This window comes from Enhydra lutris, unplaced genomic scaffold (genome assembly GCF_002288905.1).
Source record: "Enhydra lutris kenyoni isolate GAN:26980312 unplaced genomic scaffold, ASM228890v2 scaffoldscaffold24, whole genome shotgun sequence".
Classification (NCBI taxonomy): domain Eukaryota; kingdom Metazoa; phylum Chordata; class Mammalia; order Carnivora; family Mustelidae; genus Enhydra; species Enhydra lutris.
This window is the reverse complement of record NW_019154108.1, coordinates 3097234-3214792: the sequence shown is the minus strand read 5'-3', so window position 1 is coordinate 3214792 and position 117559 is coordinate 3097234. Positions and strand designations below refer to the sequence as shown.

Sequence of the window (117559 nt, the reverse complement as noted above, 5' to 3'; positions counted from 1 at the left end):
TTTCATGAGAGACAGAGAGAGAAAGAGGCAGAGGGAGAAGCAGGCTCCCAGCTGAGCAGGGAGCTGGATGTGGGGCTCGATCCCAGGACCCTGGGATCATGACCTGAGCTGAAGGCAGAGGCTTAACCAGCTGAGCCACTCAGGCGCCCATCACCTTCTCCTTTTTTTTTTTTTTTTTTTAAAAGATTTTATTTATTTATTTGTCAGAGAGAGAGGAGCTAGAGCGAGCACAGGCAGACAGAGTGGGAGGCAGAGGCAGAGGGAGAAGCAGGCTCCCTGCCAAGCAAGGAGCCTGATGCGGGACTTGATCCCAGGACGCTGGAATCATGACCTGAGCTGAAGGCAGCTAGTTGCTCAACCAACTGAGCCACCCAGGTGTCCCCCTTCTCCTTTCTTGCAGTGTTAGTCTGATTCGCGTCTGCTTGCTGTCTTCCCAGGGTGTCAGTGGAGTTGTTCCCGTGTTTGTGAAGGCAAACTCACAAGACTACGTGAACACAGCAGTGCACAAGGTAGTCGCTTCCTTTCTGTGTTGGGAACAGGGAGGGCTTCCCGCCTCTTGGTGCAGTATGGGTGATTACATGAAACCAAAGTGTGATCAAAACAATTTAAGTAGGGGCGTCTGCGTGGCTCAGTGGGTTAAGTGTGTGCCTTTGGCTCAGCTCAGGATCTCGGGGTCCTGGGACTGAGCCCCACGTGGGGCTCCCTGCTCAGCGGGGAGTCTGCTTCTCCCTCTACCCCCCCCACTTGTGCTCTCTCTCTTTCTATCAAAGAAATAAATAACATCTTTAAAAAAATAAAAAATAATTGCCCTCTTTTATTCCAGACAGAGTGATCAATGACACTGTAGGCAGTTTTACTAGGGTGGAAAGGACACTCAGGCCACTGATTACTGGGGGTTGGTTTCACATGCTAATGCAAAAATAACATTTAAAACGTTGTTGCTCCTTATGTGAATATTTGGTAAAAAATTGGGCCATTCCTTTGTCGGAGGGTTCTAAAGAAACATTATTTTAATGAAGAAAGCCCCCTCAAAGCTGACTGAATCTAAAGTAAATAAGCAATCAAAATTAAGAAAATATAACTGGGGGCACCTGGGTGGCTCAGTGGGTTAAAGCCTCTGCCTTCGGCTCAGGTCATGATCCCAGGGTCCTGGAATTGAGCCCCACATCGGGCTCTCTGCTCAGCGGGGAACCTGCTCCCCCCACCTTCTCTCTGCCTGTCTCTCTGCCTACTTGTGATCTCTGTCTGTCAAATAAATAAGTAAAATCTTTAAAAAAGAAAAAAATATATAACTGAATTGATAAGGTAGGTCTAGTCACTGGTGGTAAGTGAATTTATTTTTTATGAAGTAAGTTCAACAAGTAAATAACAAGTAAAATAAACTAAGCAACAAGAAATTGCTAAGTGAGTTGGGAATCCCTGTCTGTGCATCAAAGTTCCCAATTTTTTTTTTTTTTTAAAGATTTTATTTATTTATTTGACAGAGATCACAAGTAGACAGAGAGGCAGGCAGAGAGAGAGAGGGAAGCAGGCTCCCTGCTGAGCAGAGAGCCCGATGCGGGACTCGATCCCAGGACCCTGAGATCATGACCTGAGCTGAAGGCAGCGGCTTAACCCACTGAGCCACCCAGGCGCCCCTCCCAATTTTTTTTTTTTTTTAAGATTTTATTTATTTATTTGAGAGAGAGACAGTGAGAGAGAGCATGAGCGAGAAGGTCAGAGGGAGAAGCAGACTCCCCATGGAGCTGGGAGCCCAATGCAGGACTCGATCCCGGAACTCCGGGATCATGACCTGAGCTGAAGGCAGTCGTCCAACCAACTGAGCCACCCAGGCGTCCCCAAAGTTCCCAATTTTTAACCACGGGGGTTAGAAACTTGTTTTCTTCCTGGGCATTATCTATACTGCTTCCTCTACTTCAAAAAAGTGAAATGCAAATATGTGAGGTACCGAGGTCAGATGGAGTGTCCAGTTGGGTTTCCTAGGACAATGTGGGGGTCAGCCTATGAGGCTAGGCTGCCATTCCCCAAATGGTGTGCAGAGGTTCTCCAAATTATTTTAAAATAGCAAGAAAAGCACATTTTAAAAAATGATTTATTTATTTGAGAGAGACAAAGCACAAGCAGAGGGAGAGGGAGAAGCAGACTCCCCACTGAGCTGGGAGCCAGAGGTGGGACTTGATCCCAGGACCTGGAGATCATGAGCTGAGCCAAAGGCAGACGTTTAACCATCTGAGCCACCCAGGTGTCCCAAAGCACATGTTTTTTGAGTGAGGAGCAAAAGCAGAGGTAGTTGATAGTTGAAATGTGTACTGAATTCAGCCGGGAGTAGGGTTAACACAAGAGATCTGACAATAGATATTCAAGAAGCTTTGTCATAGTGCATAGGTTGGAGAATTTTTTTTTAATTTAAAGATTTTTATTTTATTTATTTGACAGAGATCACAAGTAGGCAGAGAGGCAGGCAGAGAGAGAGGAAGGGAAGCAGGCTCCCCGCTGAGCAGGGAGCCCGATGTGGGGCTCGATCCCAGGACCCTGGGATCATGACCTGAGCTGAAGGCAGAGGCTTTAACCCACTGAGCCACCCAGGTGCCCCACAGTGGAGCATTTTTAACCATAGGAAGAAGGACAGCACACCGATATAAATTAGATTCTAAAGGCGGGTTACCTCTCTCTCCCAACTTTACCAAAGACAACTCCCCAAGCCATGTCTGACACTGTGTTAGGAGGGATTATATCAATGGAAGCACTTACTTTATGTGCTTGGAATTCTGACAGCTGCCGTCACAAGTCGGACTCTGGAGCTTGTGGAGATTGAAGTGGATGAGCCCGTGTCGGCCCGGGAGTCCCCAGCACGCCAGATGCGCTGGGTCTAAGAGATAAGGAATGTTATGCAGAATTTGGGACCTAAGGTTAGTCATCGTTTACATTTTAACCTTATTAATGGTAATAGTGAAATACTAAGAGAAATGTTGCCTGGTGGGTGATGATGTGGAGAACAAAGGTAAATGTAAGAAGATTAAATTTCCTTGCAACTTATAGCCCACTGATAAGTGTTTAAGAAGGGCAGAGTGACCTTCCTCCAGGCACTCAACTGCTTCACCTTAATATTTGCTGGAGGCAAAAGGCACCTTAGCTTGACATTAGAACAGCTATGAAGAAGATGATATTTGCATGGTTTCAAAGCTTACTTTTTACCCAGAAAGTAAGCCTTCAAAAGTATTATTAGTTTAAGCATGTTTTTAAAAAACCAAAATATCTATTACATTGAGTTGGGGACCCTGTGAGAGTGAGAGTGGGGCCACAATCAGTGTCTGGAACCTCAGTACTCAGGCACTGACCTTGATACGTACATGCGTTTTTGGTGCACATCTTGTAGGTCACGGGGCCTGGTCAGGCAAGTTGCTCCCATCAGTAGAAACAAAGGACTTAAAATACTGGTTGAGCATAAACACGGTTATTTATCAGATTGTCTCATTTTCCATAATTAGCAAGAGACTTGTAGTAATTATTTCAGTGGCACCTTTTTCTGCCATTTTTAGCGCTTACTGGAAATCAGCTGTCCTTGAGGTCGTGGGATGGGGAAAGCTATCCAGGCCCATTTTTGAAGTGGACCTACACCCTCGGAAGTCAGATCGGTAGACAGTAATGGTCTTTAGGAACGACTTTGGACTTTCTGGCTTCTAGGAGCGTGGTAGGATTGAACTTCTTGTCTGTGAGTGTTTGGCTGGGAACATGGTCCGTGAACTGTGAGCGAAGGTAATCTGCGTCCTTTCTGGGCTCAGAGTGGTTAATGGACAGAAGGAGACCCCAGAGCATTTTGTTTGTCCTCATTGTGTCACAGCTGCCTTCAGCAGGGCTGCTCCATTAGCCCGGGCGCCTGAGTGACTCTGGTGAGCTAAGCCTGGCCCCCAGTGGGTCTATAACATGAGAAAGAAAGAATCTTTGTCTTATTGCAAGGTTTTGAGATTTGGGGATTGGTGGTTAGTGTGCCATACCTCGCTTCTATCGATGGGTGCACCAGACGGATCTTTCTGGCTCCTTCATTGTATTTCTAAATCATCTTCTGAAGTCTCCCCTCTCTTCCTTCCCCCACCCTGCTCTGATGCAGAGCTAGAGCTAGAGAATCTGAGAGGGGAAAGTGAAAATTTATTTAGTTTTAGTCCCAGTTGAAATTAGACCTACCCAGTGCAATTTTTTTCTTTCTCTCTCTAAAAAAGTGAAAACAACCACAAGTCCCTACCTATCACCCCCCACCTGCTAAAAAAAGGTATCAAGAGGCTCCCTACCTAGACAAGGCTTCTCCACAGGTGTCTTTTTCAGTGGTGATAGACTGATTGATTGATTAATGTTCTTTTTTTTTTTTTTTTTTGAGAAAGGGCAGAAACTCATGTTTGTTTCAATTTAAGGGCCAGTCACTTACAAATTTTGACTAAAACCAATTTTCCTTATTTCAGAAGTATATTTTTAAGGAAGCAATAGTAGATTTTTTAAAAAAGATTTTATTTATTTATTTGATAGAGAGATCAAAAGTAGTCAGAGAAGCAGGCAGAGAGAGAGAGGAGGAAGCAGGTCCCTGCTGAGCAGAGGGCCCGATGTGGGGCTCAATCCCAGGACCCTGGGATCATGACCTGAGCCGAAGGCAGAGGCTTTAACCCACCTAGCCACCCAGGTACCCCAGTAGTAGATTTTTTTAGTTAATGGCTTTGTTTTATGAAAAATTATAGTGATTTTATCAATAGTATATTGGTAAAATTTTTGTGGAATATTTAAAAACACACAAAAAAGTTTAAACTATATAAAACATATTTAATCTTATTAGTAAGATTAAAATAATGTATATTGATGGGAGATGGAATTATAGTTGGACTATGAGCCTACAAGCTACTTTATTATTTTTTTTTATTTTTTGAATTTTTATTTGAATTCAGTTGACATATAGTGTATTATGAGTTTCAGAGGTAGAGGTCAGTGATTCGTCGGTCTTATATAAAACCCAGGGCTCAGTACATCATATGTCCTCCTTATTGACCATCACCCAGTTATCCCATCCCTTCACCCTACACCCTCTAGCAACCCTCAGTTTGTTTCCTATGATTAAGAGTCTCTTAAGGTTCGTCTCCCTCTCTGATTTCATCTTGTTTTATTTTTTCTCTCTTCCCCTATGATCCTCTGTTTTGTTTCTTAAATTACACATATGAGTGAGATCATATGATAATTGTCTTTCTCTGATTGACTTCCTTCACTTAGCATAATACCCTCTAGTTCCATCTATGCCCTTGCAAATGGCAAGATTTCATTTCTTTTGGAGGCTGCATAGTATTCCATTGTATATATATACCACATCTTCCTTATCCATTCATCTGTTGATGGACATCTAGGTTCTTTCCATAGTTTGGCTATTGTGGACATTGCTGCTATAAACATTCGGGTGCACGTGCCTTTTTGGATCACTGCGTTTGTATCTTTAGGGTAAATACCCAGTAGTGCAATTGCTGGATCTTAGGGTAGCTCTATTTTCAACTTTTTGAGGAACCTCCATGCTGTTTTCCAGGGTGGCTGCCCCAGCTTGCATTCCCACCAACAGTGTAGGAGGGTTCCCCTTTCTCTGCATCCTCGCCAACACCTGTCATTTCCTGAGTGGCTAATTTTAATTTTCTTTGATGGCTTGTGAACTCCCCAGTGGCTCTGCTGTATCTTCCTTGGATGGCACAGCAGTCAAGGACATTTCCACCCCAACCCTGTTTTGTCTCTCCCTCACTCAGAGGCAGACTTGCCTTGTTCTCTGATGACTCTTCCAGCCTTTTCCTGCACTTTCCCTATTTTCTTCTCACACAGGCATTTTCCTTAATAAAGTTTTCCATGTTCAATCTCCTTTTGGCATCTGTCCTGGATTACAAGAATCTAATCCCAGGAGATTTTTTTTTTCTTTTAAGCCTCACTGATCTATAATCTGGTCGTAAGGCAGACGGGACAAGAAAGTGAGTTACGTTCTGTGTAAATGCTTCTGCCTCCAGGAAATGGCCAACAGCTCTGCACTGGGGGCTGCGTGCCAGCAGCAGCATCTTCCAGGGTGAAGGACCGGTTACAAGGGAAAATCTTCCTTTGCCATCCTTACTGTAGTATGAACACTGGGTTCTTTCTGTGTTACGCTTTTGAAATCTTCATTATTAGAAATTTTGTTACATGTCACAGTCCAAGAGTTTTATTATATTTTTTTAAGACTTTCTTTTTCTTTTTTTTTTTTTAAAGATTTTGTTTATATATTTGACAGAGAGAGATCACAAGTAGACAGAGAGGCAGGCAGAGAGAGAGAGAGGGAAGCAGGCTCCCTGCTGAGCAGAGAGCCTGATGCGGGACTCGATCCCAGGACCCTGAGATCATGACCTGAGCCGAAGGCAGTGGCTTAACCCACTGAGCCACCCAGGCACCCCAAGAGTTTTATTTTTTGAAATATCTTAATTTTTCTGGAAAGAGCAGATGGGACATATTTGGCTTTTGATAAGAAAAATGGAGCAGCTATCGCAGAGAGAAGGGTGGTTAAAAGGACGGGTTAGTAAAGGGATCATCACAGGGAGAGACTTGGGGGGAGGGTGATAACTGGTTAACATCCTCTGTAGGAGAACATTGTGAAGGGCAGAAGCACCGGGGCTGAACTGAAGGGGAATTTGGCCCCAAGGTGGGGGAAAGACTGATCTCTGAAAGCAGCTGTTTTGGAGACACCACAAACTGATGGTTTTTAAACTGAATGTGCGCAGGAATGTTCTAGGGAACTTGGCAAGACTGGGCATTCTAGCGGAGACTGTCATTCAGCAGGTCTGAATTATTACTGCATTTGTATTTAAAAATCTGCACTTCTATAAGCTCCCTGAGATGTTTTGATGCAGTTAGTCTGTGGGTCATAGTTTGGAACAGCAAACTATCTTAGGTGGTTTGTCCGGGAGAGTTTCCTGTTTGAGGCTGTATAGAGGCAGAAGAATAAATCCGGATGAGTCCTCCTTAGTCAGTCTCAGGCTCTGGAAATGCACTCTTTATTTATTTATTTTTTTAAAACATAACAGAATATTTGGAAAGATTTCAAGAGATCAAGCTCTAAAACTTTCAAGGTTATACATTTAATAATAATTTTGTCCTAATGGAGCTATTTCCCCCCACCGATTCAGTGTCAGCCCAACACATGTTTCCCAGTCTAGTCCACTGTAGAAGTAGGATAATGACCAGCGGTACTTCCCTGGTAGGGGTAATGATGAAGGAGGCAAGTTAAGGAAAATAATTAGGACAATGCTTTGGATATTACAAAGCAGGGATTGGCAGACCTTCTCCACAAAGGGCCGCTAGTAAATGTGTTAGGCTTCGGGAGTCCTACTGTTTCTGCCGCAGCCACAGCTCTGCCACTGCCGCAGCCACAGCTCTGCCGCTACCGCTTGCAAGCAGCTAGGACCGGGGACGGGTGCTGCGGCTGTGTTCCAAGAAAACGTTATTCATGGAAATGGGTAGTGCACTGCCTTTAACCCACAGGCAATAGTTCACCTAGTCTTGCCATACAGGCTTGATATATTCTACTATTCATAATAATAATATAATGGCTTGCAAATAATCTTTAATAATTAGCAAATCAGGTTTTTAATCAAGAAGTATATACATTACCTGTGATTTTTTTCCCCAAGGGAAACCACTCATAGGAACAATGAAAAATATGTTGCATTTAAATGCTGGTGTCATTTCGATGGAATTTGAAGAAATAAAGCTTCCACTGTCAAAAGATTGCCGTTACATTGCTGTGGGCACTTCAGGGGCAAATCCAGGCCTAAGTGAAGAGCAGTGTCCACACAGACTTTGGAAGAGTAAGAGGAGAAATAGGCCTAAATCTTTAATCTCTGACCTTTTCCCTTTTCAAAAGGCCTTGGTCGGGGCTTAGGGCAGAGCTTATCTCCCAAAGCACAGTTCACCAAGAGAATGGCTGTGGTGGGTTACTAAACCAGATGTTTATTCTGTTGCTCAAGGTCTATTGACATGGAATTGCTTGTATCTGTTTTAGATTTCAGTTCCAAGAAAATGTGTCTCCTAACAAAACTGTACGCTTCCTTTCATCAGATGACAAGATTGCATATTGTTTTACCTTTTGCCTTGTTTACCTACAAGGTCAGAGGTAAATAAAAGGCTCAAGCATTGTAATACTTTTCATCTACGTAGAACATATACTTCTTCCCTAATGCTTGTTTTTTCAAATGAAAAAAATGAGAAAATTTTCAAATTTTTTCATTTCATAAGATGAAATGAAAAATCATTTCAATTTTTCTTTTTCTTTTTTTAACCTTGAATCTTCTTCCTTTATTTATTTTTAAATAATTAAAAAAATTTTTTATAAACATATAATGTATTATTAGCCCCAGGGGTACAGGTCTGTGAATCGCCAAGTTTACACACTTCACAGCACTCACCGTAGCACATACCCTCCCCAATGTCCATAACTCAATTTTTCAAATGAAAAAAGGTTGCAAAATTTTCAAATTTCAAAATACTACCTTAAATATTCTGGTATAGGTGTCTTTCATTGTAAATGCCTTCACATGCTTCTTAAATCTGGCCGGACTATAAACCAAATATTATGAAAAAATTAATTGATCATATTTGCAAGAAGAGTGCTGTTATCTATGTTAAGTTCCTCCAGAAGCAACATATATATGATTATAAATAAAATAAACTGTTAATAAGTACTTAATCAGCAATAGCGGTTTTGTAAATAAGTATATTCTGGGGAAAGGTTATGATCCACAGTCCCAGAATCAAGCAAAACTGGGTTCCAGTCCCAGCTCCAGGATAAGACCAGCTGTGTGGTCTTGGGCATGTTACCCAACTGCTCTGAGTCTTGGTTCATCATCTGTAGAATGGGTAGAACAGCTGCATCCACATCACAGAACTGTTGTGAGATTTAAAGGATGCTAGTACACGTGGTGTACCCTGAGCACAATGTCTGCTCTGTTAAGTACTGAATGTGTCTGTAACTGTTACCGCAGCTTTATTTTTATTTTTACAACGGTGCTTCTGTCAAAATGTAAGAAATGTGCCTACTGGCTTTACTTTCTTTCTTTTTTCTTTTTCTTGCTGTGTTCTAAGATTCATTGCGTACAACACCCAGGGCTCCATGCAGCACGTGCCCTACTTATTACCCTTAATACCCTTAATATCCTTAATATCTGATCATTGCTGACGCTTTCTGACTCGAGCCTCTCCTTTTCGCCTCCAGGAGTTTTGAGCGATTCCCTATTGAGCAAATGGACCATGACCTGACCCCTGTGAACTTTGTTACGAACTCTGAGCAAATGGACCATGACCTCACACCTGCGAACTTTGTTACCAGTCTCGGTAAGAGACTATCGGGAACATTCGTGCCGGAGTTTAAATATTTACCCACCATTGAAATTTTCCAATGTTTTCAACCATGGGGCTTGCTTTGCCTTCTGTATAGTCCTATTTTTTCCACACAAGCCCCTTCTTTGGGGCCTGGCAGCACTATTTATCCAGTGCCATTTAATTGTCCTTTTGGAGAGTCTGAGGAACTTGAGGGAAGGGTGGAGTAGCAAAGAAATTTTATGACGCCATTTTGGTGTTCTCCGTGGACCGAATTCTGCTAATTCTTTACAACCACCTCTCTCTGTCCTCTCAACTCTGAAATACAGAATCCATTAGATTTCCCATTTTTTTCTTTTAGTCTTTTTTTTTTTTTTTATAGGAACTGGCTGATAGTACAGTCACAAGCTTTAGGCTGACAGATTAGAGCCACTGAAGCTGAAAACAAAGGCCACGACAATAGCAAGAAACCCCAGGGTTTTCAACAGGAAGGAAACCGGGAAATCCGGAGAAGCTTTTACTGCCCGGGTCTTCAAAGGCTTCAGTATCCGTTGTTTCTGGGTGAGGATGGCACTCTTGGCTCCCTGCCACGGCCTGGGCCCAGTGAGGCGGTACTGGTAGGAGTTGCAGGGTCCAAAATAGAGCTTCACAGCCAGTTTGGGGTCTTTCAGCAGGAGAGACAGGATGTCTGGCTTCGCACCTATCTCTGAGGCAAGCTCGTCCAAGTAGTCGATGTAATTGGTCTGCAGCGTCTGGCTCTGGCTCTTTCCAAACCTTAATGAAAAAAGTAAAAAATGGCGGATTCACAAAATGTTCTAAGTCGCAGAAGAACAGGAGGTGTTTGACAGCGCTTGGAAGAATGACAGGCTGAGTGAGTAAAGGAGGTTCGAATGACTCTGGTGGAAGGTTTGAACTTATCCCGTCTGGAGGCCCGTCTCAGATTGAGAGTAGCTGTAAAATCAAGAGCTGGTCGGAAGTCTGAGGAATGGGACAAGGTTTATAACCACGATTACTATTGGATATTTAGTAAGCGGCTTCAGTTCTCCCGGCAATACACATCAGTCAGGATGGCTGCAAAGATTCGTGCACTGACACATATGAAACCCTTGCTCAGTGTCTTGCACAGAGGAGACGCTTAATATTTGCGTGTTAAATTATTAAAGTAGTTGGCGCTCTGGCTGGCATAAAACAGGTTCTCAATAGATGTTAGATTAATTAGAATTTGACCATGAGACAACCTGTATGTGTGATGTCAGGCCCCCCGAGTCTACTCTCCAAGGGTGCTTGGTCACTGGTGGACCCCATTTTACCCTATCATAGAGCATCCATCTACTTTGGCTTCTCACCGACTCCCTCTGATTTACTTTGATAGGACATCCCCCAGCTAAATTTTCAGAGACACACATGGCCACTGTTACTACTGCTGCTCTCACCCCATTTCCTCTCTCACCACAGAATCTAACACGGACATCATACAAAACTGAAATAAAACAAGTCCAGGAAAAATGTCCCGATTTGGTAAAATTTTTATCTTTATGTAGTTGGTCCTACTTTTTTATTTTTTTAAGATTTTATTTATTTATTTGAGAGAAGATGAGAGAGAGCAGGAGCACGGGGAGGGGTAGAGGAAGAGGGAAAAGCAGACTCCCCACTGAGCAGGGAGCCCGAGGCGGGGATCATGACCTGAGCCAAAGGCAGATGCTTAACTGACTAAGCCACTCAGGTGCCCCATGGAGTTGGTTCTTAAACTAGTATCACCTGGGGAGGGGCACCTGGGTGGCTCAGTGGGTTAGGGCCTCTGCCTTCGGCTCAGGTCACGATCTCAGGGTCCTGGGATCCAGCCCTGCGTCAGGCTCTCTGCTCAGCAGGGAGCCTGCTTCCCCCTCTCTCCCTGCCTGCCTCTCTGCCTGCTTGTGATCTCTCTGTCAAATAAATAAATAAATCTTAAAAAAAAAAAAAGAATCACCTGGGGAGAACATAAAAATAGAAATTTCCAGATTCATCCTGAGGTTCCAATTCAGTTGGTCTGGGTTGTGACCCAGGAATTTGCATTTTTAAGAAACAGGTAGGTGGGTAGTTAGGTCACCCTGAGAAACACTGCTTTATGTAAGGAATTAAAAAAAATTCTTACAGATCGATTCTTTTTTCATTCCTCTGGATAATGTCCACCATCATAGTCCTCTCTGAGGGCAAGGTACACAAACCTAGAAATAAAAGACTGGTTTGAGTGGTGGGTTTGATTCAGTATCATTGCTTTTTCTAGTAGTTGGTTCCTACCCTTGAGCTTGGCCATTTACGCATCTTACGACAATCAAGGCAGCTTGGTGTTGCTGGACTCCAGGCTGGGATGAGTTCTGTGTGGTCTGCTCTTAAAGGGAGCCCAGGTTACAGCGAGACCTCTGACGTGGAGCGTGTAAGGGAAGAGGCTGGAGAAGGAAGGTGAGCCTGAAGAGCCAGAAATCATGCCAGGTGGGTTGAGCTCTATTTTAAAGGTGATGGGAAGCCATGGAAGGGTTTTCTGTAGGTGGTGACAAGATCGGATTTTCCTTTTAGAAAGATCCTTCTAGCTGGTGAATTTTGGGAAATGGGCTCAAGGAAAGTGAGTCTAAAGGTAGCAAGACCAGTTGAGAGGCCGTTGAAGTAAACCTGGTGGGAGTAAAGTCAAGCAGTGGGGGCAGAGAAGGTAGATTGGTGCAGGAGTTATCACTGTGTGCTTGTGATTCCATCCCTGTCCGTGGGTGTTCTCGGACATGGCGAAATGGTCAGTTTCCCCTGGATGTAGTTAGTCATCAGACATACCAGAGTCAATGAGTCCAAAACCGAGCTTCACTGAAGCTCTCCTGGTCAGACTAGTGTCTTCCTCCATATGTCCTCTCTTTATTCCTGGCTCTGCTGTCCACCCAGTTCCCATGGCCAAGATCTGCAAGTCATCTGTGATTCCTCTCTCTCTCTCTCTCTCTCTCATTTTCTACATTCAGCCAATCATCATGTCCTGTGGATTTTATCCCCGTTTCTCACATTTCGTCTTCTCCACTTTGTCTTTCTGCTAGGCTCAGCTACATCATATTTCAGCAGACTTGCAGTGGCTTCTCACTGGTCTCAAAGACCTCATTCTCTTCTCATTTCAAACCTGTCTTCCATACCAGTGCTGAAATAATCTATTGAAAATGTAAGTCTGGTAATGTTTATTCCTTGCTTATAAAGTTTCATTGGGTTCTCTGGTTGAAGAGCTTTCTAAAATGGAGATTTTAGGTCCTCAGGTCAGACTTAATCAGGGTCCCTAAGGATCCAGATGATTTTTATGTATGGCCAGATTTGGAAAGAACTGATCTACATTTTATATTGTAAGCCTTTTAGCGTACGTTACAAGGCTTCCGTGTCCTGGCCCTTCTCCTGAAAGATTATTCTTTAAAAATCTCTCATCCCTCTCTGCCTCGTATGTTATGCTCTGGGAATATCAAATAGCTTGTAATTCTCCATATCCATCACGCCTCTATGCTTTGGCTCAAGAGATTCTCTCTTCTGCACCTGAGAAACTCGGTCATTGAGCAGGTTTTTCTTGGCCACATGCCCTCATTTATCCCAACATGCTGCAAAGCACCCTTTTCCTTCTTTCTATGCACTCCATGCATCCCTCTACCAAAGCATTTATCTTGGTATGTGGAAATGATCTGTTCGTATTGCTGTCTGTCCCACCAGGCTCCAGCACAAGGCTAGGTATTCAATGAGTTTTGGTTGAGCTCAATTGAACCCTGGGGTCAGGGAGATAATGGCCTCCTGAGGAATGCAAAGTGCTATGCAGATCCTTAGACCAACCCTTTCAATAACCTTATAACTTTGTAAGGATCCGTGAGGTTGAGCTTCTTAACATATTGAGAGTTAATTTGGAGTTAATGTAGAGGCCCTGGGTCTCTAGATTTGCACATATTCAGAGGAAATTATAAACATTGTATAGGTGAAGTCAGGAGTCAGATATCCTTTCCTTCTCAACTATTTTTTCATGATTCCAGGAAAGGATAATATGTATTTAGCTTTATGAAAATTGAAATTCTCTGAACTTTCTAATATTTTAAAGGGATGATTACAGTTCTTTATTATTATTTTTACTATTATTATTGTTATTATTTTATCTCTATATTTGTTATTTTGCAAATTCTCCACTAACTTTTTAGGACATTAATCTCACAAGAGTTGCCTAAGTTTGGGCAACTTCTTCCTGGCAGCCTCCTTATCTAAACCTGTTATTGAGCAAACTCCATCAGAGATAAAACCCTCAGCCCCTCACTTTCCCACTCGCATACCTTTGAAAACCCTGGTTGCCCATCGAGCTTGAAGTTCAACAGTTGGGAAAATGGAACCTAGGGGTTGGATGAGACCAATGCATGCCAGAGTTGACTTCTCCAGGTGAGGAGGGAACATGTATTTATACAGTGAGACCATCTTATCCTCTACTTTCACAAGTGAATCTTCAAGGAATGGAAAAGAGAAAGTATATCCTGTTGCAAAGACAATGACGTCAATCTTCTCCTCCACTGTTCCATCTTCAAATATGGCAGAAGTTTCCGTGAGCTCTTTCACTGTCGCTTTCACCTTGATGGCTCCGTAGAGTATACGACTTGGAAGATCATCATTTAGTACAGGTTCTTTCATAAGATATCTGAAACATGAAGAAGAAAACACTTAGAAGGAACATTTAATGATATTGGGTGAGTCTTGAAACTCTCTTGATATTTTATGGGTTTGGCTCTTGAAATAAAGAGATTTCTCAACTATCCACAAAACTTTCTAGCTTGACTAGTTGATCTACCTCAAACCTTACTATCTGACTTGATTCTCATGTCACAAATCTCTCCCCTCGATGAAGAAGAGAAAACATGTAGGTCGTGTGAGTAAAAGACATTTCAAAAAAGGAGGCATCCCCAAGGGCTTAAACAAAATACCATGGCTATGGTCATTCCAGTCATTGTTACCCCATCGATGTTTCCACTATTGTTTTAATTATCTTGCTGTTCTACTTAATCTCCATCTGATCATAAATAAGAAAGGAAAATTTTGTTAAATCCCCATTAGTTTTGAAACTTTTATTAAGGGATCAGCATAAAAACCAATGTATGAAATTAAGTTTGGGATATTTGTTGATCCCAAATATCCATGGAGTCTCTGCATGTGATAGCATGTGTGATAGAGCAAAGTCTGGTTGTATTTCTGGAATTCCCCTTTTCATAGATTTGAGAACCACTTTTTAAAAAAATTAGACAATATGGGGCACCTGGGTGGCTCAGTGGGTTAAAGCCTCTGCCTTCGGCTCAGGTCATGATCTCAGGGTCTTGGGATCAAGCCCCACATCGGGCTCTCTGCTCAGCAGGGAGCCTGTTTCCTCCCGCTCTCTCTGCCTGCCTCTCTGTCTACTTGTGATCTCTGTCAAGTAAATAAATAAAATCTTAAAAAAAAAGAATAAGACAATACATGCTACATGTATCAGATCTCAGAACTGAGCAGTCACATGGCATTTGTTGAAAGATTCCAAAGTTCTTCTGTTTTTGTATTTTTTTTTAAGGGAAGGAGCCTGTTATCGACTAAAGAAAAATAAACATTCATACTGTTTGCTTGTGTTTATAAGATCAGTGATATATAACTTTGAGCTCAGTAGAGATTTATTTCTTGGCAAAGAGATAGTGAGTATGTTCTCAAAAGCTGCTCATGGGAAGAGCCCTTATGGTGTACAGAATTAGCAAAGCATGAGGTATCACATGGAGAATTTGGGACACATTTCCCACCACACCCCTCTGAAAGGAAGGCTTCAATCTCTTCAAGCAGCCTTTGCCAATGTTGGACAGCTTTGGGAACTAGGAAATTCTTCCCATGATCCTAGTTCTGCTTTCTAGAGCAGCTCATAATATTTTTTTCTTTTTTAAATTTATTTTTTTATTCATGTATAATTAATATATAGTGTTATATTAGTTTCAGATGTACAATATAATGATTCAAGAGTTCTATACATTTCTCAGTGCTCGTCAAGATAAATGTACTCCTAATTCCTTTTGTCTATTACCTCCAGCCCCCCACTCATCTCCTCTCTGGCAACTGCCAGTTTGTTCTCTGTATTCAATAGTCTGGTTTTTTGTTTGTTTGTTTGTTTCTTTTGTGTCTTAAGTTCCACACACGAGACAAATTGTATGGTATATTTCTTTCTCTGACTGACTTATTTCACCTAAGCTTATACCCTCTGGGTCCATCCATGTTGTTGCAAACGGCAAGGTTTCATTCTTTTTATGACTGAGTAATCTAATTAAAAATGGGCAGAAGACCTGAATAGATGTTTTTGCAAAGAAGACTTCTAGCTGGCCGACAGACACATGACAAGATGCTCAGCACCACTCGCCATCAGAGAGAGACAAAACCACAGTGAGATATCTCTTCATATGTCAGAATGACTAAAATAAAAGACATAAGAAATAACAATTATTGATGTGGATGTGGAGAGAAAGAAACCCTAAATGCACTGTTGGTGGGAATGCAAATTGGTGTAGCCACTGTGGGAAACAGTGGAGGTTATTAAAAAAGTTAAAAATAGAATTATATGGAAAAAAAAAAAACTTAAAAAAAAAAAAGAAAAAGGTGCGCCTGGGTGGCTCAGTGGGTTAAAGCCTCTGCCTTCAGCTCAGGTCATGATCTCAGGGTCTTGGGATCAAGCCCCGAGTCGCGTTGGGCTCTCTGCTCTGGGGGCGGGGGGGGGCTGCTTCCTCCTCTCTCTCTTTGCCTGCCTCTCTGACTACTTGTGATCTCTGTCTGTCAAATAAGTAAATAAAATATTTAAAAAAAAACTAAAAAAAAATAGAATTATATGATCCATTAGTTCTACTGTTGGGTATTTACCCAAAGAAAATGAAAACACTAATTTGAAAAGACATGTGCACTCCCATGTTCATTGCAGCATTATTTACAATAGCCAAAGTATGGAAGCAACCTAACTGTCCATTGATAGATGAATGGATACAAAAGATGGGGTGTTATATACACAATGGCATATTACTCAGCCATAAAAATTTCCCAATATTTCTACTTCAACTTCTTAAGTATTTACTTTTTAAAAGGTATACAGAACAAATTTGGAATTGAAATTCCAGGATGTCGATGATACTCATACTGTTAAGTTGTGATTTGAAATACCACATTAGCAACTGGGCTCTTTATAAAGAGGCACCTCTGACAACCTTGCTTACCAATGAGTATACCATAAAAAAGCAAAATAACTCTACTTGTTTTGAGGCTCAAGGCCATAATTTTCATGGTTGAACCACTGATTCATCTGCTGTTCCATCATCCATTTTCGAATCATTTGTGGCAGGACATTTCGGAGCATGGACCTAAACCGGGTGTGGAACACCATGTCCCAGGGGTAGCCATCTTCAGAGATCCGACCCATGACCCAGGAACCGTGTCTGGTGCTGACGAATACCTGGTAAGCAAAAAGGAATGCTGCTTAAATCAGGCCATTGTCCCTTTTGGAAAGGACCTACTGTGTAGACAATATATCACATGTATGGCTCAGAGAAGTAAAACACTTGCTCTGGGTTAGCAGGGCTGATTAGTGGCAGGACTAGGAGGTAAACCTTGGCTTCCTGACTTCAAGATTTTTTATGATACCACACTGTAGTAACCAACCAACCAACCAACCAGTTAACGAGTAATGGAACCTTGGTTATGTGGCGGATATTCCAATATGCCCTTGCTCCTTTCTCTCCTCCATGGTACAGGATGAATAGAGAACATCATACCTGAGCAGCCTTCTTACTCAGCTCAACGGCAATGTCTGAGGCTGAGTTTCCTAGTCCAATCACCAGGATTCGTTTCTCTTCAAGTCCCCCTGGGTGCTTGTATTGGTGGCTATGGAAATACTGGCCTTTGAACCTCTCAATACCTTCAAGGGGAAGAAGAGAGAAGTCCATGGGTTATGTCAACTTCAATAAAAGTGCACCGTCAGATTTTCTTTTTTGGAATCAATCATTTGCTTGGCCTCCTCACTCCTTAAGGAGGTTACAGTGGCAAGGCCAGCTGACAGACTGAAAGCATATGGAACCCGTATGCATATGGAACAGGACCAAAAGAGTTGATTTCAGGGGTTGCAGCATACATATTTATTAGAGAATAAGATGGTTTTGATAAATTGAGTGGAGTCAGATGCTGTCTTCTGACTACCTATTATCTCATTTCAGACTGTACAGTAATACTTTAATATCACACAGAACATGTATTCTTTTAAATGTTTTTGAACATATTATGAAATGCTATTATGGTACTTGCATAATAATTAGAATGGTATTTATCATTCTCATTTTGCAAGAGCAAACAAAAAGTAAACTAAAAACCAGGCACATAGAAAGTGAAGGATGTTTCCACATTGCAGGATAAGTCGGTAACTTACTGGATAAGCCATTTTGAAGACAAGACTGTAGATTTCCCAGAAAAATATGACGTTGTTAAATATTTATCTTTTATGGTGGGTTTCTTTTTTTTTTAAAGGTTTTATTTATTTGACAGAGAGAGATCACAAGTAGGCAGAGAGGCAAACAGAGAGAGAGAGAGGAAGAAGCAGGCTCCCTGCCGAGCAGAGAGCCCAATGCGGGACTCAATCCCAGAACCCTGAGATCATGACCTGAGCGGAAGGCAGAGACTTAACCCACTGAGCCACCCAGGCACCCCTATGGTGGGTTTCTTGAAAGAACCTTTGGATCATTAGTTCTCATAGTGGGGTCCTTTGACCAGCATTATTAGCTGGAACCTGGGCACTTGTTGGAAATGCAAATTCTCAGCTTCACGATGCCTTCACGATCTACTGAGTTGGAAATGCCTGAGGTGGGGCCTCCCAAGTTGTTTTTAAAAGCCCTTCAGGTGATTCTTCTTTGAGAATCAGTGCTTTCGGGTAGAAGAGCTCACACCTGGCTGCATACCTTTTTTAAAAGGGCTGTTTATCAGAGATAGAGCACAAGTGGGTGTGGAACTTGGGGGACGGGCAGAGGGAGAGGGAGCGAGATTCTCAGTTAAGCTCTGCACTAAGCATGGAGCCCCAGCAGGGAGCTGGGGGTGGGGAGGGGGTTGGTTCAGTCTCATGACCTGAGCTGAAACCAAGAGTCAGAGGCTTAACCAACTGTCTTCCAGCTGCCCCTTGCCTGGCTGCATATTAAAATCACTTGAGTAACTCTTAACTGCTTTAGGCCTACACTATACTAACTGAACATCGGAGGTCATAAGGATGTTAGAGGGTCCACAGATGGTTTGAATGTGAGACCTGGACTGTGAACCACTGTATTAGCTATTTTCCTGAGGGCCTTCGGGGGGAAGTATACTTTCTGAGGGAAGGGCCTGGGAGGTACCAGGTCAGATGGCTGCACGGTTCCCTTGTCTGTACTCTTCCCCGTCACTCTCTGTGTGCCCATCACTGTCCTGTAGGAGAACTTATTTCCACGGAACCTCCTCAATAACCTGTCTGAAGGCATGGCTCTGAGGAAAATTCTCCAAGGACATGGAAAAGTCACAGTGTTTGGCAGGATAGATAAAGGCCGAGGTAGGTAGGTACATGGTGAGAAGGGCCTCTCCAACAGAGAACCGATTTGGGTGACAATGCTCTGAAATTCTGGGGAAGATTCAGTGACTTTGGAGGAAGTTACTGAGGTCCCTGTGTCATGAAGACAGAAAAATGGTATGTGGAGACTTTCATCCTTCTAGCTCTATCTAGATCTTAATACTATGCCCAGTTGCAGTAGCTAATTCTGCCTGTCAGTCCAACCTCCATATAAAATTCCTGGACACTGTAGGGTTGCAAAATTTCTCACCTCAAAATGTGTCTCCTTGGCATGTGGATAATGTTAGGCTAACATTTTTTAAGAAACAGAAGGCTTAGAAAAACCTCTTTCCCTCCTAACTGCCTAAAAATATTTAGATAGAGGACCTGCTCCAGGAAGGGGGCTGTCACCCTGGATAACTACAGTATAATAGGAACTGGGTGAGGTAGATGGGGAGGAACACAGCAGTCTGTTTGTTGAAATTCCTCTCTGTGTCCCACCGTTTCTGAGTGGTTCAGCAAACATTAGTTTACCAAACACTTACCTTTTTCATCTCCCTGTGAATTGTCATCTTTCCCTTTGTGGTCCCCAACCCCGACGTCCTTCTCTTTAGCTCCGAATGGCACATGAACAGCAGCTGCCTGACTGCCCGTGGGCCTCATATTCTTATGGACTCTGCATGCATAATTGCATTTCATTTTTTCCTATTAATCTGTTTCATGTCATTTCATTTTTTCCTATTAATCTGTTTCATGTTAACCCTTAGACTAAGCCCAAAGAATGTTGGAAGGTAAGAGAAAATCTTTCCTCCCCAACAACCCCTGCTCTGAAAAGCTGGGAGTCCTCGTGGGCCTCACCTGGAAACGATTCCTGCGGCATGTGAGGGAGGTTGTGGTGGCCGCTGCAAACCATAACTGCGTCAAAGACGGCACTTTGCTTCTTGCTGTTGCACTCGGTGACAACCTCCCATTGGCCTGAGGATGAGAAATCCGGGTGTTTTTTCACACTGAGGACAGTTGTCTTGAACGAACACAGAGAAGCCATCATTGAACATTACTCTGGCATAACAGGGGCCTCACTGAGTATCCTGGGAGTGGGAATGGGTGGAGTGCACTGTATGACTCCATGTGGGTTCCATTTGAATCCTGTTCAAGCCACTTAAGACAAAGACTGCTAGGTGTCCCCTTCTCATTCTTCTTCGGCAGGGAGCTACCAAGGCTATGGTACTTTGTACAAGACTCAGCCACGGGAACCAGTCTGTTAAGGATTGAAAAAGGACTTGAGAGAGAGAGACAGAAAAACACAAAGTCTGGGCAAGATATGGAACACATGCCCATCATTCAAATGATCACATGGTCAGTATTTATTAAGAATCTTTTATGTGTCTGCCTCTGCGAAGACGGTGTGTTAGAGAAGATATTTCAGGCAAAGCACTTTGCACCGTGTCTGTCACGATGTCTGGCATCCTGTGAATGGTAGTTGTTCACATTATTATTTTTCAAACAGAGTACATTATGTTAGCAATATAGTTCATGATCTCATTTGGATGAAATAATTTATGCTCATTAATTTTTTTTAATGTAGCTCACACTGTCTGGAAGTCTATGAATTTTTTAGAAGTATCCATAAAGGTGTTACATCTTTTTTAAAAAATTTAATTTTTTCAGTGTTCCAAGATTCGTTGTTTATGCACCAGTGCTCCATGCAATATGTGCCCTCCTTAAGACATCTTTGATGTGTAACAAACAACGTCAAGTGGAAGTAAAGTTTTTCTCACTGCTAGAATAATGGCATGCTTCTCTTGGTTATGAGTATTTGAGTCCCATGTACATGCTTTTCAAATTTTCAGATATTTAAAAAATGCTGGGTTGGCAATTTTTGAAGGTGTTTCAATTGAAAAAATATATGGAGATTATTAGCATAAAGCTTGCAAAGGACTATAAAATGTCCAGGCATTTTTGGCTGAGATTAAAGATTTCAGATTTGCAGTTTAGGGTAATAGATTAGTTAAAGTACTGTGAATTATTGCTATTCAAAATTTGGTTTGAGAACCAACCAAATTCAACAGAGCCTTTTACAGTCTAACATCTTGTGGCTTATACCAACTCAGAGACCAATAATGGAAATGAGTGTCCATTGGGGAACCCCTCTCTAAGCTCCAGGAAACACAACAGCAGTAATATAATAAATAAGAAAAATAGTTCTCTTGCAACTTTAACCTGATCTTTCAAAGAGCAGATAATAAAAAGTACATATCATAAGAGGGCAATATATCTGTTAAATAAATTAATAGTCATATGGACAAAGAACTATAAAAGCTTCTGGCATAAAAAAAATCTGTTATTCGTAGGATGGCTCCACCAGGAAATGAGTAATAGTTTTCTAATGTAGTACATTAGATATATTTTAATGGCATTTACAAATATAGATTTCCACCACAATCAGCTATTATAAATTAATATAATACAAACCTGGAACAAAACTGAAATTACTGAGGAAATGAGAAGTGTCACAAAAAAATTAGTTCACTGATAGACCTAAATGTGAGACAGGAATCCATCAAAATCCTAGAGGAGAACACAGGCAGAGGCAAGGGAAACAAAAGCAAAAATGAACTATTAGGACTTCATCAGGATAAAAAGCTTTTGTACAACAAAGGAAACAATCAACAAAACTAAAAGGCAACTAATAGAATAAGAGAAGATATTTGCAAATGACTATCAGATAAAGAGCTAGTATCTAACATCTATAAAAAACTTATGAAACTCAACAGCAAAAACCAAAAACCCCAGTCAAGAAATGACTTGAACAGACATTTCTCCAAGAAGAAAGGCAAATGGCTAACAGACACATGAAAAAATGCTCAACATCACTCAGCATCAGGTAAATAAAAATCAAAACCACAGTGATCAGAATGGCTCACAGGGGTCAGACTGGCTAAAATTAACAAGTCAGGAAACAATAGCTGTTGGCAAGGATGCGGAGAAAGGGGAACCCTCCTACACTGTTGGTGGGAATGCAAGCTGGTGCAGCCACTCTGGAAAACAGCATGGAGGTTCCTCAAAAAGTTGAAAATAGAGCTACCCTACAACCCAGCAATCGCACTACTGGGTATTTACCTAAAGGATACAAACATAGTAATCCGAAGGGGCACATGTACCCCAATGTTTATAACAGCAATGTCCACAATAGCCGAACTATGGGAAGAGCCCATATGTCCATCAACAGATGAATGGATAAAGAAGATGCAGTTATGTATTTACAACGGAATATTAGTCAGCCATAAAAAAGAATGAAATCTTGCCATTTGCAGTGATGTGGATGGAACTAGAGGGTATTATGCTAAGTGAAATTAATCAGAGAAAGATAATGATCATATGATTTCATTCATATGGAATTTAAGAAACAAAACAGATGAATATCAAGGAAGGGAAGGAAAAATAAAATAAGATAAAAACAGAGAGGGGGGCAGACCATAAGAGACTCTTAACCATAGGGAACAGACTGGGGGTTGCTCGAGGGGAGCGGGGTGGAGGTATGCGGTAAGTGGGTGATGGGCATCAAGGAGGACACATGGTGTAATGAGCACTGGGTGTTATATGCAACTGATGAATGACTAATTTCTGTCCCTGAACTAAACTGAATTTAGATTAAAAAAAGAAAATAAAAAATTAGCTCACTAATAGTTATTTATTCAGAGATATAATATAATTTTATTTACTAAGCATAGTTACTAGTGTTCGAAGTGTAGGTTATTGATAAAAATTCAGCATGTTTAGTGAGAATATTGTTTTCTTCTTGTTGATTCTTTGTTTTTGAGGGAGCAGAGGAAAGCTAGCATGCAAAATGATCCAGCCGTCCTTATGTTGCTAGAGAAGGCACCATGCCACTCCCCGGAATACCAAAAATAGTTTCTACAGGCTTATGAAGTGAATGGGGAACTGTGAGCTCATTTAGTACATTTTTTTTCTTAGAAATTCCATTTCTAAAGAGATGATCAGAACATGAAATAGTAGTTTGATTTTTCCTTCTGTTCTTTCAAGGGAAACGAGGCTAGGAACCCGTAGTGGTTACAGACATTAGCTTAACTGCAGTTTCGTTTTCCATATCATCATTAGTCAAGCCCTTAGTATTAACAGGTGATTTTCCTCTTCTGCTAAAGTGTGTGTTATCTATAATATCACTACCTTTTAGGTCTTCTATTCTGTTCTTCCAGCAAAAAATTGGATTGGAATACTTTGTTTTCCTCACAATTTCTTTCATTACCAGAGTAACTTCTTTGTTTACATGTGAGCTGAACCCATGTAGAGAAAACCATTCCCCCCAAAATACAATACCTGGAACTGAATATATTTTAGAAGATCAAACTTTCTGGCAAAAATCCTGAAGTATTCCAGGAGCTTAGAATGGTGCAGGAAGTTTGGAAAGTCTTCAGGCATTGGAAAGTCACTGAAACAGGACATTTCTTTGCTTGTGTTGGTGATGACAGATTGATAGATACTTGCTCGGCCATCTTCAACATTTTCCTGAAGAATCAAATAAAAAGAGTGATAATCATGTTGCATTTAAAATAATCCCTTGGTGTTTCACACTTCTTCCAAACCTAACTCTTGGGAAATGTGATCCTCTTTCATTGTCGTAGCATGACGGCAGTGTCTGGGTGATGGGGTTTAGTATATGTGCTCTATCATCCCATGGGATAGGGCCTAGTTGGGGCCCTCCACTGTTGCTCACTGGTGGGATTATTACCGCTGGTGGAACTGAGCGTGGGGACGATCCTTCTTTTGCCACATTGCAGGGTATTAATATCCCTGGTCTCTATGTACTTAATGCCAGCCATTGGGGCAATTAGGCCCATTCTGAAAATTCCCCTGGGGAGGTTACACCCACCTTCCTTTAGGAACCAATAAACTCTGGGATACTGATCGGAAAACCTAAGGGAGAATTTCAATTAAAATGAATACTTCTGGGGGCAGCTAGTTTTCACATGTTAACATGAACGCACCATCTTCATTTTATGCTTTATGCAAATCAACCTTCCTCAGGTGATAAAAATGAATAACATTAGTACCAATCAAATCTTTTTTTTTTTTTAAATTTTATTATTTATTTGACAGACAGAGATCACAAATAGGCAAAGAGGCAGGCAGAGAGAGAGAGGGATAAGCAGGCTCCCTGCTGAGCAGAGAGCCCGATGTGGGGCTCGATTCCAGGGCCTTGGGATCATGACCTGAGCTGAAGGCAGAGGTTTAACCCACTGAGCCACCCAGGTGCCCCAGTACCAATCAAATCTTAAGCTTGAATGTAAATGTTGGCGAGTACGCTTTGGTAAAATCGGAGGTAGCTCATAGTATGGTTGAGTTTATAATTTCCTCTAAGCACTGTGCATACAGATAATATTCTTTGTGTTTAATTATATAAGAGCCAAATATGGTGATTCAATGTCTCTGAAATCAGCAGGTTCTCAAAGAGGCTTGCATAAGAACATTTAAATAACGCCACCAGAGAAGTCCTCAATAAATGCTTCTGGGCAATTTGAGGCTAGTGTTTGAATATTAAAATGCCAGAATTTATTCATCCAGAGTTCAGGGTCGTTGTATCCTTTTGTATGAGAGGGAAACCCCTTCATATTCTAATGCAAACTCCCTTAGCATTCAAACACTTACACACCGTTCACACCACACCAGAAAACTCTCATCACCTAGGAAGCCGGCTGGCCCTAATCTCAAAGACTTAATGACTAAACTGTGGAATCTCAGCTCTTTTATCAGCAAAGATTTTATGTGCATTGGGCCTTGCTGTGTCCCAAGTTCAGGATTATTAGTACCAAGATGAGTTACCAAAGCTAAAACAATGTTTGTGTTTAGATTATGTCATTTAAGAGCAGTGTGTAGAGGACCTGCTAAATCAGTCTTTGTTTATAAGGATTCTCCTGAAATCTTAGCAGTGGTATGATCTGAGCCTTGACTCCGGACTGATAAAGTTAAATGCGTTTTTCTTGTTCATGTTCAGAAAGGCATTTGGCTCCTGGCCTATGGTAGGCGTGAATGAATGAATGAATGGATGAATGAATGAACGAGAAAGAGAGAGAGAGAATAAATGTGTAAGAGAGGAGCTGCAAATTGCATAATTCTAGAGTCATACTGATATGTAAACTATTTCTGGATGTTTCCACATGGTGGAACACAATGCCCTTGGTAAGACTAAGTGTCGAACTTTCCTATCCAACCAAAGTCTCAAACTTAGAAATACAGTTGACCCTCAAACAACATGGGCTTGAACTGTGTGGGTGCACTTACACTTGGGTGTTTGACAGTACAGTACTTAGGATTTTCTGATAATGTTTCTTTTCTTTAGCTTGCTGTAGTGTAAGAATATGGTATATAATACACATAACATACAAGGGGTATGTTAATCAACTATTGATGTTATCAGTAGGGCTTCTGGTCATCAGTGGGCTATTAGTAGTTATGTTCTGGGAGAAACAAAAGTTCTATGTAGATTTTCAGCTGTGGCCCCAACTCCCATGATGTTCAAGGATCAACTATATTTCATGAGGCAGAGAAATACCAATTTTTTCCTCAAGACCAGATAACTTTATAAGTAGTACAGAGTAGAGTTAAACTTGAGAGTCCTAGAGTCTGACGGGGGTTGATATCCTGATTCTACCACCTTTAATGGCTTTATAGCCATGGACAAGTCACTTAAGTCAATTACCTCAGTTTCTCTGTAAAATGAGGTTCACTAATAATTAGGACATTGAACAATTGTTATCAGGCTGAGATTAGATAAAGTGCTTAGCACAAAGCCTGACTTTAAATAAGAGCCCAACACATGTTTGCCTCTGTTGCTACAATTATAGGTCATGAGGGTTAATCTTACTAAACCAGTCACAGATTTGAAATAGCTACACTAAGATTGTTGTACTATAGCCGACATGATAGTTTTTTCAAGCACCAATAAAATGGCTTTGAAATGTGGTTGGTTCCTCTGTCAGGTCAATTTTTTTTTTTTTTAAGATTTTATTATTTATTTGACAGTGAGAGAGAGACAGTGAGAGAGGGAACACAAGCAGGGGGAGTGGGAGAGGGAGAAGCAGGCTTCCTGCTGAGCAGGGAGCCCGATGTGGGGCTCGATCCCAGGACCCTGGAATCATGACCTGAGCCAAAGGCAGACGCTTAATGACTGAGCCACCCAGGCGTCCCTGTCAGGTCAATTTTAAGGGCACTTGGAGTGATGCGAACTGGTTCTGATGTCCGAGCTCTATAGTAATTTCAGAGTCTGGGCAAGACTCCCCTCTGGGAGTTGTATTGGTGTCGTTTGTCAATAATTGATGATGACATCACAATTTTTTCCCTGAAGATCATGTAATAATCTTTATTATGGTCGATTGGCATACAGGGGTTAAAAAAACGCTTTATTTCTGCATGTACTTCTTCCTATGTTGGCCGAAGCAGATGTCTATGTGTTTAGATAAATCAGGGTAAAACTGGGGTTTGGTGAGGTTTTACAAAGGGAGAATGATTCTTATTAGTAAACAAATACGTATCAATCACCTCTCCTGTCCAGACCCTGAGCTTGGAGTTAGGGACAAGAATAAAAACAGGACACACAGTTTTCTATCTTTAGGGAGCTTATTACTACATTGAATGAAATGCATTTGGGCTTTTAGGATGGAAAGATGGAGACAGAATGAGATGACAAGCCCAAAACAGGAAGACACAGCTTTCAAAACAGATAAATGTAACTCATATACATAATTAAAAATGTAAGCAGGGCCGGGGTATCTGGGTGGCTCAGTATCTGACTCTTTTTTTTTTTTCTTTTCTTTTTTTTTAAGTGTCTGACTCTTGATTTCAGCTCAGGTCTTGATCTCAGGGTCTTGAGTTCAAGCCCTGCACTGGGCTCCATACCCAGCGTGGAGCTGATTTTAAAAAAAAGCTGATTGGAGCGCCTGGGTGGCTCAGTGGGTTAAGCCTCTGCTTTTGGCTCCTGGGATGGAGCCCCGCATCGGGCTCTCTGCTCAGCGGGGAGCCTGCTTCCCCCTCTCTGCCTGCCTCTCTGCCTACTTGTCATCTCTGTCTGTCAAATAAATTTAAAAAAAAAATTAAAAAAAAAAGCTGATTAAAAAAAATATATATATATATATATAAAACCCAAAAATGATATTTAAGCACAAATACTGATAGTATGAATTTCCTAGTGGACAGAATATATTACAATTTATCTATTTAAAATAAATGGTCACATGATAAATATTCTCTTAATATGGAATTTTCTGAATGTCAGAAGACTATATAGCAAAATCAAATTACCTTGGTCAGCAGTAATTTAGAATTTATGACCTTTTGATCAAAGGTTGGACTGAAGTTTACCTTTGACTCTGTAAAAATAAGAAGGTTGTAAAGGCTAATCTAAGTTTAAGGAAGATTATAAGGGTAATATTTAATCTGCTAGAGGGAGCAAGCTTATATAGTGAAAATAGATTAACTTATTACAAATGTGAATTACAAAAACTTACAAATTCGTCATTTTCATTGTGAAGCATTGTTATATTGACCTCTACCAATCAATATTTTGTTCCCATGCTGGTGACTCTAAGCAGTTGGAAATAACACAATTGTAAATCTTTACAAATATTCTGTCATTCCAAATTTTCACTCTTTCAGGTGGACCTTGTATCTATCTGCTCCATTGCTTGAAATGAGTAAGACTGAAATTATTTTTATGTTGTTGTGCTACTGTTTGGGACAAAAACTGTGGTTCCCAAGTGCCATTCAGTGCACTAGTTGTCTTATAAGGATTCAGGGGATCTTTGAAAAAATATAAAATCCAAGTAGGTCTGGTTTGGGCCCAGCCATCTGTATTTTAGAAGGGCTCTGCTACTGATTCTTAGGCACTGAACACAGGAACCATCATGTTTATTAGACCGTCACTGGTTCTGCTTTCTCTCCACTAGGCTGGTGTCTCTCTAGATCTCTGGCTTTGATCACCCATGGTGACCCCCAGTTAAACTCCCTGACCCCAGTATTGCCCACTTTCTGTACCGCCTTCAGGGTAAAGTGTATACTCCTTGGCATGGGACACACGTTTCTCATGAAGAGACCCTGGCTGTCTTCTCTAGCCTCATCAGTCACCACCCATCGTCCTGTGTCCTTCAGTCTAGCTATATGGCGTGACTTTATCTTCTCTAAGCATGTCAGCTTTCTCAAGATTCTGTATTTTTGCACATGCCACTCTCTCTGCCTAGAACACTCTTTCTCCTTATTCTCATGCCTGATCCCTGCTTCTTGTCAAGACAAATGAAAGCATTACACCCTGAAGGCAGCTTGCCCAATTCTGTACTGCGTGAGTTTCCGTGCTGCCCGTAACCCTTGTAAAACTGCACTCTGATGCGGATTCTCTTGAGTATCTCTACTCCTGCTGGGACATCTGGAGACTTCAGTGACTGCTGCGCATTTTCAGGACTCTGAAGCTTAGTGAGGGAAAGCCTCACTAAAATGCAGGTGGGAGGTTTTGGCCCCAACACTTCTGGTCAGTTGCAGACCCGGCAGGAAGCGATGGGCTTGACCTCGCACACCGATGCTACTCTACTCTTCCATCGGAGGAAGAGACACTTTCCTCATCCCCTTGGCAACAGCTCAGCCAATGAGAAGCCACCATACCTTGAACTCCTGGTTTACTTCAAAGGACTTTCAGTTCAGAACAGTCTTCCCAACTTACCCCTTTTCTCCTTAAAAAAAAAAAAAAAAAAAGTCCATTTGCTTTGTTCCTTGGACTTGCCTATGGTTTTGCCACAGCCAGATTGCAATTCTCGTTTATTCCTCAGCAAACCCATTTTTTGCTGGTAAAATAACTGGCAATTTTTATTTTTAAGGTAAACAGAACTTAGTATATGCTGGGGATATCATACAAAATCATTTAATATGTTGAAAGAATGAAAGAGCATGTAATGTTAACCAGAAGCATTTTTTCGTCACTGCAGATAGGACTTAATGATACTAAAATGGACATTCAGTAGCATAGTGGGAATAAGTGAATGTTTTGGTAGTAGGATGCTATAAACTTTTTTCTGTTCTATTACACACAAACGTTACTTTTAAAAAAATATATGGCAAGTTAACCAGTGTATATCTTAAGCTACTGGTGAACAGGTTTAATTAAGGACCATGCCTAGTAGTTGATATTTCATTGCTTGGAGAGTTACAGATATCTAACATGTTAAATTTGGTTCCATTAAATGGGCAGCAAGTACAAAAACTTAAGTTCTACTGTGCGCTGAATTTGCTGTGTTTGATTCTGGGGATAAATTTACCTGGGGAAATGCCTGACAGTAAAACAAGGGAAAGGCAGTCATTTCTTCTGGAGAGCAAATGGCTGTTTGCTCCCAAACCGTGAAGAGGAACAGAGTTTGACACCTTGGAGTATATCCGTTTAACATGGGGATTATTTTAAACTGGTTATTTTTAAGAAACAGCAGGCAGAGGGCAAGCTCTGAAAACCAAGCAGAAGTTATCCTTCTGTAAGAGATACTTACATGTAGAAGGGACATCTCTGCTCATAAGGGTGTCTCCCTCGAGGTACCAGGGGTGAAGGGCATGAGTCAATCTCTAGGAACTCTTCCCCTCCCCTCCCAGGGGTAAGTAGCCTTTATTGTTGTAGAGAAGTGTGAGGTTCACAGAAAAATCAAGCAGAGCATACAGAGCCCCAATGTGTCCCTCACCTCCACACACACACAGCCCCCCACACCAATATCATGTCACACCTCATGGTACATTTCCCCAAATTGGTGAACCTATCCTGACCCAACCTTATCCCTCAGGGTCAGTAATGTGCTGACCTCGCTTTACATGACCGACGTCATCTGATTTAGAAATCAGTAATTTACCGATTTACTGACCTCACCTGAGATCTCACTCAGGTTGTACATCTGATGGGTTTTGACAGAGGCATGATGACAGGTACCCAGCGCCACAGTCTCATACACAATAGTGCTGTCAGCCTCCAGGTCCCCTGCACTCTGCATTTCATCTTTCTTTCCTCCCCCACCCATGGAAACCACTGATTTTTATTGTCTCATAATTGTGTCTTTGCAGGATGTCCTATGGTTGTGATCATACCCGATGCAGCTCTTCAGGTTGGCTTGTCTTATTTAGATCTACGGAAGGTTCTCCCATACCTTTTCAAAGCCTAGAGCTCTTCTCTGAAAGATCCATTCCTTAGCGTTTTAGAGCTATATTCCTTTGTTTGAAGGTACCACAGTTTCTTTATCCATTGACCCACCGAAGGAAATCTTGATCGCATCTGAATTTGGGCAACTAGGGATGAAAGTGCCACGAACAAAAACATGCAGATGCCATGTGGACTTGTCTTCAGTTCTTAACCTAAATACCAAAAAATGCAATTGCGGGATCATTGGTAACAATGTTGACTTATAAGAAACCGCTTGGAAAACTTTGTTTTCCAAAGTAGCTGCAGATCCTGCCTCCCACAGGCAGTGAGGGAGACCTCCTGTTGCTCCACATCCCCAAGAGCATTTGAGGTCCACAGCAATTTCCTTTTTTTTTTTTTTAATTAAAAGAAGAAGTGGATTGGAGAAAGAGATGAAGAAAGTAGCTTGGAACACTGAAAGAATAAAATTAAATAAAAAAACAAAACATTTTAGTTGGTAGATAGGAAAAAAAAAGCTGTCATCACCCAGAAGAATTCAATTGAGTCAGAAACCGAGAGCAAGCAGAGAATTTCACGGTCATCCACCTCTGTTCCGTCGGACACGTCACCACCACGTCCCGCCTTTCCTGACCGAAAGCACCACTCTGTTACTTTTCCGTTCACACGCCATCGCCTGAGCTAGACCTACTGGCTGCCCAACTGAACAAGACAGAGCGAGTTTCTCACTCTCTGCGGGTGAGCTGACTCAGCTGTTGAATAGGAAACCCAACGCCTCGTGGACTCGAAGCACTGAGTGAGGATGAGGCGTTACGTTTCACATTCTCTGGCCGCAGCTAGTAAGTGAAGGTTAGTGCCATTCATTTTATTGCCACTGTTATTATTTTTTTATGCCGAGTGAAATAAGTCAAGCAGAGAAAGTCAATTATCATTGGTTTCACTTACTTGTGGAGCATAAGGAATAACACGGAGGACACTAGGAGAAGGAAAGGGAAAGTGAATTGGGGTAAATTGAGGGGGAGACGAACCATGAGTGACTGTGGACTCTGGGAAACAAACTGAGGGTTTTGAGGGGTGGTGTGTGAGCCTGGTGGTGGGTATTAAGGAGGGCACGGATTGCATGGAGCACTGGGTGTGGCGCATAAATGATGAATCTTGGAACACTGAAAAAAAATGAAGTACACAATTAAAAAAAAAAATAACAAAAATGCTGTACCTTAAAAAAAAATCTCTAGAAACTCTTATCAAGGAGAAGGCAATGCTTTAAATCAGCACAACAACCTTCCCCTTACTTACTGCTTTTCCTGGTCACCTGCTCCCCACCCTCCACATCTTCTCTTGTTTTTAGCTGAAGATGGTATTTAAGGTGGTGGCCACTTCCGGGAATTGCTCAGTTTTCCTGGGTCTCTCCCAGGTACAGAAGAGATATACATGTTATTAAATGTTTGTTCCTTTTCTTCCTGTTGTTCTGTCTTATATCAATTTGATTATTGGACCAGACAAGGAACCTAGAAGGGCAAAAGGGAAAACTTTCTTGCCCCTCTACTGGTCCTGGTCCTGTATAATGTTAAACTTTAAGTGAACAGAATGTGCTGTTAAAATGAATGAGCTGTTTGAGAGACTGGGTGACTCAGTCGGTTAAGCGTCTGCCTTTCAGCTCAGATCATGATCCCATGGTCCTGGGATCGAGTCCTGCATCAGGCTCCTTGCTCTGCCTGCCGCTCACCTTGCTTGTGTGCTCTCTCTCTCTCTCCATCAGACAAATTAATAAAAACTTTTTTTTTTTTTTAAAGAACAAAGTGAAACAAAAGAACAAAGTGAAACTCATGACTGTGAGCCACGGGAAAGATAGACAGGAGTGCACGTACCGGTCAGTGCAGAGATGGTAGCATGTGGAGAGTTCCATTTGGTGATACCCCACATGTCTGTTTCACATTTTTATCTTCCTATTTTCAACATTTAAGTAAATAACTTTGATGCACACAAATCCAGGTGATCAAATTTGTGTGTATCCAAAGCATAGAATTGAAAGAATTGAAATAGAATGGACAATTGAAATTTCAAATAAACGTTTCTTTTATAAATTATTTTTTTAAGGATTAATTAATTTATTTGACAGAGATTACAAGTAGGCAGAGGCAAGCAGAGAGGGAGGGAAGCAGGCTCCCCGCTGAGCAGAGAGCCTGATGTGGGGCTTGATCCCAGGACCCTGAGACAATGACCTGAGGTGAAGGCAGAGGCTTAACCCACTGAGCCACCCAGGCGCCTCCAAATGAACGTTTCTTGACGAAGGGTAAAACCAACAAAATACTGTTTAACATTCACAAATGTGATTTCCTATAAACTGGATTAAAAATTCAGTTTCATGGGGTGCCTGGGTAGCTCAGTTGTTAAGCATCTGCCTTCGGCTCAGGTCATGGTCCCAGAATCCTGGGATCGAGGCCCGTGTTGGGCTCCCTGCTTGGTGGGAAGCCTGCTTCTCCCTCTCCCACTCCCCCTGCTTTTGTTCCCTCTCTCGCTGTGTCTCTATCAAATAAATAAAATCTTAAAAAAATTCATTTTCACAAGAATAGAGTAATAGTGACCCGCATCATCAGTGGTTCAAATAAAAAAGATCCAGAACTTTTTTTTAAGATTTTATTTATTTGTCAGAGAGAGAGAGAGCACAAGCAGAGGGAGCAGCAGGCAGAGGAAGAAGCAGGCTCTCCGCTGATCAAGGAGCCCAATGCGACACTCGATCTCAGGACCCTGGGATCATGATCCAAGCTGAAGGCAGAGGCTTAATCAACTGAGCCACCCAGGCATCCCAAGATCTAGAACTTTTAATTGTTCCCAAACTCAGTATAAATGATTGGAGTTACATGAGACAAAGCATAGGGAGAACTTATGTATGTTTAATATCAATCTTGTGGCTACTTCTAGGACCTATCAACTACCATTTATTATGAGTCACTATGAGTAAGCCACTTACCCTTGGTTTTCTTACATTTCAGTTGAAATTAATAATAAATAATGTAAGAGAATATTGTGAGTATAAAATGAGATAGTTCATGTGAAAATAATATGAGCAATAGCTTTAATTTGTAAATGCAGAAAAAGCTAATGCAACATTAAATTTGTTTTAGTAAAGGCAGACCACCTGGCCAAATGAAGCAAAAGTCACAGAGGGCAACTGTTAGAGCAACTGATTATAAATTCTTTGAGGGCAGTGATTGTGTCCAATTCATTTCCCATTGTCTGAAGCAATGCCAAACACCTCTTTCATTCTGAAAAATATATATATTATAAAAATAAATTGGCTTGGAATATTGGATCTTGTGGGAGTCACATTTTAAGAGAGAAAGTAAAATTTCAGGTTGAATCTAGAGGAAAGAAACCAAGATGGAGAGATATTTAGAGACCATTATATGAAGAGTAATCAAAATAACTGAATATATGTAGCTGGGAAAAGATATATTTATATCCAAAATGTAAAAAACAATGTATATTGGTAATTTTCCTGTGAACACAGGTATCAGGAACAATGAAAGAGGCAGAGAAGGTTAGTGGCTAAAGGAAGGTCATGTTTTCCTCTCTTAACAGCTCAGTAAGATGATCAACTACGCAGGCTCAGGAATCTTATAGAGCTTCATTTTTGTGCTTTTTCCACACCTGTGTTCCTCTGGACAAGTTGTTCATTCCAAATCTCAGCTTCCTCTTCTTAGGTCCATGAGGATAATCATTATACATACTGAAACCTGAAAGGTTTCAGGACAGCTCCCCCCTTCCCTGCCCCCAAACATGCCACTTGGGCATGTAGATTATTTTGATCTGAAAGCACTTGAGACCCTATGGGCTCAAGAGAAATTTTGTACTCCCTAACCACACAGAAGAATCTAAATTGGGGGTATTTCCCAGAATAAGTGTTATTAGCAGAGAGAAATTTTATCCGAGTGACCCATCTGAACTGTAGGACAAGTACCTTACTGCCAAGCATCTACTGTTCTTATGGTCCTGTGAAGTGTATTTCTTTCCTCTGAAGTCCCAGAACCACACCCCCTTCTCTTTAGTTCAGAATGACATCCATTCCTCATTTTGCCTGTCTTTGGAATTTACATGTTAATGTGGGTTCTCTGTGTGTGTGATGCCTATCAAATGTGATGTTCTCCTGCTAATTTGTCTTATGCCAATTTGACTTAGTCCAGCTGGAAGGACTTTTGAGGGGGCTGGAATTCTTGCTGCCCAACACTACTTTTTAGGGGTATTGTGGGAAAAAAAATGAGGATGTATGGCAAGTACTTTTTCATTGCTGGAAAAATGCTAAAAATATGTTAATTACCCACTCTCCCCATGTTCCAAAACTGCCACAAGGGGCCGCTGGAGAACCTTTTGGAAGAATTCAGCAGTCAGAGTTGGGCACGGGGCAAGTCTCCTTAAATTTTGTTTTAACTGACGTCAGCGCTAAATATGTTACGTGACCTTAGAAGGATTGTTTGTAAATACAGAATATTTACTTATTTTCAGAACTGATTCTGGATGGTAGAGGAGTGAAGAGGCAAAGTTTCCCCAGGGGACTGGGCATGGTGGCTCCCAGCATCCTTTTTCATTCCTTCTCCCTTTGGCAACCCAGGCTGCTGGTAATCAAGACCTACACATGGCTCCCTGGCCAACTGTGAAATCTTGCATCCTGTGTGTTTCACACTGCTGGGAGATTACTTGTCTTCTCTGAGCTGAGAAAATTGTTTGTTTTTTTAATTAGATATAGTTTTGGGAGGTTCAAAATGTGATATTGTTACAGGTTTCAGGAAATTATATACTTAAGCATTTTATATCTAATAAAATTTAATTAATTCACATTGTAATCTAACTTTCCTTTTCTAACCCATAGGAAGGTATCTTTAATTCCGAAACATTAGACACTGGGAACTGGGAATAGGATAGGAGGAAAAATATTTTGGGGCAGAAAGAAATCTTCCTGGAATTCATCAAGTCATATATTTGACAGATCATTCAAAATAGCTCTCACCTGTTCTGTTGCCAAGTTGATGATAATAAAGAAAGGGACCTTTGGCTCTTTGATATTAAGTCCCCAGTCAGGTACTCAAATAGTGACAAATTTATTATTAAATATTAATTTGTTACAACTTCACATTTCTTCCTTAGGTTAAAAAAAATCTACCTGGGTGAAAAAAATGCCAATGGAATCTGTATATGAACCTAGAGTGAACAACAATAAAAAATACATCTTCAGTTAAGACAGGAATAACCACCTTATATCACCCTCTCAGGAAAAGCTAGAATGTTTCTAATGAACAGTTGTTAGTGTGCGAGGAATGTGATTCAAGCTGTTTTTCCAGTTTCCTCTCTGTAAGTTCCATGTCCTGTATAAGGACCAACATCTCCATCCCTAGCTCTGATTGTGTTTGCATAGTTGAATGAATAGATTTTTTTTATTCAGTATTTGTGCAATCTGTTTGCCAAACTTGTCTCATCCTAGGATTCATTTGGGTCTCCTGTTAAAAATAGGTTCCTCTCCTCAAGAGATTTTGATTCAGTAAGTCCGGTCTGGTGTTAAGTATCTTTATTTAATTCATCTATTTGGTGTTAAGTATCTTTAAAAAACTCTATGGGTGTGTATTATAGTCATATACATTTGAAAAACGTGAGGTTAAAAAATCTGTTTTGGCATAAAATTCAGTTCAGACTGGCAAAAAGCCCATGTGCTAGATGTCATGCCTTCCCCCTAACTGGTTGGCTTCTAGGCAGAGCCCTTTGGATGGTGTCTGCTGATACCAGAGTCTGCTTTTAGCATATTAAACCTTTTGCTTCTTCTTCTTCTTTTTCTTTTAAGATTTTATTTACTTATGACAGAGATAGCGAGAGAGGGAACATAAGCACAGGGGAGCTGGAGAGGGAGAAGTAGGCTCCCAGCTGAGCAGGGAGCCCGATGTGGGATTCGATCCCAGGATGCTGGGATCATGATCTGAGCCAAAGCAGACGCTTAATGACCGAGCCATCCAGGCGCCCGTAAACCTTTGGCTTTGGGCTAGAGTGTTCTCACCTGTTTGATCCTTCACTTAGATGTACCTGATATACACTCCTAAAGTTATTGCTCTGGAGTGCTGAGCTGGAACTTTTCTTTAAACTTTTTGAGCAAAAATGCAAGTTGGGCATGGTTGTAAGGAGAGGGTTAGCTGTTTAGAAGTCATAGACACCTGAGTTTGAATACCAGTTCTTCTAAGCTGTATAACTATGATCAAGTTACTTAACTTCCCTCAGATTCTGTTTGCTTAGCCTATAAAATATAAATAGTTATTGTAACTAACATTTATTGCACTCTAAATTTTTTACATGACTGATCTCCCTTAATCTTCAAAACAGCACTGTGAAATAATTACACTGTTCTATTACTATCCCAGTTACACTTAGAAAACTGACACAGGCTTGTAAATCAGTTTGCCCAAGATCTCACACTTAGAAGGTAGCAGGCTAGTCCTTAAACTCAAAACACCGTAGGAAAGAAAAACTATGAATCTATGCAGCTGTCTATCTATACATCTTTCTTATTTTTATGTAAAATCGGATGAATGGACACCATTATCAATTTTTAGGTTTGGCTAATAGAATGAATTGAATGAATATATTTAATATCTTTTTATTTTACTTTATTTTTCTTAACGATTTATTTATTTATCTGAGAGAGAGAGAGTGCGCACAAGCAGGAGGGGCAGAAGGAGTGGGAAGCTCAGGCAGACCCCATGCTTCCTGTGGAGCCCGACAACAAGGCCCATCTCACGTCCCTGAGATCAAAAACCTGAGCTGAAACAGAGTTGGACGCTTAATCGACTGTGCCCCCAAGGCACCCCGATAATATCTTTAAAGGGTTTCCTGACAGTCACCCTAGAGTGTCATCAATAAAGCTAAGCAAACAATGTTTGTCAGATAAAGACAGTCGGTAGTAATAAGAGCACACTCTCTGAAAAAGCATCTGCTCAGTGATTGGAATACTGCGGCATCTTGAAAAGAGTCCCTGTCACTCCCGTTTCATGGTATGTTCCCCAATATTAGTGTGTGGCTTTGAGAATCACAAGAATGAGGGCTGCAAGACAGTTGCAGGTTCCGTAAGGAAAGGTCCTTTGCATGCCTGGCTGGGTCAGGATGGTAATGATCTGGGAGAGATGACAGCCCATTTCTCTAGTTCCTGTGTGGCTGGATGAAATATCTGATCAAAGTTGCTTAGGAAATCCCCAATAAGGCCCATCTGTAAGCACAGTCTGTTCAGGAAACAGGAAGATTTTACTTACTTTGAACCTCCACAGCCCTCCAATATCTTCAGTCTGCTCAAAGCAAGTGGGCACCAGTCCCTCGTCCACACAGCACTTCAGAGAGACCAGGCCACTGACCCCAGCTCCAATCACAGCCACCTTCTTCTCCATGGTCTTCTGTTAAGGAGTGGATCAATCAGTATTGTTTCGCTGGGACAAGAGGTTAAGAAAGCCCTCACGGTGTGGTCAGTAATTAGCTTGAAACTGTAGCAGTAAGTATAATAAGTAGCAATAACTTAATAAATCACCTCACTAGTCAGGTCACAATTTGCTGCAGACTTTGTTTATGATGTCTCGGTTTAGTATTTAAAACCAACCCATTTAATAATGCCAAACCATTTAATAACAGCCGTAGGAGCCAAATCTCATTACAGTCTTTGGAGTCCTGAGCTTTTGCTTACCTTTCTTTTGCCTTTTGGTGCTGTCCCTTCTACAGGATAGTTTTCTCTGTTGGGTGTGGGCTCAGAGGCAGTCAGAGTGCTTTAAATGTTGGGGGAGGCCCTGAAAAATGGGAGGAGCTTCCTGCTCCTTCAGCGTTTTGCAAACTGAAACTCCCTAGCCTTCCTTAGGAGTTCTGAGATTAAGCGAGAGGCTTATGTTCTGAGGTCCAGGGTGGTGATCTTTACAGCGACACCATCATACACTTACACATATCATATGCATAGTATAAAAACCTTTTTATAATGGAGGTGACCAATGTTCATCAACCAACCTGCAAATATGAATAAACATACAAAGAAGTTAAAATTATCCCTAACTCCACCATACAGAGATAATTATAACCAACATGGATATTTTGGCATATCTTTCCAGACATTTGTCTGTCTACACATATACACACCTGAACAAAAATGGAATGACACTCTGTTATTCTCAATTTGATTTTTCACTTTCTAGTATATCAATATCTTTTATATCTATAGCAACACTTTAAAGGTTCGTGAATTCTATTTAGTTGATGGGTTAGTTATCTGTCTAAAAAATATTCGTTACTCTGAGTTAGGCATCATTTTTGGCATATGATTGTGCCCAGATGAATGAAACAGATTATGTTCCTGGTCTCCTAGAATTTACATTCCTGCTCTGGCCTGGCTGTCTTAAACTTGACAACATCTGGATCTGTGCATGCCACCGTCAATGTTCCTAGATTGCTTACCCTGCCCAGACCTATATCTCATCTTGGTGTTTCTGCTTGTGTGTGTACTGGTTGAGATGAACCTCTGGGACTACCAAGATCTTCCTGTCCATTGACCTCTTTTTGACTTGATATAGAAATGACTTATTTTTCATAATTAAAACTTCTATTTTGGATAATTTCCTTTTGCTTATAATCTCAGTTATTAACACTAACATTAATTAAGAAGCCTAAATCAAGGAGATTGAAAACCTTTGTGTACCTTGGATATTGTCTTAACGAGAGATAACGGATTTTTTTTTTTAAAGATTTTATTTATTTATTTGACAGAGAGAGATCACAAGTAGACAGAGAGGCAGGCAGAGAGAAGGAGGGAAGCAGGCTCCCTGCCAAGCAGAGAGCCCGATGCGGAACTCGATCCCAGGACCCTGAGATCATGACCCGAGCCGAAGGCAGCGGCTTAACCCACTGAGCCACCCAGGCGCCCTGAGAGATAACGGATTTTGTTCTTCAACAAGACCAGTAGATCTAAGAACTCTGAGATTTTTTTTAAACATAAATTCATTCAACAAATATTTATTGAACATGTCTTAGGTATCAAACATTTTCTAAAAGCTACAGACACAGAAATGAACAGAAGAAAGAATACTCCCTACCCTCATGGAGCTTGCCTTCTAGTGAAGGGAGTCAGGTAAGCAGTTAATAAAACAGAATAAACAAGTAGAGTAGCTGGTGATAAGGGTTCAGGAGGAAAATAAAGCAGAAAAGTGAGGTCTGAGATGCAGGAGTGGAGGATAGTTTGATAATTTTTTAAAAAAGATTTTATTTTTTGACAGATCACAAGTAGGCAGAGAGGCAGGCAGAGGGGGAGGGGGAAGCAGGCTCCCTGCTGAGCAGAGAGCCTGATGTGGGCTCGATGCAGGGCTCCATGTGGGGCTCAATCCCAGGACCCTGAGATCATGACCTGAGCCAAAGGCAGAGGCTTTAACCCTCTGAGGCACCCAGGCGCCCCTAGTTTGATAGTTTTAAATAGGGTATTCAGGAATCATTATTTTTCTGAAATTTCCGCATTTGAATTGGATCCTGATAAAAGTCTTTCTCTGTCAAATAGAGCAACTCCATGACAAGAGTAAAAGACACAACAAAGATGATCAATGACCACAGAATTAAGGAGCTTTAAAAGAAAGAAAGAAAGATCCATTACCTCACCCATCTATGTTACCTCACCCATCTACCTGGTTTGGGCCCTGCAGTCACTTCCCTGAGCCATTCCTGGAAGAGTCCAAGATCCCTCAATTATGGCTACTCTCATAAGAACAATGTATATATCAACTGTCATATCTCTTCCTCCTTTAATTTTAACTTTCTATTTATTTCAACAGAAAATTTCCTCTTAAGACCATGTTTCTTAAACAACACAGTAAGCCACCTAGACTGAACAGACATGTACAAAACACTCCATCCAATGAAAAGAGCATAAGTGTTCTTCCCAAGTCTACATGGGACATTCTCCAGAATAGAGTATATGTTAGGCACACATTAAGTCTCAACAGATTTAAGAAGATAAATGTGATACAAAATATCTTCTCGTTAGAGAAGTTGTGGTTACACAATGGGTGGTTACACAATGGGATGAATTTAGAAATAAAATAAATAAAACCGGAAAATTCACAAAATTATGGAAATCAACACATTTTAAACAACCAGTGGCCCAAAGAAGAAACCACAAGAGAAGTTAGAAAATACTTAGAGACAAATGAAAATAAAACAACATACCAGAACTTATGGGACACAGCAAAAGTGGTGCTAAGGGGGGAATTTATAGCTATAGATGCTTACATTAAAAAATGAGAAAGATCTCAAATCAACAACCTAACTTTATAACTTAAGGAAGTAGAAAAGAGAAGAACAATCTAAACCCAAAGCCAGCAGAAGGAAGGAAATAATAAAGATTAGAGCAGAAATAAATGAAATATATATGAAATAAGAGAATAAAAACAGTAATGAAAATCAATGAAACCAAAAGTTGGTTCTTTGAGAAGATCAACAAAATTGACAAACATTTAGCTAAATGGACTAAGAAAGAAAAAGAAAGACAAGAAGAGAGAATACTCAAATTACTAAAATCAGAAATGAAATGAGGGATTACTATATATTCTACAGAAATAAGAAAAATTGTAAGATAGTGGTATGAACAATTGTGTGGGAAAAAATTGGATAACCTAGATGAAATGGACACATTTCTTACAAACAAAAAAGCTACCAAGTGTAAATCACAAAGAAATAGAAAAATGGACATCAGAAAAGAAAAAGAAAAGCCTAGGACTTGACGGCTTCACTGGTGAATTCTACCAAACATTTAAAGAACAATCCAATCCTTCTCCAACTTTCTTAAAAAATTGAAGAGGTGGGAACATTTCATAACTTATTCTATGAGGTCAGAATTACCCCAAATACCAAAGCCAAAGACACTACAAAAAAAGAAAACTACAGATCAGTATCCTTTATGAATATTGATGCAAAAATCCTCAATAAAATACTAGCAAATAATTCAGAAGCATATTAAAAGGATTATACTCTATGATTAAGTGGGATTTATTCCCAAAATGCAAGTATGGTATAGCATGTTCAAAATGATCAGTATAACAGACCACATCAAAAAACAAAGGAGAGAAAACATGATTATCTCAGTTGATGCAGAAAAAATATTTGACAAAATTCAACACACTTTCATGACAAAAACACTCAAAAAGATAGGAGTAAAAGGAAACTATCATCACGTGTCAAAACTGTGTATGAAAATCCTATAGCAAACATAATACTCAACTGTGGAAGACTGAAAGTTTTCCCTCTAAGATCAGGAACAAGGCAAGGATGCCTGTTTTCACCACTTCTGTATAACATAGTACTGGAAGTTCTAACCATGGCAATTACTTAAGGAAATAAAAGACATATGAATAGTTAAGAAGTAGAATTATTTTTATTTGTAGATGATATGATCTTACATATAAAAAAAAGTCCTAAGAAGTCCACAAAGAAATTGTTAGAATTGATAAATGAATTCAGCAAATTGTAGGATAAAAAGTCAACACACATAAATCAGTTGCTTTTCTGTATACAAGCAGTGAGCCAAGGAAATGACAAAAGGAATGACAAAAGCAATTTCATTTATAATAGCATCAAAAAGAATAAAATAACTACAAATCAACCAAGGAGATGAAAAACTTGTACAATGGAAATTATAAAACGTTGCTAAAAGAAATTACAGAGGACATAAATAAATGAAAACACATCCCATGTTCATGGATTGGGAGGGATTATATTGTTAAATTCCAGTATTACCAAAGTAATATGCATATTCATTGCCATTCCTACCAAAATCCCAATAAACATTTTTTGGAGAAATAGAAAAACCCATACTAAAATTTGTATGGAATCTTCAAGGGACCCTGAATAGTCAAACGATCTTGAAAAAGAATAAACCTGGAGGACTTAAGTGTCCTGATTTAAAAACCTACTACACAGCTATAGTAATCAAAACAGCATGGTATTGGAATCACTAACTCATTAAAAAAAAACCAAAAAGGAAAAAACTAAGATAGTTACCAGCAGACCCACACTGAAGGAAAATCAAAGTTCTCTGGCCAAATGAAATGATCCCAGATGGAAGCATGGAAATACTGAAGAATGAATAGGTAAATATGTGTGTAAGAATATTGACGGCATGAAGCAACAACCAAAATGTCTAATGAGGTACATGCCAAAAGCACTAAAAAAGGTATTAGGGTAGTAAATAAATTCAAAGTGTTATATAGAACTTTCATTGACTTTAAGAAGCCAAAGATGCATAATGTGGTCCCTAAGGAAACTCCTAACAGAATAGTAAAAGACAACAAACGAGTTAATGGAAAAGGAAGGATATATTTCATTAATTCAAGAGTAAGTGTAAGAGGAGAAAAGGAAAAGTAGAACAGGTGAGGCAGATCGAATATAAATGGAAAAATGGTGGACTGAGAGGTTAAATGAAAGTGATAAAGTATTCCAACTAAAGACAAAAATTGCCAGACTACATTTTTCAAACAGAAGAGCTGGGGACTCAGAAAAAAGATGTTTGAGGAAATGGCAAAAATTTATTTGGGAATTAAGACTAGGAAGAATGCTGGGATATGGTGGACTGTGAGAATAAACATACTCTTCTAAAGACTTTGAAGTTTGTTCTGTCAGTTAGAATTAATCTTGGAGCAAATACTCCTGGTCCCAGTCTCTGTGCTAGAAGGTGATGGGTAGAAACAGGAAAAACTAGTTCAACTGTTACAAAAATTCTCATCGAATTAATTACCTTGATCAGTGTCCCACAATTTCCTCCCACATCTGCCACAATGGGGTTTAGGACTTGCAGTTTGGTGCAGCGATTAAAAGTGGACTTAGGTGGCTTGGATTCAAAGCCCTCCTTCTTTTAATTCTTTAATTTCTTGGTTGACCCATTCATTCTTTAGCAGGATGCTCTGAAAATATGCAGGGAATGATCCCAATCTTTTGGTACCAGTTCAGACCTGATTTGTGACTCAGGATGTGATCTATTCTGGAGAATGTTCCACGTGCACTAGAGAAAAATGTATATTCTGTTGCTTTGGGATGGAATGTTCTAAATAGATCTGTGATGTCCATCTGGTCCAGTGTGTCATTTAAAGCCTTTATTACCTTGTTGATCTTTTGCTTAGATGATCTGTCCATTTCAGTGAGGGGAGTGTTAAAGTCCCCTACCGTTATTGTATTATTGTCGATGTATTTCTTTGATATTGTTATTAATTGGTTTATATAATTGGCTGCTCCCATGTTAGGGACGTAGATATTTAAAATTGTTAGATCTTCTTGTTGGACAGACCCTTTAGATATGATATAGTGTCTTTGCTTGTCTCTTATTATAGTCTTTGGCTTAAAATCTAATTTGCCTGATATAAGGATTGCCACGCCAGCTTTCTTTTGATGTCCATTAGCATGGTAAATGGATTTCCACCCCCTCACTTTAAATCTGGAAGCATCTTTGGGTCTAAAATGAGTCTCTTGCAGACAGCATATCTATGGGTCTTGTTTTTTTTTTATCCATTCTGATACCCTCTGTCTTTTGATTGTGACATTTAGCCCATTTACATTCAGGGTAACTATTGAAAGATATGAATTAGTGCCATTGTCTTGCCCGTAAGGTGACTGTTACTCTATATTGTCTCTGTTCCTTTCTGGTCTGTTACTTTTAGGCTCTCTCTTTGCTTAGAGGACATTTTTCAATGTTTCCTCTAGGGCTGGTTTGGTGTCGGCAAATTCTTTTAGTTTTTGTTTGTCCTGAAAGCTTTCTATCTCTCCTTATATTTTCAATGACAGCCTAGTTGGATACAGTCTTTTTCTCGTTTAGTGCTCTGACTGTATTATGCCAGTCCTTTCCGGCCTACCAGGTCTCTGTGGATAGGTCTGCTGCCAATTTAATATTTCTTCTGTTGTAGGTTACAGACATCTTGTTCTGAGCTGCTTTCAGGGTTTTCTTTTTGTCTCTGAGACTTGTAAGTTTTACTTTTAGATGATGGGATGCTGACCTATTTTTATTGATTTTGAGGGGGGTTCTCTGTGTCTCCTGGATTTGGATGCCTGTTTCCTTCCCCAAATTAGGGAAATTCTCTGCTATAATTTGGTCCAAGATATCTTCTTCCCTTCTCTCTCTTTCTTCTTCTTCTGGGACCCCAGTTATTCTAATATTATTTCATCTTATGGTATCACTTATCTCTTGAATTCTCCTCTTGTGACCCAGTAGTTGTTTCTCTTTTGCTCAGCTTCTTTAGTCTCCATCATTTGGTCTTCTATATCACTAATTCTCTTTTCTGCCTCATTTATCCCAGCAGTAAGAGCCTCCATTTTTTATTGCACCTCACTAATAGCTTTTTTGATTTCAACTTGATTAGATTTTAGTTCTTTTATTTTTCCAGAAAGGGATTTTATTTCTCCAGAAAGGGATTCTCTAGTATCTTCTGTGCTTTTATCAAGCCCAGCTAGCATCTTGATAATCATCATTCTGAACTCTAATTCAGATATCTTACTACTGTCCATATTGATTAGGTCCCTAGTTGTCAGTACTGCCTCTTGTTCTTTTATTTGAGGTGAGTTTTTCCACCTTGTCATTTTATCCAGATAAGACTAGATGAATGAGAGAACAAAATACTAAAATGGTAGCAACAACCCTAGAAAAATATACACTAACCACATCAGAAGAGACCCAAAACTGGGGGGAGATGACAGGAGGAAAAAAGATATATATGCATGTGTGTGTGTGTGTGTGTGTGTACACATACATACACTGGTAAATAGAACAGAGCCACATACATGATTTTGGTTGTATTTTGGTCTGTTAGAAGAAACTGCCTCCCAAAATTTTAAAGAAAGAAAAACTTATATATATGCAAAAATAAGGGTAAACATGATGAAGAGATAGAATATGACTGTAAAGATGAAAATTAAAAAAAGATTCTAAGAAAGGAACTGATATGATAAGAAGTTGGTTGAAAAAAGAAAAAAACAAAGAAGAGAATGTGATCAAGCAGGAGACTAGAACAAAGCCATACGCTAAGGGTATATTTTGATTTGTTAGAAGAAACTGTATCCCAAAATTTAAAAAAAGAAAAACTTATATGTATACAAAAAATAAGATTAAATACAATGAAGGGACAGAATATGAGTATAACAATGAAAGTTAAAAAAGATTTTTAAAAAGGTATTGATAAGATAAAATATTCAAAAAGGTTAAAATAGGAAAGAGGAAAAATTAAAAAAATAGAATAAGAAAAAATAAAATTAAAAAATTTAACTTTGAAAGACTAAAGAATCATGGGAAAAAAAGCCATGAATTCTATGTTCTGCTTTCCCATAGCTCATTGATCAGTGAACTTGGTCTTGGGTGGACATTCTTGCTGATCTTCTGCAGGAGGGGCCCGTTGCCGTGGTTCTGAAACGTCTTTGCTGGAGGCGGAACCGCACCGCCCTTGCCAGGGGCCGGGCTCAGCGATCTGCTCGGTTCGCGCTCGGAGCTTTTGTTCCCTGAGCGTTTTCCGTACCGCTTTGGAGGACGGGAATGAAGATGGCGGCCGCCCAGTCTCCACCCGGAGGAGCTGAGAGCTTGGGCCGCTCCTCAGTGTGATCTCGGAGAAAAGCCGTCAGTCCCTCCTGTCTCCCTGGTCTCCTGCCGCCCTCTGAGCTCCCTCAGCCTGTGACTGAGAGTTTCTGTCTCTGTTGCGCGGCCCCGTATGGAGTTTCCAAACCCAGCAGATTCCTGCAGTGTGCTCCTGGGCCACTCCTCCCATAAGAGGAAGGGGGGCGTCTTCCTGGAGCTGCCACTTGTGGGATCCCTGCTCGAAGAGTAGTGGCCCGACTGTGCCTCGAGTCACAGTTTATGAAACCCTGAGCTGAGAGCTCACTACTCGGCTCCATCTCTCCCCCCGGCTTACCTGCTCCGATACCTGGGAGCTCTGCCGCACTCAGACACCCCCGGTCTTTCTGTGATCCCGAGGGACCTGAGACCACACTGTCCCCATGAGGGCTCCACCCCCTGCTTAGTCTCTGGAGCGACGTCCGGCCACGGAGCAGACTTCTAAACGTTCTGATTTTGGCCCCGCTGCTCTCTCACCTGCTGGTAAGTGGCTGATGGAGGCTCCCTCCCCTCATCACCTTGGATTCACTTCTCCACATGTCTGACCTTCCAGAAAGTGGTCGCTTTGATGAGGGAGCAGGAGGCTGGCTGAGGACAAAGCAAAAGCTGGCACCTTGCACCCCCTCTCCACCCGCTCCCCTCGGTAGTATGTGTGACATTCCTCAGGCATCCCGGACTGCCCTAAAAGAAAAACAAATAGTTAACTTGCAGAGATCACAATCCTGCAAGGCAGGAGTCTCCCTTGGTTTACAAATGTCCTTGAGATTTACAACAAAGAAGTTACCTTATCAATAGCCCAATTTCCAGAGGCACATAACTCAGTTCCTCAAGCCCTAATGTCACCCTCCCCTCCATAAACAAAACTGAAGGAGGCTGAGGTAGAAGGAAAAGTAAATAAATTTAATTTTCTTCTAAACCTAAATCTCACTAACAAGGATGCTTTGATAGCAGGAATGTGACATTCCACCAGGACACTCCCCAGTTGTCTTTATGTTAGTGCCTCATTAGAGGAAAAACGGCCTTGGCTTGATAGTAACCAGGTCTTCGATATCCTGACAGTCTTCTTTACCCCAATAGCCCTTCTGAACACCCCTTTCTCCTCACCTACCCAACTCCTGTGTATATAATCAGCCATTCCTCACATCCCCGGGGCAGCATCTCCGTCTGCCCATGGGTCCTGTCCCCGTGCTCTAATAAACCACCTTTTTGCACTAAGAATTCTTTCTTAGCCGTCGGCTCCGAACCTCACCCCACTGAACCTCACCTAGTTTCAAGAACTTCGTCGGCTTTTCTGTTCCTAGAATTGCTGCTGTTCTCTTCGATTTCCTGTTGGGTTTGTAGGTGTTCAGAATGGTTTGGTAACTATCTAGCTGAACTCCTGGGATCAGATGACATTTAGGTCTCCTACTCCTCCGCCATCTTGCTCCTCCATTTCCAGAAGGAGCATTTGAACAGACATAGGACAAGACCCTTCATGCAGAACATGGTTCAGGAGTGGTGGGAGGGTCTGGCCAGACAAATTCCTCTCCATTTGCTGACTGGTACATGAGGTCCTACTTTTGGGTCTTTATCCATTTCATTTAGGTGATGCTTTGATATTTCTTTCCCTCCTGTGGCATAAGCACAGGACCTCATCTTCTAGTTGCAAAATCCTGACAAAATCCAGACACCCAGGCGATCGGGATGCCGGGTAAAATACAAATTCTGCACAGGCTACACTTACTCTAAAACATTATTTATCATTTATCTGAATTTTGAAATTAACTGGTTGTCCTATACATTTGCTAAGTCTGGCAACTTTGTCTGGGAAGGGTCATTATTCATTTAAAACCGAGTGTAGGGGTGTCTGGGTGGCTCGGTTGGTTAAGTGTCTGCCTTTAGCTCAGGTCATGATCCCTGGGTCCTGGGATCAAGCCCTGCACTGGGCTCCCAGCTCAGCAGGGAGCCTGCTTCCCTCTCCCTCTGACCCTCCCCACCTCTTGTGCACACTCTCTCTCAAATAAATAAATAAATCTTTAAAAATTGAGTGCCAATTAATTTGTCAGGTTTGTTTTCTTGAAAGCATGTTTTCTATAGGAAGGGGTAAGTCAGTCTATGGGCGTCTATGGAAAAAGGAGTCTGGATGATGGCCTTCGGAGAAAGTCATTATGGAGAAAGAATAAATAACAAAAAAGCAGGAGTTATCCAAGCGGATGGTAGTGGATGGAGGTGTGTGTGAGGTGAAGGATATCTGTGACAAAGGGAACAATATGGGCCAAAGCAGAAAGTGAGAATCATAGTGGTATGAATTTAGGAAATAGGACCAGGCTGCCCTCGTGAGTAGAAAGAGGGAAGCAGGGAGAAGTAAGAATGAGCGAGATGAAGGCCAGTTAATGGAGGTCCTTGAATGCCCTTGAGCTTGAATATTGTCCAAAGGGTGATGGGAAGATTTTGAAGGGCTTTGAAGATGGACTTGCCATGCCACACTTGGAGCAGTGTGGACAGTAGTTGGGGGTGGCCTGGCATTAACTTCCCTATGTTTGCTTTGCTAGTAGAAGGATTGGTATGGAATCTGCCTGCTTCATTCATTTATTTATGCGTCTAATCCCTGAAGGCATCCAGGCTGGGATGTTTAAGGACTTCTGTAATGCTTTAAGGTAGGTTTATAATATGAGTCAGTCCCTTAATAGGTGCAAAACTCATCAGATGCTTAGCAGTGTGGTTAGCGAAGGCCCCGTGATGAATCAAAGCTTCAAATGCCTGAAGATGACTTTCTTTCTCCTTGCAGGGAGAAGTGACCAATGAACAGACATGGAGTCTCTGGATATACTTCTTTAGTATAAGGTAAGAAAAGAAAGTGAAGTTAAACCTTATTAACTGTAAGTGACAACCATGGAACGAGCTTGTGACGTAAGATGTAAACTTTAAATTGCATGGGAATTTCAGTCGTCACTTCCTTGTGGCTTTAAAAAACTTACCCCTCGCATTCATTTTGCCTCCAACTATTTTTTTACTAAAAGCCACATTAGAATACTGCATCCAGCTACATCTTTGTTGGTTATAGAGATTTTATATTACCAGGTCGTGGTCTTATTTCTTTAAAGAAATCAGTAGACACAGCCCAGGGTGTTATGCCCAAGAGGCTGCCTTTGGTCCCGATAGTAGCCTGGTAAGTTGGTCTCTTCGTTCCATATCTTTTTTTTAAGATTTTTAAAAAATTCTGTATCTTTTACTCAAAGCCCAGATACTTGCTAAGTCTTCAGAGAGAGCATCTTTCTTCCACTGGTGGGTCCTCCTTTCTTCCCCAGGCTCATTCCTTGTCTTTCCCCCTCCAACTCTCCCTGAAGTCATGAAGAATTTCCACCGTTTCTTCAGATGTGCCCTGCTTCTTTGTGTCCCTCTCCCGAACTCTGCAGGGGGGAGTCTCTCAGTAAGGATGGCCCTTTTAATTCCCTCCTGGGACATGAAGAATATAGTCCACATCAAATGACACTTCCTCAGAGAAATCTTTTTAAAAATGCCCCGGAAAAATCTCTCTCCCCATACACGACCCTCTTCACATCTCTTTCCTATAACCTCGATCGTATCTTACTGTGGCATGTATGTACACATATATGCTCAGCCCTCTCTCTCGATACACACATGTCACATACCGAGTAGTAGTACTCTTCAGAAATATGACTAGATGCACCGTGCCTGCTGTGTGCATATGTGTGCACACGTATGCTTATGGTACACATGCACGTATACGTATGTATTTATGTATACTTACACGCATTACACACATATGAAGTGAACAATGCATTTAGTCCAATTTCTGAGGAGTATCTGCATTTATGAAGACTATTTCATGGGCGGTGACATAGCTATGTCCTTTTTGTTCCTGATGCCCCTGTGTGCTGTTTAGCTATCCATCACCGTTTTGATCGCATTGGCTTATGTATAGCTTTTGGATAGTATAAATGAATGTACTGTGAATATTATATACTAGTTTTTGTATAGCTATATATTTTTATTTTTTCTGGGTTAATAAATACATATCTTTTGTGAGATATATTATTTGCAGATATTTTCTCCCCATCTGTAATCTGTCTTTTGTTCTCTTAACATTGTCTTTTCAACAGTGGAATTTCTTAATTTTGATAAACCCCAGTTTATAAATTTTTTTTTCAGGGATTGTGCATTTGATATAACTAAGACATCTTTCCCTAGTTGAAAGACTTTTTTTTAATGTTCTCTTCTAGAAGTTTTATACTTTTAAGATTTACATTTAGTTCTATGATCCATTTTGAGTTAATTTTTGTATATGGTGCAAAGCATTAATTGAATTCTCTTCATATCACATAAATATCCAGTTGCTTTAGTATCATTTGTTGAAAAGACTGTCATATCTCCACTGAGTTCCCTTAGATAGTGAATGAACTGCTTAAAAAACACATACTGCCAAAACTCTCTCAAGAAGAAACACATGGGCACCTGGGTGGCTCAGTGGGTTAAAGACTCTGCCTTCGGCTTGGGTCATGATCTCAGGGTCCTGGGATCGAGTCCCACATCCGGCTCTCTGCTCAGCAGGGAGCCTGCTTCCTCTCTCTCTCTCTGCCTGCCTCTCTGTCTGCTTGTGATCTCTGTCTGTCAAATAAATAAATAAAATCTTAAAAAAAAAAAAAGAAGAAACACATAACCTGAGTAGTGCTATATCTATTAAAGAACTCATTAGACATCTGCCTTCGGCTCAGGTCATGATCCTGGGATCCTGGGATCGAGCCCTGCATTGGGCTCCCTGCTAGACAGGGAGCCTGCTTCTCCCTCTCTTCTGCTTCTTCCTCTCCCTCTTCTGGCCCCTGCTTGTGTCCTCTCACTAAAACAAACAAACAAACAAACAAAAACACTTGAATTTATAGTTTAAAAGCTTTTCCACAAAGAACTTCAGACTAGGATGGTTTCACTGGTGAATTCTAAGGAAACATTTAGGAAAATAATAATGCCAATTATAGATAAACTTTTCCAGAAAATTTAAGAGGACAGATTACTCTCTGACTTATTCTGTGGGACCACTCTTATACTGATACCAAGGCCAAACCAAAATATTACAAAAAATAAAATACAGATCAATATTTATTATAAACATACATGCAAAAATCCTTAACAAATGTTAACAAATGTAATCCTACAGTGTGTAAAATGGGCAATATACCACGAACAAGTGGCATTTATTTCAGCAATGCAAGATTGGGTTAAGAGTCCATGTAATTCACCATATTTTAACCAAGACCATACAATCATCTCAATAGATGCAAAAAAAAGTATCTGACAAAAACTATCCTCCATTCCTGATCAGAACTGTTAGCTAACTAGGAATAGAAGAAAACTTCCTCAACTTAATAAGGGGTATTTCTGAAATATCTATAGTTAACATCACTCTGACTGGTAAAAGACTCAATGCTTTATTCCTAAGATCAGGAACAAGGCAAGGATGTCTGATCTCACCACTTCTATTCAACATTATATTGGAGTTTCAAAGAAATAAGGCTAGCAAAAGAGATAAAAGACATCCAAATCGAAATTGGAGAAGTAAAGCTATCTTATTTTTAGGCAAATTGATTATTTATGTAGAAAGTATTATGGAATCTATAAAAAAAGTTACTGGAACAAACGATTGCATTTCTAAATATACGCTGTAAAAAATGTTTACTGTTTTTAATAACATCCAAAAATATCATATAGTTAGGATAAATCTGACATATGGGTAAGAACTATACACAGAAAACTACAAACACTGCTGAGAGCAATTAAAGAAGATCTAAGTAGATGAAGAGTTACACTGTGTCACGGGTTGGAAGATTCATTATTTTGTGATGTCATTTCTGATTGAATTCATGATAAAATTGTAATTATGATTCATGATAAAACACCCTTAAATTATTTACTGAAGTTTGTTCATCTTTCACATCTGTGCTCACTCCCCTTCACCTTCCTTCTTCCTTATCTCAGGCATCTCCAAACTTGCCAATGCATTGTGTGAAAACCCTTTCTAGAGTATAGATTCTCATCAGAAAGGGAGAGGCTGAGTATCTTCCATTTTATTGAGACTTTCAGTTAAATGGGCCAGAATTCATTTTTTTTTTCAGAATTCATTTTTATATCTGCAGGAGGGGAAGAAGTAGCTATGAGATTTTATGTATGCACATGTGTATATATCTGGAATTAAACTACATAGATATCTGTGATTAAACTTCTAGGCTAACCTCTGAGACGTAAAGGGCTTTCTCATTAGTAAAATGTAAGCCAAACAGCCAGCAAAAGCACTGGGAATGAAAGCATTTTGAGCAAGTTGTGAAAGTGTTGGGGTCTTTGGGCTTCACGGACAGCTCTTGTCCTGGTTGGCTTTACTGTCCTGTCCCACTGGGTCAGGATGGCATTTCTGGCCCCATCCCACTTCCCTGGTCCCATCAGTCGAAACTGGTATGGGCTACAAGGACCAAAGAACACCTCCAGGGCCAGCTGGGGATCAGTCAGGAAGAGCCACGGTATGTTGGGCTTGGCCCCTATGAAGGAGCCCAGCTCGTCCATGTATGTGATGTAATCCGTCTGCAAAGTCTGGCTCTGGCCGAACCTGAGGAAAGAAAACGACACTTAGCAATGAGTGTCACAGCTGTTAACCAGGCACTGATTTCTTATTTTCTACCTTAGAAAAATAGCATTTTAGTCAGCGCCTCCCAAATTATCCCACTCCTATTTCTCCACAGCATTGAGTTTACCATTCTTTGGCTATAAATGAGTTGGTTTTTCTTTTCTTTTCCTTCCTAATCTTTATCTAAGTTTGATGTTATTTTGGTCTTCTGCCTCAGGCCTGGAGGGAACTGCCTTTCGTGTGTCCAGATGACTGATTAACTTAGTTCACCCTTTAACACATGGTTATTCTTTATATAACATCGCTTAGATCCGATGTTCGATTTTGGGGGCCTGGCCTCATTTACTTTCACGAGCCCTGAGGAACAGGCTACCTTTTAAGAAGTGATGTTGACTTTGGGGCCTCTCCTTTTCCTCCTCCGTATTCCTATTGGCCATGATACGAAGGGTGGTGAGTGGAGTGGGCTGTGTGACTTGCTAGCACACGGGAGTGCCCACGCCACAGAGCTGTCCTGTGAACTGCGTGAGGTACGGGGAGGTTTTGTGGACTTGGAAGTCTCCAGGTCTTCTCTGCTCTAGACCCTTCCCTGACAACTATTCAGCGGCTCTCAGTGAATGAGGCGTCCGAGCTTGCAAGGGCAGAGAAACTTCTTTACAGCCACCTCTTCACCTGAAGGGGATTCATGATCTAATTATTCTTTCAACAGATTTTAATACGTAATCTGAAAAGGATTTACTTCTATAGAAGTAATTAACATAAAAAATTACATGTAAGTATCTGATGTCTAGCCATGTAAATGACTTTCTACAAATCCCGTTTATGGTGTACTTAAGAACCCATGTTTCGATGACTCAGAAATGAATATTCTTTTAGAAGAAAATAGCAGGGCAGGTGAATTCAGTTTAGTTCTTCATTTGGCTTCCTTATTACAGTGCTCAGTTCCCGGCTAGTTAACTTGCTGGTGGACATGTGGCTGGTGGAAAGGACTTCTTGGAGACCTGCGAGCTGGATAATTCTTTGTTTAGGTGGCCTTTCTTCTGCAAGGTAGGATGTTCAGCAGATCCTAGTTTCTACACAGTAGATGCCAATCGTTTGCCCTCTATACTTGGAGCAACCAAAACTGTCTCCGGACTTTGCCAAATGTCCCCTGGGGATCAAAATCACCCTCAATTGAGAAACTACCCTAGAGTGTAGTAGTGTGCTGCATACACTTGTGTGATGTGTAATGACTGTTATTTTCCTATCAAATATTGCTTGATCATAGCAAGTGTTTCAAAAGTGTGAACTCGGACTAGTCAAAATATTATAAAATACATAAATATTTTCCTACATATAAAGGAAAAACTTAGGATTTGTTTCATTAGCAAGTACAATCTTACCACTTGAGTTTTTTCCCCATTTTCTCATCAATGTCATCCATCATTTCACTTGTAGTTGGCAAGGTACATGATTCTAGAAAAGAAACAAAGAAATATTGAAAAAGATGAAAAAAGTCAGAACTACATAATGACATGATGAATTTTTCTTGGTATTTATGAATTATGTCCCTAAGTGATTTTGTATCAAGAGGAGCTGCCTTGGGTATCTTTAGTAGAATAACAACTTATAGAAATAAAGTCTTGAGAAGGCAGTGAACCCCCTCTGTGAATGGCAAAGCTGGCCTGCAGTGAGATAGTGACAGCAGAGAAGTTTGTGGCTCCAAATCACCCGGTCTCATCTACCTGTGACGTCGTGCAAGGCCCAATCCTTAGCATGCCTGAGATACACCCCATGCACGTAATAGCTTAACAGTTCCTTTGTATTTCTTATTTGCATCCTCTTATCAAAAATTCTTCCAAGAAATAATCTGGTAAAATAGTTCACTCTAAGGTACATGGCAATGGAAACGGACCCATGGAAGGAGGCATGGGTTTTCCATCAGCCTGCAGCCAGAGGGGATCTTAAGGGTCCTCAGAAAACTGTTAGTGTTTTGCTACAGTTGATCAGTGGAGGGGGCATCTGATGGCTGAGAGTAGCTCTTTTGCCCTATAACAGTGGCAGAAAGCTATTGTGACATTCGCGGTGCAGAACACTTCCTCGTCATGGGCAGGATCCTACACAGCCTGCCAGACCTTGCGGTCAGATGTTTGCTAAAATTCTTGTCTGCGCCATTCAATGTTGTGTCCCCAGTGCCAAGACAGAGTGTGGCACATAGTAGTGCTCAGTAAGTATGCGATGAAGGAATAAATGCTATATTTTGCTTCATGTAAATTCCTTGGGTTTATGAACTGTAGCCAACTTTTTTTGTAAAATTCCAGGTGCTTGGCATTGTTGTGCCTTTAAGAGAAAAACATAGTGGAAGTATTTTACAGAAAGCACCCTTATAAATGATTTCATGACAGGGTTTTTAAAATAATGATTCTTTGTGGTACACTTGACATTGCTTACTTATCCATGACATTTTCAGAAAACATTGAGTCTATGATTGTAACATTTTCTTCATTACCTATGGTCTAAGTTTCTATGGACAATATGTTAGGGGAAGTGTATCTAGATTGGCCCAGTCTTTTTGAGCCCTTGAATAAAAAGGCGCTTTAGGTAATAAGGATGATCAGTATGATTGCTGTAAATTAAATCAGTATATTTGAGACATTGCTTTTCTTCATGTAATCCTCATATTCTTGATTTCCTCACAAAAGCTCATTTGTGGCCACTGGAGACCGTGGGGTCTAGAGTGGAGGGAGCAGGAGAGGATGGTCAACAGAGTAGGCGTGGCCTGACTTTGCTGTTCTCTAGCATTGCCCATGACATCCTCAGGGCCCCTCTCACCTTCACAGTGTATCTTGACATTGCTGCTACCTACCGCTGTCTTTCTCTTGCTTAAAGCTTTGCAAAGTACGTGGCGCTTGGGTGGCTCAGTGGGTTAAGCCTCTGCCTTCAGCTCGGGTCATGATCTCAGAGTCCTGGGATGGAACCCTGTGTTGGGCTCTTTGCCCAGCAGAGAGCCTGCTTCCCCCTCTCTCTCTGCCTGCCTCTCTGCCTACTTGTGATCTCTCTCTCTGTCAAATAAATAAATAAAATCTTAAAAAAATAAAAAATCTTTGCAAAGTCCCTCCAATTTCCCTATGAGAAGTCTAAGCTCTGTAACACAGCTCCTAAGGCCCTCCATGGTCTAGTCCCTTTCTCTGTTTCTTGCCACTCCCTGCCTCTGTTTTATATGTCCTTACAGAACACCTTAAGACTTCCCCTATTGTAACATTCCCCTGGCTCTCTTTTAGACTGTGTAAGATCAAGGAGTATGTCTAGTTCCCTTTATATTCCTAGCATCTAGCACAGTACTTGGCATATAATAGGTGCTCAATAAATGTTCACTGACTAAATGAATAAAAGACAGAATGGTTCACCTACTTGCAAACACTTTAGCCGCCCAGCGAGCCTGCAGGTCAGCCGTGGGGATGGCAGCCCCAAGGGACTGGACAAGGCCGATCACAGCCAAGGTAGGCTTCTCCATTTTTGGGGGGAAGATGCCTTTAAACAAGGTGACCTCATTGTTTCTGCTTTTGATGATGGAGTCATCAAGGAAGGGGTAGGCATAATTATAGCCTGTTGCGAAGATGATGTAGTCGATGGCCTCAAACACGGTCCCATCCTCAAACACAGCTGAGGTCTCTGTAAACTCCTTCACGCTGGGCTTGATGGATACGGTACCACACAGGATGCAGGATGGGAGCTCGTCATTGAACACAGGCTCTTTCCTCAGGGGACTGTTCAGAAACAAGAGACAAAGGCTCTTGCTGTAACATACTTTGGTTCCAGGAAATATCTGCAGTAGTTCAGAGCACTAGAACCAAAGCTGAGGAGTGAAACATTAGCATGGGGACCACTGAGCTCTTCTTTTGTGGCAAGTTTTCTTCTGTTGCCTGCAATAGTCCTTAAGAAATTCTGTCTGAGGAGTACTTGGGTGGCTCAGTTAAGTGTCTGCCTTCCGCTCAGGTCATGATCCTGAGGTTGTGGGATCGAGCCCTTCATCAGGCTCCTGCTCAGTGGGGAGTCCGCTTCTCCCCTTGCCCCTCTCTCTGCTCGTGCTCTCTCTCACTCTCTGTCAAATTAATAAAATCTTAAAAAAAAAAAAAAGAATTTCTGTCTGAGCTGCCTCTTTTGGCTCTTCGAAGCTCGAAGATTTCCTTATGAGCACTTACACGATTTGGTGATTCACCAAACGGATGAAAATAAAACTAATTCTTAGACATAATCAGTGGTTCCGAGTACAGAATTTGGAGCCAGGTGGCCCAGGTATATAATCTACCTCTGTCTCTCATGAGTGGCTACTTCTCTGTATTTGTTTCCTTGTGTGTAAAATGCAGTAGTGATGGAATATACCTCATTCTGTTGTTGTGAGAATTAAATGAACATTACCTATAAAGCACTTAAAACAGTGCCCACCACTTGCAAGCATCACTATTATAAATGAACCATTATTCTAAATGAGGTCTTCTGTGAGAAAATCCAATTTGCTTGCTGAGCTGCTTTATTGCCATATTTGGTTTCCTTTACTTTGGTTGCCAAAATTCTAGGATTCGGGCATTTTGGAATTTACTCCAAATATCTCAAATAGTCAGAAAGCTTATAAATCATAGAATCTGTCTATGTATTTCCACACCATTCTCTAGGTCTATAATTCTGCAACCTCTTCTTTTGCTTTATCAGGTGACAAAAAGCAGGTCACAGTAAAGCCTGTTTTTCTCCCCTTGTCCCCTACCCAAGGGAGGAGTGAGAAGGTGTCGTCAATACCTCAGGGTAACTGGAACCTTTTCTAAGATGGAGCCTCATTTAAAAAACTGCTGTTTCTCTGGGGGAGAATGAATGGATTTCCAAATCTACATTTCAGTTGTCTAAAGGGCAAAGCCAGAATATGATTTGCAGTTACTCTTACAAGACAAAAGGTCTTTCTCCCCACCAAGATTTTATTTATTTATTTAACAGAGAGAGAGAGAGAGAGACAGCGAGAGAGGGAACACAAGCAGGGGGAGTGGGAGAAGGAGAAGCAGACTTTGCACTGGGCAGGGAGCCTGACGTGGGGCTTGATCCGAGGACCCTGAGACCATGACCTGAGCTGAAATCAAGAGTCAGATGCTCTACCGACTGAGCCACCAGGTGCCCTGAGACTGCCTTTCTAATTAGTAGGCGTTGGTCTCTGCTCTAAGTATATAAACAAATATTAATTTTACAGTGTATATCAGTTTTGCGAATTGTCAGTGTTTTACATGTTTCATGGGTCCTGACTGTCCTGCTAAAATCCTAGACTGTGTGGTTGAGGAGGAGTGCACTTTAATTGTGAGATTTTCTGCTTTCTGAGACATGTCGATTAACACTACCTGGTTCGTTGCTCTTTAGATGCATACTGGAAAATTTGAGATTAATATGAACCAGTATTTGTAAAGCTTGATAGTTCCCAAAATGCCTTAATTTTTTTTTTTTTACTTTTCCTGCATACCACAGTAGTCTTGATGAGTAGATATTGTTATTGCTATCTCCATCACCCGTAGCATGGATAAGGATTCCTCAAAAGACAATTCATGAATTGGCTCAGCCCTCGAGATTCTGTGCTATAGCTTGTAGCTACCATAAATGAATCTTGCAAGTCAGAGGCATCCGGCTGCCTGCTCCTTTGCCATTTTGTATTTTCCCATATACCTTTCACCACTAGAGTCATTTCAGTAAGATTTTTCACCCCATGCATGACCTCTGAGTATACTGTGTCACTTATGCAGTCCTCACTTTAATCCCAATGACCTTTGTGAGATGACTTAAGTTAGACCTAGAGAGAAAAATTTCAACTGAAACTAGTGCCCCACTTTTTTGGGATTTATCATCCCAAAAGATAAAATAGGAGTTACTTGTAGTACCCATTTAAAGGCATCAGGCCATAGTTCTCATGCTTAAACCATGTGTTCATCTTCTTGACATATAACCAGTCGGAGACAAATGAAGGAAGGGCATTCCGGAGGAAGGTTGCAAAACGGGTCACGTACACCATGTCCCAAGGATAGCCATCATCCCAAACCCGGCTCATGACCCAAGAACCACTTCTGCTGCTGATAATGACCTGGTGGGGAAGGCAACATGGATTTCAACACCACTCTGTAAGAAAGAAGCAGATATGACACAACAGACACATTCTATGGGCCTCTCCATACATTTCCCCAATATCTAGGCAGAAACATTTTTAGAGAGTTGGGTCAAGATGAAAAGTCCATGATTGAAACTAGGTAGAAACAGAACTACTCTGCCCCTATACCCCAGAGGGCTGGTGCACAGTTGTTGAAATAATGAGAGCCTGTCATCTTGGAACAAGAGGGCTGTTGTCTTCATTTGTGACAGGCCTAATCTTCACAGAGTCAGAGACATCAATGGTAGGGGACTAGCCAGTCCAGAGCCTCAATGTTGGTGGATGGTGGTAGTTGCTGGATTGGGTGGGAGAAATATAGCTTAATCTCTACCTGAAATTAGGCTGAGGAGATACCAAGGAGTTAATTCAGTTTTCTGTCCGAAGTCTCCTCTCTCCCTCCTTCTTACACACCCACTCCATGACCTCTGCTCGGGACCCAAACCGTGGCAGCTGTCTCAGCTCTGAGACAAGCCCAGCTGCTCATCTGTTATGATGCTTTTGTGACAATCCAAGGGAATCGGACTTCAAAAAATTCATTAAGTTTTATTTATACTCACTTAAGAATTTGTTTATTGAGCATGTGTTTCCTTAAAAATAGGTTAAGTTATTCAAGGTCTATTGGTCATGGATGATTTAGCCTAGAGTCCTTTGGGAAGCCTTCCTTGACTTCATCCAGGCTAAGCTGTCTTCTCTTTTTATGGTGCTGCTGTTGCCACACCTAATGTCACTGAGGTTTTATCATCTCCTTTCATGCCTGTCCTCTCATCTCCACTCACTGACTGCCCCCAGAAGTCAAGAAGTAGTCTGATTTATTTCTGTGCTTATTTCTAGTCTGACATGATTCTGGCATATAACCTGTGCCCAGTGTTTCCTGAGTCCTGGCTATTGAGTTTTTGGATAAATGACAGCAAGAACCAGATCAGACGTGTCTTTCAGACCTTTGGAATGATAAGCACAATCAATGGCCTTTGTGTGGTAGGAGGTAAGACAGCTGTGAAATACATAAGGGTGGGTCCCAACTAGCACCAACTAGCAACAGTTTGCTTGGAGGCGATCAGAACACAAAATTAAAAAAAAAAAAGCACTCTTATCTATACACACACACACACACACACACACACACACACACACACACACACATACACGCAGGCACGTTTGCCTCTGGGTTGGGCGGAATGTACTTCCTTGCTCGCCCGGGCCATACCACCTTGCTTTCCAGGGAGGATGTCTCAAGTCCTCCCTGACTCAATGGGCACATGCCCAGGCAGAGCCCTTGTCTCAGGACATGGCCAACTGGAGCCTCAGAGCCTCAGCATTGACTTAAGAGGGCAGCGTACCCCAGGCTCGTTTCTCAAAGTGTACCTGTGCAGCCAGACGACTGAGCTCTACGGCAATGTCAGATCCGGAGTTCCCCAGGCCGATCACCAGGACCCTCTTCCCTTTGAAGGCTTCTGGGTCCTTGTAGTCCCTGCTGTGGAGGTAGTGGCCTTGAAACCGGTGTAGGCCTGAGGGGTACATAAGGAGTACTTTGAGTTGATTTTCAGAAGAAATGATGAAGACTCAGTTTTCATTTTTAAAAAAATTCCTATTATCAGTCTTCATTTTAAAAAAAAATCTTCCTAGTTAAAGTGCATTTATCCTTTCAGTGGCTTTTGACACTACACCCCCAACACTACACCCCAAGGGTACTTACAGTGCCCTAAAAAACCTACAGTATGGGAACTTGTATTTTGACAGTAATAATAGCTAATGTTTGTTGAGTACCACGGTGGGCCAGGCCCTCTGCTAAAAGATTTACAGTCTAACATCTGGTCTGGGTGACATCTCTAAGTGGCAGATACCAGTGTCTCTATTTTTAAAAGACAGGGAATCAAGACAATGAAATTAAGTGACTAGTCTAAGGTCCTCTAAATATACTGCCTCTTAACCTTCATGCCTTCAATCCTCTATTCTTCCTGAATCTTACTCTTTTAATTATTTGGCCTATGAACAACATGCCTGCAGATGGGAAGTCTACTATTTTATGGTGGACATGTGTTTCTGCTGCAAGGAAAGAAAGAGGGAAGGAGAAATATTGGTTGCTGTGTATCGCATTTATTTGATGTTTGGCACTTTTGTACAGTAGCAGAGTATGGCGCTACACACACACACACACACACACACACACACACACACAGAAATTTCTTTTTTTTTTTAAGATTTTATTTATTTATTTGACAGACAGAGATCACAAGTAGGCAGAGAGGCAGGCAGAGAGAGAGAGAGGGAAGGGGCTCCCCGCTGAGCAGAGAGTCCAATGCGGGGCTCGATCCCAGAACCCTGAGATCATGACCTGAGCCGAAGGCAGAGGCTTTAACCCACTGAGCCACCCAGGCGCCCCCCACACAGAAATTTCTTAAGTGAATTTACAAAATGTGCCTATAGATGACTTTTAAAAACCCTTCCTCTAAGTAAATACTTCCTCTTCAGGTCTTCATCTGATCTCTGACGAGCAGGTCCTTAATTCTTTTAGCATAAGGGTTCAAGAGGCCAATTCTTACTATATTTCACATATCATCAGACTCCCAAATTTTGTTTTAAAATCTTTGGAAACTTAAGAATAATTATTATCTACCATCTATGGAAAAGATCTAGCTCAACCCTTGACGTTTGTGTATAAATCCCCAGTCTATTGTATATTTTTCCAACTTACCAGGAAAAGAATCAGTTGGTAGATTGGGGTACACATGATGTCCTGAACAAATCATTACAGCATCAAAAATAGCAGATTCCTGTTTCCCATCCTTTTCCGAAACAACTTCCCATTGCCCAGTGACTAAGAAGTTGGGACATTTCTTTATGCTAGAAACCAGGGTCTTAAAGAAAACCAGAAAGAAATTCCTTCTATTGACAATTCTGTGGGTTTTAATTTTTCACTGTGTTTCTGTAGAGGAAATAACTGCCATGACCTCCCTGATCATCGAGAAATATATGGGAAAACATTAAAATAAGGAGTCATAGTGATTCTTCAAATCTTCGAAGGAAAATTACCCAGTGGGGCATATTTACTTTTTTAACATCTAGTTAGTAGGTATGGGGTAGATTACACTGAATGTTCTTGTGAAAGATGCCATGTCATTTGCTCACTACCACCTTCAACTGTCATTCCTGGCTTCTTTCTCTCTGACCTCATTTTCTATCAATTCCATAAATATGGGACTATCTCGGAGTTATCAATCCTTATTTCTCCTTTGCAATGTATAGATACTCTCCCTTGGAAATATTAGCCACTTCCATAGTATGACTATTATGTAAATAAATATAAAATTATATTAAGTATAATAAAACAATAAATAAAAATAAACAAAAAATAAATAAAATAATAAATAAGTAAAACAATTCATAGCTCTTGTGAGATGTGGAAAAGAAAGCCCTTGGTGACAGTAAATACAATCCCAGTTCATAATTTTTTGGTTATTTTTCTCACTACATATGTATGTTTGCATTTAACAGTACTGAATGGAGATTAGGAATTCTAAACAAATGCGAAGCATTATTGTCATTTACAGAGCCCAGTCTTCTCTGCTATGACTGCTAAGTCTCCTGATCTGAGGAACTAAGTGGGGGGAGGATGAGAGCAAGGACTATGTTAGTCATTCATTTAAAATGTCACTCTCCTCATCATGGCAGAACTTCCAAAGAATGCCACAGCTTCTTGAACCACACCTCATTGGCACTGAACTCAAGAAGTCTAAGAATGGACTAGAGAATTTGGGATTGTTTCTAAAACGTGACAGTGTGACGGTGGAATGTGCACTTTGACGGTGTAAGTACATCTAGTATTTTCTGTTGCGTTCTCAAAGCTCTCAGAGACCAGCGGAGAACATGTTCAGAGGAAAAAAACAAGAAGACACAAATACTTTAAAATCCAAACTAATGTTGGATTGGTGAGTTCTCCTAATATTTGGATCTGATTTCTAGAGCAGAATATTACATCCTTGCTCCCCCCCAGCGGATAAACATACTGAGATCAACAGCACCAGTTAGAAGGCCCTTACCTCAAACTGTATATATCTTAAAAGGTTCTTTTTTTGAGCAAATGTCCTTATGTATTGCTGGAGCTTGCTGTGGTGCATATAGTTGGGAAAGTCATCAGGATATGGGAAGTCTGGAAAGCACATCATCTCTTTGGAAGAGTTGGTGAATACGGACTGGTAAATGCTGGCTCTGCCTTCTTCGGCTTGGTTCTAGGAAGAAGGATAAAGCTCAAAAAGGGAGCCAAGCATGGCATTCTCTTCAGTGAATATTCAATTTTAGTTCAACTGAAACCTTTTTAATATGTAAAAAAAAAAAAAAAAAAAAGACATTAAAACAATTCACAGCTCTTGTAAGATGTGGGAAAGAAAGCCCTTAGCGTCGCACATGGCACAGAGTGGGGCCTACACCTTAGTTCTCTTACTCGAATCACCCCCGCGTTAGCTTGTTTGTGGTCTCGTAGAGTTTTCTTTCCTTTCCCAGTCACAGCACCTGGTTCTGATCTCCCGCTCGTGTCCAAGCAACGAGGATGATAACAACACAACTAAGTGGTTCACAGGAGGTGGTAGTTTGGAATCTCCTTGCTCGGCTGTATGGCACTCCGTGAACAATCGACCAGCAACAGAACCTTCTCTTGAAGTGGAGGCTTTGTTTATTTGGCCTAGTCAGAATCAGCTGAAGGGCCCCTTAGATCACAGATTCCTGGCCCCATCCATAGAGTTTCTGATTCAGTGTGTCTGGCCTGGGGCCTGAGAATCTGCATTTCCCACAGTTCCAGGCGATGCTCAGGCTGCTGGCCCAGGAACCAGGCTTTGGGAGGCACTGCTCTATCAGGAATGGACTCTGTGCTTGAGGAGTCCCTGAACCACCGGTTAGTGGTCCTCGCCCCTCACCAAACACACAGGAAACAGATGCCTCAGAACTTGTATTAAATCTTGCCAGTGCATCGTGAAGCCACATCACTGAAAAAGGGCTTTCTTTTTGAGAAGTAGTTGAAGGCTAAATGGAAAAACAAACATTTCCTCTCTGTTTTAAGGAGGATAAAAGTTCACACAATGTGCTGCCTTGAAAGTACTTTAACAAGCTGGCTGCCTCTGCTTCCTCGGAAACCAAAGAAATGCCATGTTCCTGCCAGATTCAAGATCTCCATCTCCCTGTAGCCCCGTACTGACCTCAAGAAGACACGGACAAAAAGTGCCAGAAAGACCTGACAGGCTTATGTCTGGGGTGGGGCTGCTTGTGGCCTCCGTTTGAAGATAAAACTTCTTCTAGTCACGGTTGTTGTGTTTCTTATAAATAGCCAGGCTCAGAGATTTTGACTTTCATAAAAGCCTCACTTTGAAATTTCTGCTAAGGTCAGGAAAAGGGTGATGGCTCGTGCCTGGTGGATTTTGAGGTTTGAGTCTTTCCCATTCACCCACAGCCATACCTTTTGTTGGTGGTTGTGGAAGGAGACATGGGAGGGAGTTTTCTCAGGTGTGGATTGAAGGGAGGGAGGCCTGAGCTTCAGGCAGGGGACTGGTTAACAAAAACATAAGACTGCTGGGAAACAGAGAAAGACCTTGGGTTATTTCCACCGTGAATGAATCTCTGCTCCTTTGCCTCTTGACCGCAGCCAATCATAACAGGAGGAGGAAGAATGTGTACCCTGCAGCCCCCTGGAATTTTCCCTGAAGGAATGTTCTACACCCAAGGAAAACAGATGTATTATATAACAACAGATGATTGCCTCAGAGAGCTCATATTTTAGTTTCAGCATGTGATGGGGTTTGAGCGGGGAAGAAGGAAGTGAGACTCTGCCTCTGGCTGAGAGAGCGCCCTAGACCCAGAGATCCAAGCAGCCGTGGTCACATTGTCATGGCCTGTCTTGGGTTATGACTATGTCCATGTCTCTCGTCTTCTCCACTGGAACGGGGGCAACCAGAGGGCGAGGTCAGAGGCTAATTCGAGAATGTAGTGCATGCATGTCAACAGTCTGCCCTGATCTTCTTTCAGATTCCATCTCTGCTCGTCAATCCCACTTCTCCTAGTCCAAATATACCCTCAAGGACCCGCTCAAAAGTTGCCCCCTCCACCATGCCTTTCCTTGTCTCTTTCTTAACAACCAGGAGTCATCCTGTCTCCACCTCTACTGAGCTCTGATCATCTTTACTGGCCTAATCGCATATTCACTGATACTATAGTTAGTCTAGGACTTGCTTTCTCTGATTTTAAAATGCTGGCTGCCTGTTGTACCTCTCATCTGCAGCTTTCCCTAACATCGTGGCCTATGCACGGTGCACTCCCCAAATAATTGCTGAGTGAATAAATGAATGGGTGAGTGGAACAAACGTCCAGATGGTTCTGGTTCCACTGTTTTCCCCTTTTGTATTGCAGCAGCATGGAAGTCTTCTGAGGACACGAGACCTTAATCTTGGAGTATATGAAACTTAAAACATGCTCCCATGCAGCCTGCTAGTATTTAAACCTTGTTTGGTTTCCATTTTGTGGAAAAAGCACACGGTGAAAAGTTCAGAATTATTAGGTTTCTTTCTTTCTTCTGAAAGAAAGTCCTGCCTAACAGGACTTGCACGATGAAAGCTTACATAACACATATTTCTAAAGATCTCTTTCTCAGAGTGGATTGTATGCACCAAGCAACCTTTCTTAGACAAGAAGAACGGGTGCAGGGTATGAAGGGACTAAAGTTTAGAGTATTTTTATGTGTTTACATGCCCACGGGGCTGTGGAGTAGAATTCTGCTTGTAGCCAGTGGCCTTATGGGAAGGAGCGATCCCGTCTTGCAGATAACCCAGAGTCTTGGCATTGTCCCGATCTGTCGTCTGTCGCTTCCTTCAGTAAACTCGGTGATCCCGGCACTGGTTACTTACAGAGCCCTGAGTGCACTGTCCGCTGCCTCCTCCGTGCCTTTCATGCTGGTCGCTCCTACCTAGAAACCTCTCCCACCTGGTCCTGCACACTTGATGACTGTCCGTGGGGTGCCATTCACAGACTGCAGTGGGACTGTCACTCTCTGGAGTCGTGTCACGTAATAGTCCTCTACTTTTGCTGTCTGAGAACATCCTTTGAGTCTCAGCTACGTGCTCTCCTTGCAGGAAGTTTCCTTGACCTGCTAACGTTTTCGTAGCAAACCCCTGCCCTCTTCTAGATCTCCAGGCACTTGTTTGTTAAATTGACGGCCACCAAGGGCTATCTCGTTGTTGCTCAGTTTTATAACCTCTTATTTGAAACTCTTAGTGCTAGATGTATTTTGGAATTTGTAGAGTTTTGGATTTTTCTCCATAACACTTCTAGTGAGATCTGGGACAGCACCCTGTAGTCAATGGCAAGAAAACTTCTGTAGTGAAACACAGAGTGGCACAAAGGAAGATTATAACTAGCCTAATGTCAAGTTCAACTCATGTTTTCTGACCATTTGACTTCAGGAAAGATTTTGCCATCAAACAAATTTTTGCCCATTTTCTATCAAAGGACTTGTATTATGGCTTACTTCATATTTTTCATCTCAGTACTTGGCACAAAACTGCCCAAAGAGATGTTCAAGCAGCATTTAATTGTTGCTGATGAGATCATAGAGAACCATTTCATGATTTAGGCTAAGCTGGCCACATCTCCCTGAACAAATATAAATAAAGAAAATCACATCCTTAAAAAATAATAGCTCTTGATTACTTCCTAATGGAAATGATCTTATATCTCATATGACACATCCAGGATTATAGCACCTCTCACTTAAAAAAATTAAAAAAGATTTTATTCGTTTATCTGACAGGGAGAGAGATCACAAGTAGGCAGAGAGGCAGGCAGAGAGAGAGGGGGAAGCAGGTTCCCTGCTGAGCAGAGAGTCCAATGCAGGGCTCGATCCTAGGACCCTGAGAACATGACCTGAGCCAAAGGCAGAGGTTTAACCCACTGAGCTACCCAGGTGCTCCTTAAAAAAACCTCTTGAGATGAAAACAAATATGTCCTAAGTTAGCACTGATATATTCTATTGGAGTAATGTATTGTTGTAGTTTGGGCAAGAACTGAGACAAAGAAGAGTTTGGTTACAAGGAGAATGGTGTGGATATGATGTCTTCGTGTCAAATATGTATCATCTACATCCAATCACAATGGCTGGGAAATTCAGGACAGAAAGGATGGAAGTTTCCCTGACCTGGCTTTCAAAGTTTAAAAATGGGTTTTATAATGAATATTTTCTGATTATATCATTTGTCCAACAATGAGACTGAATGGCAAAGGCAATCATTTTTCTCTCTGGTTTTGGAGTTTGCAAACTATTCAATAGTCACACACATAACATGCACAATCATTTATCATAACTTACAATATCTTTGCAATATAGTAGTGAATTATAACATCGCATCCCATTACAGTTGGAAGGCATATTAGAGGATACCTAATCTCCTGCCTTGACATTTGACAAATGAGCATTTGAGGTCCAGAAAGAACAGAAGTGACTTGCCTGAAATTAATCTTTCCAGAAAACCTAAGATTGAGACTATAACTCGGAACTTCTGACTGGTCTAATTTTTTCTCTTCCTTTGTTTCCTTTCCTTTCCCCCACCCACCATGTTCCTAGGTTTTCTGAGCTGTAGTGAACAGGAATAGAATCTATTCTGTTACATGGGGGGAGGCAGTGGTACATTTTTGTTTTTGTTACAAATTGCTGACATTAGCGCCCTTTACAGGCTTGAGATCTGGGCTCTGCAGAGAGCAGGTAACAATGCAGGTAGCAATGTTTCCTAAGCTAGTATGAAGTAGTTTTAAGTGATTGGACAGTAGCATGATGGGAGAGAGAAAATTTTACTTTCCAGATCTGGAGCTTATTTGACTTACCACCCAAGTCCGAATAGAACTGATCAGATTTGACTTACGGAGCGACCCATCTCCCTTCTGTTGGTATCCCAGTGATGTCCCACTCACCGAGAATTTCCACAGGCCTCCAACATCATTGCTTCTCTCAAAGCAGGTGGGCTCCAGCCCCTCTTCCAGACAGCACCGGATGGAGGCTAAGCCACTGACACCAGCTCCGACAATGGCCACTCTCTTCCCCATGGTTGCCAGGAAGGAGGGCCTGGAGAGAGCTTCTTTAGAAGAGTGTCCCTTAACACTTGGGATTTTTCAGTAGGAAGAACCAGTCAAGGTTTGTGCATCAGGATCCTCACCTTAACACAAGAAAACATAAATGCACGTTAACAAGCTATGCTCATCATTTTTACCACTTTTGCTATAGTAAGATAATAAATCTGGCTGTTTCTCCTGCTTATTCAAGGCGCTCAAAATAGCAGAATCATTGAATGTTGGAGCAGGAAGGCCCTTGAAGTTCATCAGTCTAATGCTCTCCATTAAAAATGTAGCAATAGTCACTCCAAGAATGTTAGCGATTACTTCTTCGACATCTCGCAGCTAATAAGTAAAGGAGTTGGAACCAGAACTCAAGCCTTCTGTATGAAACCCACTGTTCCAAATCACCCCTACTCACTTTGAATGCTTGGCTCTAAGAGGTCTTAGTCTTAATGAGCTGCCTTCCTTTCCCCCAGAGAAACAGCAGTTCTTTAAATGTAGAAGAAGGTGGTGTTTAACAATGTCTTTTGATGTAAAAATTGAGGAAGGGAGAGGAGTTATTAGTCTTAAAGTAAAAACTCCCTTTTCCTTGTATATTTCATGGCGTAGAGCCCTGGTAAAACCTGGAAGAGAAGGACTGGGTGCGGTAGGGATAGCAGACCAGGGGAGGTGATGGGGAGCAGAGGAAGAAAGGGACAGGAAGGGCAAGAATGAGGTCCCTGGTTCTGGTTCCAAAAAATAAAAGTAACTGATACTGCTCACCGAAGCTGTAAGGTGAAACCTCTGGGAGATTAAAGGAACAATGGCTCTTTTATTAATTTTTGCTTTGGAACTACAGAGTATATAAACAGAGGCTGTGCACCTGGACTGTTTGTTAGGCTAATTGTGAAAAGAACCCTCAATTTTCTGAAAACGTAGGAGGGCATGATGTGAGGAGCTGAGTTAACACTCGGAGATGTTGAGTTTGTAAAACTAGTGAACTCAGAGGACAGAACCATAAAGCCACTGAGTCTTGTCTCTGGGTCCCTGCCACTGCTTCCCACCTTTCCTTCTGCCCTTCCTCCCTCCCTCCCTCCCTTTTTCTGAGTACTTACCACGTTATGTGTTATAGTAGTCTCTTGGGGATGCAAAGACGAAAAGTCCCAGTGCTGTCCATCCAGAAGCAGATGGTCTAATGGTGAGAGATGATTGATGTCGCAATGGAGGTTTGATTTAGTGAGTGCCAGCCCTCAGGTGGGAGCGTGAGTCCTCCTGAGAGAAGACTAAGAGAGGCTTCAAGAGGAAGTGAGAAGAGCACTGAGTTTTGAAGGAAGAATAGAGGCTGCCAGGTAGTCAAGGAGCAAGGAACACATGACAGGCAGAGAGAAAAACTATGTGCAAATTCACAGAAAAGTACAAGAACTTGATAGATTGAGCTACAATTAGTTCTGTGTTGCTGGAGCCATAGGTAATGGGGATAGCAGAAGGTAAATGGGACATGGAGAGCCCAGATTCTGAAGGATATTGAAGTGCTGCCCTCAATGGGTTGGATACCATCTTCTACGTTATCGTGTTCCATTCAAGAATTCTGAGCAAGGAAGTGACAAGATCAGAAAAGATCAGATCCATATGGAAGCTAGGCAGAACAGATGTCTAGCTAGGCAGCTAGATTCATATGGATAGTGGTTAGAATCAGGAGTACCAGGACTTAATTTCAATAGTCTAGAACAGAGAAGCTGAGGGTCTAGAGTAGAGTAGTGTCAGGGGAATGGAGAATAGAGAGACATAAGAGAGATTTAGGCAATAGATGTTTGGGAACCTGTTGATGGATTATAGGCTTGATGCCTCAAAGAAGGTCCTTCCAACTTTGAATTTTATGCTGTGATTTATATGCATATCACTCTTGATTTAGTGCAGACAGCAGTAACCGTTCTATTTCACAAAGAAAGGGACTTAGTACAGGAATTAGGTTCATGCAGCAGATGGAAGGACCCCAGGAGCAAAAACCAGGGTGCACCTGCCACCGGCCTTATAAGATTACACCTCTGGAGCTACCGTTCGATGGAGACGGGAAGTGCTGTTGCCACCCCAACACCTGCAGGGAGTGGGATGTAGAGTTCGGCTGATGTAAACACACCTGTTGGAAAATGATTATGGATCAACACAGTCACAGAAACTCAGCCTCTGCTTCCCTTTGCCTTCCAAGCCCAGGTATCTATCTCCCTGGAAAAACCTAAATCGCATCCAAACCCTAACTGCGAGGAAGTCTTAGGAATATAGTTTTTAGCTTTCTTGTCCTTGTGCTGGAGGAGGGAACCCAAAGGGGGGTGGGAACAATGTGCCAAGTGTCACTAGGTACTGTCTAGACCAGTGGTTTATGTGGTGTTAAGTGGAAGCCATTCCTGTATTCTTAGACCACCCAACATTCTCTGTTCTTCTCCAGTAGTAACACAGTAAGTCCTTAGCGATTTATTCTCCTGGTTGTGTATTTTGTGGTAATTCTTACTGGCCTTCAGATCTCTCCTCTGTAAAATGCACAAACTGAACTACATAATTACTGAAGTCCTTTCAACATTCCACGACTCTCTTAATTCACTGAGTAAGCCTCAGTAAACCTTTTCAAAAGCAGAAATAAAAGCCAGCGATGACACAAATGCATTGAAATTGCTCAAGAGGATTTCTTGTTTGACATCCAGTTGTCAAGAAGTGGACTTAGTTTGCTGCCGAGAGCATTTGAAAATGGGAAGTTGCAGCTGATAGAACTGAGAATGTAAGAGTCAAGAGCGTGGAACATGAGAGAGAATCTTTGGAGTCGGTGTCTTTGGGAAGAGCTGTTGGTGTGTTGTGTGTCATTTTCCGTCAAAGAAGTGGAATCAAAAGACCTGCTTCTTTAGACAAACATGTTGTGGGGCTCAATCCCACCACCTGGAGAGCAGTATAGGGGCCCTGTGGAATTTTGGTCTACCTCATCTTGCCTGGGAAATCGAGAGGATGGGATTTGGGCTGGCTAACTGTGATAGGGCGTTGCATTTGTCTTGCGTTTGGCCAGAACCCCAGAGTTTATTGAAACAAAGCATATATAAGGGTGTCCTGGGGGGCCCGATGTGATTCGCCAAAAGAGAGCTAATATGGGGCCATATTAGGTCCTGTCTATTAGGGCTACAGAAGTGTCTGCCAGGATAGGGTCCATTCTTCTGGGTCAAGAGAGCTACTGGGGAGAGGTCACCATTGTTTGGGGCCCCTGATATATAAGCCAAGGCATCCATACAAGTAAGAACTAGTTATAAACATGTGCCCGCCCAGAGACCTGGAAGCTGCAATATAATAATACCAATGAAACTAGATCTCCAGCCACCCCACCCCACCCCCTGCTCAGCGCTTTTTTTTTTTTAACCTATCTTTCCCTTCCCTCCTACTCCCTTCCTGGCCTTCCTGGGAGCTTCAGAAGCCTCTCCCGTTGGCATCATGGGGAGGTAGAGTGGAAGCATAAAGTGGTTTAAAAAAAAAAAAGCTTCAGGCCCCCTTCCAGGACCTTATGCTCCCTTGGCATCAGACCTAGGTGGAGGTACTAGAGAAAAGATCAGAACTTTAAATGAAGTCCAAGTTTTTGATCTTCACATGGGAGACCAGATCTTCCATTTTCTGAATTAAGAGTGTAGTTGTGACCTAACAAGACTGCAGAAATGTCTATTACTTGAAAGTGATCAGGAAAGTTATGAGCTCGGGGGTCTTTCCCTCTAAGTTCCCACAGCACCTTTGGGGATACAAGTGCGGGTACTTCAGGTACTTAATCAGATGCATGATAATGTCCCCAGAGTTATGTGATAGATTAAAGTGAGCAAGACAGAAACCGGAGAACATTTTTCAAAGTGCGCTGGAGCTGCCTCTTCAGCTGTGACCCTGGGCGTGATGGAGGACCAGGAGGCAGAAATGGGTTCAGACCAGGGAGAAGGTATTCCCAGGGCTCCTCCCCCTCCCCACCAGCAGGGAGTCTATCTCCTGGTTGGTCCCAGCTCTCCATGTCCTCCGAGAACCCTGCTGTTTTTTTGTAGCTCAAACCACTGAGGCGACAGCAGCCTGAGGTTCACACTAGACTTTCCAAGAACTGGTTGAAGATCAGATTGAGATCAAGGAACATACGTAGACTGCCAACAACTATTTAGAAAGTGTTATCCTCCCGTTCGTTATCTCCTAACACCCTTGTAGGATAATCATGACCGTGATTCTCAATTTACTAAGGAAGAAACGGAGCTGTTCAAGTTAATTAAACCAGCAAACGTTTATGTCTTCATGGTGTGTCTTCTCTAATAGCTTATGAAACTAGTGTCAGAGAACACCGACTTCGGAAAGCATGGAGAAGACACTCCTCCAGAGGGTTGTCCCACAAATATTAACCGGGCCCTTACCGTGTGCCAGGCGCTGGCTGAGGCATTGGGATGCGACAACAAGAGGGGGCAGGGCGCCGGCCCGAGGAGTGCATCGTCTCCGACTCCAGGACACAGCAGGCAAAATGCTCCCCGCCGTGCTGAGCGAGCGTTGGGCTTTACCGCTGTGATAACCGCCGTCGTTCGTGTTGACTGTTCCCTCCTCTGTACCCGGCAGCGGGCTAAGCGTTTCAGACACGTTATTTGGTTTACTTCTGTAAGGACCCGGGGAGTCAGCTAACTGCTCCCTCGACGCTACACGGGAACACCCGAGACTTAGTTTCGGACGCACAGGGTCACGCAGCGAACGGGTGCTGGGACCGTGACGCTTTGCCGGCTCCTCTCGAGGGGAGCACGAGTAGGGGAAGCTGTGGACGTGCCCCGAGCATTTGTTAGGTCGGGCACCACGGCAGGACGTAAGGACGGACACAGGCCGCACACATCGCTGCTGCGGGTACCGTTCTGACGGTGACCCGCACTGCGGCAGGGGCTTATGAAAGGCTCAAACTCAGAAGGGCAACGCGTTTACCCTGCGGGAAGGGGCTGGAGGAAGGTTTGCATCACTGTTTGTCTTGAAGCATGAGAAGAAAAAGTGGAGAGAGAGAGAGAGGAAAAGCCCGTCAGTCCCAGGGACCGCGGGAGCAACGCACACGCCCGTGAGAGCGCACAGGGAGGGTGAGCACGCACCTGGAAGAGCGCGAGGGGGGTGTGAGTCGGGGGGAGGAGCGTGTGAGTCGGGGGGAGGAGCGTGTGACGGGGGGAGGAGCGTGTGAGTCGGGGAGGAGCGTGTGACGGGGGAGGAGCGTGTGAGTCAGGGGGAGGAGCGTGTGACGGGGGAGGAGCGTATGAGTCAGGGGAGGAGCATGTGGCTGGGGGGAGGAGCGCGTGAGTCAGGGGAAGGTTTACCTCCCCTCTGAACCTTCCAAGCCTTCTCTCCGGGTGATGATGTCTCTTTGCAAGGGATCTGAAAAACAGGCTAGTGGTGAATGACTGAGAAAGGCTTGATAAGCAACTCAGGAAAGGGCAATTTGGCTTTTAAGAGACATTAGTGTCTTAAACCAAAGGAATGTATTTCTAACGGTGGAATTTTGACCGTGGGAGCAAGGTCAGGTGGGTCGAGAGAGTATTTTCCATAAGCAGAGTGGCCAAGCATCCTGGTTTACTCGGCACCGTCTCGGAACGGCTGTGGCATCTTCATTACTGGTGCCCTCTCTCACTCGCAGAAGTGGTCGGGCTTAATTGAGAAGTGATCTGGTCCCCTTACTTATTATAAGAGATGCTCTTACCCCAGTTCAGATCGCATCCCCGAAGCCCATTCAGCCTCTACAAATATGGCTGGCTCTCTTTCTGGTGGCTCCTGTCTTAGATCAGGGTCTGTTTTCTGGAAACTACGCACAGTGTAAGTGCGGAATAGTCTTCTGTAAGACTCAATTTTACTTATTGAGCTGTTCTACTTTTTTTTTTTTTTAAGATTTTATTTATTTATTTGACAGACAGAGATCACAAGTAGGCAGAGAGGCAGGCAGAGAGAGAGAGGGGGAAGCAGGCTCCTTGCTGAGCAGAGAGCCTGATGTGGGGCTCTATTCCAGGACCTTGACCTCAGCCGAAGGCGGAGGCTTAACCCACTGAGCCACGCAGGTGCCCCTGAGATGTTCTACTTTAAAAGACAAGTCTACCAAGATGAACCATTTTCTTACACAATGCAAACATATTTTTCCCTAATTGTTTCCCCAAGGCTGTGACTCAGAGCAAATGTTTCCAATTAGGCTTGTTTCCCAGCATGCTTAGGGTTTGACACTTATGTGGGTGGTGATGTTGTGAGTAGCTTTTCCCAAAATTCCAGTTTCCACCAGACTCTTTCTTTTCTGACCTCCTGATCTTTTTCTAGTCAGTTTTATAGCATTCTAAACTTATTTTTTTTACTGTAAGAAGTATACTTTTTAAAAAAAATTAACGCATAATTGAAATATAACATTATATTGGTTTCAGGTATATGCTACGGTGTAATATTTTTATATATTGCAAAATGATCATCACAATAAATCTAGTTAACATCTGTCAGTTTCAAAAATTTTTTCTTATAATGAGAACTTGAAACATTTACTCTCAGCAACTTTCACATCTATGATACAGTATTATTAGCTAAAGTCACCATGCTGTGTATTACATACTTATAGCTTATTTTTTTTATCCCTGGAAATTTGTACCTTTTGACCCCTTCACCCATTTTCCCTGCTTCTTATTCCTTACCTCCAGCAACTGCCAATCTGTTCTCTGTGTCTATGAGCTTGGGGTTTTTTTGGTAATTGTTTTTATTCTTTAAGGTTGCACATCTAAATGAGATCATGGTATTGGTCTTTCTCTCTATAACTTATTTCACTTAGCATCATGCCCTCATGTTTGAGCCATATTGTCACAAGTGGCAAAATTTCATTCTTTTTTATAGCTGAATAATATTTGATTGTATTTATAGATACCACGTTTTCTTTATCCACTCATTCGTCAGGGGACCTTAGATTGTTTCCATATCTTGGCTATTGTAAATAATGCTGCAGTGAACATGGGGGTGTGTATCTTTTCAAATTACTGTTTTGTTTTCCTTGGGCAAATACCGGGAAGTGCAATTGCTAGATCATAGGGTAGTTCTATTTTTACTTTTTTGAGGCATCTCCATACTGTTTTCCAGAGTGGCCACACCAACTTAAATGCCCACCAGCCATGGCCAGGGGCCCCCTTTTCTCTACATCTTTACCAATATTTATTATTTGTCTTTTTCATAAACCATTCTGATAGGAGGGAGGTAAGTCTTACCGTGGTTTTGATTTGCGTTTCCTTGATGATTGGTGATGCTGAGTACCTTTCCAGTAACTGTGGGTCATTTGTATGTTTTCGTTCTAAATTATTCTTTAACTGTGCCCTGTTTCAACCATTAGGTGGTGAGCTCCTTTACCTCAAAGACCAAAGATCTTCCTATTCTTCCACCTAGGGCACTGCTAAGCCCATAGCTGGTGTTCAATAAGTATATTTTTATTAAATGGCTGATTAGCTACTTGGGGATTCTAGTGTGCTTTGGAAATACAGAGTTCTGCCTCCTTAAGGGGCTGCAAAGAATTTAGGAGGGTTGTAAAATCCGCTTCTCCCTTCGAGGTGATTAAGTTTGTTACAAGATGATGGGACAACAGCAACTACCTGGTCAGGCTCTTGGACTTTTTCTGGACTTTGACTCCCCAGTTTTCGAATTCCATAAGTAGTCTGTGGTTTGGGTACCAAACTGAGCAGGAGTGGTTTGCACAGGGTGCCTATAACTTGGCTTCGCTGGGCAGCAGACTAGGGTTTTGGAGGGATGAAAGAATTTACTTTGGACCTCCTGGTAGAGTGTGGGAAGCCTGGTGCTTGCCAGACAAGATGATTATTGCAGAATGCATGAGGCTCTGGGGATATTTTCCGTATCATGTAATATCTTGTAATTCTCATTATTGCATTTTGCTAGATTTAAGGGAGTTTTTGAGCATCTGCAACTGTATGCAGAGATCTTGATTTCCTACTATTTCTGGATCTCTGGCTTCATTCTGTCACATCTCCAGGACTGTTCTTACTGCAGACATACTCCTGTACACGCTTGTCTGGGCCCATGCCTCACTGGTTCTGTCTTATCCCAGGGACAGAAGGAGGGAGACAGGGAAAAAGATTTAGACTTTCCTTTCCTGAAGCTTCCACCAATAGCAGATCAGATAGTACATCACTTTGCAGTGATCCCTCTCATTGGCCGGGAGGATGCCCTGGGCCATGGGAGGAAGGCTAAAGGGACAGAAGGGCAGGATCCCTTTTCCTCTGTCCAGTGACTGCTTCCCTTTCTTGACACTGCCCTGCTCAACAGTGAACATTAGCTCTACTTGATCCTTGTCGCTGTAGCGGTACGTTTCTTTGTCTTTCTCAGCGATTGGGACTTCAGATAGTATCGGGGAAATTAACCTTCCTAATCCACCTGTCATGTTGAGCCTCTCTTTTGGGAGTGACAGCCTCACCCCACTGGCATTCACACTGTTCTCATCATTTCTCTGCACATACCCTGCCTGCCGGGATGTCTAACACCTGAATGCCCATCACGCATACCACATTCTTTCTCCTCTTCCTGATGCTGGGGGTGGGGGCCCTTCCACTTTCATTTTGTCCATACAAGTCTTATACGGATAAGACTTGTATGGTCTTATCAAGACCCAGAACAAACTTTACTGTCCCCAAGAAGGCTTCCTAACCCCTGCACTCACTGCTTCTGGGCTCCCAGAGAACAAACACTGTATCTCACACTGCTCAATGTTGCAGACTTCCAGGGATTGTCTGCTAATGGTCTCATGAATGTTAATGACCTGTGCAGAGAGATTTCTTATTTCCTATCATGTGTACTTTTAATTTTATCTTCATCAGCACCTAGTGGAGAGCTGGGTATTCACCAGGAGCTCCGTAAATAAATGTGGATTTAACCTGATGACCCCTTTCTAAGTGTTTCCTTATTTGTGACACAGAACAGTGATTAACTATCTGCCTGGGTACTATCTGTACCACAAGATTTGGAACAGACGTCATGTCTTTCCACAGGAATGCTTGGGCCCATTCTTCCTTTGTTTTGCATATAATACACTATGTTTTCCTTTTCAGGCATGTCCATGCCAATTTTTTTTTTTTTTTTTTTTGGTCATTAGAATTGGTTGCAAAACACATTCTCTACATCTATTGTGTTATGTGAAACTAATTTCGGGTTATGAATCCACTTAAATCCATGGGATTTTGGCATACGTTTTCCTTCTGACATGGCTGAGGGGGCAGTGGGAAAGGTGGTGAGTTAGATGCCGAGAAGGTTCTTGAGTTGGAGATTAGGTCAGTCCCTCCACAAAGATGACTTACTGCTTAACCAAAGGCGTCCCCATGGCTGAAAACCCCTGGTATCAGCCAAGCCTGGTTTCCCCAGGCTGCTCTTCAATTCAGTTAAATCCATTCCCTAACTCATTCAGTCATTCATTAAAATACATATGCCTACTACATGGCAAGTCCAGCTGTGGGCACCGGGGATTCAGTGTGAATAACTTGATAATGAGCTATTGAGGAGTCACAGGAGATGTGGGGACAAAGGAGGCACTATGGTTCCAGCATTCATAGGTCATCTCTCATGGATGTGTCTGTGCAGAGAAGAGTGGCAGTGGAGGGGAGAGATTGAGACAAGTGCATGCATTACTCTGGTGGGGTTGTTGGGGTTGGTCACCATCAACATTGCGTATTTCCTGTGTCACTAAAGCTAGAGGACTGGACCAGATCACTTTCTTTGCCCTTTATTCTTCTTTCCAGTCTTTCTTTTATTCTTTAAAAGAATATTACATATAGGGGTATCTGGGTGGCTCAGTGGGTTAAGCCTCTGCCCTCGGCTCAGGTCATGGTCTCATGGTCCTGGGATCAAGTCCCGCATTGGAGACTCTGCTCAGCGGGGAGCCTGCTTCTCCCTCTCCCTCTGCCTGCCTCTCTGCCTACTTGTGATCTCTCTCTCTGTCAAATAAATAAATAAAATATTAAGAAACAGAATATTACATATAATATATAATGATAATACCAGAAGTATAATAACATGAAATATGAGATGAAATATTTTAATTATTATATTCTTTATTTTCTATTATTCTATGATATTTAAACAATTAATTTGTGTATATATATATATTTTAAAAGATTTTACTTATTTATTTGACACAGAGAGAGAGATCTCAAGCAGGTAGAGAAGCAGGCTGAGATAGAGGGGGAAGCAGGTTCCCTGCCGAGCAGAGAGCCCAATGTGGGACTCGATCCCAGGACCCTGAGATCATGACCTGAGCCGAAGGCAGAGGCTTAACCCAATGAACCACCCAGGAGCCCCTTATATATTTTTTTTATTGATTGTTTTCCTCCAATAGAATGCAACCTTTGTAATAGTAGGGACCATTTCTATCTGATTCACTGGTAGATCCCTAGGGCCTGGGATAGACTCTAGCATGTAATAAACATTTAATAATTGCGATGAATTCTATCCTAAATATTATCATTTTTACTGAGACTTTTGGACTGGAAAACAGAATAATGTTTTTGGAGCTGGAAGCGTTAGCACCGAAATGCTATTTGCAGCAGATCAGCAGTCTGAGAACGAAGCAGATTATGTTGCCTCCTGTATTATGTTTATTGTTCTGCAGGAGAAGACTGAGAAGAGGTCGGGGGATAACATGAAATGTTACTGAATAACATGGAACACTGGACAGGACGAGTGTTATCTGAGGGTGCAAGGGACACACACTTAGATAGGAGTTTGCCATTATCTTGTTGGAAAATTTTCAAGAAGTTATTATTTCCTTATTTGAAAGCTCTGGGTCTTAACTTGATAGTTTAGTGCCTCCCTTTAATTTTTATACGTTTGGGAAAGGAGGATTAATATTTTCCAGTTACACCTTCCCCTAGAGGCTCCTGTTTGCCTATACACAGAGAACTTTCCATCTGTTGATTTTGCTGCTGCTCTTTGAGCCGATCCTTGAGCCAGTCCACCGCCGGGGGGGAAGCTCACACTGGCCAGCTGCAGCGTCTGGGGTGAGTCTTGCTTTAGTAATACTAGTGTCCAACAGAAGCTCTTCACTGGTCTCCTCACCAAGCCTTTTGAGAAGTCCTGCTGCCCTGGGCCCTCCATAGCCATGAGAAAGCGCAGATTTCCAACTACGGGCGGCGTCACCGTCCAAGGACCCAAGCTGCTCACTGCACACTGCCTTTAAACTGAGGCCATGCATGCTTGTTTGCGCTGGTCGCAGCTGGTCACTGAGGGCGGCAGGGACACTGAACACGTCTATTCCTTTTAGACACAGAACTCATCTGATACCCAACTTTGGGTCTGCAATTCTCCCAGGTCCTGGCCTCGACACACCTTTCTTAGACTGCTCAGCGGCGCAGGACTCTTCAGCCAGCTGTCCTCCCTCTGCTTTGTGCAGACCTACCTCCCTACCTGACGGCTGTTCCTGTCTCCCTGCTGTCTCCCTGTTACCGTTCACAGGTAGGCTTTCTCCTAGTAAAATCCTATTAGGCTTTCTCCTGGTAAAATCCTGGCTGGGTTAGTCCTGTCTTGGCTTCTCCTTCTGGAAGAACCCTGGACTAACACACCCATTCTCTATGACTGGACCTTTACCCTCTTTCACTTTGAAATCAGAGCTGAACTTCTGTTCTGATCCTTAGGCCACTCGATTGGGGCTCTGATATTGTCTGGTTCTTGGCAATGTCCTCTCCTCTTCAATCAGATGCGGAATCTCTCCGACATGCCATTTGCTTCTGGTGGGACTCTAAATGGATGGGCCATCTGGAGTCACCGTGTTCTTCCAGAAATGTCTGTAAGAATTTGACTACTGCCACTACCTAGAGACTCACCATCTTGTCCTTGTTATTGCTAAGACCAAAAAACCAACTTGTGCTTTTCATGGATATCAACGAGATGCTGATCTAAGTTGCAAACTGGAATTTTTTTTTTTAATCACTGGCCACCTTTCTGTGATGTTAGTCCTGGGACCAGCTGCTTAGGTACTTAAGCCTGTGGCCTGCATGATTTGGGGGATTTGTTCCCTTTACACCAGCCTATAGCGGATGTCCTAGCTTCCCCTGTATCAAGAGTTAGAGGACCAGTAACCCAGAAGAGAGATGACATATACTCTCCATAGGAGAGGTTATGTTTTCAGAAATCTTTATTAAGAGTGAATTTCAGGGGCGCCTGGGTGGCTCAGTGGGTTAAGCCTCTGCCTTTGGCTCAGGTCATGATCTCAGGGTCGTGGGATCGAGCCCCACATCAGGCTCCCTGCTTAGCAGGAAGCCTGCTTCCCCACACCCCTGCCTGCCTCCCTGCCTACTTGTGAGCTCTGTCTGTCAAATAAATAAATAAATAAATCTTAAAAAAGTGAATTACAGATCGTTTATTGGGATTGATGTGAAAGCAGAAGAAAGATGAAAGCAGTGGATATTTCAGTGACACAGAAAACATTCTAAGCAGCCCAAAAGCCAAAGGACAAGCCCGTAACTTCTAAGTAAAGCCTCATTACCGCCATGGTTTTTTCAATGTCAGGGAGTACCTTAGGCTTTCTACATCCCTGTGTCGTGGACTCAACCAGAATTGAAATCTCTGTTTGTCGGACACCCACCCAGTTACACAACATGCAGGAGGCTATGGGTTTCCACATCGGTTATAGTATTACAGCATAATCCTTTTGGCAATCAGAAATAGGCAATTATCCCGACCAGCTTATGTTTCCAACTTAGCGAGCTCTTTATCTTCAGCGCTTCAACCAAACTTAAAATGATAACTGAGTGTGAGAAGCTGTGAATATAATAGAGACAAATGGCTACAGGAAAATGTTCGAGCAGTGTAGGCACCATCTAAAGATTAGAAATCATAGTCAGAACTTCCTTTATTAAAGAGTGTTATCTTTTTTACAAAAAGATTTTAAAATTTTATTTGAGAGTGACCGTGAGCAAGAGAGAGCATAAGCCAAGGAGGACGATGTAGGGCTCGATCCCAGGACCCTGAGATCATGACCTGAGCTGAAGGCAGAGGCTTAAGAGACTGAGCCACCCAGGCGCCCCTAAATAGTGTTATCTTAACCCAAGGAAACTGTCAAGAGAGAGAGAGATGGTTTCTAGATTGTAGGTGCTTCCCTCCGATGCTTTGTGGTGAGGATTAGCCCACACCCCGCCAGGGAACTGGAAGATCTCTGGATGTACCACTCCTTCCTGTGTATTTCCTCTTCTGTGATGTGGGCGGGGAGCATGTCCTGGCCGCCTTACATGCTCTTCTTAAGAAAAGGACAAGGTCAACTTGAAGGGGCTTGGAGAACGCAGAGGATATCTGCTAAAGATGGTGAGAATAGTGAACCAGGTTAATCATGTGCCCCTGGACCTCAGCCAGCATCTGATTTGCCACATGATTTAGGAATATGGGTTTCCTTTCATTAGTTGACTTTTAACCCTCAAATAGTATCAAAATGAGTAATGTCTTCAGTTTGCTATAATTGTGAAAAAAGGGATTGTTTCAAGAAGATAAACTTCTAAGTATTCCCAATTACTTTTATAAATGTGAATGAGTCAAGTACAGTGCAAATTTGTCTTTACCCTGGTCTATCATTCTACATATTTTAAACCTTCTTTCAAGAATAGTAGATTGGATATTTGAAGGTGTTTAAAAAACACCTAAGATTCGTTGATTTAATATTAATTATTGACATAATTTGTTATGGTAGGTTGATTTGGATGCTAGTCTCCTTGATGAAAGGCAACCATAATACTTAGGAGCAACAAAAGTAAATTTGTTTTGTGTTACCCAAATGCCAATGGAAGTATCATTTTACATAATGAATATATGACAATTTGAGGGTTAGTAATGAACAATATTATTTATTTTACTGAGTAAAAATGACTTTAAAAGGAACATATTAAATAATTTTATTTAAATGAATATGTATTAAGAATGTATATTAATGTGTGTAGTCAATATACATGCAGATTTATTGATTACTTTAATAAGTATTCTCTAACAGTTCACTATATGCAAAGGCACTGAGGATACTGTGGAGAATAAAACAGGCAGTATTTATGTTCAGATCCTAGTTGTGAATGAGAAAGGGGATGATAGATAATTATGCTAAGCAAAACAAGTCAATCAGAGAAAGACAGTTATCATATGATCTCACTCATATGTGGAATTTAAGAAACACAACAAAGGATCATAGGGAAAAATAAAACCAGATGACATTAGAGAAGGAGACAAACTATAAGAGACTCAATTATAGGAAGCAAACTGAGGATTGCTGGAGGGGAGAGGGTGAGGGGATGAGGGGAGGGGGTGATGGGCCTTGAGGAGGGCACACGGTGTAAAGATTACTGGGTGTTATATACGACTGATGAATCACTGAGCTCTACCTCTGAAATTAATAATATACTATATGTTAATTGAATACAAATTTTAAAAAAGAGAATAAACAAGTAAAAAATTGAATAAGATGATTTCAGAAATAAAAGTGCCAAGAAGGACATAAAATAGGATGATCTGAAAGAGAGTTGTGCTGATGTGAACTGGGTGGCCAGGGAAGACATCTCATTTTGGGATTGTCCTATGGGAATTGAAATCGGAATATAAGAAAGTGCTAGCTACACAGAAATCTTGGGATACAGCATTTCAGGCAGAGAGAGAGAACAAATGCTCTCAAATGGGAATGAGTGTAGGGTGAAAGAAGGCTTACGGGAACAAAGAAAAGGAGGAGAAAGGTATCAGATGGGGTTGAAGGTAGAGTGGGATCTTGTAGGTCATGGTGGGACTTGGGTTTTGTACTACTTGCAATGGTTAACCACTGTAAGGGTCGAAGCATGGCAGTGACAAGATCCCGTTCGCGCTTGAGAAAGATCACTCCTGCTGGTGCACAGGAAGTGGAAGGTGCAGGAACGGAAGCAGAGACATGATGTAGGAGGCTCCTGGAACCACAGGGGAGACTGAATGGTGGAGGTAGAGGCTGTGGAGGTAGAGGGAAGCGAAAACATTCGCTGACACTGTGCACAGTCAGGTGGTGAGGGGTCAGGGGCTGAACTGTGTCTTCCCCAATTTCCTGTGTTGAAGTTCTAATGCACATACCTCAGAATGTGACTGTGGTTGGAAATCAGGTCTTTAAAGAGATGTTTAAGTTCAAATGAGGTCTTAGGGTAGACCCAATCCGATAGGACTGGTGTCCTTATAAGGAGAGGGAACGTGAACACAGCCACACGCAGAGGAAGGACCATGTGAAGACACAGGGAGGAAAAAGTCATCATCAACAAGAAAACAACGCTGCTGACACCTGCATATTGTGCCTATAGGCTCCAGAATTGTGAGAAAATGCATTTCTTTTGTTTAAGCCACTCAGGCTTGGTATCCTGTTATGGCATCTCTAGCAAACTAATGCATGAGGCAAAGAAAGAAATCAAGGGTTATGCCTGTGGTGTCCAGCTTGAGAAGCTGCATATTGAGAAGTCTCACTACCAGGATGAGGAAAAGTTCAGAGAAGGTACTGAGAGTCTCTTACCGATTCCCAGTCACTTCTGGAAGCCAATGCAAAGGGCTGACTTTATGGGGCTAGTAGCATTTATCAATGCTAGTAAATTGGACTTTCTAATCATTTTGTATACACACAAGAAAAACTTACAAGACACTTGCTATCAAAAGTGGGCATTGCACTGAATTGTGCTGAGGACCACTGACCTCTAGCATCTTGAGCCAGGAGGCTGCTTGGCCCAAACTCCGATTCCTAAAGTCCTTTCATTTATACTTTGGGTGTTGTCTCCAAACAAGATGACAGGCACAGGCCCAGATTCACAATGACGGAAATAGAAGAACTTATCTATCCCAAAACCTTGAACTTGTAGCTGTATCTTTAGGATAAAGATAAATATATTATGAATATTTATTTTTATAATAAAACTTACAGTAATTATCTTGTGATGACCCATGTCAAAGGATTGTATGGGGATTGATTATGCTTTCATACTTCATTAAACTCTAAAATGATAGCAGGTACTAGTAATTTCTAAAAATCTTTGGTAACTGAGAGTACAGATGCTGGATGTGTATGAGTGTTTCTGTTTATCGAAAGCAAAGTTAGATTTTTTAGTTTTCTGTTACATTCCGGACTGTGACTGCCTGAACACAGGAACCATTTCTAACTTGGCTTTTCTGTCATAGCTTCTAGCATGATGGCTTGGCCAGAGTAGGCTGTCAGTTAGTGACTGGGGAACGGATCAAGATGATGGCAAAGAGACCTAATTAATATTTAATATTATTAATATTTTCTAGGGCTGGGCCCTGTGTTAGGGGATAAACACTTTAACCAGTCTTCACAGAATTTATTATTTAATATTAATATTTCCTATTTCATATTAATGAAACACTCAGTCTTGTTCTTGCAGTTGTTGCAGACAGTAACAGCTAACCTGCTACTTGAGTTTATTTTAATGGGGCGTCCCATCTCTGATTATACTGTCTTCCGATTACTGCATGGTAATGCACAGGCCTGCAGAATCGGATTTTTTGCAGACAAATAAAAGAATCGCTAAAAATGAACAACGTTTATCACTCCGAGGTGTAAGCAGCCTGAAAAGGAGTAAATTTAAATATAAACTTGTTAATGTCTGTTCTTACCTCCCAGGCTGTAAATTCTGTGAAGACAAGTTACGTGTTGATCACCTAAGACAAGGCCCAGCCCACAAAATCCTTAATAAATGTGTGTTGCATGAATGACTTAGAAAAAGTTACTATCATATTTTTTGAAGTACAAACCTTTGTTGGTCACCAGAGGCTTCTTTCTTTCATTGACAGGCCACAGTAGTAATAAAATGGTCACTTGGAAGGCAGAATGCCGTATCTTCAAAATGTGGGGGACTCAGGGGACACTTAATTCCTTGTTAGAAGCACTTGTGATACCTCCAGTATTTTGTTATTAAGCACAATAGAATAGGAAAAATTAATTGAAAATGAATTATGTATTTTAAAAATACTCAAGGAAAAGATCCTGACCAAAGGACTTTATATATTTTTTATTCAAATAGACAAAGATTGATTTTATAGATAAAAATGTTTATAGTACACATAGTTTTTTTTTTTCAAATTTCTTTTCAGCGTCACAGTATTCATTGTTTTTACACCACACCCAGTGCTCCATGTACTACCTGACCTCCCTAATACCCACCACCTGGGGTGGGAGAGCCTCCTGCTATCTTAAAGCCAGAAGATTTAGTAGAAAAATCTGCTCTCAAGACAATTGGTTGAAAGGGGAACATCTAATGCTGGCCTTTCACACGTGGGTTATTTTGTTACTCCAAGTGAAAGTCTTGCAAAACTATGTGTACTACTACCTACTACTACCTAGTACTACTACTACCTAGTAGTAGTACACATAGTTTTGCAAGTAGTTCTACCTAGTAGTAGTACACATAGTTTTGCAAGACTTTCACTTGGAGTAACAAAATAACCCACGTGTGAAAGGCCAGCATTAGATGTTCCCCTTTCAACCAATTGTCTTGAGAGCAGATAGTTTTTCTACTAAATCTTCTGGCTTTAAGATAGCAGGAGGCTCTCCCACTCATGTTGTACGTCTGCTCCAGCCCTCTCGTGGCCTCTGCCACCAACATAAGCTCTTGTGAGTGGGCTTTGCTACCCCACTTTAATCCCTGTCATTTGGCTTTAGGAATCCCTCCCTTCCCTAGGGTCTGACTTCTGCTCCCCGCTCCAGCCCCAGCCCAGGGGAGATTTGACCACTGTATTAATCATGTCTCTTTATTCAGTATTTTTGATGCTTTGTCATCTTGGAGTCCCACTAGCTGTGGTGGGACTGCCCTTCCCAGGGCTAGCTAATCTGTACAGAGAGCAAAAAACTCACCTGGCCCAAGGAATGTGGCTTTCATAAGCACAGCCACCAACCCAGAGCTCACACCCCCATCCCTCCTCTGGTACCAGACAACTAGGCATGACCTCATACACCCCAGAGCCCGCAGAAATTATCCAAACCAGTTGGTCCTAAACCTGCTTACGCTGCCTCCCCTGTTCCTTCTCACAGAACCTCCCTGCCAAAAGAAAAACCAAAAACCAAAACCAAAGACAAAAACAAACAAGCCACAACCAACAAAGGCTCTTGCCCATGTTTTCTCTTCCCTCGGCCTCCTGTCTGACCCTGGGGCTCCTTGTGGAGTGGGCATGCCTCCTGCTCTTGGGATCTGTGAGTAGTAACAACCCATCTTTTCGATGGCAATCATGTCCTGCTCTGTTGGCCTCACCATACCCGAATAATAATAAAAGCTATACTTTAAAGGATCCACCCATAGCAAAACAGTCTCTTACCACCTTACACTTAATGCTTTGTGTCTGGAACATTTGATTGAGGCTGAATAATGCCTGTTTTCAACAAGAATAGCTGATATTTATTGGCTGCTTATGAGGTGCCAGATATCATTCCAAGCACTGTGGAAACAGCTATGGACAGTGTTTCTGCTCTCACACAGCTTACTTCTAGAGAGGGGAGAGATCACTCACAAACACATGGCGACTATGTCAGATGCCATGGAGAAAAATGCAGGACAGGAGGGGGAGAGCGCCAAAGGATTGTATTTTTGTATAGAATTGACATTTGAGTGGTGCCTGGAATGAACGTTGGGGTTGGATCTCATGTAACATTGAGCTTGGCTGGGTAATTGCATGTAGGGGAATATGCTCACTTTTTTTTTTAAGATTTTATTTATTTATTTGTCAGAGAGATAGAGAGAGAGTGTACAAGTAGGGGGAGCAGGCAAGCAGAGGCAGAAGCAGGATCCCCACTGAGCAAGGAGCCCAATGTGGGACTTCATTCCCAGGACCCTGGGATCATGGCCTGAGTCAAAAGCAGACACTTAACCGACAGAGCCACCCAAGCATCCCAATATGCTCCCTTCTTGAAAGACCATTTGGGGTAGATCCAAGAGTCCTTTAAAGTGAATATTACTCCTCCAGTCATTCCTACTGAAGGAGAAAGCAAAAGAAAGAACAAAAGGGAAGAAGGAAGACAAGTTAGAGAAGGAGAAAAGGAGAAAGAAGAATAATAATTAGAAGAGGAAGATAAAGAGGAAGGGGGAAGGAACAGAGGAGTGAGAAGATAGGTAGATCTATACATTGACGTTTGGCTTAGTATTTGGCTGAGAACAACTGCTTGGTGTCAGGAGCTTGAAACCTCTAGAAGGGCTGAAGAGCCAAAAGCCTGCTTCCAATCCCTGCTTCCCATCCTGGGAAATGGTGCGGTCAACAACCCTGCGATCAAGCAGGTCAGCTTTGAGTCGAATCAGTGTGCCTGTGTCTGCTGCAAAAAGACAATTTTTATTTGGTTATAGTTTTACTATCTGACTATGCACTTTAAAGTTCTGGTAGGAATTTTGAGGTGACATTGGGAGTGAAAAGATCTTTTGTGCTTCATGTATTTAAATTGTATGTCCAGTAAGGTATAAATATATATTTAATTCTGTCAGTAAAATACATAAAAACAAACGATTGAAAATCATTACTGTTATGTGTAGAAGTAATCTAAACATTGGCAGTAGTTCGATTTAGCATGGAAATAGGATGTGAATAGGATCATTAAGAGAATGTGTTGGCTACATTAGTTTAGGAAGAATATCATATCCTTTATGAGTCAATTAGTGTTTACAAAAACTTAAATAATCACATGAGGAAAAATAACAGATATTGGATTGTACCAGTTTTATCTGCAGTTTATTTTCCATGCTAGTATGGATAACATCAAGCAAAATAAACTCCATGGGCTCTCATTAATTTTTCATTATCTGATTCCATCTAGCACATGGAGTTCAAGAAAAGTTCTGTTTCACTTGGGAACATTCGAGAATGTTTCACATCTTGTGAGAAGCCCTTAAAAGCAGAATGTTACTTTGTTATCTTAAACTAGGGAAAGGGAAATATTTAAAATTGTGTATAACAACATCCATGATAGATCTTAGCTCCAAAGAAAAAAATGTAAAGAGAATTAAAAAAAAGGAGAAGGAAAAGTATAAAGAAAAATGTGGTCTTTTGTTCCTTTCCCATATATGTATCTTGCTGCTCCCCTGGTTTCAGAAGTGAAGGTATCATAAGAAATAGGTGATGTAACCACGTATGGAGCCCTCTGGTGACTGATGGCGAGGACAGATTATTTTATCGGCTCTATAATGGCAAACTTTAAAAATGTTAAACTATCAGAAGTTTAACTATACAATATGATAATACTTTCAAAAATCAAACTTTAGATTTATGCTGTTACCCCAGAAGTTCATGTAATAAAGACAGCATTCATTTTGGTAATGCTTTTGGTTCAATGTTTGTTTATTTATTTATTTAATTAATTTATTTATTTGAGACATTTCATTCATCTAAAAGGCATATTTCATGTTCTACTCATTGTTGTTGACATTATTTTGCTTTCGTTATCGACCAGGACTCCGTGCTCTGCTCTTTGGCCAGGGAGCAGGACTCATTGCCTGGAGGATTTGGTGTAGAACAAAAATAGAATTAATAGCCAAATTCTCTACTTGATCCTCCTGAAAATGGTTTGCAGGGGTGGCCGGAAAATGTCCATAACTATTCCGCTGAATTTGCTTGGTGTAGAACAAAAATAGAATTAATAGCCAAATTCTCTACTTGATCCTCCTGAAAATGGTTTGCAGGGGTGGCCGGAAAATGTCCATAACTATTCCGCTGAATTTGCTCTTTGTTTAGATTTAAAGTATGTATTTCAAACCTTGATTGAAGGAGAAAAGAAATCATGTCAAAATGTTTCAGGACACGATTGAGATTAGAGGTGAAGAGCATAATTGTGATGATGAGATGTTAGTGGAATCTAAAGAGAAATGATCAGTGCTGTCTTTAGATCATCACATTATTCTTAAAGAGGCTTATTTAAAAGCCTGGAAATAGTACAGTTTTACTGACTAATGTCTGTTGAGTAAGAAAGTAGGAGGTGTGAAACTCTTAATTTTTAAATAGAAAAGTTCTTCCTGGGTGTTGTCAGTAACTTTCAGAAGCCCAGGACAAATGATAATTAGATCAATGCAAAGAAAACAGCAATGAACAGAGCAGGGAGAACGAGGAGCCTGGCCCAATGGCAGAGCAAGCAAGGCTTCTGAGGGGTCCCAGCAGCCCTCGTCTTCATGGGCTTCAGGGTCCTGTCCCACTGGGTCAGGATGGCATGTCTGGCTCCTGGCCACTTGCCTGGGCCCACCAGCCTAAACTGGTATGGGCTGCAAGGACCAAAGAACACCTCCACAGCCAGTTTGGGATCTGTGAGGAACAGCCATGGGATGTTGGGCTTTGCCCCAATGAAGGAGGCAAGTTCATCCATATATGTAATATAATCCGTCTGTACCGTCTTGCTGGTGCCAAACCAAGAGGTGGGAAGAGGAAACAGCACTGTGGATTCCGAAGCTCTGTGTACAAGTCTTATAGGAACAAGAACAGGGAAAATGCCTCACATCTTTTTATCAGAGGGAATCAACGTCAGTCCCTTGTGTTGGTAAGGGGACCTCACTTATTTATTCTGCACTTTGTAGCCTTTTCCAAGAGACCTGCATGCCGATCTCATTTGGACATTCCCCAATACCATGCAGCAGCTGAGAAATGCCTTTCCATCCCCGTTCACCAGTGGAAATGATCTCTTACTCATGAAGCTCGTTCATGGCCGCTGAGCTAGTTAGTGACAGAGGTAGGATTAGAGCTCTGTTCTCCTGACTGTTCTCATTTGCTGAGTCCTGTTCCTTAGAGCCATCTGGTTGGTGGCAACCTCTGTATCTTAGATGATTTACGGGCTAGAAAATAGAAGTCCACGTTCGTGCACTCCCAGACTCCTCTGATTTCTAATCCTTTCTAGGTCTTCTTTCTGTCATATATTGCAGGAGCCATGGAGGGATGAAACGGGACTGAGTACTGTGTCAGGGGCAAAGGGAATCCTCCATAAATACTTGCTGAATGGATGAATTTGCTCATAGCTGTCACCTTAAAGACCTCACTCTGCACCATTTAAGACTAAGAGAGTTACAAGGATTCATGGATTCTGATTTTTCTATGGAAACCCTAGACCATTTTCACAATAGGTGCTCTTACCATTTGAGCTTTTTCCCTCTTTTTTTTTATCAATATCATTCATCATGTCTGTTACAGAATGCAAAGTACAAGTTCCTAAAAAAAGGTGGGGGAGAGAGGGGAAAGGCATGATAATAGTTAAGTAAGTCTGGCATAAGATCAGCCTGCTATTTTTTCCTTTTTAATAAGGATTTATGTATCACATTAGTATTTCCATTTTTTCGGGTCATTGCCTAGCAAAGTAAAATCTTGAGCAAATCAACAGGTGGTCATTTTGAGAGAAACATGTAAGTCATTTCCAGTTTTCTCAAAACAGAAATGTGACATAATTAAAAACCCAGAACCAAATAGCTCTGTATCTTTGTATCTTTGCTCTTAAACCAGTTAGCAAATGTTTAAAATCAGTTTTAAGGATTATGTTCTAGTCTCTCAGCTGTATTTTAAAAATGTATCTAATAGTTTATAGCCAAAGTTATATCAGCATCTCTATTTTAGATTTAAGGAAAAAAACTTCATAGGAAATTACCCCACTTTGTCAGAAAAAGGAATTTCCAACACGTAAGTTGTAGAATCTATTCAAGTCCCAACTGTCTCTCTGAAGAACCAACAGTTTCTGGGTGAGACTGAAGACAGGAGCTGTGCACAGGACACAGAGGACTCGGGGGAGCCCCCAGACACTGGATCCAGGTTGGGACTGCCCGGATGGCAGGCTTATTCTGAAATAGGTTTACAGACTTCTCTGAAACCCATGCCAAAACATGCTTTTGTGCCCAGAGGTACTTGAAATTTAGGGTGGTTTCTTTGGCAATTTGGGGATCACCTTGAAGAAGACTAGAAATCCCAGATCTGGTGGCTCAGGACCTACAATGATTGCCTAACTACCCGTTCCTGCAATCCTTTCGGGCTGGGTCACTTGAACAGCTTTTGTAGGTAGGCATGGCCTTGTTCCAAACCTTGGACCTTGTCCTGTCCCTGGGCAGAAAGACAGATCAAGAAGGAAGTGATTGTGCTCACTAGCCCACCAGCTCCTGCCATGGGGTTGCCTGTAACTGGCTCCTCTGTTCTGGCATTTAGATTACCCCAAATTGAATTACTTGCCTTATCACTCATTTCCTCTAAGGCTGAGTCTTTGTTTTGAATATCAATTCTCTATTGATTTGTCTCTGCCTTGTCTCCTTTCTTCAGAGCCCAAGTTACAATGATCCCAGCAGAGTAGGTGTCTGACCCTCTAATGTCAGTCTCCCTGAGCCTGAACCCTAAGCTCACTTTTTTCTGAGTGGAGTGTGATGCCACCACCTTCCTGCCTGTTGCTGCGTGGTGCAACACATCTCTGACTCGGAGGAAAGAGTGACGGAGATTCAAAGGGATCACTGACACATGCTACTGGCATAAAGTTGATGACAGCATGCTGGTGAAACGGGTCTCATACACAAAGTGGCAGTTTCCAACTTCCTGTATGAAAGAACATTTAAATCCCAGCAAGTCAGGTAGGACCGGAAGCCCTACATATGATTTCAAAGGGAGTAGACCTGCTAAGCTCCCTTTTCCAGAAGTTTTATACCTCTAGGACCAAGCAAACTTTGCACATTAAACTTTGACACCTTTTTTTGTTCTACAACCATGGACTTTTGTCTTCTGATCTGAATCTTCACGTAACTGCATTCAAACCTTAATATGGATTAAGGTTTGAGCCTTGTAACTTCTGTTGGAGAATGCTGCCCATTTTTCTTTCCTGACCTCAATCGAGTTTGCTGTTGTTGTTATTATTTTCTTTTTTTAAGATTTAATTTAATTTAAAATTTTTTCAGTGTTCCAAAATTCATTGTTTATGCACTACACCCAGTGCTCCATGCAATCCGTGCCCTCCTTAATACCTACCACCAGGCTCACCCAACCCCCCACTCCCCTCCCCTCCAAAACCCTCAGTTTGTTTCTCAGAGTCCACAGTCTGTCTTAGTTCGTCTCTCCCTCCAATTTCCCCCAACTCCCTTCTCCTCTCCAGCTCCCAGTGTCCTCCATATTATTCCTTATGCTCCACAAGTAGGTGAAGCCATATGATGATTGACTCTCTCTACTTGACTTATTTCACTATTTTCTTAATGCAGGCTCTCAGTATTCCTCTACCTTAGAGACTGATGATCTGCTACTCCTAGTACTTTCTGCTTCTAATGATCCACTGCTTGTTCTTATCTGACACATGACAGGGAAGAAGATAGAGCAGAAATGATACTGACTTTCCAGCAACATGATTTTTTCCATGACGTGAATATCTGAAGTTGGCTGGATATTGGCTTGGAAACATCTCTTATTAACCTTTCAAACAAGGTCATTCTATTGAGTTTTGAAATAATAATTTTATAGAATTGTCATATATTTAAGACCAGAAGCTCTACTGTTCTCAAGGTTAATAAGAGTTTACAGCTCTAAGGAGTTATGAATCACAAAATACTTCTTGAATAATATCTTGTACTATTGCGTATGATAATCCAATGTGATATATTTTTAAAAGCTTATAGAAGATAGTACCAAAAGTATAGAATTATACATTCAAAACTCAATAGGACCTAGGATTTTCCCGTTATTATTATTGTTTTCACAAAGACTCAAAGGCATTCTTATTGGCATCCCTCTTCCCCATCAATGACCTTCTTAGTCTACTTACCTTTTATTACTTGTACTGCCCAGCGGGCCTGCAGGTCAGCTGTGGGAATGGCAGCCCCAAGGGACTGGACAAAACCAATCACTGCCATGGTTGGCTTCTCCAGTTTAGGAGGGAAAATGCCTTTAAACAAGGTGACCTCATTGTTTTTGCTCTTAATGATGGACTCATCGAGGAAGGGGTAGTCATAACTATAGCCTGTTGCAAAAATGACACAATTGATGGCCTCAAACACCGTGCCATCCTCAAAAATGGCTGAAGTCTCAGTGAGTTCTCTCACACTCGGCTTAATGGACACCGTGCCGCACAGAATGCAAGCTGGGAGCTGATCATTAAATACAGGTTCTTTCCTCAGGGTTCTGTATGGAAAATAGAGACAACGACTAGAACAGTAATATTTCCTCTTTGTTTTATTGCTCCATAATAATTAATAATCAACTAATAAGGAAGAAGAAAACTACCCAAGCTTTTTCCCTTGTGCCATGGAGTCTCACCAACATGGTTGAAAAACAAAACCGAAGTAAGGCAGTATTGTGAAGTAAGACAAGCTGCCTTTTCCTGATCCCTTCTCTACTTCCCATGATCTTTCTCTCCTCTTCCACAGACCTCCAAATCCCAGAATCAGCACCCACGCCCTCTCCCCTGTTATAGATGTATCAGGAAAGATCCTAAATCCGGGTACTTAGCTGGGCATTTGGATTTTCTTTTCTTCAATTCTTATTAACTGTGAACCTCATTTGAGTCAAAGTTTCTCAGTTTCTCTTGCCTCATCTTTCTCATCTGGAATGACAGTAACCATCTCGGGTCATTGGGAACCAAAATAATACAAAGATCTGGCCTGAGCTCTCTGGTGGGGTGGGGTGTGAGCCCCTTGCAGACAAAGACACAAGTCAGGTGAGGGAGGGAGTGTCAGAGATTTATACAGGCCAGAAGAAGGAGGGGGCCAATTCAAATCTTTGGTTGGTGGAAGTCTGAAAAGGAGAATGTTTTATTATTTTTTGTCCAGCATTATCTACTGAGTGTCAATAAATCTGAACTTTGGGGTGAAAGTGAGTAACACGGAAGAAAAAGGCTTTGCTCTTGTGTTACTATGGGAGCTGTGAGAGAGAGCCACAGTGAGAGTCTACATGGAACAAAACCGAGTCAAACAATGGGATGGGTTGGAATCCTGGTTGGAAAAAGGCTGGATTCAACTGTGAGAACTACCTGCCATTTATCTTAAACCCACTGTCATCAGGCTTTTGGCCCCACTGCCACCTGGAAACGGCTCTTGTTAAGGCCACCAGGATGGTCAAACTGCCAGATCCACTGTCACTTCTCATTTTATGCAGCTTACCTGCGGTGTTTCCCAGTTGATGGTTTCCTCCTTCTTGAAACACTGTCTTCATTTTGCTTCCAGGTCATCACTCCTCTCTCTCGTGACTCCTTTCCTACCCATCTGTTATTCTGTCTTAGTGTCTCCTGCTGAATTCTCCTTCTCTTCCTGACCTCTGTACGAGGACATACCCCAGGACTTCACCCCTCAGACCTTTCTTCTTCTTCACCTACATTCATACTTTAAGAGATGTCATCTGGTTTCATTGCTTAAAGTACTATCTCTACTCTGGCGAATCCACATTTTTAAACTATGGTTTCACTCTCCCTTCTGTCTTGTGTATCCCTAGGCAGCTCAATATTCTTTTATAATGATGACTAATTGACATTCCAACTTTGATATATTTAAGACTAAATTTCACTCCCCCTGTGGTCTTCCACATCCCAGTAACTGTCAACTCCATCCTGGCATCCTCGCTCAGATCAAAAGTCTGGAAGGTATCTCTGACTTCTTTCTTGTTCTCACATCTGTTATCCAATCTAACAGGAAGTCCTACTTGGGTTTACCTTTAAGATATATCCCAAATCTGACCACTGCTGAGCATTTGCTGCTAACAGTCCTAGTCCATGTCACCAACTTCTGTCATCTGGGTTTTTGACAATAGTCTGGTGCCTAGTCTTTTCACTTCCTTCCTTGACCTACCCCTATCCACTGAGTGATGACCACCGTGCCAGAGTGATTTCTTCGGGTTAACTTGGATCTTGTCGCTGGCTTGCTCGGGTGCCTTCTCTGGCTTCCCATTGCATTCACAGTAGAAGCCAGAGTCCTTACGATGCTTACCAGGCCCAGTGCCATCTGGCCATTTTGATGTCTTCTTGTTTCATCTCCTGCTGCTCTCGCCATCCCCTTTTCCTCAGGGAGAGAAGGCCATTGAACATTCCAGTCATGGCCCTGAAGAGGCAGCGAACGAACAGTTTCCTCTGGGATACTTTCCCCCGGACATCCTCCTGGCTCATTCCTTCAGCTCCTTCAGGAATTTGCCTAAAAGTCTCCTCCTCAGGAAGGCCTTCTCTGGGGATGCTAGCAGCAACCCCCCACCCATTACATCTGCTGTTTTGTTCTTTCTCCAGAGAACACATCAGCATGTGATCTCCTGCCACTTGTCTCTTGTCTGTTTCCCACTACTAGAAGGTAAGTTCACGAAGACAAGGATTTTCTGTGTTTTGTTCACAGCTGTATTCACAGGGCTTAACATAGGACCTGATGCATAATAATGCTTAAATATTTGTTGAGTAAGTTAACCTTGATGTAAACAGTTTATAATTTGGATTTTTCGGCACACATCAAAGTAATTTCTTATGTGTCTGAGGGATACGTCTAGGGGGATATTATAGGAACGAGTGAGGAGGAAGCTGAAGATGGAGGTGTTGCACATTTCAGTTAAGGTAAGGTGATGAGAGCGTAGCGGGGAAAGTCCTGCTTTGCTGAACTGAACTTTGCCATGAAGTGAGAGGCAGTAAACAAGGTGGTTAAGAGTGAGGGGCTCTGGAGTCAGCAGATCCGCGTTCATCTTGAATATTGCTTCTGCCTTCTGGCTATGGGACTTTGGTAAATTCATTCAGTACACTGAACCTCAGTTTTCTCATCTTTAAAATGGGGATTATAATAGAGACCTCCTCATAGTTGTTCTGAGGATAAGATGATGCATGTCAGAGCCTTGCGGACTCACACTAAGTGCTTAAAACATAACTATTACTATATTTGCTTAAGGGACTAATTCCTGACTCATTATATAACTTTCCAGCTGTGCAAATCTGGTAACAAAGATTGTGAAACAAGAAATCACGCTGCATTTTTGCAGTTCTTCATCCCCTGAAATGTGAGACGTGGTTATTTCACTAATATTATTTTGATTGGTTTGGGAGTTTCAACACACAGTGTGAGGTGTTGACACTGAAATAAAACTTGGCAGGCATGTCATATTTAACTCTGTGTTACCCGTTTAAAGGCATCAAGTCGTAGTTCTCATGCTTGAATCTCGCATTCATCTGCTTCATGTACCACCAGTCAGAGATGGCTGTCGGCAGGTTGTTCTTGAGGAAGGTTTCAAACCGGGTGATAAACACCATGTCCCATGGATAGCCATCATCCCAGACCCGGCTCATCACCCAGGAGCCACTTCTGGAACTGATGATGACCTTAAAAAAAAAAACACAGCAATTTAACCATTAAGTAGTGACCATTTGTAGTGGGTACTGTGGTATGTCCCTCAGATCTGACTTTCGGAATGGAGTTATCACAGCAGCTACTGGGAGTGTTGCCAGCAGGCCGCCCTCAGCCATTAGCCCTCTTTCAGAGTTGCTTTGGTTGAAAAGGGAAGGCCTTTCCCAAAGTCTTGTTGTCTTTCCGGATTCCCTGTCTTCAGGGTCTGTTTGATGCAGGGATATGAAATCTCTCACTCCAACTTGGGACAATTCAGAAGGACAGCTTTGGAGTAGGGTAGAGGGAAACTTCCTTCCCTTGCCTCAGAGGTACTCATCCCAAAAGCACTCCCAAATAAACTTGCTACACTCCAGTCCACATCTTTGGACAAAGCACCCTGTCATCGTCTCTGCTGGAGGTGACCAATAACTGAATTTTCACCGCATTTCCTCTAGTGCATATGTGATGATCATTGTTTACAATCAAGCAATTATGACCCCCCCAAAATGGTGTTTTGACTTAAAATCCCTTTCCCCATCCCAAGAGAATGCAAGAAATTTGGCATCAGAGTACTATAGGCTCAAATCCTGGCTCTGCTACTTACTAATTATGTGGTTTGGGGAAAATTCCTTGAACTTCTCTAATATTCGGTTCCCTTATTGGTAAAATGGAGATAAGAAGTACCCACCGGTACCTGCGTGAAATTTAACGCAGTGTGCTTACCATGCGGTAGGACCACCACCGCCTGACGGGGAGGATGTGTTCCTTTCCTCCCCTTCTGTTATGATAATCCCTAACGGTATAGGTTTTCAGGCATTTTTAAAAAAGAATTTTTGTATATAATGCTATTTCAAAGTATGTATGTATGTATGTATGTATTATGTTTAACTGTAAAGGAAGCCAAAAAGGAGAGCCTGGGGAACCAAACTGCTGAGAGCCCCTGAAATTGGCCTTTCTTTCTGCTAATTTATCATACATACAGCTAATGGATGAATCTCTTAAAACTATGACCTCATGATATCTTTCCTTAGCTCAAGAAGCTGAGGTGATTTACCATCATTTATAAAGAAATTCAAATTCTTTAGCCAGTCATTCAATCCCTTAAAAAATACGACATAACCTGACTCCAGTCTTCCTTTCCTCTCTCAGTTCCTGTAGCTACTCTGTTCCTTGGAATCAGGTCTGACGTTCAGTCCTCTAACCCTTCATTAATTTCCCCCGTGACTTTCAAGAAGACAGTGGACATATCTAGTCCTCAGTTATCTTTTCTGTAAAATGGGCACAATAAAACCCAGTGTACTTTCTTTCCACAATCAAAGGAGCGCATTTACACCCGGGCACTGGAGTACCGTATGCATTACACAAACTGTTACTGTTATCCATCTCCATTCCAGCACGATGAACCATGACAGTGGAATATGCTGTTCTCACTCCTGTCTCCACACTGTCGTGAATGCCATTCTCCCTTTTAAGAACACTCTTTGCCATCTCTTCAACCATATGACTCATGGATATCCTTCAAGGCCTGGTTCAGGTCTACGCCCTCTGTGAGGCCTGCAGTTCCGGAATCAGAGCCTCGTGTTCCTGGAGCATCACCTGTGCGTCCCTTGTTCCAGGGGCGGCTCTTGTACTGTTGTTAGACTTTCTGCTTAACTCTTGAGGTTATGTTTAATTTACGTCCTACCAGTGTATTATTTTCCCAAGTAGATTTTAAGATGAGAGGGGCATAGAGTTGACTTCTTCGTGTCTCTACACTGTCTCCGACAGTGCTTTGAACAATGGACAGGAATATGTTGTTATGCCATTTGTCCCGTCCTGGTGGTCTGGCTTCACCAATGGTATCACCGTCATTTAAAATGGACCTGTGTCGTGGATGCCCAGTGTGATGTCAGTAGGCATAGCCTCTAGAGATAGAATTCCTATCTGTGGGCTTCTGGGCAGTCAGTCCTAAAGAATCTTCCCACTGGTAGGTGCTGTTTTTCAAGCTCCTTCCCTTCCCCCTGTGAGCCCTGTTTCACCTCTTCTCTGTTTCCTCTACAACCTCTCCTTATACCAGTCTTTTCCAGACCCGATGTATTGCCACAAAGGGGTCTTGTCTCCGTTTCTTGAGACTCTAAGCTTCTTCCTGCTTCAATACCTTCTTCCTAGAGTCCTCTTCTGACACTGAACCCTTTTCTCAACTTTTTGCTCTGAGCTTAAATGCCATCAGCTGGAAAGGGCCTTCCCACTTCCTTGTCTGAGGCCCTTATCCATGCTTTTCCTTGTTTTTTACTAGCACTTTTCACAATTTTCACATTATTTGTGCATTTACTTATTTAATATCCATATGTTATACTAGACTCTGAGTTCAGGGCGGGCATCATGTCTGTTTTATTCTCTGCTTTCTCTCCAGCACTCAAGCCAGTGTGGCACACAGTAGGCTCTCAGCAAGTAAGTATGGGACGACCGTATGTGTGAACGAATGAATGTAGAACTCTCTCTTGCTGACATCATATGTAAATGCTTTGACTTCTTACCAAGCTCAAAACGTAGGTTCGATTTTTATCTGCTTTATTTATCTTTGTGAGAAAACTGACAGTCAGAGGGATTGATATATTAAACTCAAGAGTGTCAGAGTCATAATCTTAACCCTAAATCCACACTAGTGTCAGAGGAGTGGCTGACATGTTAGATACCAAATGTCCTGAAGAAGATTGTTGAATGACATCACTCCTTGGTGATATTCTGCCTTTGTCACACCAAACCATTTAAAACCTCACTTGGGGTGCCTGCGTGGCTCAGTCAGCTGGCCTCTTGATTTTGGCTCAGGTCATGATCTCAGGGTTGTGGGATCCAGCCCCATGTGGGGCTCCCTACTCAGCAGGAATTCTGCTTGACATTCTCTACCTCTCCCTCTGCTTCTATCCCTGCTCGCACACACATTCCCTCTCAAGTAGATAAATAAATCTAAACCAAAACTAAGACCCAAACCCAAACCTCACCTATTATGGAGGGAACCTGAGATGTACGAAACACTGCTTAGTCTTCCAGTCAAGAACCCTGCACACCACTACCCCCTCCCTAGTTTCTTATCGCACCTTTCAAATGGTAGCTGTCTCGGGTCCTTCAAAGATAGCTCCGGACTACCTGAGAAACGGTACCTGCTCAGCTGTGTGACTGAGTTCCGTGGCAATATCACAGCCCAAATTCCCCAGGCCCATCACCAGGATTCGCTTCCCTTTGAATATTCCTGGCTCCTTATAATCCCGGCTGTTTTAAGCATTTGCCTTTAAAAAGTTTTAGTCCTGAGTGAAAAGTGGGAAACATAGGAATCATCTGGTTTCCATTTAAAAACAAACACTGCTGTAAAAGACTTGTGGGTGAATGCAGTTAAAAGAGTATGGAACTTCAACAGTCCGGGTATATTCCATGTAATAATAGACACATGCTTTAATTCGATCTGTACTTTTGAATATATAAAAAAAATACTGTGAAGATATTCCCTCATGCCGGATGTGTAGATGGCAGACTAAATTTCAGCCTTACCTGGAAAGGACTCTTTTGGTAGGTTGGGGGACACATGATGTCCAGAACAAGTCAGCACAGCATCAGAGACGGCTGATTCCTTTTTACCATCTCTTATTCCTTTTTACCATCTCTTTCAGTGGTAAAAAACATCCCGTTGACCAGTGACTGAGAAATCAGGACGTTTATTTATACCAGATACAAGGGTCTGAAAGAAATACAGAAAGATCGCCTTTTCCATGCTAGCAGGTACATTTGACGCCAACTTGACGAAATAGTACGGAAAAAGTCCTCAACAGTGGCTTAGGGAAAATCATCCATTATTAACATACATATTATGGGGGAACCTGGGTGGCTCAGTCGGTTAAGCCCGTTCCTTCAGCTCAGGTCAGAATCCTGGAGTCCCAGGATTGAACCCCGCCTCAGGCTCCCTGCTCAGCCAGGAGTCTGCTGCTCCCTCTGCCCCTTACCCTGCTCATGCTCTCTCTCTCCCTCTTTGTCTAGCTCTCTCTCTCAAATAAGTCATAACTGAAACATTAAAAAATACATATTACGAATTCAAAATTAAAAAATCAAAACATCAAATGGTAAATATATATTTTTCGTGATTTTATTTGATTATTTGAGAGAGAGAGAGAGAACATGAGTGGGGCGTGGTAGAGAGAGAAGCAGGCTCCCTGCTGAGTGGGGAGCTGGCCGTGGGGCTCAATCCCAGGACCTTGGGATCATGACCTGAGCTGAAGGCAGATGCTTAACTGACTGAGCCACCCAGGTGCCCAGGTAAATACATATTTTTATCCTCACATATCTTCTTGGGCACAGCCAGTATGTTTTGTACTGAGTGACTCCCCTCTTTGAGCTATGACTGTGAATTCAATCATAGCTTACACGTGGCATGTACCACATGTACTAAGTAATCTGGAGGCCAGTCATTTTTGTAGTAACAGTTACTACTTCCCAACATATCTCTTTAGCTATTTTATTTTTTAATATTATTGTCTTAAATGAAAGATATCATCTATATTCAGAGAATGAGTTCTCAAATTAGTGTGCATGAGAATTACCAGGAAAGCTTATTAAAGTACAGATTCCCAGGCCACAGTCCCAGATGTTCTGAACCAGTAGATCTGGCATAGGATATGAAAATTTGAATTTCTAATGTACTCTCAGGAGATGTCGATGCTATTTGGCCCATATACTGAGTTTCACTGGATTGGATTATCAATAAATATTATTCACAGCTTCACTGGATTGGATTATCAATAAATATTCATTCACAGCTGAACAGCTGCCTGTTGCTTGGTATGTTCTTTCATCAAAAATATTTTTTCAGCTCGTCTGATTGTATTGGGAAGAGGACCTCTGTTTGGTACAAGTCATTCTTATAAATTTTATTATGTATAGCATTTCATACTGATTAAACACAGTGTGAAATGTACACAGTACACAGATCTGTATAATGCCTGTTACTTATGAAATATAATAAAATAAGCACTTATGAATCCATAAAATCTTACATATCATTTATTTAGAATAAGTCTGGGATTATGCATTTATTTATATTATGGTAAATGGTTCCTTTTTGAATTACAGTTTCTGGTTTTTTGCTGCTGGCTTGCAGAAATGCAATTGATTTTTATATCTTGATCTTGTATACTACCAATAACCCTGACACTTTTATGTTAATTATTATTATAATTACTATTATTTTAAATTTTTAAAATTTTTTCAGTGTTCCAAGATTCATTATTTATGCACCACACCCAGTGCTCCATGCAATATGTGCCCTCCTTAATCCCCACCACCAGGCTCACCCAACCCCCCACCCCTTCCTCTCCAAAACTCTCAGTTAGTTTCTCAGAGACCACATTCTCTCATGGTTTGTCTCCTTCTCCGATTCCCCCCCACCTTCACTTTTCCTTTCCTTCTACTAATGTCTTCCATGTTTCCTTGTGCTCCACAAGTAAGTGAAACCATATGATAATTGACTCTCTCTGCTTGACTTATTTCACTCCAGTCCCATCCATGTTGATAAAAAAAATTTGGTATTCATCCTTTCTAATGGAGGCGTAATACTCCATAGTATTTATGGACCACATCTCCTTTATCCATTCGTCTGCTGAAGACTTTGAGATCCAGTACCTTAAGCTTACAGCACATCTCAGTTTTTGGCTAGTGGCTACCGCATTGAGCAGTGCAGATTTAAGATAATATGTTTCTATGGATCAAGAAAATTCCCTTCTAATCTTAGTCTGGTGAGAGTTTACTTTCTTTTTTCTCTGCTTTGCTTTTCTTTTAGGTAACTTATTTCATTAATTTCTTTCATTAAATGTTAAATGGATGTTAAATTTTATTTAATGCCTTTTCAGAAGTTAGTAAATGTATTGTTTTCTTCCTTTGACAGGGTTTTGGACTAAATTACATATTTATATTTTGTGATATTGAAATATTCTGTATTCTTAGCCCAAACTCAACTCAATGAAGATGGTTCATTTTTTAAAATATTTTGTTGGATTCATTTTTGAAGTTTTTTCCACTGACATTCATGAGGGAACTATGTCTGAATTTTCTTATTTCCTATTGTTTTTGTTTGCTTTTGATGTCAAGGTTATAATGTTATAGAATAAGTTTGTAAGTCATACTTTGTGTTTTAGTATCTGGGGTCTATAAAATATTGAAGTAATTTGTTTGTTGCAAATTTGGAATTACCTGTGGAATCTTTTCTTAATGGGAAAAATTTTAGTTTCTGATTCAAAAGAACTCTAAGTTACTAAAGGACTATTCAGACTTTCTACTTCTTTCTGTGTGAGTTTTGGCAAGTTTAAAAAAAAAGATTTTAAATGTAACCAATTTAAACCTTATTTGGCAAACACTTTTATAGTATTCCTGTTACATTTTTTATTTCACCCACATCAGTTTTATCCATTTATTTCATTTCTAGTATTATTTATTTGCATCTTTGTTCCTCAAACTGTCAACTTTTTATCTAATTTTTCCTTTTGAAAGGATGAACTCTCTAATCTTCTTAATATGCTTTTCTATTTCATTAATTTCTTTTTATTATCTTGTTCATTCTATGTTCTTTTGGGTTTATTCCACTTTTATTTTCCTAAATTTCTTTATCTTGTTTTTGAAATGTTCTTATTTTCTAAATAAGTATTTAAGCTTATAATCTTCATGAAAGTTTTGGTCTTTATGCTTACCACAAATACTGATATGTAGAATTTATCATTCAGATATAAATATAAAGATTTCCATTGCAGTTTCTTCTTTGAGCCATAAATTGTTCAGAAAAAAAGAGTTTTGAATTTATAAATTCATTGGTATTTTACATTTATTTATTTCTTGTTGATTTCTAAGTTTATAACATTTTTGTCTAAGAACTGAATATGTGGTATTTTATAAATTTCCAGTGTATTCTCTGAATCTAGGGTCAGGGAGACCACAATATTAAAAATGTTGACAATAAGGAAGAAATACTGAAAGGAACAAATAAGAATCTGCTAATAAATATAGAATTCCTCACAGTTATGCCTCAAACTAATCTTTTGATAGCATCTTACCTTAAATTGTATGTATCTCAGGAGCTTCTTTTCTTTGGAAAATTCAGTGATATATTCCTGGAGCTTGCTGTTGTGCATAAAGTTGGGGAAGTCATCAGGATATGGGAAGTCTGGGAAACATATCATCTCTTTGGAAGAGTTGGTAAAGACAGACTGGTAAATGCTAGCTCTGCCTTCCTCTGCATGGTCCTGTAAATGTATCGTTTCAAATGGGAGAGAGTTTGTAAATGGATAAACTTACCATGGTCAGTACCAGTTCCAAATAATTATCACTCACCTTTACCCATAAGTTAATTCAGTAAGATGAGGAATAAATTAACTTTACTTAAACAATTTGATGCTAATCAAAGAAACTTAGAATATGGAATATATCTTTCTTAACATTTTTTCTAAGGGAAACAAATTTTGAATTTCATTAAGCCTTTTTAGGAATATATAACTGAAATTGAAGAAAAAAATCTAATATATGTTATGATATGGATTAACTTTGAGGACATTATGCTAAGTGAAATGAGCCCGTCACAAAAGGATAAATACTGTATGACTCCACTTATATGAGAAATCCAGAGTTACCAAATTCACAGAGACAGAAAGAGTGGTGGTTGCCTGGGGCTAGGAAGAAGGGGAGTTATTGTCTAATTGGCAGAGTTTTAGTTTGGGAGGACTGTAAAATGATCCGAACATGGATGATGGTATGATTGCACAACAATGTGCATAAGCTTAATGCCACAGAACTATACACTTTAAAGCGGTTAAATGATAAATATTTATTGTGGTATGCTCACCACAGTAAAAAAAAGCTTCTTTAGCATATCATGAGGTAATTCTGGTGAATTAGAACATAGTATTTTCTTACGTACCTAGGGCAGAGAGGACTTAAGGTACGTTTATAATAGTGTTTTTCAAATGTTTTTGGCCACAACCTATAGTTAGTAATATATTTTATATTGCAACACAGTACATGCACACACACACACAACAGAAGTTTTATGAATAAATCATATCTAACTATTTGAGTTGCATTCTAATATGTTCTATCCTTCCCATTTAAAAATGCAGATTGATTCATTAATTTATTTCATAACACCCTAAAGGTCATAATTTCTAGTTTGAAAACAATGATTTAAAAGAAATGGAAGGGTGAAGTTTGGAGGACTGGGTGAGAGAAAGGGGAATAGAGGCAGGAAAGAGTGTGGTGGTAAATCACCTAGGTCTTAAAGTTTATTCTTTGGGCTGAAATGTCAAGATTAACATACCTCATATAAAACACTGAGGGCAGAGGAGCTTCTGTTTTCACATTTGAGATTTTGGTAAGATATCACTTATCTTAAAGACTCGCCCTGGACCAACCTTGGTAGGGGCAAGTTGCCACAGAGGAGTCAAGGAGCAGTGATTAGGAGGAGGCAGGATCTTAGCTTAGCTCTCTTGAACACATTCAGTTTGAGCAAAACAAGGAGCTCCCACTTGCTCCCAATAGAAATGCAGAAATTTTTAAAAAAATTTATATTTTTTATTAATGTATAATGTTTTATTAGCTCCATAGAAACATAGTAATTATCTGAGACTTGTAGAAGGTAGTCTACCAGAGAGTTGCCATGGAGGGGGCTAAGTGGCATTTTAGGAGAGAGCTGTAGAGTGGTCTACTTGGTTCAGGAACTTAATGGGAAAACTGGATCTTGGGGAGGTTCATCAGGTATGCTCATAGGAGGCAAGTAGGGTTTAATCAGCAGGGTCATTTGGCCTCTAAGCTAAGATAGGACAGTCTCCAAGTTCATCAACTATCGTCTTCAATTTAAGATTCCTAAAGAATAAGCGTGAGTGATAACAAATACAACAGGGACACCAAGAGACTAGAGGGGCCAGAGAACAGTCCCAGAATCTGTGTTTGAATTTGAGAAACTTTGGCTTTCCTCCACCCCAAGGTCACATAAGTCCTTTTTCTCCATAAGTTCAGATACAATCTTGGAAAAATTCAGGAGTTGAGAGGATCTGATAGACTGACTTTTGATCCAAAAGATATTTGGAGATTAAGCTGTGCCAATTGGGGGTACTTCTTTTGTTTTGGAATGCTTTTATGCTCCTCCCTATGTAATTTTGGATATTTATCTGTTGTTCTATTTGTGCTAGACACAAAAGAGTGACCTAAGCATTAGTAGTCTAGGATGTATTTATGGATAAAAAGCATTGCAAAAGATCAAGAACTCACAAGGAGATCATGAGAGAAGATGAGAGAAGAATTCCCCCGTTTGTAGCCAGCAAGGAAACAGAGACCTTAGGCTGACATCAGCAAGACACTGAGTTTAGCCACCACCCTGTGTGAACTTGGAAGCAGGTTCTTGTAGTAAGAGCCTGTAGTAAGAGCCCAGCCCAGCCCAGCCATGCCTTGGTTTTGGTCTTGTAAGGCCTTAAAGTGAGGAAGCTGAACTACGCTGTGTTTCTTGACCTACATAACTGAGAGTAATAAATGGGTGTTGTTATGAGTTGGTCGGTTTGTAGTAATTTGTTATGCAGACTTAGAAAACTAATACAAGGGCAGAGGTGAGGTACTGGAGCAAGCCACGGTTGGGGAAAATTATGTAATATTACACCAAGGGAGGTAAAGTAAGAATGATGCTAATCTTTGAGACAGGTTTGAGGTAGTTTTGCAACTGGCTGCTCCAGGATATCAGTCTTGATTGATCTGTAGATTTTCTTAGGCCCCCAAAGTCCTGATTGCTGAGGACGGAGCTGCAGCATAATTAAATACATCATTTGTGACTTGCTCTTTTTCTTTTTTTAAACAATGATGGACATCTTACTGTTCCTACTCAGTGTTACACAGTGCATCTCAGAGCCCGTATTTATAGACCGATCCTTCTAAGTTGATCAGGTAGAAAATTCATTAGGGAATGGCTATAGAGTCAATAATTGCATTTTTAAATATAATTTTTTTGGAGGGAGGGGTCAACAAAGGACGAAACCCTGCTTGTTTATGGAAGTAGATTTATTCTTTTCTGGTTACAAAAGTAACCCAAGCTTCCGATTAAACATGACCAATTATATAGACGTATTTAACTCTTCTTTCACCCGAGTCTTTATTAAAACGACTGCAAAACTATCAGAGGTATGAAGCCACAAGGGAAATAAAAAAAGAAAGAAAAGTAAGAACAAACAAAACCCAGCAAGAACATCTTAGAAGATTGAACATAGATGAATGACGACTGGTGTTAACAGACCAAAGAAAGCCCAAAGCTAAGCCTCGGTCTAATCAAATGAGAATCCAGATCCAATAATGATATCATAAGAGATACAAGGTCTAAAGTCTTTTTTTTCCACATGTATAACTTCTCAGAGAACTACTGGAGGATGTAGTCTGAATGTAATCTTCTAAAAGGAGAGACTAAACAAAATAATAGGACAATAAGGGCTCCAAAAAAGAGGGTTATCCCCTCAGCAGGGATGCAGCCCTTACTAGAGAAGGAAGACAAGCAGAAGAACTATTTTTTTTTAAAGATTTTTTTTTTAATTTGAGAAGAACTATTTTTAAGAGACGATTAAAAGAAGAATTAAGCAGATGGACCAGCCAGTGTGTTTCAACCTATTGAGAAGAGAACCATAATTCGAGGGAGAGCTTGGGGGATGAATTACAGATAGTATTTGTAAGGTTAAACAAAGCATACAAGGCAATTACTAACTCCAGTGCAAATAAAAGTTGTTCAAGGAAGAAAATGTAATGAGAATCCACTGAGTGGCTCCGCAGTGACAGTATTTACACAATTCTAACAATATAAACATGAAGGCTTGTTTAAACAAAAAAGATCATAAAACCATATGAAGAAGGAGATGAAAGATTCTGTAAATGGCTGTGACTTTTGTTCCATGTAATTTAAGGGATTGCTCTTTGTACATAACACATTCTATAGGTGCAGAGAAAGTTATAAGAAATGAGGAAATGGGCCAAAAATGAAAATAATGAAACAGAGAATTTAAATTTAGCTTAAAAGGGGCCAGTTATTACTTTGAGTAAGGGGAAATACAGTGTTGCATGATTTTCTGATTTTTCAAAAGAAGACAGATCTCTAGATTTTTATGTAAAATATCATGATTTTAAAATGTTAAATTAAAATCTAAAAAACTGCATAGATAAAATAGAATAGATTAGCTGCAGTACAAAAAGAGCCAGTTTGCTAACTCAAAAATATATAAAACAATTTATTTTTGTCTAGTAATTTTGTGATTTGTGGGTTTTGGTGAGGTTAGAAAGCTTGGTAGAGATTACACATTAAGAAACAAATTGATCCTAAGGGTGGAATAAAATCAGGGGAGGTGAACAAAGGGTTGTTCGTCCAGAAAAAAGAGGATTATTCATGAAACTTTGGGCCCAAATCCGGACAATTTATTGATGTATTGTTCGGGGATCTCCTGGGAAAGAAAGACATTTCCCTTTGACCCGTGGCCTAGTCCTAAAGTACTTTATTTTCTCAGTGATCAAAACAGGTGAGGGAAATACATCATTCCGGCTTTAGATCAGTGTTGCAAATGAGAACTAAAAGGGCACAGGGAGGTGCGACAGGAAACAGCCATAGTGGTGAATGAGCTGCACCTCTATTTTTTCACACTTAAGAAATTTTTGGATACCTCTCAAAGGAGGAAAAATGCTGAGAGAATATAAAGTGTTGATTTTAGAAACCAAAGGTAATGAAAATTCAAAATTAACAGGATTTTATAATATAATCCCATAATGTGAATTCTAGGCATACAGCGTAGGCTCCTAGTGGTGTTTGAGAAACACGGGAAGTTACGCCACCACCTGCAGTGTGGACCCTCTCACAGAGGTAATTAGGAAACCCTGAGTAACCTGTGTATTAGTTTCTTGTGTACTGTAATAAGTTAACACAAACTTAATGGCTTAAAACAGCAGGAATCTATTTTCTGAGAATTCCAGAGGCCAGTAGTCAGAAATCAGTATCACTGGGCTGAAATCAAGGTGTTTCACTGGGCTGTGTTCATTCCAGAGAGTCTAGGGGAAAATTCATTCCTTGTCCCTTCCAGCTTCTGGTGGATGCTAGCTTCCTTGGCCTTTTCAGTGCCCAGAGGCCACTTGCATTCCTTGGCTAATGGCCTCTTCCTCCTTCTTGAAGACGGAGGTCAGAACAGTCAGAGCATAGCATCTTCAAATCTCTCTCTCTGCTGAAGTGATCACATTATCTTTCCCCTTCTATCTCTGGGTGTCAAGTCTCCCTCTGCTTCCCTCTTAAAAGCATATATGCTATGGCATTTTTAGCACACCACATAATATAGAATGAGTTCACCATCTCAAGATTCTTAACTTAATCATATCTTAGTTTTCCTTATTAGGAACATTTGTGAGTTCCAGGGAATAGGGCCTGGTACCTATGGGGGGGGGGGGACCATTGTTCAATTGTTCAGCCTACCACAGGTCATTGGCCCCTAAAGGTTCACATCTATTCCACATGCAAAATACATTTACCCCATCTCTTCACTCCCAAATCTCAATCCATTGCAGTATCAGATCAAGTCCTGAATCTCATCTATACATCATCAGCTCAAAAGTCCCAAGTTGTATCACCTCAATTATCCAAATCAGGTATGAATGAGACTCCGGGTATGATCTGTCTGGGCCAAAATGCCTCTCTGTCTGTGGACCTGTGAACTAGCACACAAATTCTCCTCTACTAAAGGACAGCAATGAGACAGGTGTTGGGTGCCAGTTATAGATGCTCCTGTGCCCAAAGGGAGAGAATGGAAGGAAGAAAGCAGTTAACAGTCCCAATTCTGAAATCTAGTAGGGTAAACATTATTAGGTTCCAAGGCTTAGGAATAATCTTCTGTGTCTCAAGGCTCCAGCCTCTGGGTCTCAGTTCCACCTTCTGGGGTAGTCTATCTATTTTTTTTTTTTAAGAGAAGCATATGTTTGCAGCTGAGGACATCATCAACCTATGATGCCAGGTTCAAATGTCAAAGCCTTTCCTGAGCAGCAGGATATGTAGCTGCTCTCAAGAGCTGTATGGGCAATGCCTACCGTCAACAACGTTCTGCAAAGTGAGTCTGAATACGGGGACTGGCCAGGATTCCTGTGGAAATCCTGCTAGTTCGATAGGCCACTTACTAGAATGGCACCTGGCGTTTACCGAGGAGTTAAACATTCAGGCTGGAGGGACAGACCAGCTTGAATCAGGATCTTGTCTTTGTCACTTACCAGCCGTTTACTACTTTTTTTTCTATTTAAGGCTTCAGAGTCATTTAACAAAACTCATACTTGCCTTATAGGATTGTTTTAAAGATTTAATTCAATGGGAAAAAGTGTTAGGCATACAGGAAGTGTTCACTGGAATAGCCCCAAGAATCAACAGAGAGCTAATCTGAAGCCCTGTCAGCACGTTTCAGCAGCACAGTCAGGCTCTACAACGTCAAGCAGGATGTTGAGCAGTTTCAAGAATTCTTTACAGCCATATTCTCATGTCTTTATAATATTTAAAGAGTTGTCACAGATACTGTCTCCTTAAATTCAATCTTATTGAGGTATAAAACATAATACTAATTTTGCACGTGAGGAGGAAATGGTAGCCTAAAAAGGGTGATTGCTCCTCCTAAATTTGCATATATGAATGGTCTATCAGAAGAAGAAGAAGAAGAAGACATATGGGGTAGGCTTAGCCATGCAGTGTTCCTCAGGTGGGAGACAGTGAGGGAGCTGGGGCACAGGCAAGCCCCTCACACCTGCCGATGTGGTTGTCAGGCAACAGAGGAAGTGATTTAACGGTTGTGTGAAGGCCTGTCTGCTGACAGAGTCATTATTATGAATGCACAGAGACTAAAGGACATTGAAGAACTTCAAATCAGTGTATCTTCTTCTTGGTTCCTCCTTTGGCAGTATCATTAATTATATGGTTTTTGTAAGGCCAAACAGCACCTGAAACCTTAAAACCTGTGGTCTGAATCATTAAGTGGACCTTTGGTTAACCTCAACAAAAGAATGAGAACAACTCTGTTTTTTAAATGAGTAACTCATATAGTTACATTACATAAACCTAACCAATATTTGCCCTTGGACTTCATTCCCAGAAGTGGCTCAATTATTAATGGTTTACCAGCAGTGAATTCTGTACACAGAACCTACAAAGCTAGCTCACTATCTCATTTACTTCTGAAGTGAGCCAGCAACTTACTTTCCAACCTGCTCCTGTGTTTTGTAGATTCTAACCTAAGAGGGGCTACAACTGCATGGAATCTGGTTTGGAGGCCTGTGCTTCTGCAATGTGTTCTCACATAAGTCACACATCACTTCCTGGTCTGCTGCACTGATGTCCCGCTCACCGAGAATTTCCACAGGCCCCCAACATCTTCACTCCTCTCAAAGCAGGTGGGCTCCAGCCCCTCTTCCGGACAGCTTCTGATGGAGGCTAAGCCACTGACACCAGCTCCGATGATGGCCACTCTCTTCCCCATGGCTGCCTGTGCAAAGACCCAAAGAACATTACTAGCAACAGTATTGCCGAAAACAACTTCTTCTTCTTCTTCTTCTTTCTTTTTTTTTTTTTTTTTGTATCATTCTTTGGCTTACTTAGAAATTTTGGGGGCACCTGGGTGGCTCAGTTGGTTAAGTGTCCCCCTCATGATTTTGGTTAAGGTCATGATCTCATGGGTTGTGGGGTTGAGCTCTGTACTCAGCAGGGAGCCTGTTTGAGATTCTCTCTCTCTCTCCCTCTTCCTTTGCCCCTCCCCCCACTGGAGCTCTCCCCCCCCCAAATAAATAAATAAATAAATCTTTAAAAACTTTTATTTTTGCACTGAGAATGCAATATTAAAAAATAGATCAGAACTCTTTTTACTAATCTAACTACATTTTGCTTTTTCTCTCTGATTTCTGAAGAGAATTTTTTTTTCCCAAAAAAAGCAGCACTTTGTTTCTAATCAACGCCTCCAAATTAAGAGACGGACGGTCTGGCATGTGTATTTATCTTTTTTGCTTTTGACCTTTTATCACTGATTTTCTACCAGAGAGAGTGAGTATGAGCAAGAAAAGGAGATTCACAATTAAAACACATAGGCACACAATACCCACAAACACGTGTGTGTATATGAATGAAGAAAAATATGCATGTGTACGTGCACACACGCATTTATTTCTTCTTTCTCTTTGACAGAAGACTCAATGTGGAACAAGGTCAGGGCACGTCTGCATTTCAGTACAGCAGGAATCATCCCATTCCTCCCTACAATGTTCTTCATCTTCTCAATTAAAAAGAAAAGTCCGGTCTCTTACCTAAAAACTTCTTTCCACTGGCTGCCACTTCCACCTCCATTCTCTTTTTTAAAAATTAGATTTCCTAAACTTTTCCTGTTTCTGACACTATCTTTAGGCCTTACTATTACTTCTCTCTATTTTTTTTTTCTTTTTAGGCAAAACCACATAAATATGTAGTGAAATAGACTTGGATGACAAGAACTTGTCCCTTACTTCTCAGAGAAAAAAAGATCTACCTGAATTATATGTCATTCTCATTCTGACCACATTTGGTATGAGCTATAGATTCCCTTCCCATCCCCCCTCCTCCCTCTCAACCCATTATAATATCATCCTTTTCCCCTTTTCTACCTTTTTCTTTATCTTCCCTTCTGTATGTTTAAGTCCTGTCCAAGTCGTTTGGGCAGTTGGGAAGGAAAATGTTTTCCCTGGGCCAGCACGCCATGGAAATTATTGGAAAATGGGAGGAACTACTTTTACCTGTTTTTTATATTTTTTTATTTTGGGGGAGGAACTGCTTTTAAAGGGGAACTCACGGGCTCCTGGGTGGCTCAGTGGGTTAAGCCGCTGCCTTCGGCTCAGGTCATGATCTCAGGGTCCTGGGATCGAGTCCTGCATCGGGCTCTCTGCTCAGCAGGGAGCCTGCTTCCCTCTCTCTTTCTCTCTCTCTGCCTGCCTCTCCATCTACTTGTGATCTCTCTCTGTCAAATAAATAAATAAAATCTTTTAAAAAAAAATAAAGGGGAACTCACTTCCTGGTCTTCTCACAAGTGAGCCCACACCGCCAGCTCCCCAGATAGGCTGGGCTCTGCCCAGTCTCCTGGCTACCCAGTGCCTGCTTTCCCTTTAGTTAAGGTAAACATGATCACTGCTTACACTTCTAGGTACTTGGCCTGGAGTCAGGCTGTTTTTCCCAGACGACTTGGTTTTCTGCTGTGTTATTTTGGAGTTAACCCTGTTTTACTCAGTCCTAATTTTTTGAGGGGTATCTCCTAGTAGCCCCCCTAAATCTATAGAAATCTAGCTGCTTAATTGACATATCCCAGCAGTAAAAATGGGTTTTCTATGTTCCTTCCTCTCTTTTGACTTTTGTGGTCAAAGGCCTGGATTTCACAAATTGATATTTCTTTGATTTTGGGGGACAGTGTACCATCATGGAAAAGATCAAGTTTAATAAATTGACCCATTAGTACCAGGTAAAATTATGTTGGTGATAAGATTAATCAAGCTGCACCTAACTCCCACTCCTGAAATACAGTGAAATTTCTAAAAATTCATTCCCTATCAAGCACATTTTTATATCACTTAAATTATGACACCTCAATTATTCTACCCACTAATCCCTTCATTAAGCAGGTGATACTTAACATAAACTGACATATATTTCATTTTGGAGGAACTGTTTTTTTATGTCTTTTGGAGATGTTAGTGCTCATCTGTGAAGTAAATACAGTTAAGTGAACAGACAAGACGTCAGATCTCCAAGCTGTCAGATGTTTGGCCTTGAGCAAGTCATTTAACCTCTCCAATTCTTGGTTCCTTCGTTAATGAAATAGGGATACTACACTACAACATTTGTCTTGCTCAGTTATTACAAGGATTATGGGATATTTATATGTATACGAATATGTATATGTATATTTACACACACACACACACACACACACACACACACACACACACACACACGGCATGTAGAGGTAGCAATTCCCAAATGGTAAATGTGGGGTATAGGTAAGATTTTTTTCTTTTAATCCCAGGGATCACTAAATTTTCTAGGGCTTCAATTCAGACCACATGATTTTTTAAAATTATTTTTATTAACATATAATGCATTATTTGCCCCAGGGGAACAGGTCTGTGACTCATCACAGATGACCTGATTTTATATCCTCTCATTTTTCAAAGAGCTCTTTTTCGTTTTAATGCTAATCCAGAGGAGCTCTTCCTCAGGAACATTCCTGTAGCCTTGTTCATCTAAGGAGAGGCAGGACACACACACCCAATTCCACCTTAGCCTCTACTGTTGTTTTCTCCTTCTAGCAGGTGAAAAAGGCCACTCTTCCCCTCTCTGACCTTTTCAGGAGTATGTTCCATCTGTGGCAGACACATATACTGACCTGGTCCCTCTCCTGGGCGTCTCAGCCTCGCTTTTACTTGCTGTCGCTTTCTGCAAAGCTCTTTTTCATCTTCCGAGTCTCAACTGCCCAGGCTTGACTGGGGCAGTGGCCACTCCCTGCTTCATTGGCCCCTCTTTTCCAAACCTTCTATGCAGTTTCCTTCCTGTTCTCTGGATGGGGGCCAGTTCGAGAGGACGTTTGGTAGAGCAGTTTAGCTCAGACAGTATGGCACTTCTCGGAGGCCGATCAGGTGTGTCCCAAGCTCACTCTTAATTCCCGGCCGCACTCCCCACGCACGACCTTTGACGGCTGTTCTAGACCCTGCAGCTTGGGGTTTCCAGGCGGAAGTTTGAGTGTGAGTGCTTCAGGGAACAGGCCTGTCAACTGAGACTTCCTGAAGGAATATTTGAGTCAAACACTGAGACCGGACCAACTCCGTGTCTTTCCTCTGTTCCTTGACTGGTTCAGTCCCCATCACTGCATGGAAGAGGCACCTGTACAAGCTTGTAAAGAGATCATCATCTTGCACGTGCCCAGGGAGATTTGGTGCCTGGTGCCTCGTTTCCTCCTGGAGGAGGCTGGAGTTGGGGGTTGACGGACTTCTTCTGTGAGGGCCAGACAGCAGATGTTTCAGGTTTCACTCTGCCGCTGTGGCCGAAAACCCTTGTAGACAGTATGTGAGTTGATGGGTGAGGATGTGTTCTCATGAGACTTATTGATAGACCCTGAAATTTGAATTTCATATACTTTTCATATGTTATGAAATATTCATCTTCTTTTGATTTTTTCCCCAAACTGTTTGAAACCGAGAAAACCATTCTTGGCTTGCCAGTCATGCAGAAACAAATGGGACCAGAGTCGGTCACCGGTTCACCCTGCTTTGGAGAAATGACATTGTTCCAAGTGTTGGGGGCTCCTGTGGGGTGATCTTAATGAAAAGCTTATCGGCTGTTAGTTCATCTGCTTAATCGTCCGCTCACACACCGAAATCATAAGCTCCAGAGAGGTGCAACAGTGACAAAGAATGATGTAAAATCAAAGTTTAAAAGTCCAACAGAATAGAGACAAATCCAAGTCAAACAAGTCCTTAACTAGCAGGTCCCACAGCTCAATAAACTTCCTTCAAGAAAGCTTCATAAGAGATCATGGATTTCTGACACTGGGTGTTCTTATTTCAACACGTGTGAATGAGGGGTGCCTGGGGGGCTCAGTCGGTTAAGCACCTGCTTTTGGCTCAGGTCATGACCTTGGGGTCCTGGAACTGAGCCCTGTGTCAGGCTCCCTGCTCCCTGCTCACTCTGCTCCTCCCTCCACTTGTGCTAGCTCGGTGGCTCTCAGATAAATATATAAAATCTTTAAAAATGTGTGAATTGATAGAAGAGCAAAGGAAACTTTATGAGTCAGGGTGTTGCTGAAGAACAAATGTAGACTTTTTTTTTTTAAATAGATGAATGTTTGACACTTTGTCTACTCAGAAAAGCATATCTCACAGAGGGTAAGTTATCTGAATCACCTTGAGGAGGAAACCAAGGTGACACATGTCTCGCAGCTGGCCTAAATGGGCTCGCTGTCCCAAGAGGTCAGAACTAAGGAAGAGTGCCTTACCTGATGTGTCAAGAAGTGAAGAGGATCGAGTCAAACTCTTTCAAAATAAAAAAGATGAATATAACAGAGCCAAGACGAGCTACCGAGCCAAAAGGCAGGAAGGGAGTCCCAACCAGAGAAAAATCAAGAATTTGGAGCTCGCTGTAAATGAAACAGAAACAGAACGCGAGCCAAGGGAGAAGTTATTGGGAATTAATACTACTGAGTAAAAGGTCTACATATTGCTTTTATTGGTTAATTTGTGTGTGGTACTTAGTGTACTGTTCTGGTTAAACTATGCCAGCTGTAATACCAGTGTTGCAAGTGTCGTTAACCTTTGAACGATGTCGGGGTCAGCGGCTCTGACCCCTGTGCAGCTGAAGATCTGTGAGTAATTTTTAACTCCCTAACATAATATGACTCATATTATTCCTACATAGCTAAAGGCCTTTTCCCCCCTGAATAATATACAACAACAATATGTGAAATTATTCCAAACCCATAAATAAGGTTATATCCTTCTGTGTGGCTGAAGAGTCAGGATAGATGTTGATATAAGACTGGGTCACTCAGGATCAAAGGAAATGATACTTGGGATCTGTTCATAATATAGTAGTAATACCAGCTGCGAGTACTGGGGAATGCCAGTAATAATATTACATTGATAATTAGAACACGTCAAACAGTGGTGTTTCGTGTTGAGACACAGTTGGTGGTTTCAGATTGATAATGGTAGTAGCAAGACTGATTGCACCTAACGTGGACGAGGAACCTGCTAAATGTAAAGAAAAGATAGTGAAATATACAGAAGCTGCCACGGGGACAGGGCAGACATACTGTTGGTTCTGTGCCAGTACCTCTTTAATTATCGATGAGGCAAGTAGACCAAAGAATAATGGTAGAAGAAGCAAAAGTTTATATTGTTTGTTTGAAGAAATGCTGTATCTTCAGCATCACAGAGTCTGTGGTTATTCACGGTACTAATCAATTGCTGAAGCCCTCAATTCTAATGGATATTACTGTTGGAAAAATTATTATGAACAAGGGAACAGTAACAATTATGTTAAAAATTTTATCATTTCTTTTTTAAAAAAAGATTTTACTTATTTATTTGAGTAAATTTTATCATTTCTTAATAAAGCTCCAGGTTGACCTAATTCAGCATGAGTAAGAAGAGTTAAGGAGGTTCCTCCCATTCTGGTTCAAGCACGGAACTGTAACCATGATGTGCCAGTGTCGTCGTGGTTTGTTAATAGCAGGTGGTTTATGGAAACAGATGAAGTGGCTGAGTAAGCATTAGACTAAATCTAAAGACGGAGGTTGAATCCTATTTTGACCAAGCCCTGTGGTGAATAACAGATTGAGCTGCGAATTCAAAAAAGGAGCTTTGGTTTTGTCACGCTTGCCCCATCTTTCTCCTCTAAACCTTGGAAAAGACCAAAGACAGTTGACTGGAGGATTTAACTTAATTCAAGTGTTCGATTTGCATTTAGTTGATGTAAGATAGCCCACAATCTGTATTTCAGGACCACAGAGCTTTAAAGGTGTTTCACCTACGTTAACCCAAATTCCTAGTCGGGCACTGAGGATTTTGGCGTTAGGGGAAGGACTGATGTTGATTCAATGTTGAATGGACGTAAAAAAAATTACTTGGCTTATGTTTGCAAATTGTAATTTTATTTCTGTTATTTATTGACAGAAAGGGTAGTGAGGTAGAATAATAATTGTGTGTAGAACTATGGATTAAGTAGGGCTGGAGTAGTTTTAATGTTGTATAATAATGCTGCTAGTTTTGGAAAATTATTCATTTGGGTAAAAAAAACAACAAACCAGTGAGTGTTAAGAGGCTTCCTAGGGATAATATAATCAGAAAAACTGTAGTAGTAATTATAGGTATTCTATTTCATGATTTCATGTGTCTGGAAGTTTTGTGGTGGATGGCTGTAAATGAATATTACACATGTAGTAAATGTTAATAGAATGTAAACGAGTAGGTTTAGAGCTGTGATGCTTGGTCTCTAAATCATGGCCAATTGATGAATAGGCTAGAATTTTTATGGCTGTGCTTGGTTAAGCCCTCCTCATTCCCCTAACTATAATTGATACTATAGCAAGAATTAATGTATTTAGATTAATTGATGGTGAAACTTGATATAAAACTGATGGTGAAATTTGATATAAAACTGATATGTAAGTTTTTGTCATGCCGATAGAATTGATCATTAATAGAATATCTGGTGTAACTTCTGGTACTCAAAGGCAGAATGGGGAAAATTCAGGATTTTTAATAAAGGTGACTATAATAATAAAGGGTGCTGTTGGATTGAAAACTTCAGTAGTTGTTCATTGACCATAATAGCTATGATGATAGCTATTATGAAAAGTACAAATGTGGTGGAGAAATATTTAATGGATACTTTAATGGGTCATGGGTTACAATTTTTAATTAGAATGGTAATATGGGGGGCGCCTGGGTGGCTCAGTGGGTTAAGCCTCTGCTTTCGGCTCAGGTCATGATCCCAGGGTCCTGGGATCGAGTCCCGCGTCGGCCTCTCTGCTCACAGGGAGCCTGCTTTCCCCCTTCTCTCTCTGCCTGCCTCTCTGTCTACTTGTGATCTCTGTCTGTCAAATAAATAAATAAAATCTTTTAAAAAAAAAAAGAATGGTAATATGGTTTATTATGTTTATCTTGAAACCAATTCAGATTATTAATTAGTGTGAGCTTAACATAATGATTAGCATGCTTGTAATAATGCTAAGTGAC

General features: G+C 41.3%; 3 protein-coding genes across 6 annotated transcripts; all 3 read right to left on the bottom strand.

The window, feature by feature from the left end:
• Positions 1–8473: 8473 nt before the first annotated feature.
• LOC111150662 (flavin containing monooxygenase 2) lies at positions 8474–37841 on the bottom strand. Of its 3 annotated transcripts, XM_022508173.1 has the most exons (9): positions 37786–37841; positions 37364–37501; positions 23249–23437; positions 19769–19931; positions 17127–17269; positions 16608–16807; positions 13650–14005; positions 11480–11552; positions 8474–10122 (listed from the first exon to the last, which is right to left on the bottom strand). In XM_022508173.1, the coding sequence occupies exons 2-9, from the start codon at positions 37493–37495 to the stop codon at positions 9759–9761; spliced, it is 1620 nt and encodes a 539-aa protein (XP_022363881.1). In that variant the 5' UTR covers positions 37496–37501; positions 37786–37841; the 3' UTR covers positions 8474–9758. The 3 variants fall into 3 exon arrangements, with proteins under 3 accessions (XP_022363881.1, XP_022363878.1, XP_022363880.1); XM_022508170.1 differs by lacking the exons at positions 37364–37501; positions 37786–37841 and adding an exon at positions 28577–28641; XM_022508172.1 differs by lacking the exons at positions 23249–23437; positions 37786–37841 and having other exon boundaries at positions 37364–37495.
• A 14116-nt stretch (positions 37842–51957) lies between these two features.
• Positions 51958–67538, bottom strand: LOC111150814 (putative dimethylaniline monooxygenase [N-oxide-forming] 6). Of its 2 annotated transcripts, XM_022508428.1 has the most exons (9): positions 67407–67538; positions 62504–62692; positions 61159–61321; positions 59829–59971; positions 58204–58403; positions 55706–56061; positions 53698–53770; positions 52910–52911; positions 51958–52319 (listed from the first exon to the last, which is right to left on the bottom strand). In XM_022508428.1, the coding sequence occupies exons 1-9, from the start codon at positions 67536–67538 to the stop codon at positions 51958–51960; spliced, it is 1620 nt and encodes a 539-aa protein (XP_022364136.1). The 2 variants fall into 2 exon arrangements, with proteins under 2 accessions (XP_022364136.1, XP_022364137.1); XM_022508429.1 differs by lacking the exon at positions 52910–52911 and having other exon boundaries at positions 51958–52300.
• Positions 67539–88563: 21025 nt separating this feature from the next.
• Positions 88564–111566, bottom strand: LOC111150857 (dimethylaniline monooxygenase [N-oxide-forming] 3-like). The gene is given in 10 exon segments (XM_022508493.1): positions 88564–88931; positions 89631–89696; positions 92263–92618; positions 95573–95772; positions 98917–99030; positions 99032–99060; positions 99302–99488; positions 102844–103032; positions 110161–110298; positions 111443–111566. Coding segments are annotated over 9 exon segments (1641 nt in total). The 5' UTR covers positions 110293–110298; positions 111443–111566.
• Positions 111567–117559: the final 5993 nt, after the last annotated feature.

What these genes read in the sequence shown, in the direction of transcription:
- LOC111150662 (XM_022508173.1), bottom strand. Translation starts at nt 37,495, where the DNA reads ATGGAGAAGAAGGTGGCTGTGATTGGAGCTGGGGTCAGTGGCCTGGTC. An exon ending in GAGGGCTGTGGAGGTTCAAA is followed by an intron (nt 23,438 to 37,363) that starts GTAAGTAAAATC and finishes TTGATTCTTCAG; the next exon opens with GAAAATGTTGAAGATGGCCG. An exon ending in GGCCTTGAGCCTCAAAACAA is followed by an intron (nt 14,006 to 16,607) that starts GTAGAGTTATTT and finishes TTCATGTTTCAG; the next exon opens with ATATCTTATGAAAGAACCTG.
- LOC111150814 (XM_022508428.1), bottom strand. Translation starts at nt 67,538, where the DNA reads ATGGGGAAGAGAGTGGCCATTGTCGGAGCTGGTGTCAGTGGCTTAGCC. An exon ending in TCAGTCGTCTGGCTGCACAG is followed by an intron (nt 58,404 to 59,828) that starts GTACACTTTGAG and finishes CTTCCCCACCAG; the next exon opens with GTCATTATCAGCAGCAGAAG. An exon ending in GGCCTGATGCCTTTAAATGG is followed by an intron (nt 56,062 to 58,203) that starts GTACTACAAGTA and finishes GTTTCTGAACAG; the next exon opens with TCCCCTGAGGAAAGAGCCTG.